At 36.5% G+C, this 144,179-nt stretch overlaps 4 protein-coding genes, 1 long non-coding RNA gene and 5 pseudogenes across 5 annotated transcripts; 5 read left to right on the forward strand and 5 right to left on the reverse strand.

Moving 5' to 3' along the window:
* Positions 1-70,983: 70,983 nt before the first annotated feature.
* Positions 70,984-71,913, forward strand: LOC114534444. Its single transcript, XR_003688133.1, has 3 exons — positions 70,984-71,015; positions 71,118-71,372; positions 71,664-71,913. It is a non-coding gene; the product is annotated as an uncharacterized LOC114534444 (long non-coding RNA).
* Positions 71,914-72,047: 134 nt separating this feature from the next.
* Positions 72,048-73,962, reverse strand: LOC114534414 (annotated as a pseudogene).
* Positions 73,963-75,575: 1,613 nt separating this feature from the next.
* Positions 75,576-76,442, reverse strand: LOC114534434 (THAP domain-containing protein 2-like). The gene is made up of 4 exons (XM_028555878.1): positions 76,077-76,442; positions 75,885-76,001; positions 75,622-75,735; positions 75,576-75,590 (listed from the first exon to the last, which is right to left on the reverse strand). The coding sequence occupies exons 1-4, from the start codon at positions 76,440-76,442 to the stop codon at positions 75,576-75,578; spliced, it is 612 nt and encodes a 203-aa protein (XP_028411679.1).
* A 3,725-nt stretch (positions 76,443-80,167) lies between these two features.
* On the reverse strand, positions 80,168-82,962 carry LOC114534435 (annotated as a pseudogene).
* A 1,454-nt stretch (positions 82,963-84,416) lies between these two features.
* LOC114534436 lies at positions 84,417-85,568 on the forward strand (annotated as a pseudogene).
* Positions 85,569-97,529: 11,961 nt separating this feature from the next.
* LOC114534437 lies at positions 97,530-98,639 on the forward strand. The gene has a single exon (XM_028555879.1). It carries the CDS (start codon positions 97,530-97,532, stop codon positions 98,637-98,639), a length of 1,110 nt encoding a protein of 369 aa, XP_028411680.1.
* A 2,035-nt stretch (positions 98,640-100,674) lies between these two features.
* LOC114534438 lies at positions 100,675-102,179 on the reverse strand. Its single transcript, XM_028555880.1, has 2 exons — positions 101,943-102,179; positions 100,675-101,856 (listed from the first exon to the last, which is right to left on the reverse strand). The coding sequence occupies exons 1-2, from the start codon at positions 102,177-102,179 to the stop codon at positions 100,675-100,677; spliced, it is 1,419 nt and encodes a 472-aa protein (XP_028411681.1).
* Positions 102,180-112,898: 10,719 nt separating this feature from the next.
* LOC114534439 lies at positions 112,899-113,547 on the forward strand (annotated as a pseudogene).
* Positions 113,548-114,791: 1,244 nt separating this feature from the next.
* On the forward strand, positions 114,792-119,443 carry LOC114534440 (annotated as a pseudogene).
* A 16,655-nt stretch (positions 119,444-136,098) lies between these two features.
* LOC114534442 (P2X purinoceptor 7-like) lies at positions 136,099-136,883 on the reverse strand. Its single transcript, XM_028555881.1, has 2 exons — positions 136,651-136,883; positions 136,099-136,525 (listed from the first exon to the last, which is right to left on the reverse strand). The coding sequence occupies exons 1-2, from the start codon at positions 136,881-136,883 to the stop codon at positions 136,099-136,101; spliced, it is 660 nt and encodes a 219-aa protein (XP_028411682.1).
* Positions 136,884-144,179: the final 7,296 nt, after the last annotated feature.

Here is a 144,179-nt window from a genome sequence, read left to right on the forward strand (position 1 = left end):
CCAGTGGAAACCCAAACCAAAGTCCAATAGTGAACCTTGTGAAATTAAGGAAGTGAAAATTGTAAAAATTATACCCCCCTCAAAGAAAAAGAAAAAATACACTTGAATTTTCTATTGATATATTATATGGGATATAGAATCCTATAGAATACTCTATTGGAATATTCTATAGGATACCAAATTTTACAGAATGTTCTCTCAGACCAGTAACATAAAATGAATTTTTTATATAATGTTTTATGAATTGTGAACTATATGACAAATTTATTCTTCAACCCAGTACACTATGGAAAGCGATTTGGTGCAAAATTCAAGCATAAAAAAATCTATCAGTCTCAACAAACTTGATCAACATCAACGGCTTTTTATAGTACATTAAACAAATTAAATCAACATAAATAATTTATATCTTTCAAATTCAACAATTTAAAAGCGCAGAATGGAGAGCAAGTCTAACTAAAACTTTTTATACTCACCAGAATGATAATGTTTACAACTCCATATTTAGTGTGTTTTATTATATAATAGATATTAAAAATAATTAACATTTATTTACTGTAAACGAAATATTATGTTGTGTAAACCCAAGACCTGTTGAAATATCAATGGTTAAAGGTCAACAAAACATTTTTTTCTGAGTTCTCCGTAAATAAGTTTTTTATTATATACCACTTGTGAACTACAAGGCGAACAATGAAATATCTATTCATAAAAGATATTATATCACATGGATAAAAAGTCTAAAGGATGTAATTAAAGATGATGTCATTTCTTGGCAAGTGGTATATAATGATACAGTATATTTCTCATATTTTCACTAGTGAAGATATTTTCCAAATTTTCACTATTGATGATATCAAACACATGATCATTTCCCACGTTTCGCTTTCGTTTTGAATTATATCACTTCAAATGTTTTCTTTGTGTTTAACTATATAATAAAAGAACGTTACACAGATTTGAATTAAGATATGAATTTTATCTTCAAGTGGTGAAAGCAATATTTTACCTATGAGCGCAGTGAATTAGTAAAATATTGTTTTCACCACTCAAAGATAAAATTCATATCTTAATACAAACTGTGTGATAAAATTTATATTTTTGCGCCACTGTATAATATATTCTATATATTTAAGCTAAGCAGGCGTAATACAACCAGCCCCTGATTTTAATGTCTCTGGATTTAAACCCCGTTTAATTATCACTTTAGTTTCAAATTAGTGAGCATAGTTTGTGTGGTGATACAAAAAATTATGTTTAATTTTACAGGAACAAAACAAATTACAGATTGTGCAGTGACTCCCAATGCACGAAGTGATCTTAAAACATAAAATAGCCCTTGACCAAATGAGAAAGGGTTTCCATCTTAGGATTATTGGCATAAATTGAAAAGTCACCTGAGAAGTTTCAATCATTTTTTGTTCATGAAGATGGTGATATTGATGCAAATTTCATTACATCACTTCTTAGGTTGCCTGATGCAAGTTCCCCATCTGTACAAAATGTTGTTCAGTTGATGTTGTTGTTTATTAAGAATGCAAAGGAAGGGTTTTGCGCCAGTTGTTGTGCTTTGTCACTGGTTGCAAGTCAACCACAGCAGCTCAGGTTGTGTTAGTGTCAGTTTTGAAGATGTTCCTGACATTCACAAATTTTCATAATTTTTCAAAACTAAATTAATCAGACTCAAACAAGAAGACTTAAACAACAATTAATCGAAAAAACATCCCCCAATTTTGCTTTCACACATCAAAATCATCCACAAACGTTTTGTTTCTAGTCAAGTTATATAAAATTATTACTACACAAATTCCTTTCCAGCATAACCTTTGTTTTATATTAACTACAAGTATAACACGTTTTCTCAACAAAGCTATTTACAACATCTCACTGAGTTTTTTGACAAAGTTAATTACCAACACCTCTATCTTATTATCATCAATCCACTAAAAACGAATTTGTTGAGCAAAGACCCAGACATCTTTACGAAGTTGAAGTAAAACTCCACTCAAAGCTTCCTTGTTGAAACCTGTTTGCACAGCAAAATGCCGGGAAACTTCATTTAAATACGGGTATAAAACCGATGAATTGGCTATATATGTTGTATATTACAGCAAGTATCCAAGACATTTCCTGAATCAAAATGGCGTCGGTGTATTGCAAAACATGCAAATTTCCTCCAGACTGCTATCTTTGTTGTGCGCGCTGAAGATATTCCACGCGCGATTTTGTCATGGGCAAACGCGAAGCGCGTGGACGCTGATGTAAAAATGTGAAGCGCGCAATTTGCGTCGATAGAATATTGAAAATTTAAAAAATAAAACATCATTTTTTACTTTTTAGTTAATAGTGTGTGAAAATTTAATAAACGCCTTGCTTGAAGGCTTTGTAGAACATTTTGTCGTAAACACTCCATAAATGGAAATTGGCTCCAAATATAGAATTGTTTTTGAGCTCAATGGCTTCTTCACTTTTTTAACTAGCATTACTTATGTAAGTCGGTATTTATCAAAGTATTTATCAAATAATATTAAGAGAAGATATTTTTCTACGCATGTTGCATAATATACGCTCAAAACCTCAGTTATACCTTCATGCAACAGTACTACAATTTTCAACATAAAAATGTTTTGAAAACCTGAAAAGCATCTGAAAAGTATGTTTACTGTGTAATCGCAAAATATTATGAAAATGAAAAGATTTCTCCGGATATGCCAAGAAGAAAATAACACTTGAATCCAAGCTAATTTGTATTCATTACAGTTGACATCACATTGGCCGTTTTCACACTACAGACGCATAATGCGTCTTCAATATTTTTTGTCTAGTATAAAGGCCGGACAACTAATCAGACGAATAAGTCGATGGAAACATGCGCGAACAGATTACATTAGAATTTCTGGTTTATTTTATGACTGTCTCACTTTCCAAAATTATTTGTTGCCAAATTATTGCCGGCTTCACACAGGCAGGCGCATTATCTGTCTAGATGAACCATCATTGGTTATGCGTCTATGAGAAGAATAACCAGAGAAGACGCATTATGCGTCTCTAGTGTGAAAACGGCCGACAGCTCCATTATATTTTTTGAAATAACTCTTGTCATTTGGTGTTTTGCAATCACCAAATACAGTGCAAAATTTAGTTCATAACATAATCTAAAGAATATATGTGAAATAAATATATTTTATGAACGTAATATCATAAAATTGTAATTATTTTCTGTTTCTAGTTCAACCTTGCTATGTCTGCAATACTGGTAATGTAGGGGGCGCGCATAAGTGTTGTGACTGTGACAATAACGTGCATGTTTTCTGTGGTACAGCAATAAGTGATTCTGAGGAAGGATATGGCCAAGCAGTAATTTGCTTTAAGTGTAAACCAACTGAAGGTAAGAATATTCATGATATTTGCAAAACCAACTTTTTGCCACTTCAATAAATAAATCGTAAAATGAGTTCCCAGCCTTTCAGTGCATAAAGTTTTGAATCATTTCAGCTTCCACTAGTCCTACACTGCAGAATACTGAGAACAACCCCAAACAATCAAACAAAACGCAAAAAGCTACTAAAATTTCAGGTATGCTGTAAAAAATTCATGTAATTACTAAATGTTAGGGTTCAAATTCTTTTTTTCGCTTCTATTATGTTTACCATACAACTAACTTCCGACAAATTAAAGATTTAAATCTATTCTTCAAAGAAATGTATTGGGTTTTTACTTGCAGCCTTTGACGTTCTAAAAGCTCATACTGGAAGCAAAATATCACACATGCCATCAAAAAGACAAAAAGGTGGACACAAGAAAACTAGTACAGCGATTTGTGTTACCTGCTACAGTGCGAAAAGAAGATGCACACTTGGTCGTTTCAACAAATCTACAATTGAACGTCACCAGAAAAATGTACACCAATGTGGAGAACAAATTGATGTTATATCAGTTGAAGATCCTAGGGCTTTCCCTATTCTAAAGAGTTAAAATCAGCGTCCGCAAAAAAGTGAGCGTTAGGCAATTAATTTTATTTCATCTTAGAACCATTGATTTATTCTATTCATTGTTTATGAAAATTTGCCTCATTTACATTACATTTTTGTAGGCCTCATATCGCGCCTGAATCAAAGAAGCAACAACATCCCAATAACACAATCAGTTCCTCAACTCAATCAAAACGCCCTCGCCTGGATCATTCATCGACGTTGTCTTCTCCGCTTGAAGAGACAACTCATTTCTGCAACATCAAAATAAGAAGTGAAACAGAGTCAGAAAAAGATACCAAGGATAATGTACAAGTCGCTGCTGCGGCCAACTGTGCACTGGTTTCTGAAGATAAAACTTTCAAACTGCACACCAAAGGTAAAGATGAAGAGACAGTCGACTTAACCAGTGACAATGTAGAAGGCGCAACTCGTCAGTAATCCCTGGATTCATTCATGAATTTGAGGCAAAAGGAGGTATTGACTGCAGATGCCAAAATAGATGAACTAGTTAAGAAAGTTGACGAAGTTTTAACATTGGTTTCTGCTGGGGGACATTCAAGACAACCGCCTAGTGCTAAAAAGCTCAGACTGACGTGACCTTCCATTACAATGATGAGCTCCCTGGAAGTTGTTAAGCTGGACTGAATTTCTTGCTGCTACCAATGACTTGTCCCTTTCAGTCCTCGACGACGCAATGGATTCATTGATTTTATGATGCACACTATGCACTGATTATTTGAATGCCCCAAGAGTTCAGCAGAAGAAAGTACAGGGAGAGCGCCTTCCATCCGGTTCTTCAAAGGGATCGCTATGCTTTGGACTTCGTCTTGAAAACGATGACTACGCTACCTACATAGCTGGAAAAAGCAGCAAGTGGTACAGGTTCAAGAAAATGCTAATAGAGCACATCAGTGGAAAGGAAAGTAAAACACATCGCAATGCTGTCCAATACCACCATTTGCAAAAGTCTGTCAGAAAGAGACAAACGTCAGTGGTTCAAAACCAGTTGTGAGCTGCCATGACAGTTGTGAAGACCAAGTGCGCCGCTCAACACTACGAAACCAATATAGCCCAGTTGTATGCTGCAGGATGTGATGTAGGAGACTATGGACACTCGCGTCACATGTTTGTGCCAATGCTACAAGCTGCTTGCGCATATGACAAAGAAATTTCCAAGTTCATGGCGACTCCTCTGCCCAACACTGGTCTGCCTCCTCATTTTTATATTACCGGCGATAAATCGATCAACCATTGAACAACAAACCAAGTGACACTTATATGTCCTGTGGTAGAAGGACAGAGGCAGGCTATTGCCCTAAATGCCAGCAGAGTTTATACGAAATCCGATGGTTCTGGTGGCACTGGCCCAGAATTAGCTTCAAAGCTTTTAAATGATGTCAAAAAGCATGCCAAAATTACCGGTCGTGGAATCCTGGGAATGCAAGGCAAAGTCACAGATGGTCAGTATTTGTGCAGAGGATTTGTGGATTCAATGAACCAACCCTTGTTCAACGAAATTCCTGCAACTCTTCAGAACGAATTTTGGTGGCCATTGCAGTGGGATCCAGCACATTGGCTTGATAAAGTCTTTTCCAAATTCCACGATGATAACGAATTCGTCTCCTGTTTGTTATTACTAACTAATCTCTTTCATACAATGTTCAACCGTGGCAAGATGCACGCGGTAGCAAAAGAGACAGCCAAGGAACTTAACCTGCCATTTAAGACAACAGTTTCGTTTGCAAAGCAAAGGTTTATGAGCAGCAGCTACAAACAGTTCCTAAAGTTGGAGACGTCAAACGAGGCTTACATCAACGCTTTCAGAGATCATGACCATGAAAAAGTGAAAGAATATAAACTTGCTGGTCAAGATTTTGTATTTGATCTCCTTGGAATCATCGATCTCTTGTGGCCTTTGCGCCAGTAATGCTTCGCGGCTAAATGTTGTCATGCCCTGGATGGAAAATTGCTACTTGGATTCCCCAAGTGAAAGATCAGATGAATCTGTTTGCCACTGAAGTTGTAAGAGAAAAGCCATCGTTGCCAGCTTCTTCACGTTTTTTGCACAAGCATGCTGCAGTGTCACCATGTTCAAGTACAACAGCATTGAATTGGTGCAAGGATGGCTGATAGAAAGTGAAGAGCCAGGCAAGCCAGTGAATTGGAGCATGAGAGAGGTGATAGATTGTCGAGAAGACTTACATAAGCTGGCACTTACAGAAAGAAGCGAAAGTGGAATTCCAGATCTGCTCTATACCTTGCAGAAGTGCCTCGATTGTGGTGTCCTATTTTCTGGTCTTTGTGGTGAAAGAATGTCAGATGGAACGATCCCCATCAAGAGTTCGTTGTTTATGCGAGTTGGCCAAGATGAGTTTAGACGATGCGTTGCATTTGTCTCCAAGCTTCCTCATGTCACAGAAATAATAGAAAGTGATAATTTGGAGCTTGATGAGTCATTCGCTTATATCATCTGGAAACTGAAGGCATTCCTCATCGAGATAATCTGGGGGAAAGAGTTGGAAAGGTTTTTCAGTAATTGCTTCAAGAAGGTGTGTGGTGTGAAATTGATCTCAACGCCAATTCCAAGCGGTCAATTTGTAACCAGGTTTGCTGTTGAGAAAGATGGATTTGATCTCCTTGATAAATTTCGAGTGACTTTATCCAATGGATCATCATCAATTTTCGTGTTGCAAGATGACCAACTAGTCAAGATGCTGTACACCAACCCCACTTTCTACGAAGTTGGAAGAGAGTTTTGCATAATATACAACATATTTTATGTTAAGGCTGGTACAGAAGCTATCGCGGAATCTTTCTATCGCATGATGGATGCTCAAGAAAAAGATGATGGACAGAGCCAAGAAGTCCTAACAATGCATACCAAATTTGATTGGTGATTGCCCTCGATCATTCAGTGTGAGAAAGCTCTATCAGGAATGGCAAAACTCTACAGCGAAGGGGACAAGTCTTTAGGTCTCAACAGACACTCTATTCCCATCTACAAGGATGCAAGGTCAAACAGAGACATGTCAATTGTGATCGACAGACTGTGCACGAAGCCTGCTCGACTCCCATTTTTAGTGTGTACATAGTTTTTATAAGTATTCCAATTGCGTTTTGAAATATAGTATTCAATAGTTAATTTTTACTAGTTTACAATATATTATAAACCAAAACTACAAAAATTGCAAATGCTATTTTATTTTCAAGTAGTCGTTTTCTAAGCGACTTTTCGTGCCAGATAATACGGCCTACATTATCGAGAGTTGAGTTACGTGATTCAAGTAGATCATCATCTAAACAACTAGGTTGAGAATATTTTTTCTTGGCATCATCTGGTTTATAGTCCTTATATGTCAGCATGAAGTTTGGCTCCCAATTCACAGTATTTCATCAGGCACCATTTCACATGTCTCTCCTCCAACCTTATTATTTATTGCATCTCATGGAACAAATGTGGTTTACTATATATCGGTGAAACTGGAAGATCTCTAACTGTAAGGTTTGGTGAACACCATAGGAAAATATTTCTTTACAAAGTCAAGATCATCGGTTTCTGAACATTGTCTAATGAGAATTAGATTTCTAAACAGGCCTTTCACATTTTGAGCAAAGAACCTTTGTCTACCGGGTGGCGCAAAAAAAAGGTAAACCTGTTTGATTGAGTATAATTTCGAAATTAAAAGAGCTATTACATTACAATTATGTTTTTTATGCTCTCTAATGTTGAAATAAAATTTTGATAAGACAGCATGAGGTTTTTCATGCAATTGTGACCGAGATATTGCATTGATGTATTAGCTAAAAATGCCATATTAAAGTGAGTTGACAAATCCTAGTATTTTAGGAAACGTATTCTGTCTGTTTCAATGAAGCTTAAATAGAAACATTTAACAGATGGATAGGATCTTTTTATTTTCTGTGTTATGGCATGTTGGAAAGCTAGTTTTGGTTTAGACTTTGTTCCAACTATTTCATGTCCCATGGGGGATAAAATTTTTTCGGTAGTTAACAAACCATTTCACATAAATTCTGCTTGTCCTTTTTTTAATATGCCTCGTTTAATGGTAGCTACCACAGCGATATTGAGTTTTCACAGAATATTCCAGGGTTAACAATGCTCAAGAAGTTATACCATGAAAAACGTTGAAAACGAACATTATCTTTTTTATTTTATTATGCCATTTTTTACTAATTTTTGCACTTTTAGAAAATACGTATTAAAAGTAAAATGCTCATATCTCGGGGAATACTGTATCAAAATATGTGTGGTATATACCAAATTTTAAGTTAAACATTCACAAATCTATTCAGTTATTTCAGTGTAACAGACGTTTTAGTTTTGAAGTTGAACTCAATCAAACAGGTTAACTTTTTTTTGCGCCACCCGGTACATTATAGTATTATGAAATAATTTACTGGTATGTACGCAACAGAATGACCTTTTATACGAGTACAAAGTTAAATAATTATACTTATGTTTTTTATCATTCAAAATTATTCTTTCTAGATTGTAGTATTTAGTTGGCAGAACCTTTCTTTTCTTTTGTGGTGTGGAGTACAACATGACTGAAGACAAACAATCTAATTGTTTGTAGTCAAACACGTTTCTTTTTCTTGCTACCATATTGAATTTACAGGCTTGCAGGCTAAACTCAGGAGAGCAATTGCTGTACAGCATGTCTGGCACCTGACCAACATAGTTGCAGGCAATTTGTCTAATTTAGCACAGGTAAAATACCGGGTCGAAGCAGAAGTGGTGGTCGTGAACATACAAGTACTGTGTACGGTAAAGTTTGGTGAACAAGAAGTATAGTGAAACTCTCAGTTAACTTGAAAGAAAGAAAGAAACTTTTGATAGACAAAAATAAAAGAAAACGGACTGAATGATGTGTAAAAGTGTGAGCTTTAAGGTTTCATATTAAAGATTTGTAAAAATATTTATCTCGATTTACTGAGTGTATAATTATGCCTTATATAACATCATAGGAACCACAAAAGGTTTAAACCAGCTGTACCTGTGACTTATCATGATGATGAGGATGGAAATATTGAGAGAGAAGAAATCGATTTGTTGGAATTGCTTGACATGGATCACGAAGTGATAATAGACCCCAAATGAAAATCCGGGGAACCCTGGAAGAAGTAAAAGCATATGAAACTAATGAAAATGGTGTTGATTTGGATGAGGAGAACAATTCATTGTATTACAAAAAGGTTGAAAAATCCAGAAAGCATGGGAAAAGCTGAGAGAGGTGACCATATAAATCTCAAACAGTTTGCTGGCAGGAGTATAATGAACGACAAATGCATCCATTGTGGTATGGAGGGGAAATTTAGGTGCCCAAACTGTGGTCCAATGGCTGCATTTTGTGAATGCTGCATGTTAAAGATGCACACAATTATAAACATTTTTCATAATGTCGAGATATTGAAGGCAATGATTTAGCTAATGATTTTATTTACTAAATTAATAATTACATTGGCAATTATAATTTGTGGTTTGATTATTTATGTGTAGTTTACCAGGAGAAAAGTGCAATTGAACATGAACATAAATTTTGTCCTGCAAGGACTGTGTTACCTGTAATAAATGTAAGAAAAAAGGCCACTACCAAGCAGTTTGTCAAAGCAAGTCAACCTTTTCAAAACCACTTCATCAAGATAAAAGCTCAAATGTAGATCAAGTCTTGTTTCTTGGGGAGGTTAACGGGGAAGTAATGACTCATCGTCACAAAATTGTCCTGATGAATAGCCAATACTGTGCAAATTGTAAGGGGCAGCTTTTGAAGGTAAATCTCCCGAAAGATTTCATCTTGCTCTGCGTCACCTGTTGTGCCGCATCTGAGTTTCAACATATGACCTAGTAACTACGAGTGCTTTGCAACGCCTAGCTCTTCAGCATGTAGGAGTTGCTGTAGTTGCTGCCATCTCGACATGCAAACATGCTTTGCAATTCTTTCTTAATAGCTTTGTACGGCTGCTCTGGCGGACAAAGTATAATATCACACAGTTCTGAAGCATATCGGGCAGGCAAAATGCGGACAACATGTGCAAATTTTGTCTTCTCTTGTGTAATTTTCTGTTCTTCGAACAACGGTTCAACTTACGCGACCCACATTTCGGGTCAGACGGCTAAAAATTGGGTAACTTGAGGGAAATTGCATACATAGTGGCAGTCGCTTGCAGAGCTTATTCTTTGTCCGTCATTTCTCGTTGGGGTCACCAATGTGGTACCAAGCGCAATAAAAGTATTTTTGTGTCATTTGGTAATTGCTTATTCTTTACTATTTGGGCCTTGACCTATGTACTGTAACAAGTTGTGGATTGCAGGAAGAAACTATTTGTCAACAGATTATATGGTATTAGAATGGAATTCGTTATAGAATGGAATATATTGGCCACATCAACTTCGAACTTTGCTTGTTTGTGACTGTCCATGTAAAACTGTTCATAACATAAGAAGTGTTTCTGGTGTAAGTGTTAATGGTATGGGCTAGCTGGCTTGTATCTTAATTATTGTGTAGATGAAGATAGAGGGAAGACAAAACTATTTACCGAGGAAACAGACATGAGCTGTGTGTTATACAATTAAGGAGTAAAAAATTATCTTTATTAATATTGAGTCTTGCTTAAAGCTCTTAGCATACAACTTATGCTAATTGGCCCCTTATATGCTAATTCCCAGTCTCAAACAATTTCAAGTTGCCTGTGATGTAGTGTAGGATGTAACACTCTGAAATATAGAAGAAGAAATCTTGACATAGTAGACAATTAAGGCATATTCCTGATGAGGAACTGAGTAACTGTAACATTCTCACCTTGCATTGAATCACCCTTGCAGATCTCGCAGATAAGTTCATCTGTTTTTCGACCGCAGTTTGTATTGTTGGATATCGGCTAATCCCAATTTCGTCTCTCTTCAGTCGAGGGAATGTGCCTCGTTCTAAACAAGGCGAATTCCCAAAATGTAATAACACTTAAAATATTTGCAGCAAACATGGCTTTCATGCGATGGCTCCCATCCAGCGCGCTTGAATTTAATGAAGTTTATCCATTTTATTTGTCTCCTTACTGCCTCTGGGTGCAAATCTCAATTATAAATTTGATTTTAAGCAACTGGTGTGTCGGAACAACCGTATACAACACATTTAGCCAGCATTTTGCAACGCAAAGTATACAAATTTTCATGCACACAACATATATTTACTATAATGTGACACTCATCGATTTCGTTTGGTGCCTGGTATGACGTCAAAACCCTAATTAGTTCTTAGACTCTTTTCTCCCCGCCAGCTATTGAAAAAATGTATATTTTGGCATGTTTGATCCAAAATATCTTTAAAAGTATTTATCTGACCAGGGAATGATACATATCATTCGAATCACCTGATTTTTAAATTTTAGGTGAAAAAATGGTAATCATGTCATATGCACTTTAACTGCTTATTGTGTGATAGTATTTGTGTGCAAATGCTTCCAATTACTTCTTTGTGCAGGCTTTTCAAGCATAAACTTAGCACATTACAGTGTATTAGTCCCAAGCTTGATGATGGGAATATATGTCCTGTTTGTCTCAAGGTTGTTAATATTCCTTATTGTTCTAATTTAATATATTATAGTAATTATAATAGTATATGACTATAGATAAAAGTGCCTAGGTGATTGGATTTTTGTAGTTGAGTTAGTGTTAGCCTACTGTAGTTGAACTATTGTTGTATTGTACATTTATCTGCTTACCTATACTTGTCTCAAAAGTGAACAAAGCGAACAACCATAAAGTACTGCATAACAAACTGAGGAGGACCAAGTTTACACTTCCAACAGTCATGAATAATAGCCACATATTTCCTCTATTACATATTACATAAATCAAGTTGTCCCTAACTCTTTCTTTTTTACTGGTTAGACTGATGGAATGATATTTAAGTCCCTTGACACTCTATTCATTAGGCGGAGAAAAAAAGCTCTAGGAGTCCTTTGTTTAGGGAGTTAATGTTTTGTGATCAGCAACATGTGGATCAGTTTGTTGCACAGTATGCTGCACCTACTTCGAACAGGCAGGTAAGAATTGGATTTTATATGGGCCCAAATGTGGTATGAATTTGTGCGCAAATTGCAAAAGTATAGAAAATTTGTAAGGCTATATTTTCTTCATCTTACAAAATTTCACCACCTAACTTTGCATAATAATTTTTTCTCTGTTCTTTCCGTAGATAAAAAATTAGTATAAAAAGATAAGTATCGTGTGTGCGCAATGACTAATCCTGTCGTGTTATTAGTACATGTAAGATCCCTTAACATTATGTATTTGTTTTCTTGGCCATTCATAGGATTGTCACAACTTTCTGGCTGGAAGTGCTGTGTGATCAATGAATCGCTACAAAGCGCTCAATGAGACGGCGATTTTTGGACGGTGATGCCAACATGAGTTTCCAAAGAAAATGTAAAATTTAAAACATGGCAAAAGGTAGATATTACCTTGTTATATTTTAATGCTTAAATGCATGGTTTTCCTTGATCAAATCGGTTATGGAACATAAGCACATGCATACAGACAGGCTAACCCTTTTCGGGCACTGTTCTGGCCTGTTGTATTCAGAATTTAATGCTATTGTGTCATGAGATGTATATTGTGTTTTATGTCCTTTTCTGCTCTGTGCGTAATTTTGTTCTAATTGATTCCGTTAAGTCATCTTATATCATGTATCCTATAGATGGATGTGCAAGGAAAAAACAGTGCTGATAACCTTGGACTGAAAATACATATTCTTTATGATATTGCTTGTATGTTAGTGAAACACTTACAGGTAGAGATTTCATACGTCAATTTCACCTTCCAGATAGCCCCTTTTGTCCCAGTATGTTCCCAGTATGTTAACAATTACATATTTCTTGCAATATACTGTAGAACCACAACCAAGACCCTCTTATTGGTACTCTTCAATTTGCCATTCCCATTTTCCATTCCTACGGACACAAGGGACAATAAAATGCAGACATGCTTCAACAGACAGTGAAATGATAGAGAGAGTCTGGGCATATGTTTGGAGGTTTGGCAAAATGACCAAGGAAATGAGTCCAAGTCACGGGGTGGATGTGTTGACCTATGTGCTTTGGCACTATGGAATGAAAATGAAAATAGGTATTTGTAGACCTGCAACTAAAAACCTATCTACCTACTCCCAAACTTGACGTAATGACCATTAGCTAGGAAACATGCATGCAGCTGTACATTTATAATTGTAATTAATAAAAAGATTGAAAAAGGATATCGACATTGAGAAGGCTTCAAAATGTGAAATTATCTATAATAAAGGTTATGCGACTCACAAGCCAAGCATCTTTTTATAATTACATAATCTAGGCTTCCAACATCGCCATAGAAGATATTCATTTGTGGATGAACGATGATGTGAACTTTTTTGGGAATGACGTTGAAACTTGTAAATACTATATTTTTGCTCGAATATGTTGGTTTAAGTGGAAGAAGACTTACTAATCTCACATATTTATTTGTACATACTAATCTCACATATTTTTTAGAAGAGCACCCTTGGCAATGCAAGTATGTCATCTACCTGGATTTGTACAATAATCTGCATAACAGATGGAATTGTTGCATTTATCCAAATCAAGTGTCAAAAATGAGTAAGAAGGTAATGGAAAGATGGTTCCTTTTTAGTAAAAGTCAAAATATTCAGGTGAATACATGTTCAAGCGCTTTCACATTCTGTTGGAAGAAGCACACCTGGAAGAAAAAATTGTGAATTTAAATTCCCCCTTTTCGTGGTATACAGTATATTTTTTGTGATATAATTATCTATTAAATATTAGGTTAATTGAAGAAGACACTATCGCTTCTTGCTAATATACTTTATAAATAAAGAAAAACCTGTACCTTTTTAAAAGGGTGCATTAAATTTTGCTCTTGTCCCTGAACAAAATCGTCTCAATACTGCACTTATAACTCCTTTTTTCACACTTCTTATTGTGAATCAAGTGCACCTAACTCTAGTTACCTGTCATTCGGAAGTATTTTCCAAGTTTAATGTATACTATATACTGTGTTGCATTTAACTTATGCATCTTGTATCTTTAATATACTTTTAGCTGGCCAAGCTTTGGCAGCAAGAATATAGAAGCAAATCAATAGGGCTATGAAGGACTTAAAAAAGGAAGTAAAATTGTTCAATGAAGAGAAACATTTCCCTTTTTGCGAATTCCAGTCCGTGCTGATACTTGACACAATCAAATATCCGGATGGTGAATTTTGGTGCACATCTCCAAACATTGCTTTAACAACAACAACAACAACAACAATTTATTGTACCCTTTTTCATAAATACATAACAGAAATATTACAACCAAATTAGGGTACTGACTTCTCGAAATAACCATAAAAAGCTAAAAATGCCAGGAAGCCAGTTAAGAAAAATATTCAAATGAGTTTCATGGTCGGAAAATTTATAGGTACAATTACATAACACTAACAGAAAACAGACAAACACAAAAACAGATATATAGTTTACAATTTAGGAATATTATTTTCAATCATAATAGCCAGAACGTATTAATTTCAGTTAAAACAAAGAAAAAGGAAAAAACAGCTTTAACCCATTTAAAAAAAAAAACGTTTTACTGCCAAAAAATCGCTAATATTTTTGCAGCATATCTCTTTTTAATTTATTTTTGAACTTCAAGAAGGAAAATAATTTCATATTTTCCTCCAGGGAATTCCAAATTTTGGTTCCATTGAACCTTATATTGAACAAACCATAATTAGTTCTTGCTTTGGGAAGATAATAACACTGTTTTGATGCCAATCTTGTATTGTAATTGTGAATTTTATCAATTGGAGTAAAAAAATTATTAAAAGCTGAGGGCAATAGTTGATGGTGGAATTTATACGTGAAAGATGCAACATGGAAAGTTACCAAATCAAACATCTTAATTATATTTAGTAGCTTAAATAGGGACTAGAATGATCATTATATTCAGAAAAAGTTCTAATGCGCACAGCCTTCTTTTGTAAAAAAAAAGTGGTTGAAGAGTGCTAGGGTATGTATTACCCCAGACAATTATACCATATAAATCAGAAATGGATAAACCAAAGTATAATAAAGATTATTTAGAATATTGGTGTGGACATAATATCGTGATTTAGATAAAATGCCTACACTTCTCTTAATTTTTTTTGCAATACTTTCAATTTGGGATTTCCAGCTAAGATTAGAGTCAATCAGGATACCAAGATATTTAACAGAGTGGCTTTGTTTTATAATTTCGTCATTTATGGTTAATTCAAAATTTATGTTTATTTTTCGTTGTGGTGGATGAAAAAGGACAAAGTTTGATTTGTTGACATTGAGTGCTAACTTATTGGCACATAGCCACATGTTAATACTGCTTAATTCTGTATTAATGTTAGATTGCAGAGCGTTAATATTTTTATGCTTATAAAATAAATTAGCGTCATCAGCAAATAAATCATCGCCAGAAATCGTAACCCTGTTGCAAAATCACACTCGCCCCAAACCTATAAAATGAGAAAATTACTTACTTGGGAGCAAAATTCACATTTCCTTTCTCGACTTGAAATTTACAGACTCCTTACTATAGAGCGCCCCATATACATTAATACAAAATGTGTTAAAATCCGGTAAATATGCCAAATGTAAATCGATATTGTTCCAAAACCAAGCAAGTAGTCAAAAAGTTGAAGTTCGTCCGGTAAACTACAATATATCGACAGTATAATTGAGCAGTTCATAATTCTATAGGGTTTATTTCGACATTTCCTTTTTGCAATATAAAAACGCACTTTCCACTGCTTCTCAACGAACGCTGGAATCAAATTCCAAATCCAGGTTATTCGGAAAGCTTTACTTCGATAAATATTTGTCCAAAACTATCGAGTAATATATCAAATTGAAGCTTGATAACAACAAAATTCAAATCTTTGAAAAAAGAATCTGCTCGAGCATTATATAAAGCGAATAATCGCTGACCAAAATGCGTAGTCACAAGAACTTTAAGCTGATAATCCGAAATCGAAAAAAGCGCGAAATTTTCCCGGTTTTGAATATATAAACACATGACAAAATGTCAGATCTTTTGAATATTCATGAACAACTTAAGTTCAAGTCCAAGATAGTGTTTACATCGGAAGGCTGCTTGAACTATGTTCGAAGACAAGATTCAAGAGAAGTTCTTATAACTTTGGTAATCCCTGTCGAAATATTACTGAAGTGGCAAAAAATTAAAAACAAATTCGATGTGTCGTTTTTGGATTTGTTATATCTTTCAAATGGTTTACCAAGATTCTGCTTAAAGCTAAATCAAGACGGAACAAATCGAATAGAACTGCGTTTGAAAGAACTATGTAGCCTTGTTACTAACTCTTGCATTGGAATTTCTGGGAATAAGAGGGTGAAGCTACTACAGAAGGTCAAGAAATTGGCTATACATTGGCACGAAGTAGAGAATGTAGGCCAGCTCCTGGAAAAAATTTCCTGCTTGGAAGAAACGAATGGCGAACTTCAAGAGCAAGTACTCAGTCTCGAGGCAAAGTGCGAAAGTCTTGTCCAAGATGTACTAAAATTAACGCGAGATAAACATTGTACAACTGAGCTTGAACAATCATTCAATAATGTACAACATGAAAACGAAGAATTACAAGCATATGTTCAGACTTTAATAGACAGAGACTGCTGTAAGCACTGTGATTCTGAATTAGAAAACAGAGGAGGTACATATGAGAAGGCCAGTTACACTCAGAAGAAAAGGAAAGTAAGAGAACTCAAGACAAATGCCGAAAGAGCGCTATGGTTCTTGGAATCATTTGGATTCAAGATTGATGGCCTTCCACTAATTGCATTGGATGGGGAGAAAGTAAATATAAATATAATGCTGGCCAAAAATCAGCCTATCATCTCCTTTCCCAAGACAATCAAGATGTTGTGAAAAGTGTTGTATACATTATGGACAAATTTGATGTGGCATATCATGAGTTATCTATGGTTGATCAAGAAGGACTCCCGCGAAGCTATCTTATAAAGCAATGCAGACAAGATCTGAACAAGTTATACTGCATCACAAGAACACCCGGGGAATGGCCTGGCGCACAACTTAGTTTTGTCGCAGAACTAAAACATCAGCTTTTAAGACAGTTATGTACAAAATATTCCCCTAATTAATACTTAATACCAATTGCTTGTCTCTTTATACAACACTGACTTCAATCTCACCTTATTGTAACAGCATAGATGGAACAGTTGGGTGAACAAATGCCAAGCACTCAAAAGGTGAAGATTAGTGGTGATGGTGCAAAAATGTCAAGAATCACAAATTTTGTAGTTTTGTCATTCTCGCTTCTCTCAGATGAAGAAAAAGTCATGTCTGCCAAAGGTATGTAGTAGTGAATGATGATTATCAATATATAGTGAATGTACAGTTGCAACATAGAAAACTCACTGAGTCACTGGTCAGCGATACAGGTGGACCCGTGTTTGATACTGGGCCATCCTTCCAACTATTAATTTATAATTATATATTAAGTATTGACATGAAGTATTTTATGGAATTAATGTAGGGGTTCATCCAGTTGGAATTCTTAGTGGGAAAGAGGATTACAAGGTGCTACAAACAGCTGGAAAACAATTATTTAAAGAAATTAATGAGCTGATTGCTGCTGGATATATCAATGTTAATGGCAGAGAAATAAAATTAGAGTTTCACCTTGGAGAAGATTACAAGGTCAGTTAATTACAATTTAATATTTGTTTATGTGCTCCTATTACACTTTGACTATACTTTATCTATAATTTTATATCTTTTCTTAGTTTTTGCTTACCTTGCTGGGAATGAATGCAGCTAATTCAAAGTATGCCTGTATATATTGCAAAATAGCATCATCAGAAAGGTATCAATTATTTTATTCTCAAAGAATATCTGGTAAGAAAACAAATTGAATATTAATTATTTACTCTCATTTAATTTAAAACCTCTTTGTAGATGGGACATGTCAAAGGCAGCAGAGTTTTATAGGTCTGATGACATGAAAAGAACTATTGAGGAGATGAAAGAGCTTTCTCTAAGACCTGGTAAAGCTGACAAGTTTGGCTGTATCCACCCACCTTTTTTAAATGTCGCACTGGAAAACATTGTGCCAGACAAGCTCCACCTAATGCTAAGAGTAACAGGTACCATGAGTAATATATGATTTTACTTACTGTACTTGAATGTGGTGATTTAAACTGCCCAAAAATAAAGTACAGGATTTTGGAGTTTCAAGACCCATGACATATATCAAAAGGTTTTGTTTATCATATCGGTTTTGTGCATGACTATAGCGAGACTGCTCATATTGCTGCATGTTTAAAGTGTCTGTGTTTTGTAGATATTCTTGAACGAAACTTAATAAAAGCTACACTTACAAGAGACAAGAAAGCTGAACTTTTGAACAAAGACCTAGCTAAGGGCATTTATGAGAGCAAACTCTTAAATTGTGTCAAGAAGTGTGGAGTTAGTTTAAGCATCTGGAAAAAACCTGACGAGAATGGTAACACGACTGACACCTATGACTGGACAAGTCTCGGTACAGATAAGAAAAAACTACTGGCAAAACTTCCTGAATACTTTTTAGAATTTCATCCATCAGACACTTCAGAAACAGTGACTCAAATATGGAAGGTAATTAATTTCAACTTAGCAAAGGTATAGATTATAATTAACCTAACATGTTAATATAGTTATAACAGTTGGAAACCCTCACAGGATCAAATTGATACCTTTTTTGAGAAGGTATATAATGATATACCAGTGCACCTATATATCAGTGCATTTTTATCCTCTGAAGCTCTATCTTCTATTGTTAACTAGTGTATTGTTATTATTTATGTAGGCAACGCAATGGGTAAATCTTTTTTTATCGCTTGATGGAGTCTTGGAAGGATATGGAAGAGCCAACATAACCCCATATATACATATTTTGTGCTACCATATGCCATTATTTTTAGCCTCTACGGGAATAAAGTGTTTTACAGGGCAAGGGGTAGAAAAAACTAATGATGTGATCAGACGGCTTTATCATCAGAAAAGTAATAGATTCGATGCTTGTAAAGATGGGCTGCAGGCTGTAAAAAGACTGGATGAATTGCAGGATTTTGAACGGCAGCCTAGGAAGTATAAGTTGTGTCACAGAGAGTATTGGGAAAGTAGGATCACAGAGAAGCGAAAAAAACGACCACGTCTTAGTGTGATTCCACTAGAGAGCGATGAACTAAATGTAGATGAACTAACACAGGAAGAAATCAAAGCAAAACTTAGGGAGATGAATATAAAAACAAGAGTGCGGAATGCAGATAAACTCCGACAGATTTTAAAGGACCACATTTACGCTGCTCAATAAAGCGTAATCATTGACAGTTTTATATACACAATCACATACTGTACAGAATTTATATATTATTAGCATTACATGCTCTTTTTACAAAATGAATACTCAATTTTTCAGTATATAATGTGGGAGCCTTAACAATTGTTCTATTTTCCCCAAGAATAAAATCTTTTGAGCATGACTTGCTCAGGAATGGCCTTACTTTTATTGGGAAATCTATTGCTCGACCCGTGCCATGTTGGTTAAAGTAGTAGTACCAATGTGAAGGCAAACCTTCAAACATATCAAAATCCTCTTTTTCTAGTAAACAGGTTCCCCTCTCAATAGATTTTCCCTTGCCCTCCATCAAGTACCTCCAAACATCAAGGTGGAAAGGTACATACAAATGAGCTTTCACTCCAGACGATTTCAGCCCTTGTTGCACACTTGTGCGAAAAGACAAGCAGCATTCGTCAATTCTGGAGCTATCAATCGCCACTGGATGATCATAACTCCTGTAAACAATACAACATGCTTTTAATACGTATGGCAATATAGAATAATTCTTGTTATTTGTGTATAAAAGCACACAAATATAAACACAATCGGATATCATTTGAAAGTTTAAAATAATAATATTCACCTCAGCAAAGTCTCGTTCAAATTTTCCTCAGGTTCCCATGAAGACTCGCCTATGGGGTAATCGTGCCATTTAACTAAATACTCACTCTAGATAAGACAGTATTTATGTTTAGAGCCTGAAAGACAAGTCTTAAATTCTAAACTGAAATGCAAACAACTTATAATATTAATATTCATACCGTTTCATGTCAAATTCTTCTATGGATTAACCTTTCTGCTTCAAAAAACCTGCCTTTTTTTTTTCTTTGCTGAATAAATATTACTCAAATTGTGCAAAGCCGAATAAGAAATAGCCGGCTTTGCACCTCTAGTTACTCTACTGTCCACCATTTAAAGAGTTAAGACTCTACTATTTTTGGGTAGCGCTGCTGACCGGTGACGACTTTAGGGCGTTATGGCTGACCAACAACAGCGGGCGCCGCGGTTACGATTTCTGGCGATGGAAAATCAAAAATATTTGAACTCTCATGAAAGTCATTGACATATAGAAGAAATAATATAGGACCAAGAACTGATCCTTGTGGTACACCACAGGAAATCTTATTCGTCAATGACGTAATATTATTTACTGTAACTGTTTGATATTGGTTACTGAGATAAGATTGAAAACATTTTTTAGCTACACCCCTTATTCCATAATATTCTAATTCTTGAATCAAAATTTCATGATTGACTGCACTTAGATCTAAAAAGATTCTGCAAAAAAAATTGCGTTCATCAATTCCATTTTAATTTTTATCAATGATGCTAAGAACAGCATAGTCAGTAAAATGTTTCGCATGGCACCCAAATTGATTCTCAAATAAAACTCCTTTTTTTTTTCAATAAAATCAAGCAATCTATTTGACATAATTTTTCTAAAAGCTTGTTAAATACTGATAGAAGAGAGATAGGACGATAATTGCAAATATTTGTTGGAGAACCATGCTTATAAACTGGTATAACATTTCCTACTTTGAAATTGCTTGGTACAATCCTGTTGAAAAGGAAACATTAAATAAGGTTTCCAGAGGCTTAGATATTATTCTTCCAAGAGTTTTAAGAATTGACACTGGTATACTAAATGGACCAGTAGCCTTTCCAACTTTTAGTTTAGAAATTTCACTTAGAATCTCATCAGAGGTAACTGGAGCAAGAAATATACTATTGCATGAAGAGTTAGTAAGATAATCAAAAGGTGACTTTTCAACGTTTTGTATTTTAGAAGCCAAATTGTTTCCTATATTAGCGAAGTAATTATTAAAAATATTTGCAATTTCCATTTGGTCAGTTATCTCTCTATTTCCCTCCAGAATTTTCACAATTCTCTGGTTTGCTTTAGGTTTAGAATGAATGATTTGTTTTATACCTTTCCATACTCTTTTTGTATCCTTACTATTGTCCAAAAGGTAATCATTATAGTGTTTTCTTTTACTAATCTTTAAAATATGATTTAATTTGTTCCTGTATAATTTAAATTTTAAATGATAATAAGATGACTTAGTTTTAAGAATTTTTTTATGTAATTTATTTTTAACAAAGATTGATTTTTGGATTCCACAAGTAATCCAAGGTTTGAATTTCAACTTTATTTCTTTTCTAGATAATTGTTTAATAGGAATATTTTTGTCAATTATTTCAGTTGTCTTGGAATAAAAATTATCAAACATTGAAGATCGATCATTATTTGAATCAAAAACTGTCAGCCAATTGATAGATTGAAATTAATTAATCAAATCTGATTCATTGAACAATGAATAATCTCTTTTGTATATCTTAAAATTTGTAGGAGAAAGAATTGATTAAATATAACGAAATTAGGCAATATCAGTCAGGTCTAGACCAGATTACCACTAATCAAAGTGTTCAATTGAATTGAAGAATATATTATCAATGTTGAAGAGTGATCATTATTCAGGTTGGCTGTAATATTTGTGGTTGAAAAAAGAATGAACCAAGAGAATTAATAAAATTATCAGAAGCAGTATTAGAATTTACTTTAAGTCTCCCATCAATAAACAAATTTTATTTTCCCTGTGGACCATCTCAACTGTACGATCAAGATATTCCATAAAATGATCTAAATTTCCACTTGGATGTCTATAAACTATTCCGCATATTAAGTTTGGTTGGCCAACAGACTCAATTTCAATCCAAAGAGTTTCAAAATCTGGATCAGTGACTGATATATCATCTTTGACTTTAAAATTAAGGTTGTTTTTTATATAAAAAGCAACGCCTCCAGCGTTAGAAAGGCTAGGTTTAAACACAAATTCATAACCAGCTATTTGTATATTAGTCAAGGGATCCCAATTGACTCCAAACTTAATTTCGGAAAGCCCAATCAAAGAAAAAGGGAAGTATAATGCAGATAGCATATGTTCAAGGTTATCATGGTTAGCCGTCAAACTCGTAATATTACAATGCATTGCAAAAAATGATCTAGGATTAGATAAACACTCATTGATATCATAATTATCATAATAGTCATGAGTAGTATAATAAGCAAAGTTGTTATCAGAGGGCAGATTTAAATCTATATCAAGGTCAATTAAATGAGGAATATTTGTTATAGAAGAATCAATATTAAGACAGGGTAAAGATTTAAGTTCCAGTTGTCTATGATCAGCTATATCAAATAAATAAGTAGATGACAGGCATCTATGGCAGTTCACACTTGAATCACACCTTAAGGAAAATAAGTTCCTTCACTGTATTTATACTTAACTAGATTAGTGCATGAGCTTGGATAATTGATCCTCATTTCTGATCCAGACAGTTTCCTTTCTTTATTCCTCCTTAGGTAAATTCTGCCGTTTGAAGTCCAAATGAACTTATAATTTAAGTCCTTCTTAATCTGTAGGCAGCGTTTAAACAAAGCTTTGTTCGATGCAGTGAGACTTTCATTGATAAATATACCACTTGCAACTTTAAATCCAATGTCTCCAGTTGTTTTACTCTTTAACTTACTTCTTGCTCGATAGAATGGCACTTTTATATCTTGCCGAACAAATTTTACAATAATTGCAGGTTCTGGCTGCTTCTGCAAAAACTTGTCACTGGAGGAAAGCAGTAAAAATGCAGATTAAAATGCTTTGATGAAAATAGCAGATTCCATGCAGATGTTAAGTCAAGCTATTATGACTGGTTTCAATCATCTAGCAACAGTTAATCAGCAAAGCCAACAACAGTTTCTTCAACAATACCCAATGCCAGGAAATATCAACCAGGCTCTACCCCACCAACAAAATGGATCTTAAGCTCAGCAAAGTTATAAGGCCTTTCCCCTGGTCCAATCTCAATAGTTAATCCAGGATATGAATTCCAATCAACTAGTCTTTACAGGGATTCAAGCACAACAAATAGTAATGAAGACGTATAAATCATTGTGGATCATCATTTTTATGGATTATTCTTATTGTTGCAATTGTAAGTGGAAGTCTATGTAGGTGTTAACTTGAAGTTTGATGAATAGTTTTTTCATGTTGAGTTGTTAAAAACTTCATGTTATATTAAGTGTAAGAACTAAAAACTACAGTGGCCCATAAGGGACACAAGACGACAATTTAAATATTAATAATGCACAAGTTTATAAACATTACCCTTCCGTACAAACATGCTTGCCGAATGGAAATAACCCCACAGAATTGAAATCATTGCCCTGCTGAATAGAAATTGCCCTGCGGAATAGAAATTGCCCTGCTGAATAGAAGTTGCCCTGCGGAATAGAAGTTGCCCTGCGGAATAGAAATCGCCCTGCTGAATAGAAATTGCCCTGCTGAATAGAAATTGCCCTGCTGAATAGAAATTGCCCTGCTGAATAGAAATTGCCCTGCTGAATAGAAGTTGCCCTGCGGAATAGAAATTGCCTTGCTGAATAGAAATTGCCCTGCTGAATAGAAATTGCCCTGCTGAATAGAAATTGCCCTGCGGAATAGAAATTGCCCTGCGGAATAGAAATTGCCCTGTGGAATAGAAATTGCCCTGCTGAATAGAAGTTGCCCTGCGGAATAGAAATTGCCCTGCGGAATAGAAGTTGCCCTGCTGAATAGAAATTGCCCTGCTGAATAGAAGTTGCCCTGCGCCCGCTGCGGAATAGAAGTTGCCCTGCGGAATGAAAATGAGCCCGCACAATGCCCGGGTATGGCTCCTAAAATCAGGCAACTTGGAGAGATTTCGGGCACATTTCGGGAGATTGGCACGAGAAACCGTTGCCTTCCAACATGGCGGCTCAAAAAGGAAAATCGTGAAAATGGCGCAATTTTGCTCATATTGTGGGACCAGATATGCAAATGAAGCTGCAAAATACTGTCATAATTGTGGGGAAGAACGTGGAGGTGAGGATCTTTGCATTCTTTTGGCTATAGCAGCAAACGTTAATTGATGGTAAATGATGCCTATGCAATTAAAACAGTAAATACTCTTTTGTAAGAACAGCATGTTATTTTTCTATTAAAAGCGTACTCATAAACACATACCTTGCTAGTATAAATACCACGTGCATTTAAGATAATGTACGATGTGTTGTTATCCATAGAGCTACTTGATCTTGATGATACTGGTGATGAAAGAAATCTCATTGAGTGCTACTTTCATCTTGGCTATAAATACAAAGACATTGTCGACATGCTGAGCCTATACCATGGCATATCAATGTCTGTGCGCACACTTAAACGGAGATTAATGAAGTATGGCCTAAAAAAGAAGCGTGTTGATCTTAATGAGGATGAACTTAGGAACATTATTAGAAATGAAATGGAAGGCATTGGTAAACTTGCTGGGTACAGGAAGATTTGGCACATACTTAGAATCAAATATCATGTGCATGCCCCACGTAAACATGTTGCAGAAATAATGCACGAACTTGATCCCCAAGGTAGTAATGAAAGGAAAGGCAACAAGTTAAAAAGGCGAAAATATATGTCATATGGTCCCAATCACTGTTGGCATATAGATGGTAAGCAACATTTCAGGTTCGCATTAAGTTCAATGTTGTCACTTGTTCAATGTCATACCATTGTATTTTTTATACCTAATCAGGTAGTTTGATGTGTTATAGTTGAACACTTGAACTCTATCAACAAATGATTTTTTAAAACCAAATATATTTGTGTGAAAAACTAAATACCAATAGCATTAATAATTGGTGATTTTTTTCTAATTTTGGCACAAAACTTAAATGTTAGAAAATGAAAAATATCTAAGAGAAACTGGAAAAAAAACCATTTACTTTTTTGTTGTCTCCACTTTGGGGTAATGTAATTGACAAGTTTTGTGATCATAACTTTCAAAATAAGGAAATATTGGACCTCAGTGCACAGAAGTATGTTATTAACTAATATGTGTAGAGAGGCACCTTAATAGTTGATGCTAAAATTACAGTGTAAATGAATCTAAATGAAATTCTAACCACCCAATCAGGTTATGACAAGATAAAGCCTTTTGGTTTCCCAATTCATGCGGCCATTGATGGCTTCAGTAGAAACGTTCTTTGGTTGGAAGTCTGTAAGTCCAACAACTCCCCAATTGAGCCAACTAAAATGTACCTGGATTGTGTAAACCAACTGGGAGGATGTCCATTATTGACACGCACAGACTATGGGACTGAGAATGTTCACATTGCAGCAATTCAGTGCTACTTTCGCTCAGATGAAGAAGGTCATCAATATGGAACATCGACTAGGAACCAGAGAATAGAAAACTGGTGGTCGCATTTCAGAAAGTCCTGTTCAAACTGGTGGATTAACTTTTTTAAGAACTTGAGAGATAATGGTACAATAAACTTTGAAGATACATTACATAAAGAGTGCCTGTGGTTTTGTTTTCAAAACATAATACAAGAATCACTCAATGCAATGAAAGAATATTGGAACACACACTACATAAGGCCATCCAGGCATGAAACAGTCCCTGGAGTACCTGATCTTTTGTTCTATTTGCCACAAACCTCAGGTCATGATAACTGTTTATGCCCTGTGAGTAATGATAAAATATCTGAAATGATGGTACAACACAATCATGAAACTGAAGAGGATATATATCATGGATCTGGAAGAAATTACATATTCTGGCAATCCTGATGAGGCTATCAGTTTATTTTTGTATTTAACACAAAAGGCTTGCGGGGAATTATAGATGAAACCTGACATTCTTAAATATTCATATTGAAAATTGTATATGTAGTATCCTACAGTGTCATGTAGAGAAATGTATGAATTTTAATTGACATTTTCAACAGTGTTTTGTTCTCTGTGATAACCAAAAGTACACCTGGGCCCGGTTGTACCAAAGTTAGTGATATCCACTGGGTAGTGGTTTTTTCAATTGATCCAAAATTACTCGTTTTTTAGTGCAATACTTCTAGTGTAAACCTTTTCTAGTGTAATTAATACTTTCTTCGTATACTATCTTTAAATTATTATTATTATTAACCTTATTATTCTTAAATTTGGGCTTCTGTAGAATAACTGTTAGCTCGAAATCTGTAATTTCAATGCTTTTCAAGCATTTTTACAATGGTTGAAAAAACCACCATCCTGTGTATAGCTCTATCCATCTTTCGTACAACCGGCCCTAGCACAGGTCCATGACTTTTAAAAGATTTGATAGCGATGCAATCCTTCAGACATGCTGATTTGTTACATAATTTTGCTAATGTGTCCACTCGCAAGTTAAGCAACTTTGAGACACTTCCATGTTTTCAGTCTCAAAAAGATTAATAGCGCTGCAATGATGTGTTCTGCAGCGTAAAAATGTGAAAGGTTGTACAAAACAGAAATGTGAATTATTGAACTTTATAAATAACTTCCTTGACCTTGGAGCTTATAAAAGACCAAATCCCTTAGCTTCCACAAGTGCAGAGTCCATAATCTCTTTGAAGTTGTTGTAATTGCTGTTACAATGGACCGGTAACGTAATGCTTAGGTCGCAGGTGGAAGCGGTTGGTCGACATTTGCAAGACTCAGAGCAACCATGTTTGAATTTCACAGTAATTTTTTTTGGTAATCCCAAAGGAGGAACATATTAACTTCCTGTGATGAATTTGTGTAGTGCGCACAGCACTTTATTTCTGCCAGTGCTCTCTGTGGAGAAAATGTGTAAAATTTTGTGCTCGTACATAACAAGACAGATTTGTTATACTCGTACGGAGGTGGGGGGAAGAATGGAATTGAATATATATTTTTTACGGAAATATAGATAAACATAGTGTTTCATTATAGTCACACATAAAAATATTCAGTTACTTTTTTTACCTGCACTCCCTGGATCACAATCAGCATCTTGCAACATTTCACAAAATAATTTATGAACATCGACTTCCTTGTCTTTCGCGTTGCTGCCATCTTCGCTAAACACAGGAACAATGTCCTCCAAAAGCTTGTCAGCAGTTGGTAAAAACATTGCTGCATGTGTTTGAACAAATAATGCCTCCATTACGGACTTGTTTTCTTTCATTGCATCTAGCATTCCATAAGAGCTTAGGCCTCTCACCAGCTGTTCCATCATTGGCAAATATTTTGCAAAATCAAACATGATTATTGCTCTACAAAACAATTTATCAGTAAGAAACCAGCATTAACTCTTAAATAATTTATAACCTTGAGGCTTGACCTGGCTTCCACAACTTATTTGCATATGGCTGTTGTCATGGGGGGATGGCAATGACAAAAGAGTGAAACAAAGAAGGTTTGAAAAGAATGCATAATATATCCTATTAACAAAGATCCCTCCCTCCCTTGTGCTTGTCATTTAGAAGGAAATTTCCTCCCATTGTGGAAGCCCTCTAACAAAGGTTTTACTTCAATTTTGCATCATGCATTTGCATCAATCGAACGTTAATTGAGGGGGACGACATTGATATATTATGCTATGCCTGGCTAATTTCTTTTGAAAACAATTCACTTTCAATAGAACTTAGGCTGGCATAACAGAATATATGAATAAAAACAAAGCGCGCGATGAAAAATTCTCTTTCAAAAAACGAAAAAGGCGCCTTGGTTCGAGACTGCTTTGTTAGTACAGCAACAAAATAAGGTGTACACTGAGGTCTACCTTAAAACATTCTCCACTGATTGCAATGTTTCCCTTGACGGTACTCCTCTGTAATGGATTTGTTGCAGTACATCCATCATATGGTCTTCTACTAGTAGGTTTTGAAGACTTTCATCAGTTTTACATTGTTTGATCTTTAAGTCAAAACAAAAACCTGTTCAACTTATGATGAAATACGAAATTGGGTAAATGTTGTAAAATATAGAAATATAGCCCTGTGAAATTGAAAAATTTTGTATGCTTTTGTACTAGCGAAAATTAGTTATATTAGGGACATATTATTCGCATTTCAAAACTTTTCGAAACCAAACCTTCTGTCGCGCCCCTGCTGACAGGGAGCGGAGCATCAGCCAAACCGAAAACGATTGCTTAGGATAAATATTTATTCGGTAAACCAGTCGGTGAAAACTAAAAAGTGATGAAAACAATACGAGTATGCTCTTTCTACATGTGGTGATTGTATAATTTAATTATCTTTGGGGTTGTGTGTAAAGTGCAAGTTTTTGGCTTCTCTTCCATTATTAGTTCTCTGGTCTTAAGCAGACATACCTCAGGCACTTGTCTTAATACAGATAAAATAATTTACACCATCATTACAACGTCTTTCACTGTGAACGTGTTGCTTAGGGTAACCAAATATGCAATAATTTTACTGTACCTTGTCTAAAGCATCCACAAGGTTCTTATCGTTCACATGCGCAGCCCATATTCCAGTTGTTATGCCTGCTATGCCATTGACAATGTACGCATAAGCTTCAGAACAAAGGAAACATGGTGCTGGCCCACCTTGCACAATCGACCCTGCCATAAGCTCACCAGCTGTCATAAACATGCCACTTCCAAGGGCTGCCATATCCGGTAGAGGCATGCCATTCTCGAACAGGTCATCTTGAATACATTGCAGCACTTCTAGATAGAAAGCATAGTTTTAGGTATTGTAAAATGCAGTAACCAATGCCAGTGGCAGTAGTCAGTAACCAATTTTATTGCAAATATTATGGATGGGAAACTTATCATTGCTTCTGTAAAACCAATTATAAAGCAAAAATTCAATAAAAGCAGTCAAATTGATTTAGTGACCTACATAAATACAGTATTTTGATTTGATTTTATTAAATTTGCCACTGAAAAAGACGCATGTTACATATACAAATAACATGCATACCAGAAAAAAACTCGCGACGTGGCCCGCCATCGTCAATAGCCGGTTCGCCTATAAATGTGACTTTCAATAAATGCCTGCTATTGAACCAGTCCTTCTTGTGAATTTCAAGATAGTCCTTAAAGACAGACTTTCGTCTGACATTAATTCGGATTTTAACTGGCTCCACATATTCGTTAGCAAGTTTAGCAACTACATCTTTCAGGATTTCCCTTTGATCATCCTGGCTCTTCACCATACACTCAGTTTCACAACTGGCACAAACATCAGAAGAATCGTGTATGATTTCTTCAAAATCATCTTCTGACACTTCTCCTATTGGATCAAAATGGTCGGCACAGATATTTGCATGAAGTTGAATTTTGTGAACTCGAAATAATCTAAAGCAGGTAGGACACATAGTTTCTTGAACATGATGAGAAACCTGTTCAGTATCATCGTGATTATGATCATCATCATCAGTGATAGTGACTACATCCTCCGTTTTAACACTTTTTCTTGCTGTCCCGTCTATACCGCCCACATGCATCAATACATCATCTTCTGATTCAGTTTCAGCAAAATCTGAGATTATACTCAGGTCTGACTTTTTGCACAAATAGAAATAGATTTTAGAGTACGCCTTCCCCAAATCATTTTTGTACTCACTCAGTACAAACTCTTTAGAGCTACCTGGCAAATTCAGCACGACTGAATAGTCAACATAGAGAAGTACATATTCTGCAAAGTTATCAAACTGCTTAAAATGTTTGGAATGCTTGTCAGTTGCTGCTTTGAGCAATTCATCTGCCTTACAGGAAGAAGAAACAAATAATGGCAATGTCCTGCCCTTCAGTCTCTTCAATTTTCCGTCGTCAGCTTCCACAATGCCAACTTGAATCTTAACATTTTCATTTGATGTTTTTGTTTTCTTTGATGAAGACTGATATTTTTTTGTTCGACTTAATTCTTTCCTTTTTCGAAATTCTTGATACGTAAGTGTTGACTTTGGTGTTAGAGCATTTCCCAAAATGTGCGAACCAGAAGTTGATGCTGTATTTGAAGCTGATACTGAGGTGCTGGAAGTTGATACTGAGGTGACGATACTGCTTTGAGATGGATGAATACCTGTATTTGAAATTTTAGTCATTAAAATAAGTCTTAGTAGTTAAACACCAGTTATAACCTCTACAGCTATAGTATAAAAGTGGAAGTTCAGCATTATAAGTGCTTTAGTTAGCTTTTCCAGTCCTTGCCTTTTGGATTGGCTATGATTAGATGAATATTTAGGCCAAAAAATTGTCATTAGTGCCTTTGAGAACACAAACCAAAAGCATCTTTTTGGCTCTCATTCAGGTTTGTTTGTCAGCTCCTGAAAATTAACTCTTTGGCAACCTGTGTTCAACAGTTCAAGCACGCTGTAAACTACAAAGGCTTTATGAAGGAATTTTTAGACTGCCTGCATTGTTTATTGCCGGGTAAAGAAAGAAAAGGGTACCCAAACGCATGCAAACATTCAAAAAATATTGCCAAATTATCAGAACATACCGGTTGCATATGCAATTGAGCTGTCTGAATACTGGTACAAATAACTATAAATTGGGCTATTTCATTTAAAATTTGTACCCCCCTATCGAGGACATGGTCTCCAGCACTTCTGCCCCTGAGGAATTCCAGCCTGATAATATGCCTACCCTGAGGAATTCCAGCCTGATGATATGCCTACACCGAGGAATTCCAGGTTGATAATATGCTTACCCTGAGGAATTCCAGTGTGAAAATATGCTTACCCTGAGGAATTCCAGCCTGATAATATGCTTACCCTGAGGAATTCCAGGCTGAAAACTACCCACACCTGAGGATTTCCAGACTGAAAACTACCCACACCTGAGGATTTCCAGGCTGAACACAGTCCAATACCTGAGGATTTCCAGTGTCCTCGATAGGGGGGGTACGCATATTAAATGGAATAGCCCATTATATACCGTACGCACGATGTGCGATTTCACATTTTTATTTTAAATAGAACGAGTAATATTTATGACAAGGTAGTAAAGTCTTACCTCCTACACCTTGCTTTCCACAATTATGACAGTATTTTGCAGCTTCATTTGCATATCTGGTCCCACAATATGAGAAAAATTGCGCCATTTTCACGATTTTCCTTTTTGAGCCGCCATGTTGGAAGGCAACGGTTTCTCGTGCCAATCTCCCGAAATGTGCCCGAAATCTCTCCAAGTTGCCTGATTTTAGGAGCCATACCCGGGCATTGTGCGGGCTCATTTTCATTCCGCAGGGCAACTTCTATTCCGCAGCGGGCGCAGGGCAACTTCTATTCCGCAGGGCAACTTCTATTCAGCAGGGCAATTTTTATTCCGCAGGGCAATTTCTATTCCGCAGGGCAATTTCTATTCAGCAGGGCAATTTCTATTCCACAGGGCAATTTCTATTCCGCAGGGCAATTTCTATTCAGCAGGGCAATTTCTATTCAGCAGGGTAATTTCTATTCCGCAGGGCAATTTCTATTCAGCAGGGCAATTTCTATTCCGCAGGGCAACTTCTATTCCGCAGGGCAACTTCTATTCAGCAGGGCAATTTCTATTCCGCAGGGCAATTTCTATTCAGCAGGGCAATTTCTATTCAGCAGGGCAATTTCTATTCAGCAGGGCAATTTCTATTCCACAGGGCAATTTCTATTCCGCAGGGCAATTTCTATTCCGCAGGGCAATTTCTATTCAGCAGGGCAATTTCTATTCCGCAGGGCAACTTCTATTCCGCAGGGCAACTTCTATTCAGCAGGGCAATTTCTATTCCGCAGGGCAATTTCTATTCAGCAGGGCAATTTCTATTCAGCAGGGCAATTTCTATTCAGCAGGGCAATTTCTATTCAGCAGGGCAGTGATTTCAATTCTGTGGGGTTATTTCCATTCGGCAAGCATGTTTGTACGGAAGGGTAATGTTTATAAACTTGTGCATTATTAATATTTAAATTGTCGTCTTGTGTCCCTTATGGGCCACCGTAAAAAACACCTGTTCGCAGGCGTAAAAAAGTAAGGACTCTTGGAACGGTTACTTGACAGAGTGTAGAGCGTTTTTGCTCTTGTGTGTATGTATTAAGTCCTGCATGTATTTTTAACACAAGGCTACAGAGTGTATTAAGGAAATGGAAAAATGATGGAAAACTAGGATTTATTACAATCAATGAAGCTCATTGTATAGATTCTTAGGGTGTCGGTTTTAGGCTTAATGGTATGTGTGGCATTGTATATTGTGCAAAACGATAAGATGTAGTTGAGGTTTCTTATCAACTTAAAGCAAAAGGTGTCACTGTTACATATGTTCATGGTGATCTTAGAGATATGGAAGGAGCAAAAAATATGGAACAATGGACTAATGGTTCTGCTCTCATAATGTGTGCTACAAAGTGCTTTGGTATGGGAATATACAAAGCTGAGGTATGATATGTAGTTCACTTTACAGATCCCATCTGAATACTATCAAGAGATCAGGAAGGGATGGCCAGCCAGCAACATGCATTTTACTATTCAAATTTGAAGACAGATCAATTCATTTGCATCACATTCTTAACATTGGTGATGAAGTTGTACAAAAGCAAAGGTATGACAAGCTCAATCGAGCTTCATATTTCTTTTTTAATTAACTATGCAGAATGTAGACATTCTAATATACTTGCATACTTTGGCGAAGAGGCAGTGTCATGTCAAGACCGGTGCAACATGTTCATAAAAGATACAATTCCAACAGAAATATGTGAAGATTCTATGAACCAACTTGCTGTATTTGTAGTCCAGTATTTAATGGAGTTAATTCCCCATTGCCAAACTGGAACACATGCATCACTACACTTGGTTTGTCAGGTGCTAATGGGTTCATCATCTGCAGATGTCATTGTAATCAATCTAGACAAACTTTGGCCAAATCACTGAACTATTATCTGGTTCAGTAAATCTTTACTAGACTATTATCCCCAAGCCATTGCAGAGCACCGTGCGAGGGTACTAATTCCGCTCGGGTATTTACACCCACATGTGCAAATGCGAAATCAAAGTCGTCCGCCATTATGCAATGGACCTCACGTCATGGACGGTCTTCTAGGTTATGCCCATGCGCCAGTGTGAACTATTAAGCTCTTGATTGGTCGAATCAGTGATTAACTGTCATTTCGCAAAATTTTGATGAAATTTTTAAATTTATGTTTTCATATATATGGAATATATGTATTTTTAATTAAATTAGAGAGAAGCTCAAATGTCGTCAGGACTTTTCACCGTTTAACAAATAAGAAGACCAAATTTTCGAGTTTCGACTGAATTCACCGTGTATAATGAGTCCGAAGATTTTACACTTTTTTGTGGTAAACACAACTTTATTATTCTCAAATGTATTTCACTATAAATCTGAATGTGTTATGTGATAAACGACATTATAATTTCATTTTATAAACTCCGTTTTCATAATGACAAAAACCGTGCAAAAACCTGTCGAGGCGTAACATAAAACTTTGGAAGTTGTATGAGGCGTCTGATGTTATATTTCATGGTAATTAATAATTAAAACAATTTACCATAACACTGACTATAGATGAGTGACTTAACTTCCAGAAAACTGAGGTAGGAATCTTGTGATTCTTGTCGTATTTTGATTCTTTAAAAACACATACGGCCGTCACGAGTTGCTATGACAACAGTGTTTCCACATGCAGAAAAATATTCCCATACTCTTCTCAATTTCTTTTTCTCACTATACCATGTACCCTTCAAAACCCCCAACCCACATAAATTTTCTAACAATCATGTTACCATCCCTATGCTTAACTGATTTCATTCAACCGAAGCGAGGGGTTGCTGCATGCATGTGTCTCTAGTAAACAATGATCATTGTCATCTAGTTGTGCTTTTAGTTATCTAAACTACTGTATATATTACTGTATCTAGTTGTGCTTTTAGTTATCTAAACTACTGTATATATTACTGTATACCAACAGTTACTTAGATAAAATCTGAAAGTGCAAGTCTGGGAAGGAAAGATATAATTTTTCTTTAAAGTTCTCCATAATTTTCTTTTCTCCCTTTTCTTTTACATCTAGTAGATTGCTGGGGACTTTGCCACTTGGTTTCCTACCACGGCCTAGTTCGTATAATGGCGGAGAGTCATCTGACTTGTGTGATTTAAGAAATCCATTCTTTAAGCAAAACCACATCCCCTTAAGTTGGTCTTTATACTATCCTCAACAATTATACTGTATATACATTTATTTCGTTGTTTAATTGAGTCCCATATTATGCCATGTTATTTCACTCATCAATCAGTTTGAGAGCTAGTCTGAACACCAAATAGTGCACACCTGACACATAAACCTTGAGTGGCTGAACTATTTCAGCCTCCAGGAATGCGTAAAATTCTATTGTAGTTTCTCTTTTTCCGGACAGATTTACTGCACAGTTATTTCTAATTAGTTTGTGAAATGCCAGAGGTCACTTTCCCATGAAATTTACAACATGAATAAATGATTCTGTGTAATAATTGGTAAAGATCAACTGTGAAAAAATTGGCATTTGCATAATATAACATGCTTCTCTTACCTTTCCTATGACATGAGAAGTTGAAATGTTGAACATTTCAAGGAGTGGTCGATAATACATGAACATTCTTGAATAGTATTTAAAAGATACATTCACACTACAACCATGTTGAACCCAATTCTGAAAGGCCTCATACATTACGTCATTGTGATTTTCATACTTGTGATTTTCATGCTGCTAAACCATATGCTTTAGTGCGGTCATAAACCGCTTCTTTTATCCAAAGCAGATTTCCTGTTTCAAATTTTTTTTCTTAAAAGCATCGGACATCAGTTTCGGTCTTCTCATGACATTGTTCACTATGAAATGAAATACTCCTGGTCCTTGCTCCTTAAAACAAGCCTCACAGAAATATCCTTTGGCATGCATGTCTCCAGGTACAATTCCTATTCATTCATGTATAGATGTCCGTGCCATAACACCCCTAATTGTTTTACACATTCCTTGGTCTCCAACAATTCCTGTATGGAAACCATGTGTTTTTCGATTAATAGATTGGCTGCATGATTCTTCGTTCTTGCGGTCTTCATTAGAAATGTGCTTATTTCGCTTGAAAGATGTGTCATATTGTGCAATATCATCATCCTCACTATCTGACTCAGTTTGACTAAGGATGTTGCATATGTCAGCTAGTTGCATTTTCTGCGCAAGTTCAAGTGGACTTGAAATATTCATGAACAACGGTCCAGTAGCACAAGCATGATGATTAAGTAGAAGTTCACAAAGTTGCTTATTCCTTTACATTACAACTATACACAGGGGTGTAACACCACAAGTCTCTTTAGCATTTGGGTTGGATCCTGCTTGTAACAAAAAAACAGACAAGACCATAGTTTCCATTTTCACAAGTAGCATGCAACAATGTTCTTCCCAAGTGATCTGTTATCTCAATTATTTTATTTGGAATTTGACTTATGCAATCCAATGAATTGTCTTCCACAAATTGGCTAAGTTTGGCTCTTATCTTCTCATACAGCTCATTGAAGATCTCATCACATTTAGAAAAATGTTCCTGTGCTTGAGCAAGTGTGGTGTCAAATTCCTCATCAGATTCCGCACTATCTGTACTGTTGCCATCATTTATTTCTTCATCGAATGTGTCCTTGTATTCTTTCTCTGCTGTTTGAAGTTTTTCTAATATCGTTTTATGTCACATCTTGAATAAGTTTTGTTTTGTCTAATTCAGACAATGATGGTCCTTCTCTCTCAACCATGCGAGATTTAATCTCTGTCTCATACAGCTTATCAAGTGTTTGCAAATAATGTGTAACTAGCTCACTTTGCTTCCTGTGTGCCTCCAGTAATGGTTGCATGTGTTCAGAACTACCCGTTTCTACTCTAGAAATAATGTCATTTAACATGGCAGCATTTGTTTGTCTAGATTCAACAAGTAGCTTCTGAATGTTGGATATGTCAGTTTTATCAATTGGATATACTTTATCTGGCGAATCTTCCTTTAGTTCAAAAGAAGTTTGTTTTCTTATATCTCTGTAACTTTGAGTATGTTTATTTAAAGACGCAGTTGGAAAGGTATTGTTCACAGTTTGTGTTGCAAGTCCTTTCTCGTTTTCACTTAAGTTGAGTAGGCTCATTACAGTTCCTTTGGGTGTAACTCTTTGAGGACTTTCCACAAAGTTCGCCCTCAAAACAGACTGAAGTCGTTCTTGTCTTTCTTGAAAAAACGATTAGATAGGTTCGTTTTTTCTTTTGGTGGTTTCCTACAATGTTTCTTACGATTTGGTTCTACCATAAACTTAGACAGTGTCAACTCTCTACCCTTTCCTATTCTAGAAATATTATGTGTTTCCTCTTCACCTAAATTAACATTTGAAACAATTCAAACCGTTTTACTTAGCAAATTGTATAGAAAAAACAAAAACGATTATGTATATGGAATTCTTGCAAAATACTTGCTTATAACAAATCGTTTAGTGACATCTCCTCGACGAGAATATCGACACATTCAAGTGATCCATCTGGTTGATTTACAGCCATTGTTTATGAATTTTAAGGGAACTCTACAACAAAAATATCAGGTTATTTTTCATGCATAATTTAATTATTTACAAATCTCTCGTAGTCTCGTGCAATGATGAGAAGCTTAAACAAAGTGGTTCACCCAACAGCCATCAGCTGAAAAAACATGCGGGCGCGCTCACGGCAACAAAGCAACGCTTTTGGCAAGAAAACTACAGAAAGTTGGCAGAGGTTTTTTTTTCTCTCGCCCTTTCCACTACCGCGCCTACACTACGTCATAACAGCAGCTTCTTCCCAGTACTTTATTTACGCGCAAACATATCATCTCAAATTCTCCTGAAAAATAAAAAAATATACTGCAACCAAATCGGTCTTCTACAATCCAAAATAACCTCTGCGGAGGAGAGAGCGGCGACTGTTCTGAGTATAATCAGAGATTATTCCAGGGCCGCTTGCAGCCTGCAGTATTATACAAAGATAAAGGAGACAAATATAACAATGCCCCACCTGGCTCTCCCATCATAAGTTGGACTTGTGCACATCATAGGTTACAAAGGTTGCGTACTTCATTATCTTCACAGGGCTCCAAAAAATGGCGAAGAAGTGAAGGGCACACATGGACTTATGGGTAGCTGAGTTATGTTAATTTATGCTTAGATATGTTTTAGTTATTTTAAACGCTGTATGTTAGCTATTCAGAGCGAAATAAAGTTGGTTTCACATTGTTATATTTGTCTTCTTTATCTTCGTATAATCCATCTTATACTGCAGGCCACAAGCAGCCCTGGTATAATCTGTGATTTTCCGGCAGTTAAGATCTATAAAACTTACTCCAATTGTTTATGGAAATAAAGTTCCGATATTAAAATACTTCATCCCATCCATCTTACTCTCAAATGTGATGTTGTTGACCCCCAAAATTGACCGAGTAAAGTGTGTCATGAAGCAAAATCAATCTGAGATGTTGCTATAACTGAAACTTGGTTAAAGGATTCAATTTCTGATTCAATTTCGATCAATATAGAAGGATACCAATTACTTAGAAGGAACTGTAAACAAAGAGATCATGGGTGCATTTGTTTTTATATAAAAAATAATATTCTGTGTAAACTCATGGGTGATCTCTACCATGAGGATCATGTATTGTTATGGGTAATGTTACAGCCAAAACAGCTTCCCTGTGGTTTTTCGAGGATAATTGTTGGCGTCCTTTATCACCCTCCAAATGCTAACAATAGTGAAATGCTCGAATATCTGAAAACCTCATTGGAATATATTGAACTGAATTATACAAGTTGTGGAATAATTTTACTGAGTAATTTTTAAAAATTTGATTTTAAACATGCTGCTAAAATTTTCAACTAAAGGCAATAGTAATAACCAACTTTCCTAACTTTCAACTTTCCTATTCAGCTTTTACATAAGTTATAAATTACGGTTTAAAAACAATCATGCCAGAACAAAAGACAAAAGTACAAGTCAATGATCGCCCATGGATGACGCAAGAACTTAAACGTTTGATCCTGAAAAGGCAAAAAGCTTTTACTTCCAGAGATACATTTCTTTTCAGGCTACCACAAAATAAGGTGAATAGGGAAAGACAAAAGTGTCGAAAATGTTATTATAAAGCAAAAATGCAAAAACTATCTGACTGCAAACCTAGTTATTGAGGGCATGAAGTGAAGCAACTATCCTGTCTAAAACCTAACTGGAAAAATCTTCAGTCATAATAGGAACTATTTCCTATGATAACGATTCAAATAATGGTAAAAAATTAGCGAATAGAATCAAGAAGGTTTTCATTGGCATGATGAAGGATTACTCACCCTTACCCATGGACCTGCTTTTCCCTTATGATACTGATGAATATATTCAAGTTACTGTAGAGTCAGTAGTAGAAAAACTTCGGTGAATCAAGTCTAAAGCAAGTGGTCAGGACAATCTACCTGCTTGGTTATTGAAAACATATGCTGATATAATTGCCCCAGCTGTAACAGATGTTCTTAATTCTTCATTTATTGAATGCAAAGTGCCGAATGTATGGAAAATTGCAGATATTCCACAACTTCCAAAAGCTTAAAATATCGAAGACTTTAAAAAAGACCTAAGACCGAAATCTTTGACATCAACTTTATCCAAAATTGCTGAAGATTTTAAAACCTGAATTAAAACCTAATCTTTTAAATATTATTGACCCCAAACAATTTGGATTTATTCTGGAATCATGCAGAAATTTTGCCCTAATCTCAATGCTCCACAAATGGTTGTCCGCTACTGATGGAACGCTACTAATGGTTGTCCGCTACCGATGGCTCCGCTGTTAGAGTGATTTTGTTACATTATAAAAAGGCTTTCGGTATGGTTGAGCATAACCTTCTGGTTGCCAAACTGTATGACTTTGGTATAAAACCAGCAATTATAATTGTTATAGTCAATTATTATTCAAAATATATTGAGATGAGCCTTTTACCGAATAAGACAGCTGGAACAGTAATTACGTGAGAGACCGGATATTTCAGCAGCAGTTAGCATTTTTTCATCTTATATGTCAGATCCTTGGAAGGAACACTGGAATAGAGTCAAAAGACTTCTAAGATATATCAAAGGAACATTGAATTTTGGATTGAAATTCGAAGCAAATGAAGGTGAAAGCAAAGATGAGTTACTTGGTTATTCAGATGCCAACTGGGCAGGAGATGTTGACTCTAGAAGATCAACTTCTGGTTATGTATTGAAAGTAGCAAACTGTACAGTGAGCTGGTGTAGCAAAAAGCAAGTGTGACAAAGTCAAAGACAGAAGCAGAATACGTACCTTTAAGTCAAGCAACACAAGAGTGTGTAAGAAAACAATCAGGGTGCCATTGAAATCTCAAAGAATACCAAATTTGATGATAGAACAAAGCACATAGATATTCGTTTTGTATGAGAAAAAGTATTATCAAAAGAAACTGAAGTATTGTATATGTCAACTGAAAATATGTTAGCGGACATCATGACAAGAGGATTGATGAAGGGAAGATTCCAGAAATTACAAAGCATGTTAAATGTGTGTAAATATTAATATGCGTTGTCAGTTACATTGCTTAAAGTGTATTTTTATATTACAAAGTTAAAGAGGAAGTAATGGCAAAGTAATAATTAGGTGGGAGTGTTGAAATACATTAGTATTATAATTATTATTTTGACATTGCATTATCATAATTATTATGAGAATAAATTTGTTTTAAAAATCGATAATGAGGAAGCATTTCGTATATCATTGTGTATGTCATTCCAGTCCTTAACAGCTTGGTAATTCACACATTGTTTCCCCCAATTACGTTTATTGTAAAATAGCAGACGAGCCTCATATGGCAACAAATGTTTAATTCTGCGTAAAAGACCTAGGTTTTTATTTATCTTTGAGGAAATATATTCAACATGATCGATCCAAGTAAAATTGGTTGATAACATTATTCCTAAGTATTTAAAACTAGAAACGGTATTGATATCATTATCAAAAACAGATAAATGAGGAAGAGATAAATTATAAGATAAATGAAAAGGAGGAAATATTACTAAGCCATTGAGCAACACTTGAAAGATCTTCATTTAAGTTTTTCACAAGTAGCTCTGGATCTTTAGAGAAACAGTACAAGACTGTATCATCAGCGTAAAGCGTCACTTCCGAGATTTTAACTGTCAGTTAGGTTGTTTATATAAACAAGTATCTTCTAAATTATTGCTTTTAAAAATCTGTCCTCTTTAAAGTGAATGAATAAAGTTGCATAGCCAGCAAAATCGATGGTCATACCATGCCACTAGTGAAGTGTCAATATTTTTCTGCATGTGATTATGTCCCTCATTTACTTGCCAAAATGTCAGTATAGTTTTAAGTCTTCAAAGTCTAGCTGGTCTGAATCCTACATACAATCCATTTGGTGAAGGATACCTTGCTCTTATTTTCAGCACACAGCAACTTGGCACTACAACTGTTACCTCGGCCTACTAAACATACTGTCAAGAAGCAGCATGATGAAAGTTTTCATTGTCTCTTGCTTGATCAGCTACAAGTACATCCTCTTTGTACCTCATAGCAATGAGTGGACTGGTTGTAATACAATGCATTACTCTATGGCAGCAACATGTTTTCTTGTGTTGGCATTGGGACACAGCAACCACAAAAGCACATGCCTGCTTCTTGGTCATGAGCCATAATTCGTTGTTAAGAGTCCGCATTCTCAACTAATCCCCCTCTTCCCCTACCACCTTCCCATCCCCTTGCCGACCTCTTTTGCGACCTCTTGCCCGACCTTTCCCTCGACCACTTCCTCAACCTCTGCCTTGATTTTCAGTGGCCTGTCCTTCATCCTCGCTTCTACTCGCTCTGCTAGTTCTGGTATGTTTTGTAGAACTTTCTCTCAACCTTGTTTGACCAGAGTCACTTGACATGTCTTGTAATTTGCTTTCATTGTCCTGGATTATTCAAAAGGGGAAATATACAAATATTTAACAAAATCCAGAAGCCAAAGAACTCTATAAAACTTTTCCTACCTAGTATTGTTCAGAAGAATCTGAATTGCTTTTGATGTATGATGGCAATTTCTACACATAAATGATAGTCCATTGTGGCACACTAAACTACAATACTGTCTTTCCTTTTTCCAGGGACAAGCATTTCGTCCTTTTTTGTGCAGGCACATACAACTGCAGGAACAACTTGTATTCTCATCCAAGTTAGCGACTTGGGCAATCCCTTCAATTTGCAGTCGCTCTGCATCCCCAATATCCAAACTTTTTTGTCCATATTAACAAATATTATCCGGTTTATTAGTGCAGAAAAAAACTGTGGTCCAACAGTGTAGAAAACAGAAGTTATGAAATCGACACCGTATAGTATGCAAATTTCATACAATTGATAACAATTGAGACGTGCTCAATTTTCAACATTCTCAAATTTCGTGAAAATCGGAATAGGGAGCAAACTTCATCTAAAATATATATAATAGTTCATGATATAAACGAAACATGCACGTGCACAAAACAGACTTGACTGCCACTTTAACCTTTTTAATATTTTCAGTAGCTTAACGGAAGTTTTTCTCCGTTTATATTTTGGTATAATCTCTGTTGCTTATAAGCTACTGTATTTACCATAAACCCTTAATGTATATTGGATCTGAGAGGAATATTCGGCATTTGCTTCAGTACGAAGGGTGTGGTCGCTAAAGTTAAAGACAGTCGTCCTTTCAAAGTCTTACGCTCATGGTTTTGAAAAAAAGTACCCCAAAAATGGCGGCATATTCATCATCGTGAGGAAGGCTAATTTGCACTAACAATATGATCAATATATATTTAAACTTTTAATTGCAGGTGAATTGCATCAAAGATGCAAACCTACAAGCGAATGGGCAGTACATTATTAAAAATGAAATGGACTCAATAGTTGGAAAAATATTGTTCTAACTGCACATGGACCACTTTACTTTAGCTACACTGGCAATTTAGATAACGGTTTTGATTTAGTGGGTCTTTTTAGAAAAACAATTTCAAAAGTACTTGATGACTCTGGATTAGCTACAATAATTCAATCTTAAACTGACCAACTATACAATATATAATATAAGTGGAAGATCTTTTTTTCTTCATTGAGTTGACCTTTGTAATTTTCCGAACTTGCCACAGCCAATCAGAAATTTGCCGACGAATTCTCCGATGATGATGTTTGTCAAGTAAATTGCGTCCCACCTCTGTTTCGCTAAATTTTAATGAAAATACACTTTTAATTCGCAAAATTTGAGCATTTTAGAGTTTTTTCAAGTCTAAAAACGACAGATAAATATAGTCAATATATCTAAGGTGTTTTGTATCTGTGTTTTTTTAATAAATTAGCGTAGTATTTTTGTTTTAAGCGATAGTATTAATGTATGTATTATATTTTTTTTTGCGAGAGAGTTGCCAGCCTTATTGTAATTATATACATATATAATAGCATGACATAACGGCAGTGACCGGGCTGCCTGTGATTATACAATCAAACTGCATTGCCTTTTTTCAGTTTAACAGTTAGCAAAAGCAGGAATAATTAATCAGATGCAAGAATGATTTTCAAAAAATATTTTAATAATTTTAATAAAAGTTAAATAACTTTCATTTCTATTTATAAAACAAGGTATATACCAAAAAATGGACAGTATGTTTTCAGCTATCTATGATTTATATTTGTAAACTGAGGTACATAATGAACAATGCCTAGAAGGGTATTAGAATACCCAAGAATGGCATAAATTCACTGCCTTTCACCAAACTAGGGATCCAAGGATAGTGCAAAGTTTTCATGCCCTGTAATACCTAAGCAATCAGACGTTTTCCCAACATAAACATTTTGACTTATGCCAGTAAAAATATAATGAACTAGGTTAAACATTAATCAAAAGGAAATTACTCAAAGTACTCAAGTTACGTTAGTCGCACATACTGTCACTTTTAAATTATAATTTTAGTTGCTCATGTAAACCGGGCGCAATTCTCTCAGTTTAGTTTCTTTTCTTTGTCAAACAACTGTGACTACATTCACTACATTTATATAATAGCAATTTTATCCGTCATTTTATAGATATAGCCGAAATAGTTGCGTTGTAAATAATGTAAATAAATCGCAGTGCATATTTATGTCTATGATGTGGATACTTCAACGCGTAAATCGATACAAAACAATATACTTATAATCAATACTGTATACGCCAAAATGATTTGATTCATAATTCATAACATAAGATGATAAATTGTGTAGATTCTCAAAGAATTGCTCGATTTTTATGCCCGCAATGTTTTGAAGCAATGCTCATCCCTCCTCGTTTCTTTATATTGTGAATATAAATGTTCAAGGCTCTACGGCACATGCGCAGTTGCGACGTATAAGGAAAAAATCGGGTGTTCCGGGGGGCGATTCTGCGCAAATCCCTTTGAAACAAAACCCAAACCATGGAAAAGCAATGCCTCAAAATTTACAGTAACGGTCAAAATTCCTTAATATTTTGGTGAACTTAGCAAAAGGGATGTAGAGCATTAATAAATAAAGCAAGTTAAACTGATTTAAAAACTTTAAATTACTGTGCGTCGTTTCGATTCCTGCTGGAGGACCGATAGTCAACTCATTTTTCCATCAACTGTTCCTGGCTTGAATTTGAAGTGTGTATAATTCCACTCGAAATTAAGACCCTCAGAACCATTAAATTTAATATGTTAATTTCATAATTGACCTATTTGCATGCTTCCTAGGGATTAGACGGCACTTGTCAAATTTCATCTTGTGCTCATGCTGGCAAATTATTGAAGTGCTTGGACTACCATTTAAATCGATGTCACAAAGGTGTGACAAGGGCAATGAATGACTGTATGCCAATGCCTCAACCAAAAGATACAATATCGGATCAAAATGAATCATGCCTTTATGTCCCAAGCAAGTTGTGCACCTTGAACGGCACCCTAAATATTACTAAGCTATATTCGGTTAGTTTTTGAATTTTTAACCGACTGCGAGTAACTTTTGGTTTGCCAAAAATTTTTTATGGACAATATTCTTTAGTTGTCAAAATCATTTTTGTCTGCTGACTAAAATAGCAATTTTACCGACTGAACCTCAGAATAAACTTTCTGGGGGTGTGACACCTCCCCAACCCCCCCCTCGTAGCCCTAGGCCTGGCAACACCTAAATATTGTTTGATACTTGTAAACCGTTCTTGTAGTTCTGTAAAAGAAAGTAATATGTGTATACTCTAAAATATGGGGATACAGTTTTGATGCTATTTATTGACAAAGACATACTGTCAAAAACATTTACATAATAAGGTCCTACCAGGGTCAGGGTAAGATATTTGTTAGTTTAGTAGTCCATCATTGAAAGTTTATTTTAAGTAGTCCATCATTGAAAACATCCTTTCATTAAATTTATCATCTATAGCAATACATTCAATATGGAAATCACATAGAAAAGATTAGGTACTTTATACATATAGAGCTAGCATAAACATAGTTACATAAATCAAAGATTATGTTCATTTCTGCATTTGCTCAGCACGACAGATCTTAAATGAATTTTCCGCACATTTGATTGGCAAAACCGCAGATCACATTCATTTGAAACGAAGTTGTCATAGTGTTTCGATATTTTGACTTAAAGTGCCTATATCAACCTCAGGGAAATAACCTACTTAGATAGATCAGACGATTTTAAGAACATTTGCAATATATTTGATAACACAAAAATTTGATCTTCATGTACTTTTCAGGCCTCAAAGTTTGCTTTTTTCGTGTTTGACCGTAAGGTGCTGTGAGTGGGAACTAGTTGCCCTTTTTCACCGGAAGTGACGTACATTGGAGAACACGCTAATTTTGTAAACAAGAAACACGCTTTAAAATATAGAAATATTGCGGCAATAAAGTGCCAAATCTCGTAGTATGTAAACTTTTTGGTTCGTTTTTCGCTAAAACAACCTAGTCAAGTTTTTCCGACAACTTAGACAGCCAACTTGATTCGGATATTTTATTCATCCCGGATTATGTATTGCCAATATTGGAAGTTGAAGACGACACATGACGGTTTTTATCTACCTTACCAAGACAAACCGATTGCTGACCGACTGACCGTGCTGAGTATAATGAAGACTAAAGTGGGACAGGTACATGAAGAAAGAAGGCAGCTTCTTTTATTTCACAGCCGGACTATCCCAGTGTTTAATATCTAAAGGGTAGTATTATTACATATAAAGCACGTGTTTATTTGCCTGTTCATTTCCATAAAGCTGTATGAAAATACTGACATCTCACTCTATTGTTTCACAATCAATATAAATATATGTTTTTGTAGGTGCAAATGTAAAAATTGCAAGATCAATCTCTTGGTAAATGAAAAACAGGAGCGTTGAAGCGTTGAGTGGAGAACTTGTCTTACAAGAAGTTGGAAAGTCCCACATTGCATAACAATGCGCCCTGGTCGTTGCGTCTGTTTCATAACATAGATGAAAGGAAGTATAAATGTTCAAGGTGATTAAAACAGGCAAGTATTCAACAATAACTAGTGGCTAATATGCATGTCCTTTAGCCATTTCAATTCAAACATGATAATTTAGAATACGTTCTCAATACTTCACATTGATGTATATGCTCATGATTTCCAAAAGACAAAGGTTTGAAGGTTTTAAAGATCTTTCCTCCAAAACTTTGTCTGGAATGGAATCATAAGCACATGCTGACAGATGTATTCTTCTCTTTCCCAAGTAGCTATAAACCAATAGACCTTTTCAGCTTGCATGCAGTTGTGACTTGAAATGGGTTAATTTGCATACAAGCTGAAAAGGTCTATTGGTTTATAGCTACTTGGGAAAGAGAAGAATACATCTGTCAGCATGTGCTTATGATTCCATTCCAGACAAAGTTTTGGAGGAAAGATCTTTAAAACCTTCAAACCTTTGTCTTTTGGAAATCATGAGCATATACATCAATGTGATATAGATCAATGTGAAGTATTGAGAACGTATTCTAAATTATCATGTTTGAATTGAAATGGCTAAAGGACATGCATATTAGCCACTAGTTATTGTTGAATACTTGCCTGTTTTAATCACCTTGCACATTTATACTTCCTTCCATCTATGTTATGAAATAGATGCAATGACCAGGGTGCATTGTTATGCAATGTGGGACTTCTCCAACCTCTTGTAAGACAAGTTCTCCACTCAACGCTTCAACACTCCTGTTTTTCTTTTACCAAGAGATCGATCTTGCAATTTTTACATTTGCACCTACAAAAACATATATTTATATTGATTGTGAAACAATAGGGTGAAATGTCAGTATTTTCACACAGCTTTATGAAAATCAACAGGCAAATAAACACGTGCTTTATATGTAATGATATAGTGCCTTTATATATTTCACTTACCAATCTGACGCTGGGAGAGTCCAGCCACAAAATAAAAGAAGCTGCCTTCTTTCTTCATGTACACGTCTCACTTTAGTCTTCATTATACTCAGCACAGTCAGTCGGTCAGCAATCGGTTTGTCTTGGTAAGGTAGATATAAACCGTAATGTGTAGATGTACTGTCTCTTGAAGCAACAGTATTGCATCGTCTTCAACTTCCAATATTGGCAATACATAATCCGAGATGAATAAAATATCCGAATCAAGTTGGCTGTCTAAGTTGTAGGGAAAACTTGACGATGTCGTTTTAGCGAAAAACTAACCAAAAAGTTTATATACTACCAGCTTTGGCACTTTATTGCCGCAATATTTCTATATTTTAAAGCGTGTTTCTTGTTTACAAAATTAGCGTGTTCTCCAATGTACGTCACTTCCGGTGAAAAAGGGCAACTAGTTCCCACTCACAGCACCTCACGGTCAAACACGAAAAAAGCCAACTTTGAGGCTCGAAAAGTACATGAAGATCAAATTTTCGTCTAATCAAACATATTGCAAGTGTCATTAAAGTCGTCTGATCGATCTAAGTAGGTTCTTTCCCTGAGGTTGATATAGGCACTTTAACATGTGAGTATCTAACAACATACACCTATTTAATCTGCTATATTGAAATCTGATTATATTTTTATAGAAATTAGTCTATTTTCACGATAAATTAAAAATATTTGTGTATATCGCAAATATGTGTAAGTATGTTTATGAATATTATGTAAATACCAATGCTGAAATAGCAGCTACATTTATGCTAATTTTGTTATCATGAGATAAGTTATGTCTTAAAATATAAAACCTAAAACCTTTTAGTAAATTACCAACGAACATTAGTTAATAACTTTAAATGTTATAATTCTAGATTTGTACTTTGTAATGTGAAAATCAGATTTGGAAATTTTGCTACTATCCGCTTTCCCAAACAAGCATCACAATTTTCATTTAAAATATTTTTATATTTATATTATCCAGGATTATTAAAGATAACATTCAATTTTTCCCTCAGTTTTGTGAAAGCATGAAAAGACAAAGGAAGCAGGTCAAGGTGCCATGCAAGGCAAAAAATTGTGGGACTGAATTTAATATGGACTATAGATTACAGCATAACCCTAAACAGCATGGGGGGAAAAATATGCCCTTTGAGACAGTTAGTGCACCAAGCAATCCTTTTAAAGCAGCCAAGCATAAGAATATCAATGCAAATATTCCCACAAAGGCAGGCCCGGATCAGCCTCAAGGCCCTCAACAAATGGGAACTCAGTCAAATCAGCCGACGCATGAATTAGAAATTGAACAGGAGTAAAGCAGCATAGAAGATCAATCCCTTTTCTCATTGAGAGAAGAGCAAAAACTGTGTGATGAAACAAGAATTTGTCTTAGCCCTCAAGATCTGCAGATTCAAGCAGCTGATGAGGTTGGAACCCATTCAAATTTAGAGAAATGTTTTCCGAATGTGGTGATGAAGAAGATGAATCCAACACATGAATTACTTGTGCTGGGAGACTGCAACATATGATGAATAGTCTGAATCGAACAGGCCACTCATTTCTAGAGAAGATGAAACAGTCAAGTGTTCGCAATATTGAACAGTTTGTTTTATCAGTAGCTGAGCTTGCAGAGAGTGTGGCAAATCAAAGCAGCAAGTTACAGAAATGTGCAAAACACTGTTTAGAGAAAATAAAGCAAGAGAAACGAAGAGGATTGCTTTCTAATTTTAAACCAACATGGGTCCATTCCAGCCAAAATTAGCTACTTTTCCAACCAATAATAGTATTTCGTCTGGTAAACACAATAAATTCTCGTGTCAGTGCTACAAAGAATACCCCCATCTAGAATATAGCATCCACAAAGATGCGGCATTTTGCTTTGTGTGCAGCCTTTTTCCAGAAGGACTTGGGAGAGTTTCAGCTGATAAGTCATGGGCCATTCTCTGAATATTAATGCATATCAAAAGCATCAGATATACACTTCACAGATTATCATGTTACAGTTACAAAACACTTTTATTCATTCTTTCATAAACCATAAAATTTTACGCAAATTTGTAGTAAAATTCTTTTACTCCTTTTCACTTATGCCTATACACAGTACGATTTTGTTATTTTTTTTTAATTAGCATGTGTGAGCTTTCTAAAATTAGCATGCACAGTGATTTTCTAAAATTAGTATGCACAGTGCAGCTTGTTGTGCTCATTTATGGCAGGCAACTCTCTCACTTTTTTCCTTGCCTTCTTCGACACAGCTACCCCAAACCAAAAATAAATGCCTAACATAAATACATAAGAGATGCCTGCAGAGGAGGCTAGTCCAGTGATAACAGAGAGTATATATCTTAAAAGCGTGAAAAGAGACTGACAAACTAATTTGCAGAAACTAATGATAGAAAGATGAATAAAATGCAGGAAGACTTCACACCTGGGAGAGAGAGGCAAATCTTAAAATATTTCACTTTTTTTCTGATCCAGTTTAAAATGTTTAAACATTTTCTGTGAGTTAAAAAGCTGAAAAGTATATACTCTTACCGTAGTTTCCCGAAGAAATTTCCTTGCTCCATAGGCATAGCTGTCTTAAAAATTAACAATATTTTTAACAAGCGTTTTGCCTCATCTTCTTGCAGCTTAAAATTGTATCCAGATGAAACTTTATTAATGCAAGTTTGTTTGTCTGAACTTTAAAATAAAATTGTAAACTCAAATTTTGAGTTTACTCATTAGTTTACTCCTCATTTTGAGTTACTTTGCTCATGACGTGAGTAAAGTGAAAACCACTGGGTGCACATTTACTCCATGCCTTGAGTAAAATATTACATTGAGTAAACGAAACTCAAACATCCGAGTTAATTTACTCATGCAGGAGTATATACTAGAAATTCCCATTACTCAAGATTCCTAATTTTGCCAAATTCTGGTTGGCCACAATTTAATCCAGTGACTATTACACATCCTATACAATATTCTGTTCCATGCACTTTAATCCAAGAAACCCTAAAGCAAATTGCATGATATTGGTAAATAATCTAGGCAAGACATGGGAAAGACAATTTCGCTTTGCAAAGTGTGTATTACGTATAATCACTATATCATCTTATAACAATTTATATAATAATATAATCACATAACCATATAGTATTCTCTTTAGTCGGACTTACATGCATGAGTAAGCAAATAGCTATCCACACCTTATCCCACAAACACATAACAAGGTGTCGACCACAAACCACGATAGCATGCATGTGGTATAAACGCACTGTATTGCATAGGGAAATGACTGATAGTTTTAGTGTAGCCAAGCATATAAAGTCTGAGCACAACCAACCACGGGCAGAGAAATGCGTACAGCATTCTTCCTAAGGCCTCAGTGCCTAATATTATATTGTAAAAGCAGAAGTACTAAACAAAAGGAGTTAAAGTTGAAGACAAGGCTTTGTGGAGTTGTGCTCAGACAGAGATAAGTCAAATGTTTAAAGATATTATATTTTCCCCGAGCCGGTGCGGAGCACCGTGCGAGGGTACTAATTCCGCTCGGATATTTACACCCAGGATGTGCAAAGGCGAAATCAAAGTTGTCCGCCATTATGTAATGGACCTCACGCCATGGACGGTCTTCTACGTTATGCGCATGCACCAGTGTACTAAGCTCTTGAATGGTTGAGACAAATATTTGTATTTTTAAACATGCATAACTGTCATTTCGCAAAATTTTGAAGAAACTTATAAATATATTTTCATATTATTTATATTTTCATAAATATGGAATATATATATCTTTTAATTACATCACAGGGAAACTCAAATCAGCCGAATGTGGTCAGGACTTTTTACGGTTTAACAAAAAAAACAAGACTAAATTTTCGACCGAATTCACCATGTATAATGAAGTCGGAAGATTTTACACTTGAAAATAAGACCTGGCACAGGTTTTAAAAAGTCATTCTTTTGAAACGTATTTCACTACAAATCTCAATGTGTAATATGATAGACCACATTATAATTTCATTTAAAATCAAAATAATCGCGTGCAAAAACCAGTCGAGAGGCGTAAACATAAAACTTCGGAAGTCTTATGAGACATCTGATGTTATATTTCATAGTAATTAATAATTAAAATAATTTACCATAACACTGACTATAGATGAGTAACTTAACTTCCAGAAAATGGTTAGAATCTTGTCGTATTTTTGCCTTTTTTTCACAAAAATATGAGGGTAAACTTTGATTCTTTGAAAATATACAGCCATTGCGATGTTGGTTGGTTTATATATATATATATATATGCTTTGGATGGATTTATGGCTTGGGTTGTGTGTGTGTTCTTTTCTCCTTTTAAACTGCCACCTAGGGTCCCAAGCCTTTTGCTTACTTGGTCAAACTTTTCATTAAAATGCGATTGCATTATGCACTGAATTTTGGGAACCAAGACCTTAAACGAAGAAAAAGAAAAAAAGCAAAAAGTACTTAAAAGTTCAACATTTGTAAATAATACTGTATTGTGTATGTGTGTGTATATGTATGTATTTATATAAATGTATTGATGTAGGTAATACTAAAGGCCCTGTTACATGGTGTAATTTTTCTTGCAACTTGCAATGCAATTCTGTTGAGTGTGTATATTTGGGAACGAGTAAACTTTTGTGATTGTTACTTTATTACACTTCATGCCCTTTTCTTCCTCAAGACTCTCTACTAATTTACATCTCTTAAAAGTAGAATTGCATTGCAAGTTGCAAGAAAAATTGCACTGTGTAACAGGGCCTTAAATGTATTTATAAATGTATTTATTTAAGTAAGAATGTAAAATGCATCTTATTTATACCAGGTGGCTTTTATTTATACCAGCTTAGCTTTCATATAAATCATGTAATTAGAAATGACTGATACAATTCATGTACTGTAAATTGATCATACTGTTAGTACTCTTGATTTTTTGTTGACCATTGTCAAGATCTTATAAAATGTTTTAGCATCAAATGTGGTATAACTGCCTAAAATAAACAAAACACTTCCCGACGTTTCGACCTGAGGGCCTTCGTCAATCGTCAGGACAGTTACGAAAGTGCGCCGCATCTGAAGTTCTAAAAATTTGAAGAGCGCCGCGGTGCTCAAACAAGTAAATACACTATACATCAGAGTAACATCACACTCAACATGGTCTTGGGCAATCTCTTCAGAATTTATAAAACCTTTATTAACAACTCTTTAACATTCAGTGTTTTTTGCCGATGTACATATCACTTTGATATCTAATAAAGGTGTTAGTGTTTTTGTCATCTAGTTATCCAACTAAAGAGCAATTGACACAAGTACGCCAAAGATTGGTAAAAGACTATCCCTTCACAGTAATTTTTGGGGGGCTATTTTGGCCCCAAAATCAGGGCAAAAATTTTGACCCTGAGACAGCCCTTTTAGTGCACATGTTTTTGATGGGACAAAATAAGCCCCACTTAAACAGCCCCATTCAATGGACAATTTTAGCTTCCATTGAGAGCTATTACACTACCCCTATCAGTGGGCAAACAAGTCATAAATGCTGAGCAAATTTTAACTAATTATTTGCATTGTTCAAACTTAACATATTAAAGTTATTGCAAAATTTTTTAAGATTTGACAGAATACCATCCGTACTCTTCACGGATGCATGGCATTTTGCAGACATAAATCCATCAATGTCATGTTTAAGAAGCAGAAAACATTTTTTTCCCATATGCTGCTCAATGTTTTACATATAAATATGTAGCCAGTAAAGTAATTAAGGTATCATGAATCTTGTTAGATCGGATGTGGTGCAAAGTATCAGCTTTTGCAACCACATACATCAGGTCACCCTGGTACAGGTTATGGACTAAAACAATAGTCGGCTGGATCTGATTTTTTATCACTTGGTCCAGTGGATTATTATCCTGTAACAAATTGAGATTTTTGGAAAAATCATTGTGATGTATATATACACACATTTCATAAAACACAAAAAGCAACAACAGCTTGTTTCATCCATATAGGAATCACCTACCTGGCTCAACCTGGAATGTGCTATCAAATGATACGGGCTGTTGTGGCTTTTCGAATTTCAAAGCTTTGGTTAAATATGGCTAGAAAAATGTGTGTATAGAAAATTTTTAGGTTGGAATTATGTTGTACACTGCTATTTAGAATGGTACTAAAGTCCAATTGTTTAATTTATATAAATGCTGGGCTTAGGAGTGTGTTGGCTCATTGTGAGATTTGGGGATTTTTTTACCGTGACAACTTTCACCACTGGTTCTTGACAATGTGTGCCTTTCTTTTAGCTGGTCCAAATGCTTTCTCCGGCAGTTTTAAAGCAGCTTGTCCATGATATCCAACTAATACAAACAGATATACATGATATATGGGACCCAAACAGCAAACCAGCATGATGGAAAATCTGCAATCATGATTTTGCCATGCAGTTTATAACATTTTTTATGTCAATGAAGTTTGCCCATAACATGTCAATTCATCATGTGTTACAAACTGCGAGTGTAATGTTAACTTGACTTTCATGGGCACTTTAACATGCAACAAATTAAAAAGACATAATTAATATATGCTATTTTACCTTCCAGCATCAATTTCCTCATTCATTTTCTTTAAGTTTGCTTCATATTTCACACTGTTTTTCTTAGCATATGTTAATAAACTTTTGCTCCACACATTGTTAAAATTGGTCTTGATATCTTTTGGTAGCTCTGGATTCCCCATTACCTTTGCAAAGTCAGCTTTGATCTATATTAATAAATTAAGATTTTATGTAATTTCTTGTCATTAGTTGTTGACAGTTTATTGATGTGCATGACTGATTAAGCCCAGTTCTTGCACTGTGGTAGATGAGATTAGATTAGATTATATGTCTAATGTAACTATGTAGAAGGTTGCTATAGTAGCGTGCTTTCTTGTCTCTATTAGGGCTTCAAATTTTCCTAAGAGTTTTACAGGCATTTGCGTATTATATGCAAATGCTTTTACATTTGTCTTGTTAAGTTTAACTCCGTCCATTTTCTCATATGTGGTTCTATCGATCACGTTTAACAATGCGCCAGTATCAAGTGTATGGGCTTTCTTCTTTTATACCTATCTGTTTTAACTCATTCAATTTCTTGCCGGTCTTTTCTCACAGACCGAATGGCAATCGACGAACATGTTGCCTTACCGGCTCCACTGATTCATCAATATGAAGCTTAAGCTCATTTTCCTTTAACAATCCTACACATTCAAAAAGCTTGGGATATTTTGTTTAGATGTCATCTGCTTATCACCAATATTATAAACATTTGACATGTATTGGTCCAATGTGAAGTAGGTTAAGCTTTTCATAAGCACAAAGTCCGCAAAAAAACTCCAATGATTCAATCTTAGTTTTAAATGTCCCCATTGCCTGTAAGGGCTCTTCACTTCTGTAAACAAACAAGACTTTTTCTTCCTTTTATGATTGACACTTGATCCCATTTCTTTTCCACCCCCATGCTCCCCTACCCATACGTTTACAGGTTTCTCCAGAGTCTATTAAAACATCTGGAACCTCTACTCCTCCTACATTAAGTGTTACCTTCGCTTTCGTTGATTCTCGATGTTTAACTGCAAATGCATACTCCTGTCTAGGTTGTTGACTCATCTTCCCTCTTGCTGCCTTTCCCCACTTGTTTAACCTCACCACTCTTTCGATTCTGATTTTGAAATCCTTTATCCTTCACATGTTGACCGGAGTCATGCTTAGTACCCTTAGAAGCTTTTGGACATTTGACCTTGAAATGGCCCACTTCCCCGCATTGTTTATCTGCTTGATCTTGAGCTGGGCAATTTTTATCTCTGGCAAAATGTCCCTGACAACCACAGTTAAAACAAGTTTTTCCTTGCCCTTGTTCACTACTTGAACTTCTTTGTACCTTAATGCTGCTGTGCCAACCAGATAACTTTCCCACATAATTTATCTCACTTGTATTAGAGCCCCTGTCCAATGCTTTAACTGACGGATAACTGCCTCCTGTGCCCTAGCAATTACCCATTAAGTGAAAGTTTTACCATGCCAGTTTTTTCTAAGAATTTTCTCTGCAAATGATTGCATTTATCAACCAATTGATCATGAATATAATCGTCTTCCTATCCCCCAAAGTCACAACTGATAGCTTGTTGGACCAGGAACTGGTCCCTAACCGCTGCTGATCTTCTTCTTCTTGTTGTTGTTGTTAAGGGGCAACGCTCTTTAAAAAAACCTTAAGGCTCTAGCATTACTTGTTTGATCGGAATGAAACTTGGCACAATTATTCTAAGCAATATTCCGCATCGATTGACGGAGTTCGAATTTTTATTTTTGACCTTTGAAGCAAGTTACAAGCAATTCTTGATATATTTGCAGCAAATAATATATACATATCATTAATATTCAGCCTATATATAAGTAAACGCAAACGATTAGAAATACATTGTCCTCTCCATTGTTATAAATACAACGCAATTCAGAAATTAAACTCGGTTACGCAGTTCCTGGTCCCTATAGTACGATCGTACTTGTTGTTTGAGCCTGCACACAAACTGGTCAACAGTTTCCTCACTCTTTTGTACAATTTGTCTAAATATATGCCTTTCAAGTGAAACATTATTTTTTTGCATAAAGTAATCATCCAATACCTTAATTGTCGCTTTGCAACCATTGGTAGCTTTGTTGCCAGCCATGGTTGGACCTCCAGACCAGCTACATGCAATAAAAGCACCTGTTTTTGTGAGTCTACCATGACTCCACTATCCAACAAGTTAAACATGCGTTTCTACTTTTTCCATCTTTGTGAAAATACAGCATGCCTGTAATCTAACAAATTGTTAATCAAGTTTTTTTTACTAAAACAGAGTATTATATATTTTTTTCCAAATAAAATTAGATCTAAACGTTTTGCATTATCATGCCAAGGTTTTGCAGGATCTTTTCAAGATTTAAGAAAATCTTGCTAGGGTTTTGCAGGATTTTGCAAAGATTTTGCAGGATCTTGCAAGATCATGCCAATATCCTGCAAGATAATGGCAAAATATTTACAGGATTTTCCAAAATTTTGATAAGATCTTGACATAATTGATTTGAGTGGTTTAGACTTTTTTAAGTAGTTGGATAATTTAAACTCATTAAGAGCAGAAGAATGCTTGTGCTATGATCTTGGAAAAGATCATAATTCACATTCTGTGCACAATGAAATTGTGGGCTGTGTTGCAAAAATATGGGCCTGCCGTTGATGGGCCATAAAGCATTGATCATGGAAATAATTATATTGAAAAAAAAACAGTGAACAACACAGTAGATTTAAAAACTTTATTATAATAAAAGCAAGACAATGTAGGCTATTTCAGATATGGCTATGAGCTTGCAATGGATACAATTATACCAAATTATGTTATTTGTTACCAGTTATTTATGCTTAGCATACCCTTTAAAGCGCTCAGGTGGTCTTCTTGAGCTTCATAATGGATATTGTGTTACAGTCCCTTCAGTCCAAGTTGCCTTATTGAAATCAAACTGATCAGAATTTGGGGCTGCACCATGGAATGGTGCTATCAAGTGTGGCAGCAATGGTTATGCAGGGTCACCATAGAGACAGTATGGGTTTCCATTGACATCGTTCATATGTGCTTCAAGGTGTGGAAGAAGTTGACTCTTGCCTAGCATGTAACTGTCATGTCTACTTCCCTTGATAGTTCCAAAGAGATGCCCAATAATACCGTTAGGACAAATTACACTCTAAATGCAATAATTAAAATATATAAATAAAAAAATAATTGTCATACTCTTTGTTTTACAGTGTTTTGGTATGTTTGACTCGGTCACAATGGACCCTGACCCGCTTTATTTAGTACCTTATTCTGTCCAATGCCAAATGCTTTTATTACAAAGGAAAGAGTGTTGTCATTCAATAGGCTAAAACAACTGTGGTTAGAATCAATGTGAAAAGGGGTCCTGTGTACATACAAACTAACTACATTTGTACACATCTACTTGAAATTTTAGAGCGTGGACCTTCTTGTGGCCATTAAATACTGTTCTCTGTTCTGTCATTGGACGGCAACAAGGCCGGACTGTCCCATCAATAAATCCTACACAGTTGGTTAGAGCAGCACCTTTTTCAGCAATAGCTTCACAAAATTAAGTGATATCAAACCATATTACACCACCAAGGTTCATAAGCAAATGCTTAAAATGGTCATATATATCCTCCAGTACCTAAAAGTGAATCAAGTTTGATAATTATTAAAACACTAAATCATAATTCTAAAAAGAAAAGATAGTTTGATAGACAGAAATAGTTATTTGCCACTACAAAAATACTGTGACAAACTGAGGTGTGTGATGTACTTGACCCATCAAAGGGCAAGACTTTCCCATTTGGATAAGTACAATAGTATGACATCAAAAGAGTAATGTAGGGTGCACTGCAGCTTAATCAAAATTTTAAGTAAAATTGTAACAGCATATTTCACCAACCATATTAATAATAATAATTGACATTTCTGGAACTGAACGTCCAAATAGCTTGACTAAGTCGCACAATCGGTTGGGATAAACCATATGTCAAAGTAACAGCAAAAGTGCTTAAATGCCATCTGCAACAGTCCCATTATACCCAACATATTTTGGAGGAAGATGGAATGCATCTGCCAGTCGCTCAGTTAAGACGAGGACCAGGTTATGATAGATTTATATTTGTACGAAAGGTACATAAACTACATGAATATATACAAAAATATACTTCTCCTTTCTATGACAATGAATAACAATGTGTTTGATACGTATGTCGGGTTTGCGCATCTCCGCGGTCCGCTGACCAACTTAAACAATATTAATGTACTTTATGTAATAGTCTATAATGTAATTATCTTTCCACATCCTCCGGGGCCAGGCGAAGTTCTTGTGCCCAAGCAGAGATCCTTTGCCTTGCCTTCAACGCTACCTTTCTTTTCTGTCATGGTTCTGTTTGGTTCTCTTGTCGGATTTCCAGTGGATGAAGTTTTGTGATTGGTGTGTTCGTAGGGCCAGTTTTCTTACGAATGTTGGAGGCTCAAACTAACCTGTCATTTCCTCGAATGAGGTTTTCTAGGATTGCCAATTTCCATGAATATCTGGGTTTGTCGTCATGGACCAATACAATATCGCCTACTCTGATGGTTTGTGGATTGTCTCCACTGGTTCTGTGGAATTCTCTAAGCGACATTAGCTACTCATGTCGCCAGCGAGACCAAAAACGTTGTAGAACAGTAGGCTTGTAATTTGTTTCGTCTCCTAATCTCGGAATCGTCTCCATATTCAGGATCTGCCAACTTATCTTCATCAATAGGTGGATATGGTACAGACATAATTCTTCTTCCATGTAGAAGATGGGAAAGGGTTAATGGTTCGTCATCCTGGATATCGCTTAAGACGTATATGAGTGGTCGGTCGTTTAGAATACCTTCTATTTCGACAATGAGCATTTGGAGCTCAAGAAGGGTTATGAATGCTCTTCCCAGTGTTTTCTTGAAGGCATTTTTCGATAATCCAATAAGCCTTTCCCAAAAGCCTCGGAACCAAGGCGCACGTTTCGGGGTGAACTGCCACTCAACGCCATGTCTAGTGAATTCTTCCTTTAACGACTGTGATTGAAACAGTTGTTTGAGTGCTTCAGCACCGGCTATGAAGGTGGATGCATTGGCCAATACCATTAACCAGGGTAACAATTTTCGGCTTGCAAAACGTCAAAATGCTTGCAGGAAACTTCTCTCTGTTAGGTGTGTGACTACTTCCAGATGAATGGCTCTTGTGACTGCGCAAGTAAACAAACAAATGTAACTCTTCATCTCTCCGCTATTTGCTTTGAAGTATAGGGGGACCAGCATAATCAACACCGGTGACAGAGAAAGGTTCTGTTTGTTGCATTCTAATCTTCAGAAGTGGAGCGGGATCTGGTGCGTTGTAGGCTGTTGCTTCGAGTCTTCTACAGGTTATGCACCGTCAAAGTAGTTTCCTGATGTACTGACGCATGGATACAATCCAAAACTTCTGGCATAGTGCTGTAACTGTTGAGGCGGTGCCAGAATGAAGTTGTTGTGCGTGGGCTTTGTAAACACTGAGTATTGTAAAGGGGTGATTCGGTGGGAGAAGGTATGGGTGTTTCGCTTGCTCAGAAAGTGGTGCATTATGGATTCTACTGCCACAGCGAAGAAAACCTTTAGCGTCTAAAACAGACGAAGTTGTCTAACGAGAAGTAAACGTGTCTTCGACTTGGATTTGATATTGTTGATCACCTTATAGTAGATGATTTTCTGGGTGTTCTGTACCCATAGGTGCTGTGATTTACATCTCTCGTCAATAGTTGGTCGCCCGGTGGTGGTTGATTTCTTTTGAATGATTTGAATAAATCTCAGTGCGTATGCTGTGACGTTGAGCAGTTTGTCGAGTGTACTGTGATGTATCTTGATACATCAATGATTTGGTGGATACTGAGTCAGTTGGTCAATGCCGTTGATTGAGTCGTTGTGGGTTCATCTGTAGCGGGTTCCACGGTTGGGGTTTCTGTGTCGTCAAGCTAGACTATATTAACGTTGAGGGTTTGAGATAGGTTCCAAGTGGGCCATAGTGATTGATGTGGTAACCATTCGGGACCGTGTTTCCACAGGGTTGAAGCATGGAATTGTTGGCTTGAAATTCCATGAGTGAGCAGGTCAGCTGGGTTGCTTGCGGTAGGGCAATGGTTCCAACGCATTGTGGTAAATAACTCTTTGATTTCTCGGACGCAGTTTGCGATGAAGGGTTTCAAAGTTTTGTTGCTGTTTAACTAGTGAAGGACAATTTCACTGTTGGTCCACAACTTGACTGTGAGGTTGCTGTATCTTTGTGTCAGGGATTGTTATACAAAGTTAGCTAGTCTTGCTCCAGTTAGTGCTGCCATAAGTTCCAATTGAGGCAATGTCAATTTCTTGAGGGGTGTGACTCCCCCTCAACATGATTTGGCGATGACCATGAATGTCTCGGTTCCATTACAAAGGTAAGCAACTGCGCCATACACTTTTATGCTTGCGTCAGCAAATAAGTGAAGTTGGGTGCTGGAGGAGGTTGTGGTCTTCTGTGAGAAGTGGCATTGTGGTAGCACCGTTGTGGAGGTATTCTCTATCTCCTTAGCAAGGTTGATCTAAGCCATTGCTAGTTCTGGAGTAAGTGGCTTGTCCCACTTGAAATTTCCCTGCCATAACTCTTGGAGTAAGAGTTTTGCTCTAATGGTAATGGGTGAGCGGGTCAAACGTTTTCTATGACTCCCGTAGAATTTCGCCTTTGGTAATGAGATGGATGGACGAAGGAGTAATAGCTCTTTGATTGAAGCTCAAGGTGTCGCAGGTTGGATCCTATTTCAGGCCAAGGAGGTTAACTACTTCAGTGGAGTTGGCTGCATTCTGGCTGGTTGCATGATCGGGGAAGACTTTACTGTTAGATGTCCACTAGCGTAAGTTGAACTTTCCTTCAGACATGATGGATCTCAATTCGGTGCAATACTGAAGGGTTTCTTCTTTTGTGTACAAATGGTTCTTAATGTCCTTAGCGACTGGGGATTCGTAGTTGTCTAGGTGGGAATACAATGTTGCATTGCGCATAAAAGATGAACTTGTAGAACCGAATAGAACAACTTTGAAGCAGTAAATTGGAAATGGACTTTCGGGGTCTTGGGGTTGGATAACCATAGAAATCTGGTAAAGTCTCTGTTGCATTCAGGGAGTCCCACATGTAGGAATGCCTTCTCAATGTCTGTCGAGAATCCAAAGGGGTATGTTTGAAATCTTCATAATCAGTTAGTATGTTCCCATACGCTTTGAGAACTCTGGTGTTCGACTTAAGTGGCGTGTCATGGAACGTGTTCTGCCTTCGCATATGTTGTGGTTAGATGGAAGTGGAGGGTGTTCTTTTTTCCACGGGAACCCTGCATTGTAGCCGCCATTGGTCTCACAAGTGATGGAGGAACGTTGGTCGTTGATCCCATTGATTCTAGCGACCAAAATTGTTGTAGGTCATTTTCTTGCATGGGTGAGACGGAAATGGTGAGGACGTCGGCGACTTCGTTAACTGGGTGAGAGACTGGTAGTGGACCTGAGAGTAAGTAACCAATCTTCGACTGCATAGCTGTTGGGTGGTTGCCACAGATAACTTGGTCCTGGACAATATCCCAATAATAGTCTGCTCCAACTAGAAGTGAAATGTTAAAGCTCTAATTGCTAGTCACAGGATGTGCGAGAGGGAGTTCTCTTAGATATGGTGGATGTTGATGTTCTTGTGTGAACAAAGTTGAAGAGGCTATTTGTTTGAAAGCAAATCCTTTACCCACATGGCCCCATATAAGATTTTATTCTTGATCAAAAATCTGATATCTTCCTATTTTATTTTCTATAGCTTTTATACAGAAATTCAAAGTGTAAAATCAATACTTTATTTTCTAAATTCAATTTATTACCAATAGACTGTAGCTGAAAACCATGACCAGCCGACAATTTAAAAAAGTAAAGTAAAAAGCAAATTCGGAACAAACAAGACATCTTGAGAATCAGAATATAATTCAAAGAAGACACAGATTGAGACTGTAAATTTTCGACTTTATTACAAAGTCATCTTCAGACAGAAAGATTAAAGCAGAAAATCGCCCCGATTTCCGAGATAAGGTATAAGGAACCAGATTTTGGGCAATAGATAATCCGCTTCATGAATAACCGTACTGACAACAGGAGTGGAATTTGGAAAATACTTAGTTTTGACTTTATTTAGCATAAAGTCCTAAATCCTGTCTCAATAAAATACAAAGATTTCTTTTCAAACCGGTGAAATTTGTCACTATTTACGACACTAAGAGGTCTTATTTTCTTTCCAACAAAGACAAACTTCCTTCTTTATCTTGTAGCAATTTAGTATACGAAGTCGCTTGCCCTGGCTGCGGGAAAACCTATATTGGCATGACGCAAAGGTGCCTTTCTGTACGTTTGCAAGAGCATTCTACTAGGCTCTCTTCTAGTGCAGTAGGCCAACATTTCTCAGAGTGTGAGCACGCTCAATTCTTAGCCACACTACAAAACCAGTTCTCACTACTCAACGATATACCATTATCTTTGAATAACCCTTCTCCTATTGAGAACTTAGTTTTCAACAACTATAAAATTCTTCACATAACTAAATCGAATAACTATCATATTCTCGCCTTTCTTGAAGCACTCTTAATCAAACACAACAAACCTTTCCTTAACACTGGACTTAAAGCCAGCAAGGAACTACAACTGTTCACTTAATCTCTCTATATTTTAATTGTCGGGTCTTTCTTTCCTTAAATTAATCTATCTAACATATTGTTGTAAATATAGCATACATATTTAGTTTTATTCACTGGATTAACATGTGCGCTCTCTCTCTGTGTTGTATATATATATACATTGTAAAGTATTGTATTTCATTCTGTCTGAAGATGACTTTGTAATAAAGTCGAAAATTTACAGTCTCAATCTGTGTCTTGTTTAAATTATATTTTGATTCTCAAGATGTCTTGTTTGTTCGGAATTTGCTTTTCACTTTAGACTGTAGCTGAGTTATATAGATCACTAATTTTGTTTGATTTGAATCTTCAAACAATTTTTCAGATCAATTTACAAGAATGTTATCTAAACTATATCAGGGATATTTACAATTATTATATTATATTATTTACAATTAATATATTAAATTATTAAAAAAATTTAAATGTTGAAGAAAATAGTGAAATAATTTACTTTCAAAAATATTAAGATTGTCAATTTCAATCATGCAATTTGGCATATGGAGTTCCATAATGTTACTCCTCTTTTCATGTACTTATGATCTTTTTTGAAATGGTCCAGCAAGATAATCAGCTAGGCGTTAGTCCATTTAGACACTAGAAAGTTAATATGCCAATATGTAAGGTATTGCAACATGTAGCAACAGGTGTAACTAGTTTAATCGTTTCAATACTCATGGTGAGACTTCTTAGCTGTCATTATTCTCACCACAAAATTTTATAGCTTCTGAATATTTTTCTTTGTAGTACTTGACCATGCAAACATACAAGTATAATATTACACCATACAGTTGAACAGTAATACAGTTTTGAAAATACTAAGGATGAGATGATACTTTCCAAAGTCTATTTATCAGACATAGGCTTGCAATACAAGTTGAAACAGTGTTTAATATATGTTCTGAAAAACTTAATGTTGAATCTAATTGTATACCACGATTTCTTGCTGGAACAATTGGAGTGATCCTTTTCAATGATGTTTGTTTGGGGGGGGACAACATTCTGTACTTTCTCCATCCCCATTAGGACCGGTCGTTTAGTGGGGGCTACTTAAGGATTTATGTGTTTTCTTCCATGCAACCAATGACTAATATGCCATCTTTGTCTCTTTAATTTTGTGATATATATAATTAATACAATGGTTTCAGAATTCAAAAACGAAACAGGAGGTTGGTTACTTTGGTTTGTTTTTTGTCTGTCAATATCAATAGAATTGATTTATGAAATGGATGCTTTATTGCATAAATATTCAGTGGTGGAAATCTCAGAAAGCCAATGTGACTTGCTTAAATTTCTCTTGTCAAGAATTTGATACTTGCTTGACAATTTTACAAAAATGGAATCTTTAGCTCACATCAAACAAGACAATCAGACTTATTACTGCTTTATAGATGTGTGCGAAAAGATTTTTACAGACACTCCAAAAAGCACTGTTGGAAACTGGCTAAAGTCCCTAAACATCTCAACAACAGTCTGTCCCACTTTGGAAGAGAGATTCACTTTCGTCTATGGAATGCTTCTTTGGGTGCAATATTCAGCTTAATTCCAGAGGAAGACGTGACCCTTTCAATGGCATATCGCAGTGAAGGTGCAAGAAAGCGACCCAGACTTTCTCCCAGTAGTTCCGCCACAATCCTGGAAAGCGACCACAGACAATCTGATTGTTTCTTACAATGTCAATGACCAGTCAGACAGCGATGCACAACAACCTGTAGAAAAGAATTTTAAAGATGAAATGACATTGCCTAAAAGAAATACATATAGCATCCCATTAGATGGCGTGCCTGAAAGATAGAAGAATGACATAAAAGACTTGCGCCATTTCTACCTAAAAGAACTGAACCACAACTGACCTGGTCCACCCATAGGTAGCCCACCAACCGTGTTCTACGCACACGCTACTCAGTGATTAGCATATATTAATTTATCCTAAGGTTGGCAACTTTATCACCAATTATCAATAATATATCACATACATACATGTCAAACTTCGATAAAAACTGAAAAACTACCACAAAATACTGCAACATTATTAAATATAAATTAACTTGGATATATTTTCTAAATTCCGACATAGTTTTTAGCTTCAAAATGTATTGGGAAATACAGAAATTTGTTAATTTAAAATAAAGTTTTTGAAAATACATTGTCGAAATTTTCTTGTCGATAGGCGGGATCCAATTTACCCTATGTTACGTCACCTTCGGAGATATCTGGACTCAATCCTATTGGCTGCTATCTCATGGAGCAATCTTCGAAAATTTTCCGACGTTTCAGCAGCCAATAGGATAAATAGGATTGACCCAGGATTTCTCCGAAGGTGACGTAATGTAGGGTAAATTGGATCCCGCCTATCGACAAGAAAATTTCGACAATGTATTTTCAAAAACTTTATTTTAAATGAACAAATTTCCGTATTTCCCAATACATTTTGAAGCTAAAAACTATCTCGGAATTTAGAAAATATATCCAAGTTAATTTACATTTAATAATTTTGCAGTATTTTGTGGTAGTTTTTCAGTTTTTATCGAAGTTTGACATGTATGTATGTGATATATTATTGATAATTGGTGATAAAGTTGCCAACCTTAGGATAAATTAATATATGCTAATCACTGAATAGTGTGTACGCACGCGGAACATGAGTGTTGGGCTACCTATGGTCCACCCTTCTCAAAAGTTAGCATCGACAAAATGGTTGAAAAAGCCATGACCTTTATGTACTTCTGCTTGAACATGAAAAACATTGCCATAATAACGTTAGATCTATTTAACAATATCTAACTCTATACTAGTTATGTAGAATATTTAAAAAGGACCCGAAATCTTAAACCCTCAACTATAGTAGCGCATCTTATAATGGGAAGTAACATATTGAAGTTTAATGTTGCAAACTTTCCACCAGCCTCAAACTGCATTGCAAACCATTTCAGTGACACTTTCAGCACAAAAGCACAATGATATCCAAACTTCATAAGGAAGGTTTTACCAGTAAAGCTTCTCAGCAGTTTTATTTTGCGCATGTTTTAGAAACTCTTCGCAACATACATGATAAGTATCTTGAGACGCATGGGTTGAAAGAAAGTAGGCACTTACATGATTTTGTACATTTAGCAACTTATCTAAGAGCAATTCCTGGCCGATATAAGGAGCTTAGGACTTATGAGATTGCATATCGAAGCGGACTGCAGAACTTTTGATTTCACTTTGGTGTGGGTGGCGGTAATTTGATCGTATTTCATGAGGGCAAAAGCGTTGTAATTGTGCAATTTGGCCAGGCAGAATTTGGAAAGAGTCGGTAAAAGCATTGGTGTTTCTTATAGACATTGTTTTTAACACAACAACCAAAGGATACAAATTGTGCACACTGCCTGAGGATATATTCGACATCCAGAAATATATTGAGCATGAAAAGTTAAAATTCACTGGAGGGTTTTGTTCTAATTAATAATCTTGTCCTGTTAAAATGATCAGTATTCACTTGTTCAGATTTGTTGGGATTTTAAGTAAATATATGTTTTAGTAAGTATATATAAGGTTTTCTGGTGAAATTCTATTAATTGACAGTCGTTGGGAAATTAATAGTATGTGACATTCATTGATCTCATCGTTACACAAGTAATCTATTGCTAAGAAGTATGATATAAGCGAGTATGATATAAGTAGTATGATATAAGTGGGTATTTTTATTACTAATTGAATGGGGTTGGAAAATTTTTGGTAAGGTTGTCTAGTGAAATTGTATAAATTAATAGTCGTTGGGAAATTAATAGTATGAGACATTCATTGATCTAAATATAATTGTAATTGTCTAGTGAAATTCTACAAATCAATAGTTGTTGAGAAATTAATAGTATTTGACATTCATTGATCTAATTATAATCGTTATACAAGTAATCTATTGCTAAGGAGTATGATATAAGTGGGTATGCTATAAGGAGTAAGATATAAGTGGGTATTTATAAGTGGGTATTTATATTACTAATACGCCTTTTGGTCGATAAAAAGCATGTGTGGTATTTTTTATAAACAAAGTGCAAAAGTCCATACAAGCGTGTGGATCTAGAACATTGCGCTGTATGTAAATTAGGATGGTTGTTACCAAAAGATGCGCTTGGGGTACATGCAAAAATTATAGATATTATCTAGACCGCATGCAAAGGAATCTGCAGAATATCTGGTTTAGTTTTTTCACTTTCCCTGCCCAAAATGAAATGCAGAGAAACATATGCAGTGGGTTGAAGCGTGCCGTCGTGGTGATTTTTTCATGTGTCGGGCTTACAAAGGAAAATCCCGATCCTATATCAGCCACAGCAAGTAAAGAGAGGTGAGCTTACAATAAAGTGTATTTTTATGAAATATTTACAAATATTTGTGTGACTCAATATACATATTTTTATGATATAAATAGGTATGCAGAATGAACATGAAGCGTAAACCTCCAACTGTTCGTCAAAATAAAGTTAACAAGACGCCTGCTCAAGGCGTTACTCTGCCTCCAGGTGAGGAAACTACAGAAGATGACAAAAGGTCACAAAATGCGGTGATTTTGCTTTTTGTACTGTTGGATGTCATACTGTTGTCTGTCATACTTTTGGGATTTTTTGTTATACATTTTGTATTCATTAATATGAAATTATTCATTGATGCATCTTTATTCATTGATGTAACTTTATTTAATGATGTAACTTCATTCAGTTGCTTAACTTTGTTTACTGATGTAACTTCATTAATTAATATGACTTTATTCATTGTAACTTCATTGTTGGCATTCAAAGTTAAGTTGGCATTCAAATGTGACTTGGTATTCAAATGTGACTAAACATTTTTACCGCCACAGCATATGAATACAATCTAAATCTTAACAACTTACCTTTGTAGTTGTTGAACATGGTTCTGAAAGCTCTTTCAATTCGACATTCATATTTTTAAATTTTTCACAAGTGAAGAACGTCGATTCAAACACGAGGCACAAGGACACGAAGAAAAATAAACATTGCACAAAATCACCCCAAAACCTCCCTAAATGCCAACTGATGTACATAATTAATCCGTGTAACCCAGGGCTTCTCGGTCAAAATGTTTTGAGTTACCTATAGAAATGCCAACTTCTGTCGCCCAAAACTACGACGAAAAGGAAAAAAGACCATGGCATTTTAAGACTCCGCTGCGCATACGCAGGCGGAGTAAAAAGTCACGACCAAGTGATTAGAAGGCTGCAGCAAATGCGCTATTTCTACTAATGAATTCAAATAATTTTGGAAAGACTGACAACAAAATAATTCATGGCAAGAAATTGTGGACACGCATGCGCGTTAGGCACCGGGACTTAAACATATTTGTAAACCAAAATGGCAAACGTATTATTATATATTTGTACGGGAGTTACCAAGAAAAGCGTCATATATCATATTTTATTCACAAAACATAAGATGTTAAATCTGATATAGTTAGATCTTGGGGATAACTCGTATCTAAAGCGAAATCTGTAATATAGCAATATACAAATTTCATTCGGTATCGCGATATTTCGCTACCATTGAAGGTGAATTATAACATATAGCGCAATAGGCAAAATACCCCAAGGAGGTCTCAAAGAATTCCATTTTTGTTCCATTTTGGGAGACAAACACAACATGTTGCATCTCCTTTGGCTTGCCAATGCACTATGTTTCAAGCTATTTTGCATCTCTCATCTCGGCGATTAACGCCTGGTTTGGTTTTTAGAATAGTTCCACAGACATTTCGATACATTCTGGCAATGAAATTTGATACTACACGCTAGAGCTTGCCGAAATGGCGAACATAAACAAACGAAGAAACCGTTCTTTCTTCCTCGAATATCCCTCCATATTGTTGTTGAGGGTGTCGAAGACTCCGAAAAGTAAGAGCCCTGTGACCAGGCCTTATAGTATCCAAGCAACAACGTTATATATTCGTGAATATTGACGTGTATGGCTGAAATTATAAATATTGATTACGCGCCATATTTAAATTTCGCGCAATATTCATAACATCAAACGCAATATATTTCAACATCCGTAGAAGTTCGATTTATTTTTCTGTAACATATAGACCAAACCAACAGGCTTGTAAATGTCTGATGCAAATGTTTCTTCAGAGACTCTTGAATTACTTATAAACGCCAACCCGCCATGGAATAAGTTATCATATGTCACTAAACAAGCAATATCGGACGATCAGGTTATGTACTGCATGGGTATTCACAATAGCGTCTTGTTGCAGTGGTACAACTCGAAATCTGAGCACAAGAAGTTTGTGGATTTTCTAAACGAAATCATCCCCAATGGATCAATTAAAATCAAACGCGCATCTTTAAGAGTTGAAGACCGGCTAAGGTATCAATGTTTGAAAGTAAGCAAACAGGTTAAGCAACTTAACTTAAAAGGTTCAAAGGCGAAACGTGTGACATTTCTAAACAGTATGTCTAAAGTGAGCATTTTAGTGAGTGAATTCGCTACAGCAGCTGAAATGGAACAAGAAATCAAACGCTCAAAAGTGGCACTGCAGGAGATACAAGAACGCTTGGACAATTTAAACGTTGAGTTGGAGGAATGGAAGAAAGAGTACCACAACTTAGAGAAAGAGAAGGAACTTTTATTCAATGAAATGAAAGCTCAGAAAGATTTGGAAATTTCAGAAATTGTGAATAAGAATGACGAAATGAAAAAATATGCGAGAAGGTTAGAGAAGGAAACTGACGACAACTGTTCACCTGTTATTTAGAATATTGGCGACTTGTCAAAGCGACAGCAAAGAGGCGACTGCAAGCACTTGGGACAAGGGCTGAAAAAGCATTATGGTTTGCAAAGCACTTTGGGCTTGAGCTAGATAGAGTGGAGTTTCTTGACAGCAATGGCCAGAAATATGGTTGGAATACAACACCTTCCTCAAAGGCCACATCTCCAATTTCCCCAGAACCACTACCAACAGCAGACCCCATACCGCACATAACGCTAAACCCTTCGACATCCTCAACACCAACTGCACTGCCTAAGGCAAAAAATAATCAATACGACCAATTGTCAATTGATGGAAAGTGCAAGGTAGAAGCTATTTTGTTCCTAATGGACAAATTTGCAGTAGGAGATGCATTTATACATCAACTCTCAATGGTTGTTGAGGGTATGCCTTGGTCATATTTAATCAAACAATGTCTAAACAAACTAAACAGTATTTGTGCAGTAAAACCAACCCCGGGAGCAGCACCTGGTGCACAGATATCATTCAAAGATTCCCTTGTTGACAAATTGAGACTTATGGTGAGTACAATTAAGTTTCAAATGTACTGTATATTTCTTTTGGTACTCTTTACTGTAACTCATTTTTGCTGCCGTGCACCAGCGCGGCAGCACACTATTCTTGCACGTATATATAGTCGAAATCTCGATATTTTGTCTGTCCTTCTGTCTGTCACAGATTTCCGGGGGGGGGTTTTTTACGGAATGAGGGGGAGCGTCAATTTTTCATATTTCACCCATATGCTGCTAAATATCGAAAGAAAATTTTGTAAATAGGCCCTTCCATACGGCTGATTTACATCAAAGTAAAGAACATATTTGTCAATTTTGTGTTCAATATAGAGGTAAGCAATAGGGCCGTTTATTTCGAGCTAAAATAAGCCGTTTATTTTGAGCTAAAATAAGCCGCGGCTTAAATTATATGGGGTATTGTTTAAATTATTGATCGCAAGTTGATCGCAATCATCGCATGCAAACACTGAAATTCGCTGTCGCAAGTCCCGGCCGCCAAGACAGTTTTTGCAGTCTAAATTGATGCTGAACACCAATGTTTAATTTAGGATGTGGTCGCCGCGACTTAAATTAGCCGAGGCTTATTTTGGACTAGCTCTACGAAGGGCTGGGTTTATAAGTTTATTTAGGCCGCGATTTATTTTCGCTCGTATAAATGGCCCTAATGTATAGATTGATCAAAAACAACTTTGAATGTCTTACTGCGACTAAAATAATGTAATTAACAGCTCTAAATAATGGCCTAATTGTTCTAGACCAGGTGTTGATCTATTATCTTTCTCTGTGGACAATGATTGTGATATAGCCTGTACAAAATAAAATTACTAACAATAATGAAAATGTTTCAGTTGTACAGAGGCAGAGGAATAAAATTATGGGGAGACATCACATGTCTTTCACTATTTGTTTGAGGCATACCACATTTGGAATCCACTGCTTGTAATAATTTCTATATGGTTTCATCCTTTTATATGTGCATATAGTACCAAATGTAATTTTATTTTAATTTGATAAAATGTTGCAAAAGTGCTTAGCATGTGTTGTTTTGATTTTCAATCAATGGTAAAAATTTAATATACTATAGCTACTTTTGTACTCTGTTACTTTGTTTAAAGTGCATATGTCAAAATTACCATTTTTTCCCCAAAAATCGGCCGTGTCGAGACAATTCGAATGATATATACCTTTTTTAAGACGGATAAGTACTTCCAGATTTATTTTACCTCAAACATGTCGAAAAATAGGGTTTTTTGAAACCGGGCCGGGAGAAAAGAGTCTGAGTACGAACAGCAGGCAATGACGTCAAATCGGGAACCTCATATTTCACACACATGTTGTTCCGCTCGTTTTTGAACTACGCCGAACGAGGAAGGCTACAACAAATCTGTAAATTCTGTTGTTTTTGGATATGTCTGCTTCTGAATCTTACTCAGACGACAATTCGACATCATATGACTCAGATTCGGATGTAGTTGAGGACTATGAGCTCGAAGTGGAAGAATTTGACTCGCCTTCAGAGCAAGACGAAGGGCCGTCAACCTCGCCGTCAACTCAAGGCCAAGCAGACATGCCAGACAACACTATCAATAGCGTTGGGGCAGTGACTGTTCCATACGAGGATGAGCCTATAGCGGATGATGATTGGGTCGAGAAGTACGAAGAAGAAAGAGAGACTGATAGGATTCGATTTGAAACCCTCAAGGAATGTTTAGACGGGACAATTCCAACAAGTGACTGGTAAGCCTAATTTTACAATTCGATATGTAATTTTGCTACACACGTCGACAGGATTAATTACGTAAATTAAGTATTTTTATTTTGTTTTAAATATTCATTTAGGTGCAAGTGTAACAACTGTGACACAAGTTTGCTGCAGAATGTGTACGAGGCTCAATGTTGCCAGGAAATAGACAGATGCACCAAGGCACTGTGTTCAGATGAAGTGCTCCAAGATGTCGAAACACCACCTACTTGTGTGTTACATCACCCAGGATTTCGAATTAATTGCCTGGAGAAATGGTCCTTAAGAATGGCTGCACCAAAATACAAAACTAAAAGTCGTAGAAGATATCGCCAACAAGGATCAGAAGAAACGTGAGTTTAATTTGTTTACTTTCAGTTGAAAGCCCTCCTCATCATGCAGTCAGCTCAATATGGCTAACTAAAATCATGTATGTGTTTTACATGTAGCTACACTTTAATTCTGCGAAAAATTATATTTGTTTTTTTATATTTGCACATATATATGAGTATTATGTGGCATGGCAAAGTTATGTTTGTTTTTGAGTTTACAGTGCACACATTTAATTTCAAAAATGCAACTTTTGAACTATTGTATAAAATCTATTCTAGTATGCTAATATAATTATTGTTATTTTGATATAGATACTTGCGGTCAATAGCATACAGAGAATTTTCTCAGCTTGTTTATGGAATACTGGGTCGACTGCGAATACCCTTACCAGCTTGTGCATATAATGCAATTCGCACAAAATTTCTAACACATGATGAAGCATTTACTGGATTTGATGAAGATATATCAGACTAATAAACAATTATCATGAATTAAAGTTCATTTTTTATTAAATTTTTTACTATGGAGTTATTTCTTGCTTTTGCATGACTCTGTTTGGGAGGGGAGAATGGGGTGGAGGTGGCTTGACATTTTGTTATATGATCAAGAATGTCATGACCAACCTTGGGGTGTAAGTAATGCATGGCCCCAAAGAGACAAAAGTGGACAGATACTGCAATATGTTTGAAGTTTGTAATATTTATTTAAAATGATTAGTTTGAGGTCTGTTTGTTCCTTGGGCAATCTAAAACATTTTTATGACCTTTCATGGGCTGGTGGCACAAACTGCAATGAGGTTTTGCCCTTTGAGTTGGTCTTGTTGTGGTTGCCTCATCAACTTGCGATACTAAATAATTGAGAGACACATTAAATTAGAATAAAAATGATATAATTTTGTTTACTAATGATACAATACATATGTTGATTTATCACACCTGCTGCTGTTGGAGGGACTTCTTTCACAACCATAGCTCTCCTATCACTTCGCTTCTTGATGGCCTCATCTCGTGGTTGCTTATTCAGCATGACATTCATTGGTTCAGGGGTCATCTTCTTTAATTTATCATGTTCTTTCTTGAGGTGCCTTCTCTTTGTGCTTCCAGGAAGGTTTCATAGATCTCTTGAACATAGCCTAAAACAATGATAAGAATACAATTATTAACCCTTTCATTGAATTCAATTTATCTGTTTATTATTAATATAAAATTATCTGAAATCTATACATCCAAAGCCCTAACAAACTGTTACAAAGCTTGTGAAGTACCAGATATACTGTTGTTCACAATACCACTGATTTTCAAGGAGTAGCAAACTAATTACATCATGAATACCGTCATAAATGCCTAATGACATATGACCACAAGGCCCACAGACTTACAAAAGTTTGCAGCAACTTTAACATCTCTGACAGTAGCTTCCCCATTTTTGAATTTTGGGTACACCACCACATGCTGTTCTGAACCATCTGAATTCTTTACAACCTTTCTGTTAAGGTTATAGTTGAAGTGAATTGCTGCAATTATGTGCCTAAATAAAAAAAGTTTCCATGTTTATTAATTAGAAAGTACACTTGCTATATATGTAGGTACTCAGAAAGATTTAGTTGTATTGCATTATATGATTTAATTAGTACCTAATATACATGCCAGGATAGGTATAAGCAATCATTTTAGGAGCAAACTGGTTTAGCACCGAGTGGAACCCCTCAAGGCAGCTTGTTTGAGACAAGGGAGATGCTTTCTGGATTCCTTTCTTTAACCTCTTGTGTGACAATGCTTTACGCACCTTCTCATATACAACAGAATCTAATATGTATGAAGAAAAATCACATTTAATTACTTTGAATTTAATCTGGTCACATCAAATTCCATGTGGTCTTTGTTCTCACAATGCTAAGACATCTGTGGTGAACATCAAGGGGAAAACCAATGAAAATTACATACTTTCATTAAGCCACTCTCGATTTTGAATGACACCATGAGCGCACTTGTCAAAGATAGGGTCATCAAGGTTTTCATGTTTGTTTACAATATGACCAAGAAATGACATGAATTTGGCCAAAATAACCCTCCCGTCACCAGACGAAGTAGAAGTAGCACTCCAGGACAGATGGTTTTGACAAGGACGTATCCAGGGTTGAACTTCTTCACTGTCAGTCTCCTTTGCAATTTTTGATAGCACTTTTCCAATTTCTAAAAATTTAAATAAAGACATCACAGATTTTTTATTGTTACAACAATATTTGAGTAATGTATATCCACCCTTTGGACATTCATACACATACTAATACATACATGAAAATAGATGTATTCATATAAAAACATACTTTTCCTCAAGTGCCAAAGATCAAAGTAATGCTTCACTTCTTTCAGCTTTTCCCTCATATGTTTGGCTATGGATGTATGGCGGTCAGTAACAAGTGTGTCGTATGATATTCCACAACTGTTCACATATTCCATACAATGCTGGAATGCAAGGTACTCCATTGCCTGACTACTTCCTGCTTCATTCCTCTATTAAATGTTGAGATGTAAAAGAGTAAACTAGGTTATGAAATAAAGCATGAAATCAATAAATATTTTTCAAACCTGAACTAATGAGAAGTGCAATATACATTGGGATGTACAGCAGAATATTGTATAAGCACAATACTTTGCACTGTGTCCCATGCTATCATGCCTTCCATCTCCTGCTATAGTCAGTGGGTCTTTGTTTTCTTGCAGTTTGTTGATCAGCTGCCCTTGGTACTTCTTCCAGTGCAATGAAATGGCTGGAAATATTCTAGAAATGTTTACAAAACATACAAGACATTATTGTTATTGATTCATTAGGAATGAGGATTTATCTATGAGTGTGTCTACAAATAAAACAATGGAAATCAACAAAAAATGCAAGAGAAAAGTAATGTTGTGCATAATAAATGCAATATTGGCTGATTTAAAAAAATAATATTGCTGAAATCTATTAGATGTTGTTTGACATTGTATTAATTTGTTGACACTCATAGATAAATTAATTCATCAAGTCTGTTCAAAATTTTATTCACTTATATCTCACATAGGGTCAACTGTTCAGAATTGAACTAGATAGTGAATCCAGTTAGTTCTTGGAACTCACCTTCTGGTGCCTAAAGAAAGTGCTCAGCGAAATGCACGCCATACCCATGTGAGTAAAGACACGCTGAACTTTACTGATTGATGCACCAGCCACTAAAATCGCAAAACTTAAAAGAAAATTTCCAGCTGCGATTTTGGTTCCCTCCATATTAGGTTGACTGTGCCACACAGAATTCCTCTGCTTACAGTTGGAATTTCCACAGTAAGTGTGGACAACAACCTTTGTCCCATGCTTACTGGTCTCAACAAGAGGATTGCCACTTTTACAGGATGGGCAGAACTGAAAAAGTAGCATCAGCTGCGACAAGAATACGATAAACTTCGGCTCTGTCCTTAGATTGTCATCTTTGGTATATTCTCTAAAAGTTCAGAAATAGTTTTATACATAAATGGTTAAAACCTTACATATAAATAGGATGCCAGGCTATGTAGTTGTAAACGGTTCTTTGTAGTAGATTTGGTGTCTCATTTGACAAACTATTACCTTTTTGGTTCATAATCATCACTTTCATCAGAGTCCTCTGTCTCTGTCTCAGTCAAATTATCCCACTGAGTTGTATCAGTATCATCTGATGCAGTATTTGGGTCAGTTGGTAATAACTCTTCACTAGTCTCACTACTGATATCTTCTGTTGGAGCTACTTCAGTGTCACTAGATTGTGGTACATTCTCCACTGGAATTTGCAAATCTGTCAAGTACCAAATACAATTGTATTACTCACTCAGATGAGCCATAAAAATAAATTCATATTCATTTTCGTATGTACTAATATGTGGAATCTCAACTGGGTATATATAAATTAATTATTGAAAATAAAGCCATTTCCTTTGGGCTTTGGCTAACACTGTAGCTAAACTAAACTATTACAGCTGTTTATACAAAGGAAATAACGTAAATTCTTCCAATATTGATTACCCTGCTAGTATTTATATGTATTTAATAAGTTAATAGTGTGTATTTGCATTTGAGCCTTGAAGACAAATTGCTCATGTAACACGATATATGCTTGTATGTGTATGACTGTATGTATTTATCAATTTTTAATGTCTAATGTAATTAGCCCTAAAAACGAATAATACGAAACCCCTTACTGGATTTTAAATCCATTACGATAGACCTTTCTTTTGCTAATTTCTGTTTCCCGTCTATTACTTGGTTCCGAAGAAGTCTGTTCCTCTCTTCTAATTCAAGACAGCATTTGCACACTTCCGCACTAAGCACTGTTTGAGTGAACTTTTCGTTTGTTGTTTCCGACTGCTGGATGTCCTATAAAAATTTCAACATTTAATAAAGATATAAAAATACCAATCCCCCCAGAACTACCTTGTGAAAGTATTCCATTTATTACATAATTTAATAGAGCCTCAACGCTTTCAAATTGACTTTGACGCAAACAAATGCAAATTTATACTTACATGACATTCGACACTTGGCATGTCTAGGTCCATTTCTGCTTCAGGCTCGACAAAGTCAGATGAACAACCTGGTTGTAGTTCTTCCGAGGTACTTGGTTCATTCTCAGCTGTACTAAACTGAAAAAAATGCGAGAATAAGTTAGTATTGAAGTGCGTACTGCGAAACTAAACAAAGGTTTCATTGTTTCTCACCTTGCGTTTGATTGCTCTGGCTGCCCTGTCTGAAAGCTGTTTTTCGGTCTCATTTGTAGTATATACCGATGGAAATGATGTAATCCCTATGTCATCTCTTTTAAGCACTGGTCTATACGTCTCCTGTTGTCCAGCTAGATTCAATATTCTTTGAAAATCGCCTGCCTTAAAATGCTTAGAGCATACACAGCTTGAACTGCTAGGCTCCCATTTTGCGCGTTTGCGCTTCACGAAATCTACCCAGACCTTTCGTCTCTTAATAGCTTCTGACCTTAAATCTCCATCGTAAGGTATTTTGTGAAGTATAATACTATTTGCAGGATCCGGAATATTCGAACAACCATATACAACACAGCGAGAAGGCATTTCGTCGGCGATTACTACAGTTTGATATAGCAAAACAGCGTGTTGTATGAAATATGAGTTTATGCGGTTCCCGATTTGACGTCATCGCCTGCTGTTCGTACTCAGACTCTTTTCTCCCGGCCCGGTTTCAAAAAACCCTATTTTTTGACATGTTTGATGTAAAATAAATCTGGAAGTATTTATCCGTTTTAAAAAAGGTATATATCATTCGAATTGTCTCGACACGGCCGATTTTTGGGGAAAAAATGGTAATTTTGACATATGCACTTTAACATCAGAAAGGTAGAGCTGGAGCCAGTGGTATAAAGAACAGTTATGTATAAGTATAGTTATGAAAGAAATTAGCTAAAAAGAAATGTGTAGATTGATCAAAAACAACTTTGAATATCTTACTGCAACTAAAATAATGTAATTAACAGGTCTAAATAGTGGCTTAATTGTTCTAGACCCAGGTGTTGATCTATTATCTTTCTCTGTGGACAATGATTGTGATATAGCCTGTACAAAATAAAATTATTAGCAACAATGAAAATGTTTCAGTTGTACATCAGGGCAGAGGTATAAAATTATTCGGAGACATTACATGTTTTTCACTAATAATTTGTTTGAGGCATACCACATTTGGAATCCATTGCTTGTAATAATTTCTATATGGTTTCATCCTTTTGTGTGTGCATATAGTACCAAATATAATTTTATTTTAATTTGATAACATGTTGCAAAAGTGCTTAGCATGTGTTGTTTCGATTTTCAATCAATGGTAACAATTTAATATACTATAGCTACTTTTGTCTACTCTGTTACTTTGTTTAACATCAGAAAGGTAGAGTCGGAGCAAGTGTTATAAAGAACAGTTATGTATAAGTATAGTTAGGAAAGAAATTAGCTAAAAAGAATTGTGAATTTTGGAGTTCACTACAATTTAGAAGTTAAGAGTTTTACACAAATGACCGCAGGATTGGTCCCATGGAGTCAACCATAGTGTGGACATAATAAAAAATAAAAAGTAAACATGTATTTCAGTTTGTATTGAAAACAGCACAGCTATATTTCAACAACACAAATTATTTTATACCCCAAGTAAAACAACCTGAACTAAAAGAAGAAAATCTGAATTCTATATAATTCAATTATTACTGATGACAAACAGTTATCTGCCAATGATTGTTGTTAAAATAAAAGTAAAAAACCTCTTAACAAATCCCACTTGAAACTGTTTTTTTCTATAGTACAAATTATTTTCTACCCCAGCTAAAACAACAAGAACTAAAGAACAAAATCTGAATTCTATATATAATCCAATTTAATTCCAAGCAGGATACAACTTGAAGCTTGATGACAAACAGCTATCTGCCAAAGGTTAAATGTTGAAGCAACCTCTAAACAAATCCCACTTGAAAATAAATTGAATATATGTATATGCTGCTATTATGCTATTCTGGTGACCAGTAGAGTACATGATAAAATATTTAAGTTTTGAAACTGATCTAGTTAAAAACATTCCAAGTTTAAAGCGGTAAAATTCTTTAAATACAACTTAAATTTCGGATCGGCTGTAAACTGCAAGCCTCCATCAGAGCAATCATGTAAATAAAAACAATTCAACATGATTCATGTTGAATTGTTTTTATAATGCTTGCTGGTCTAGTTGACTTGATTAAGGCTGCTTTTGCACGGTCAAATACTTTTTGACAAATTTCTCATCTTGACGCATGTGATATTGAACATATGCAAGCACAAAACATTATGGTTGCTCATTGAAGCAAATTATAAAAGACATTCATAACTCATCTACTTTACATACAACAGGAGAAAAAAGCAACCAAAAGGCAAATAACAGGATGAAATTCAGCATGTTCATAACCGTGTCTGTGCTAAAGTAATCACCGATCGTTGTTTGTACAAAATGCTTTTTGCGCCTGGCAGCACTCCCCTTGCGATAGTAATTTCTAGTTGTTAACATTCAGGTTGACACGTTGGTTATCCTGCAAGAAATTTCTCCCACTCGTGCGGGCTCGTTTTTTCAGCAGTTATTCGCGTGATAGATCAATTATATTCTTAGAAGATGAAGTACTTGCGAAAGTTTCATAAACAAGATGGCGTCTTCCGAAAATATTGATCCAGAAACCGGAGGTGAAGTTCTTGATTTGCGCGCATCTAGTTCTGCAACTGAACGCGAAGATGGGTTTTGGAATAGCTCTGTTGTGTCCATGAAGTTTTCAGTGGAACGCCAATGGATAAAATCCGTCCGAAAAGCAAGGCGAAAGCCAAATTATGGAATGTCGAATATGGATTCCCAACTTGAGGAAGTGGTTGGAAACAAGCTTGAGTTAGTTGGTCCTCTGCTCGACATCTATTTAAAGGAAATAGGTAGCTCCTTAAAAAGCCGGCTATTCAAATCAAAAGCCACTGGTTTGGTAAATCCAGTAATATTGTTTATCCCTTGGGCCGTGTTTCGCCACATTATCGTCCTCGTGCGTGGGTATTCTGGTGATGTCCATACAAACAACAAGAGTTCAAAACATTATGTCTCTATTCAAAAAATGGACACAATGAAAAAGTTGTTTTCACCAGCAAGATTTTCTGGCGAAGTGTTCTTTGCATACAGGCATTTTAAGAAAGCAAAGTGCCCAGAATCTAAAAAGATGATATCTGTCTACAATGGCAGGTCTACCATTGTTGTGTCTGAATTAACACCATTTTGCATTGACTACACCATGAAATCTCAACGTGCTACAATAACATTTTATATCCAACGATACTCAGTGGATGACTATGCTATTGATGGGCACCTACAGTCATTGATGAACAGTCAGTAACAAAGTTAACATTTGAATATTATTTGTTTTTGGTAGGGCTTTTCTAAATCTTAAGCAAACTGACACTCAGAGACATGCATACTGATCAGTTGTGAAGCCAGAATGTTAAATGTTTTATGTTCTGTTTATGTTTTGCACACAAAGTGATTTCTCTCTGATTCTCACCCAAACCTAACCAGTAACATGATTTATCCAATCATATTTGTGCACAAAACACATGGGTATAACCAGCCAGAAAGCAGGGTGTAAAACACTATTCTAAGGCTCATTAAATATGAAATTAATCTCCAAGGCAACTGTGAAGTGAGTGAAAAATATGGTATACGCTGAACATCATTTTTTGTGAAACAATGTAATGCAACAAGTGACATATTTTTGGAATGCTTGACAACATGAACCAGTACCTGACACTGTTTAATTCGATGAAAAAATATCTTTTAGAAAATTCTCTGTCAAAATATAAATTTTACCAAACATCTAATTAGTCAAAAAAGTAAGTAAAAAATAACTAGCAATAAAAAATTGTCAAATTTGAAGAGTTACAGGTACTAGGTTATACACAAATAGAAGATTGTGAAATTTGTATTATTTGTATATAACAACAATTATAAACCTGAATGCAACCTAAATTTAAAAAGCTTAAAACTACACTGTTTTGAAACTATGTACAGTATATTTCACTGCAATTAGACAGATTTATTCATACTAAGTTATGTTGCTATGCTTTCTTATATACTCTCTCTTATGCCCTCTTTCTAGCATCCTCCAGCTAATCTGCTCTCTAATCTCTTTATTAAAATATCCTTTCGGCCCAACAAACTTAAATTTAATTTACACAGTTCTTCCTTAAGTTCTTTCACACTCATCTGCTTTGGATTCTTCCTACTGCATTCAACTGGACCAGTGTCACTGTTGTGAATCCCTAACTAAATGGGGATCCAAAATAGACTTGTCAGCAAAACGCTCACCACAAATTTCACAATACACCGGTTTCAAAAGGATAATCAGCTCCTGAGAAAGTTCTTGGTTTTGGGCACATGTCACAATCTCCCTACTCGATAGGCAATCATGACAAAAAACATTGTTTTCTATCTTCCTGCCACAATTACAAAATCCTGGCTGGTCACAGTGTGATGGAACACGAGACTGATAATGTGATTTGTAGGTAGTTGGCATGGGCTGGTTCTCAGGTAGATAAAAGCTGCGCACATAGTTAGCTCTTAGAAGCTGCCACCATTTCCCTTTAGTATCTGTGCTGTTCGATCTGTTTGTCAATGCCAAGTCCTTCTTTACAGCAGCATGTTTGGCTTCTTTAGCCTGCAGGGAAATTGTGCCATATCCAACTTTATACATATCATACAACTTGGTAGCGTGGTATGGAATTGCGTATCCAACTGTCCATGTGGTGACATTCACAGACGTGGGGTAGAATAAGCACATCAAATGGAAAAATAACTTACAATTGTCCTCAAGTTCCACCAGGTCTGCAGGTGTGGCAGACAGCTTATTGAATATAGCACAGGCATTCCTCAGGTAATAAACCATTCTACCCAATGCCAGCCGTTTTAAAGAATGCAGAGGTGTTTCGTTAGGAAACTGCAAAGCATCTACTAAGCGATATGCATAGAGTGCTAAAGCAGTGGCCTGGCGCCCAATAAGTCTGGTACGAATCTTATTGTGTCTCCTATTCTTATCATCATGATGCTCTTTGACTTTGCTTACCAGGAATCTCAAGCCGCAACCAATTGTTTGTGACTGGCTTACTGGATTACTTGTACTCGTTTCACTAGTTAGGGATTCACCAGTTTCAGTCTGTGAAGCATCAGCTGCGGAACTTTTAGTAGAGACTGGAGCACCTAAAACTTCAATAAAATCATGAAATTTGTCCCTTTGCACAGATTCTAAGTATATAATGTTCAAAACTTGCTGCCATGCGTTTATCTCACAATGCAGAGGTTCAGGGCGTTGTCTTTCGGCAAATACACCAATACGAGGGGGACCCAGTTGACGTATGCCATTTTCTGCCATATACTCTAACATCTTGCTATGTCGTGTCTCCTTTAGTGTAGTTGGCAGTGAAGAAATGTACGCTTTTACTAACTTTGCATGTTCCTCTCAGGTGGCATTAGTATAAGGTTTCCAAGTATCGGTATCAGCATTGCCAATAGAACCACCCATTGTTGAGATGTTGGCTTTGCTTACATTTGCATATGGAGAGGGATGTGTAGCAGCCTGGTTTAACTCATTATTGGACCAGCCTTGCCATGACATATCTGCACTCGGTTGGAATTCAACAGTACACTGCTTTCCTGCAACTGTTAGTACATTTCCTTCCAATAAAGCCATTTCATCAGTGTGCTGCTTCCAAAGATCTTCTAAAATTTGATGTTTCTCTTCCAAGCTGACACAGTGCAGTAAATACTGGAAATCTCTACTTCGGACACGGTCCCCAAGATTCCACATAGTAACACTTCCTATTAGAATAAATATAGGGCACATAAGCACTGTGATTATATATCCTAAGAAAAGTCAAAAAATGATAACAGGTTTCATCAATGCAACATGTTAGCACTCCTGAAATTTTTTCCATATTTGAAGCTAAGTTAGTTTAATACCATATTATAGGATTGATAAATATAGGATTGATTTCTCATGTTCCATGCTTCCACACATCCATGTATTATTGCCTATTTTACTCCAGAATTTACAGTACATACCTATTGACATTGTGAGATCACTTGTCTCTGGAGCACCATCATCAGAAAATTGGAATATGAAATGATTTTCCATTTCATTAAACCAAACAAGCTTTTTTGAGAGATGTTGTACTCGAAGATGCAAATCAATAATCATAAAGACCAGGCCAGTGATTGTCCTTGAAACTCCTGATGTGCCTGGTAACTGCTCAATATCACCAATGTCAAGATTTTTCACAAACAAGTCAACAGCTTTAGAGGATACTGGTTGAGGGTGCCTCAGATCCAACCCCAGACAGTTAATATTCTTTGGCAGCCATATCTCCTTGTTGGCATTGAAGTAGGATGCTTGTGTCTTGCAAACAAGTGTAAACTTTCTTCGGGACAAGAAATTCTGGTACTTCAAAGCTAGTGCGTTCTTCATGGCTTCAGCTGAAATTTGGTAATCTTTCATAGAGTTTCCAAACAGTTGTTGTAGATGCTTTCCTTTTTTGTACCCAATAAAGACCTCGGTGATAAATTCTTTCTGTGCATTAGCTACTATGTAGTCCCAAGCACCATACAATGAACCAACCTATTAATTAAAATAGGTGATCTAGGATGAAGAATTTTTAGTACTGTATAGTATTTACTTATTTCCATTAACTAGTTACATAAGATCTAAAGGTCTTTCTTTGATGAGTACCGTACCACAGAACCTCTGGCATTTGACAAAGTAAAATAAATTTAAGGGTACAACACATGTTGATGATGGGTCAAGTATGATACCTGGCTGTTTATATAGCTACTCAGCAATCTGCCCCATTGTGCTTCAACTTTTTACTTTACTCTATGTATTGCCAAATTATCTTACACGCGAAGGGGAGACCCTTACAGCCTAATGGGCTAAATTACAGTCTCTATCCATATGTATACCTCTCCTCCATGTATAAATGTAAGGGCCTTCTCTGTCTCTTTTCTTCTTCTGTATCGTGTGCTTGAGCTGGAATCATTAATCATATCTTTCGAAGTGGGATTTTTCATTCTCATTCTCTTTTCATTCTCTTTGAAAATTGTTTGTAATCTAGGCCAAGTGAAGAAATCATTGACTTCAGTTCTTGATTCTCCTGTGTTTTAACTGACATTTCCTGTTTAATTGCTTCAACTTGCTCGCTTTTCTCTTCAAATGCTCTGTTTAGGTTTACCAATTCAGCATCTGAATAAAGTAAAATATCAATAGAGAGGATGCCATGTATATGGTATAGTTAGACACAACACTGCTTATATTAAATATTCAGTTTGAAAGTATGATTATACAGTGTATTTTGAAAAATATATCGAAACTAAACTTTGTTTACATCATTCAAGAGAGAATATAACTCATTGTATTCTGCTTCACTTTCTATTGGATCAAAAATCACTCGTGCTTATTTCCTTGCCAAGAAGCGCAAACAAAGTTTAGGGGTCTACAGGCTCAGAAAGATATGATATAGTCCAACAAATATTCGGGTAATGCTCCTAATTTTTACACCAATCAAAATCAGCTTACCTTTATTGCTCAAACTTTTCATAAGCTCGGCCTTAGCGTCTTCCAACTGCTTTACTTGGGCATGAAAACGAGATGCTGTCGATTCGCATTCTCGGATTGTTTCAGTCATACGATTTTCCTTATCTAACTGCTCTCTTCGTCATTTGTTTGCAATAAAAACGGGTGAATTTTCCCAAAATATTGCCAGTTTTTTTTCAGAGTTGCAAAGTCCCTTATGGCCTCTTAACTTCGAACATTTACGACTTCTTTTGCAATATAAATCTTCGTCTTCTTGAGTCGCCATCTTGAATCTACGAACTTCCGTACATAGGTCAACTTACGGCTTTCCAGTTTCCACAGTCTTTCTTTTACTCTTTTTTAAAAGCATAAGCTATTGGTTAGGCTACAAAAATATATATATACACAATTCGTTTAGTTAGGAGCCTGCACGACATTTGTATGAAGATATTTTCATCAAAAAACCTCCACTTTTTGCTTAATTTCCTAATTTCCCGCTACTATTAAAGACCTTGTAGGGTAGCCTAAGTGACAAATGTGGATATACATGTGCTTTACACACCCCTCCCGTCAGATCTGTTTTTGATTGTTTTGATCAGTCCCTAGAAAGCCGTTTTATCAGAAAAATGAGGGACTAAAAATGCCATTTTACTGCCTTTTATGCTCATACGTTGGTCAAAATAAGTATTTCTTATAGAGACCATATATTTTACATTGTTTTAAAGGTATTTTTAGATTCAAAACATAATCAGCTTAGTGGTATTAATATTAATGAAGCATGCTTATTCAGCCGCCCCTTGACAGTCCGCCATTCTGTCTTGTGCTTGTCACGTGATCATCACGACGCGATGGGAGAAAATTGAGGAAATTTTGCCAATGTGTGAAGATGGCAAACTAACAGCTGGTGAGAAGGTGAAAGTGAAGATAAGTGGTGATGAAGCAAGAATGACCAGATTAACAAATTACATTATTCTGAGTTACTGTGTGCTGGATGATTCAAAAGATGTTTTAGCTGCCAAAGGTATACATAAAATCTGTACAACTCATAAATCTGGTGTTCTTGCCATCTCACATAATTAATGCATACTATAAGGAAACAAAATGACATGGCAAAAAAATGAACAATATGGAGTTTTAATCTGAAAATGTTTCACACCCTTGTTAAAACAAGTTATTTTATGGGGGAAAAGCCTATATGGCAATATGAATTAACCAACCATTTAACTGGGATCTATTAATATAAACAATCTTTTGTCCCAACCAGGAACAAACACTATAGCAGTAATGAGTGGTACAGAATGCTATGAGTCCCTGAAAGTTAGTTTTAAAGACTGCTGGAATGAAATTAACAAAGTCATTCATGATGGTCAAGTTGAAATAAACCCAGGACATACCATACCAGTTGAAATATTTCTTGGTGGTGACTATAAGGTAGAATATTTCTATTGCTGCTGTCATTTACATTATCATGCTTGTCAGTTTTCAAAAAAACAACCGAAGTTTGTGCTCCAGTTTTTATTATATATTTGTTATTTTCTACAGTTCCTCCTACTCATTAGTGGACGTGCTGCAGCAAATGCAAATTATGCTTGTTTGTGGTGTACAATTCATAAGGATCAAAGGTATTTTAATTGGAGTTGTGGAAAGCTCCTTTTTCCTTTTCATTGCATTTAAATCTAGACGTTTATATAGTAATACTTTACAGTGTTGATTTACAGAAATTTTCCATGATGTATTTAATTAAATGTTTGTTTCAGATGGGATATGACAGGAGATTACTATAACCAACCATCTATGGCTCTGACATTGGCTGATATCAAGAAATATTGTTCTGGATGAGCTTTACCTTCTTCTTCGAGTTACAGATATCTTGTTATCTAACTTAATAGAGGATGCTATGGAGCTAGATGACAAGAAGGATTTCTTGAAGAAGAAAGGGGAGCCCAAAGGGGTCTGCTTACAGAGGCTTGCACAGCTCATAAATAGCTGTGGTGTAACATTTAATGTGTGGGAGAAACGGGATGATGATGGTAAAGGGATTGGAAAGATGGACTGGACATCGTTGATGGGTGTTGAGAAGAAAAAGTTGCTACATACCCTCCCTGATAAACTCCAATTAAGCACTGAAGAAATTATTCATCAGGATACTGCAGACACAGTCATTAAACTCTGGAAGGTATAGTCCGGCAGACTCAACCGTTTCCTTACTTTGTCCATACGTTTATGAGCAGCAGTCCCCACTTTTTTCACATTTATTAGGTTCCCTAAAACTTCGAATATTTGAGATAATCTCTTCATGCTCTTGTTGGGTCATTGCATTCTGCCGTACTAATGGCGGATACAAAGTTTCGTCTGTTGTTTCTGTTTTGCGGCGCTTACGTGCTGTTTGTTCATCGGCGGAGCAGGGTTCTGTGTCTTCGCCACTGTCGTATTTTTTTTGTTTTTTCCGCTTTTTCCTTTTTTCGTCTTTACTTTTTTTCTGTCTTTTCCTAATTATTGGTCTCTTGACTTTTTTCACCTGGACCTCTTCGTCGCTATCCGTAATCAGCACACATTTCTGAGCTACATAGTTCAAATAAATTGTCCTTATATTAAAAAGACGTGACATTTCAAACATCGTAGATAATAGGAATATGTGTAGACATTGGGCTTTATGACCAAAGCACAATAGATTTATAAACACTGCAAATTAAAGTAGAACAAGTGTTGGAAATCCTACATATATATTGATCATGCCTTGTCTGTTGAGAGCGAGAGGTTATGTAGTTAATGAGCTATGTGCAGAACTACATAATAGGTTATATATGCCTTGTTCTTGTTCACATTTCTCCATCATTAGCATTAAATGAGCTAGAGTGGCAGAATATTCCAAATGGTGTGTTTTCACTGCAATCACCGTATCTTGTGTTGTATTGTACATACATCCTTATGCCCAGTAATGGATTAAAGATTATCCCATATCGCATGTCATACTTAATATTTTACCTCAGGTTATAAATATAGGTGAATGCATGCAGCTATATGGGTAAAACCAGTATCTTCTACCATCATTATGCTAACCTCTAACTTCTATGTTAAGCTCTAGTGCTCTCTCCTTGTAAGGAAAATCTTCTGCCCTTAGACAGAGTAAATCTAAAGTAGGGCTCATCAGGGTGTAATACCACCAACTAGGCTAATGTTAATTTAACTTTTTCATTAACAGCATTTTGGTGACATATACTTCAACTGCATTTCTTCAAATAATCCGGTCGAACTGGAAACATGTGGATCTCGAGTAAGTACTCTTGTTGTGTGTTGATATTATTAATGCAAAGTGGTTGCAATGGGTGGTATATAATGATATCAAGGGCTACATAGTTGATTATCTGAAAAATTCTTTTGCATGCATTTTAATATCAATTTCAGATACGATGCTGGATAACACTGTTTCTCACTTTGCAACACGATAGAAAAGGTTATGCGAATAAAAATATCACACCTTATATGCATGCAGCAGCATATCATATCGAGGATGTTCTCGACAAATTTAAGAATTTGAAACAGTTTAGTGGACAAGGTACGACTCTTTTATTTGTATTGTACAAACATGAGATATGGCATTTTTTCATTCTTTGCACTTTTATTATTGGTGTAGAAAAAAACAATGACATTGCCAGAAGCATAGTCCTTCGTAAGTCCAACAATTTTGACAGCCCTGCTTAGGTGATACGAGCAGAGCACAGACTTAACAGTTTGTACTGGAGAGAAAGGAGGAAAAGACCATACAAAAAAGTTGCAACTGCATTTTGGAATGGTGGGAAGCAAGAGGCCACTAACAGTAAAAAAAAAGAAGAGCATTAGTATGCAGAGGATGGATGCTCCCTCTACAATTGTTGAATGCAACAGCAGCATACCACCTGCAAATGTACAACAAAGAAACAGGCAAAAGGAAACAAGAAAGGCAAAGAAAACAAAGAAAACTAAGAAAAGATAGTTAATCTCTGATGTATATAGGTGTATAATATATAATGAAATAATATATACATGATATAAATGTATATAAATATTCAATGAGTGTTCTATTTATATTATAGACAATAAGATGGATGATGAAAATATAGTACACAATTCCATATCTTGGTCCCACCACAACATGTTGTTGACAGATAAGGAAATTACATAACCAAGGAAAAAATGTCAATGCTCCATATTCATGATCAATGGAATAAATACCATTAGACAGAAAAAAAATTAAAGTAGTGTGCACCAGAATGTATTTTTTACTAAATTATTTTCATGCAGCTACTTTAATAAAATCCATTGACATTTTTTCCAGATAAGACCTGGGTGATGGAGCAACATTTCCTGATGTGTCAAAAATGTGGTGTGCTGGTGACCAAGATATGAAATGTCTAACTTTTACAGGGAAATTTAGCTTTGTTCCTTGACCATGACGATCAAGCAAATTGTCCCAGTTCTTTGAGAAAAAAGTCCCCTTAAAATCTTCTTTCTCTAGCAGCAACCAGAGTCCATGCCTTCGACCTTTCCCCATAAAAAGAAAGGAAAAGACATCCTGACGGAACTCCACCGTCACACGTGATCTTGTTCGCGGGCTGTTTAGTGACTGGTGAATAGCAACTCTGAGCCGACTGACTTCAACCAATGTCACATTCCTGGAAGGAGTTGGCTCATTGAAGTACCTATAAAAATTCAGGGTTGAATTTAAATAAATTTATGAATAACATATTCAAGATTTAATGAAACTTAACCTCTCGTGCATGCAAATTGATTAGTATTTTACTAACTAAGAAGGCTAATATGTTATTGGAGTAAAATTAGTGCAAGTAATAACAAGATGTTTATTTTTAAATACTTGCCTAATACATTCCTCCGATAAGTGTTCTAGAGGCTCAAATGAGCTGTAGCCCAGCCACTTCACCAGAAATTCTTTACCCTTTTAATAAATTTAAAATTACAGGATCAAATATACATTTGTTTGCATCTTATTAAATCGGTTGAACCAATTTAATATTACATATATAATTACCTCTTTCAAATTTCGACTGGCCAGAACTCTTTCCACCGAATAGAGTCGGCCGCTTTCTAGCGTCTTTCTCCGTCTCTTAGTGGGGAGAGAGAAATCTGCCATTGAAAAATTGTTCAATGCGCAAAAAAACCCTGGACTATGCGCGCTTCTCTTAGTACTGCTGTTAGTAGCGGCCGCCATGTTGAAACTTTATCATGTCCATTGTACTTCATGTATGGCGCGTAAGAGCAACAAAATAAGCTCCTCCCACTTGTGTCCACAATTTCTCGCCATGTGTTGGAGATATGTTGTTGCCTTTTGGTGTTGCATCATCAATGAATGGAGAACCTTGTAGAGAACTAACTGTAGGGTCGGACCAATTTGTTTTGTTTTAATAATGCTGATATTTACTTTAGACCAACCCGGAGCTTATGCATATAATCCATACCAAGACAAATTATTGATGAGTACTGGGGAGATGCATAAACATTTCTTCCTAGCTAAAGTGCTCGATTCAAATAAAATCATGCATTATACATGTACTGTATTAAAATAGCAAACATTAGTTAAGGTTCAAACCTAAAGTTCAATTTTATTAAATGTTTGTTTCTGTTTACAGGTATTAAAAGCACGGCTATGGAAACGCACTCATCCTTACTTTTATGTTAAATGTTTTACTTTTAATGCCAGATGATTGTTTTACATTGTCTATAGTGCCAGTTAACTCTGTCATACATAGAAGACAGTTTAACTCTAACATTCCCGGCAGATTTTGCAGAAACTATACTGATTTGATTAATTCACTGTGTTTTTCTATGATGGGCTATGTATAAGTTTAAATTTTTGCTTGTATATACATGGGTTGGTTGTGTAAAACTGTTTAAACTATCATGAACGGTGATATTAACTCTAACATTCCAGGAGAGATTGGTTAAGTTTGCACTACAATCATAGCGATTTAGTTATTTCACTACGTTTTAATATGATGGGCTATGTATAAGTTTAATTTTTTGCTTGTATATACATGGGTTGGTTGTGTGAAACTCCTTGAACTATCATATACGGTGATATTAACTCTAACATTCCATTTAATGTTTACTTCTAATCCCAGATGTTTATTTTTTTCTGTTTGTATAATGGCAGAACTCTGTCGTATATGTCAGACAATTTTACTATTTAGTACCATGTGTAATAACCCTGTAATATATAGAAGACAATTTTATTGTTGAATACCAGTTGCTGGTTGTTCAATAATTTTTCTGGTCATAAAATCTATTGCAAGTAAAGTAATATTAGAGTGATTAGGTAGTCATTTCATGTTGGCATATTAAGTTATTGATAAAATATTTAAGCTGTATTTGGATTTGTGAATTAGAAGCAGTAAATTCTTAGATATTCACAAACCTTTGAGAAGTGTGTGTGTGTGCATGTACATGTACATATAAATTCATATGTGTATTTCCTATTACAATATACAAGATGTATGACTTACATGTAAATGTAAAAGTAATGTTAATACCCAATTCATACTTTTCAGTTTATTGGAATAGAAATGGAACCTGAATATGTTTCAGTAGAGATGGAATGTTTGGATGGTGGGAATGCTGGAAGAGAGGTGGATGGTGGAAATGGTCGGGAAGAAGTAGATGTTGGCAGTGGTCACAAAGAAATGGCTGGTTGCAATGGTCAAGAAGAGATGGAAGCTACTGATTGTGGAAATAGCAGAAGTGTGGGTGGGAAAAGCCGTAGGGCAAAGCACAAGTGCCCATTCACAGCATGCAATGCCAGTGTCATCCACCTTCCCAGGCACATGAAGCAGGTGCATGGGTGGAATAAAAATGGCTTGGCTGCTGTTCTGGGAACATTTGATTTGCGAAATGGCATTGGTAAAGAAAAGAGAACACTCAAGGAAAGTATGCCCCAAACATGAATGTGGTGCCATCGTTAGGCGGATACATAACCATCTTGCCCAAGTACACAAAATGAAAAGAGGAAGTAACAAATACTTGAAGTTGGTGAAGAAGGCTGAGAACTATTTACCTCCTGTTATGACATCAGTTCCTCGAACCAATCTTCAGTGGACAGCGATGACCATACCGAACTCATCACATATGTAGTATACTACAATATTTAATCGAAAAATTCCAGAAAAAAAAACTTACAAAAATAAAATATATTACATTAAACTTTTCACAGTCTCACAATATGTCTCACTCTCACAGTCGCCATGTTGTTATGTATGCTCTGTCTTACACTAATTGCTCCTATTTTGAAACATGTCAATCTTTCTAGAATTAACTATAGCTTGTTTATGAAAGTCCCCGCCCCGTATCACGCTATATAATGTGGCCTACTATAGTTCCGGTTTACTGCTCCCCTAAATATTTAGTCAATTTTTATAATGTCAACTCAATATGAAGTGTTCCTCATTTACTTATCTCTGCGAGGCTCTCTGTTTAGTCTGCATCCTCAGTTTGTGCCAGTTCGCGTATTTTCTTTCTTGCTTCAATAGCTGCTTACCGTTTCTGCTTTTCCTTTTCAACCGTCTGCTTGTTCTCGTTCTTCCTTTGTTCTATTTGCGTTGTGCAACGAATTTCGAGTGGACACACCAACTGTAACGGTCGTTCGATAGTATGTCCTTTGTGTAAAAGCACTACACCTCGTACTACTCCATCCTTTCCTTTGACTTGTCGCACTACCCTTCCTTTCTTCCATTCGCTTCTGTTCTTTTCTTCTCCCACGACTAAAACTACTTCGATTTCTGGCACGTTAACTGGTTTTCTGTTTACTCTTTGACTTTCCATTAAACTGTGTATGTACTCTCGTTGCCATCTTTTCCAAGTATTGTTCTTTGCCTTGGCGATTCTCCTTTGCATCTTCGTAAGCTCATCATCGTCATTCTCTACGTCATTAATGAGATAAGTGTTTTTCCCTCGAATGAGAACATTTGGCGTTAGTACTTCTTCCTCCCCACATTCGCTTTCGACATAAGTTAATAGACGATTGTTCATATTAATTTCTATGTCCATGAGGACCATTTCCAAATTCTCAAATGAAAAGTGTGTTCATCCAAGAGTCTTATAAAGGGTTTTCTTTATTTCCCGTATCAACCTTTCATAGATACCTCCCCACCAAGGGGATTTAGCGAGGTTGAATCTCCAGTGTATACCTTGTGCAGCTAGGAAGTCGTGCAATTTCTCACTCTTTCGAATGGCTTTAATTAGTTTCGCTGTTGTTTTGAATGTAGCTGCATTGTCAGATATCAGCAAATGTGGTCTTCCTCTCCGAGCGATGAATTGGTTGAGCTTTTATTGGAATTCCTCGGCTTCTTGGCTTTTGGTTAGTTCCAGGTGGATCGCTCGAGACGCGGCACACATGAAGATTAATACATAGCACTTTCCTTCTTCTCTCTTACTGATCTTGTATTTTAGCGGGCCAGCGTAGTCGACACCGGTGACTTCGAATGGTTCGCTAGCTTCGGTTCTAAAGCTGGGCATGTTGCTCGTTAGCAGTGACCCATAGGGCTTATCCAAGCGTATCTTGCGACACTAATTTCTTCGCTTACAAGAGGTCCCGACTGTTTCTGGTTTCAACAAACTTTTGCCAAACAGTTGTTTAGAAATCTCAACACCCACGCTGTTACTCGCAGTGTACGCCAGTATGTATTTCTATCTAGCAAAGCATCCCATTAGTCTGGCTCACTTTCTTTCGTAAACAGTGCCTGCTTTTTAATCGGTTTGCATTCTTGATTGACAAATGTAGTTACTTTTAAAATTGGTTGTTCTGGCCATTGTTCTTTTTCTAATAACCAATCTGGACCGTTGAACCAGTGTTCTGGTTTACCAATCTAGATATGGCCGATTAATCAAGCCTGTTGTTTCAAATTGAATGGCCTTACTCATTAAGAGCGGATTGCATAAATAATTAAGTAAAAACTTGTTGTGTGTAAAAGACAAACGATTTTACGATAAGACTTAAATTAGGAGTGTTTTCGAGGTGCTCTTTACAAGAGTATATATAGTCGCCGAGTTCAAGTATTATAGACAATTGCTAAAGTGTAAGACGTGGTTTGCAGAGCGAGAATACTTTAATCAGTGACACTATAATAAGTTTATTAAGCGAAGCGTGTGAAGCCAGACATAGAATTTGACTGAATTATACATTGGTAGCAGGAAATGGTTACTTAGTTTTAAGTTATAAACTACCGTATATGAACAGAGGTTATGGCCACAGGCACAGCAACAACCGAAGAATTCGAAGTTGGACCTAGGAATATACAAGAAGCAGAAAGCTTAGTTGAACAATTGTCGATAAGCGATTTAAAAGTATGTTGTTCGACGTTCGGGTTGGATGCGCATGGTACAAAAGCAGAGTTGAAAGCAAGGCTGCTGCAGTATTATCAAACGAAATTTACAATGATCGTTGAAGATGATCTCGTTGTTGAGCACGAGTGTTTTGACGAACAATTTTCTCCGCAAATTACAGACAATACCTTAGAAAAACGTTTGGAAAATTCAGAAGTGTGTATTATTCAAGTAGAAAACTGTATTTATGAGTTGCGGCATTCTATTCAAAATGATCTTACTTGTCAATCAATGGAAATTATGATGCAAATGTTACAAGAGCCGAAGTCGTCTACCCCATTAGTTCAGAAATCAGAATCGAAAGAAAAGCCATTGGGGCATTTTAGACAAGACCTTAGCACTATTAGCGAAGCTACAAGAGAAGCTGAACCCGATATGGAGAATAGAAATGAAAGGCAATCTTTTCGACATGATGGTGCAGATTCTTTTCTTATTAAAATGGAACGAAAGAAGAAATTTCTGACGAATAGCATGGAAAGAACAATGATGGAGTTAGACAGTTTGATTGGAGAAAAAGCTGACGCGAAGCGTGTGGAGCGCCAACTTCGGAAATTAAATGGGATTGAGAGCGAATGCATTAGAGTTCTAGAAGAAATAGTAACACATGCTGATCACGACTATCTTGCTGAAGCAGAGATTGAAAAATGGGAAGATGTGCGTGCACAAATTGTTCAAGCTGAAGATCAAGCTGAAATATACATCGGACGAAATACAACTGTAGCAACATCCGAAGTTCAAAGTGTTAAACTACCATCGTTGGAGCTACCTAAGTTCTTGGGAAAAATATTGGAATGGCCATCTTTCAATGATGCATTTCATGCTGCCGTTGGTTCTAATCGTAAGTTAAGCAATGTGCAGAAATTAACTCATCTCAGAGCCTGTTTATCAGGGAAAGCATTTTGATGTATTGAAGGATACTCTGTAATTAATGACAATTATGAGAAGGCATTGCAAGATTTGAAAGACCGTTTTGGGCGCAAGAGACTGGTAATCAGCGAGTTGGTCAAGTCGATTCTTGGATTGAAGACGCCAGATGTAACTGATTCGAAAGCTCTAAGATACGTCTACGACACCTTAAGAAATCGGTTGAGAAGTCTGGAATCGAATGGACTTAAGATAGAAAAGAACGAAAGTCTTACTATGGTTATGTTACCCATACTGGAAACAAAACTATCAGGCGATTTGCGAGAGAAATGGGAGCTCGAACTTGCAAAAATCAGTGACGAAGATGATACAACTGTTGATATTGAATTGTTTTTCAAATTCTTGGAGGGTTACGTTTTGAGTAAGGAAGCTGGAGATGAAGTTGAAGCAAACAAACTTCCAATTAAATCAAAGCGTCGCGGATTCGGGCAATTCAAGAAAAGGGATAGAGCGAATGTTGATGACGAAAATCTCTCCTCTGCAGCCGCTTTACTGAATACTACGGATGGTAGTAACAAATGTGGCTTTTGTTCTCAGCAACATAGTACAGTTACATGTAGGTTTGCACTAAGTAAATCACCAGAAGAAAGATGGAACATGTTAAAGAAGAACTCATCTGTTCAAACATGTTACAACTGTTTACAACCTGGCAATGTATCCCACAATTCCTGGACCTGTAAGAAACCGAAATGTCCCGTCAATGAGTGTGGAAAGCGTCACCACCAACTCCTTCATATCGATAGTGTTAAACCCGAGAATCAGGAAAATGGTTCAGCAAGCATGTCAGGATTTGTCTCTTCGAAAGCTGGTCAGCAGAATTTACTTCCCACAGCTTGTGCTCGACTTATTTATAATGGAATCAAATGTGTGGTACGCGTTCTATTAGACAGTTGGTCAGAAGAAACATTTCTGCGTTCAAGCATCAGCTATAATCTTGGAATGAAGAAAGATAATCGGTCAACTACAATGAAGATCAATATGCTGGGCGGAGAATATCAACAAAAGAAAGTACATCGGGTATCATTTAAGCTTGTGCCACTAAATTCGTATGGTGCTGAACATTCAATAGATATGGAAGCGTGGACAGTAAACAATGTTTGTGTACGGTTAGAGGAAGTCAAGTTTGATGTGAAGAAATGCAGTTATTTAAAGAATTCGAACTTGCAGATCATTTTCCTCGTAAAGCTGCAACCGTCGACCTACTCGTAGGAATTGATCAATATCACAACTTGGTCCAAGATTCGGTCAAGCGAGGTGCTGAAGGTTTTCCAGTCGCAATGTGCTCTAAGTTGGGATGGCTTCTAAGTGGTCCAGTTCCTGGGAAAAATTCCAAAACTAGCCAGACGGTGAGCATGCTAAGCGTAGCCAAAGTAGAAGATCCTCAGTGTTTACTAAAGCGTTTTTGGGAACTTGACGCAGTCGGTGTTGTTGATGAACCAAGAAATTCGCAGTACACTGAAGAAGAAGCATTTGCCATGGAACAATTTGAGAAGAATATCATGTTTGATGGAGAGCGATACGAAGTCGGCCTACCTTGGAAGAAGAATACCCCTCCCCTCGTGAACAATTATCACCAAGCGTTGCAGCGACTTATCTCAATTGAGAAAACTCTCAAAAGAAATCCAGAGAAAGCTAAATCGTACCGTGATGCTACAAATCAGTATATCGCAGATGGTCACGTGCGAGAGGTTATGCAAGATGATGAAAACGAATCAGGAAGAGTCCGATATCTCCCTCATCACGCAGTGTTCCACGAAGATAAATCCACAACGAAATGTAGAATAGTATTTGATGCAAGTAGCAAAACCCCTGACGGTGTTTCCTTAAATGCTTGTCTATTGAAAGGCCCGAAACTCCAGCCGGATCTGGTGCAAGTTCTGCTACGGTTTCGATGTCACAGAATAGCTCTAATGGCAGATATTAGGAAGATGTTTCTCCAAATTTGTCTGATGAGGAAGGATCAAAACAGTCATCGGTTTTTATGGCGTGATCTTAGTATCAACAATGTTCCAAAGACGTACTGTATGACCCGAGTGACTTTTGGAAATACCTCTTCCCCATTCCTCTCCATCGGTACAGTTCAAAAGCATGCTAAAATTAATGAAGATATTTACCCGAAGGCTACCAAAGAAATTTTGGAGAATATGTATGCGGATGATCTACTTTCGGGGTCCCACGATGATCAAAGTACAATTCAATTACAGGAAGAGTTGTCGAAGTTAATGCACTCAGGAGGATTTCATCTTACGAAGTGGGCATCAAATTCAAAAACAGTGATGGAGCGTATTCCTCCAGAAGATAGACCACCAAATTTCCTTATCACCCCTAATACCTATGGTCCCGAGAAATTATCAGATCTATTAAAAGCATTAGGAATTTCATGGAACACTGTAAAAGATGGGTTTCTCTACCAAGCTGGATCAGCCATTGCGAATGAACCGGATCCAATGACCAAACGAAGTCTAATTAGCCTGTATGCAAGATTGTTTGATCTAATGGGATTTGTGTCACCATTCCTCATGCAGTCGAAGTTATTATTTCAAGAGTTATGGGCGCGAGGTAAAGATTGGGACGATCCATTGGACGATGACATTGCAAAAGAATGGAATGATTGGAAACATGAGTTAAGTGAGCTAGAAAATGTTGAAATTCCGAGATGTCTATTACCTAAAGAAAACGACATTAAGAAAATTGAACTCCACGGGTTTGGAGATGCAAGTCTTAAAGCTTATGGCGCAGCGTTGTACTTGTGCGTGGAGGATCAAGATAAAAAGCGGTCGTTTAACCTTGTCATGGCTAAATCGAGAGTCGCGCCAGCCAAAAGAATCACACTTCCTCATTTAGAACTTGTTGCAGCGTATGTCACAGCAAAATTGATTGATTACGTCATCAAAGCTCTCAGAATACCTGTGCATGAAGTGTACGCTTGGTCCGACAGTCAGGTGGTCTTGAGTTGGATTCGAAAATCAAGTAATAATTGGAAAGTCTTTGTGGCCAATCGAGTCCAAGATATACAGCACAGAGTCGACCCAGAGAGATGGCATTACTGTCTGGGAAATGAAAATCTCGTCTCCAGAGGTTTATCTATACAGGACTTGTCAACAAATTGTCAACAAATTGTCAACTTTGGTGGCACCGTCCTTCGTGGCTTCAGCAAGATACGATAAATTGGCCTCAAAAGAGCTCGTCTGATGAAATTCCAAACGAATGTTTCTCCGAAGCGAAAACGAAAGCTAACGCTATTATCTGTAATGTTGGGATTCAAGAAGTTGCGAATCACTGCTTGGATAATGAAGTGGTCACGATTGCGTGAAATTTCAAAAAATGGTCGTCTGTCCACTTTGGAGATAAAAGAATCTGAGTATCTGTGGTTAAAAAATATCCAAAAAAAGGTTTTCCGTGATGAATAAGAAAGATTGAGTAAAGGAAAAAATATTCCCTCAAACAGTCCTCTTTTAAAGCTGGATCCAATATTTGATCAGCAAAAGCAGGTCATTCGTGTCGGAGGACATTTGCAATTCGCTCAAATAGTGTACGAAGCAAAGCATCAAATAATTATATCACATCATGATGAGTTGGTGGAAAAATTGGTGTTGCATTTGTTCACTACAACGCAAGTCATGCTGGTCCAGAAACTACGCTTGCCATTCTTCGCCAGCAATACTGGATTACTGGAGGTTGGAGTGAAATCAAGAGAATACTGAATAAGTGTCTAACCTGCAAGCACTGGAAAACTAAGCCCCAACAGCAAAAGATGGCTCCTCTACCGGTTGAACGAGTACAAATGGTTCCAGCCTTTACCAACGTTGGACTTGACTTCATGGGTCCATTATATCTTAAACAGAAATTGCAAGCAAAGGGGAAACGGGAGACCACCAAGGCTTATGTTTGTATCTTTGCGTGCGAGGATTCCAGAGCAGTCCACTTCGAGCTAACGAACAATATGACTACTGAAGAATTTCTGCAAGCCTTTCGTCGCATGGCAAATCAAAGGGGAATGCCACATACCATACGTTCTGACAACCAAACCACCTTTCACAAGGCAGCTCGAGTATTCAGCGCTTCAAAACAGAAATTGAAGCTAACGCAAATTGATCCTAAAGTTGTGCAAGATCGATTGGAAAACGACGGCGTGGTTTGGAAATTTATAATGGAGAGAGCAAGTCATCATGGGGGACACTGGGAACGAGTGTGTCAACAGTTAAAGGAGCCATTGAGAAAAGTTCTCGGAAAGTCGTTATTAACTTATACGGAAATGTTGACTACATTAACGAACATTGAAGCGATAATAAATTCTCGACCCTTGACATATATTGGAGATGATATTCAGGACGGAGTCATCATAACCCTGGCATTACTGGCACTCAATCGACAATTAGGTGAAGTTCCAGATCACCTTGCGAAGAGTTCCACGATATCTCTTAGTGATCAGTATCGTTATCAACAACGGCTTCAACAACATTTTTGGTCGCGCTGGCAAAAGGAATATCTACCGAGGCTAACCATGCGTCAAAAATGGCTTCAGAAAATGGCACCATTAAAGCCAAAGGATACGGTTTTGGTTTCCGATGATAACCTTCCACGAGGCAAGTGGCAGCTTGGCAAAGTAGAAAACACTTTTCCTGGGAGAGATGGCTTAATCCGAACAGTGTCCGTTCGCACGAAGAAAGGAGTCATTAACCGTCCAATTCAAAGAATACATTTACTAGAGAACCATTACGACTTGTTACAGAGGCAAAATATGAGTGCATCTGGAAAAGCAACGTCTGTTAATAAGAATGACAATTTGCCATTGGCTGTGGAGGATGTTCCGGTTTACCGATCTAGATATGGCCGATTAATCAAGCCTGTTGTTTCAAATTGAATGGCCTTACTCATTAAGAGCAGATTGCATAAATAATTAAGTAAAAACTTGTTGTGTGTAAAAAACAAACGATTTTACGATAAGACTTGAATTAGGAGCGTTTTCAAGGTGCTGTTTACAAGAACATATATAGTCGCCGAGTTCAAGTATTATAGACAATTGCTAAAGTGTAAGACGCGGTTTGTAGAGCAAGAACACTTTAATCAGTGACAGTATAATAAGTTTATTAAGCGAAGCGTGTGAAGCCAGATATAGAATTTGACTGAATTATATATACACCAGCTTCCGTTTTTCAATCTTTCTATGGTTGCTCCTGTGCTGCCTAGATCTGCGAGATTCTTATTTGACGGGCAATACTTCCAAACGATACCGAGCTCGCTGGTTATCTCAGCTATCTTCTTTATTTGATTGGAAACAAACGTCTTCCAAGGTTTCCCTGGATTGGTTCACCAGTAAAGTACCACCATGCTATCTAACCAGATCACAATGGTCTTGATAGGTTGTCGTTTAAGAGCATTATGTAAATTCTTTGCCATGTTCGCAGCCATGTGAGCTCCTACGAACTCGAGTCTGGGTATCGACGTGTTTCTTTTTGAAATCCGAGATTTTGATGTAAGCAGCCCTTTGATCGTTCCAGAAGAATGTTCAACTACCGCTATGGTTACTGCAGAACATGCGAAATTACTTGCGTCGGCGAACACGTGGAGTTCTATAACCTTCGTTTCTTTTGATTTCCCTGTTAAGCTCCTCGGTACTTTCACGTTCTTTAGTTGTTTGTTCCATTTGTGCCACTGTTTCTTCAATTCTGGCGAAACTTCAGCATTCCATCCTTTTTTCTCTTCACAAGCCTCTCTATAAATGTGTTTTCCTTCGGCCATCGTGGGTGATATTATTCCCAATGGATCGTACACTTTGCAAAGCTGACTCAAAATACTTCGTTTCGTAACTGATTTAGTCTCCGGTAATGCTGGTACTTGTATTTCCAGAGTATCTGCTCGCTTGTCCCATACATGACCAAGAATTTTGCTAGGATTTTGCATGTTCTCATCCTCTAATGCCTCGATGTTCGACTCCCACTTGTGAATTGGTAATCTTGCACTCACAAGAACAACTTGACTTTCTTTCTTGAACTTCTCCAACTTATCAATGTCACTTCCCGTTTGCATAATATTGTCCACATATGTGTTTTCTCTAAGGGCAGTCACTGTTTCCTCTAATTCTTCTGGTGATTGCTGTCGTAGTGGTATTCCAATGTCGCACCAAGTAAGGAAGGACTGGCTTCAACCCCGAATGGAACTCTCGCGAACCGAAAATGTTCCTCTTTCTCGTCGCATTCAAAGAGAAATCTGAAAGCATCTCTGTCTTCTTTGATTGCTATCTGCAAGAAAGCTTTCTGAATGTCTGCAAGAAGCAGATTTGACGACATTCTTGCTCGTACCATGATCCACAAACAGCGGTTGGAGGGAAGGCCCAGTAAACATACAATTATTGATACTGGATGCCAGTGGATGGGGTTTGGAGCTCGCGTCAAAAACCATTCGCACTTTGGTAGTTGATGCATCTTGCCTTATGACTGGCTTATGTGGCATGTAGTACACTCGCTCTCCTGATGGCTTGTCCAGGGCTTTCTCAATCACACCGCTTGCTAACTGATCCTCGATAATCTTTTCACACTCTTGCATCAGGTTTTATCTTTCGCCAACTTTTTGTTCACGTTGCTCAGTCGTCTTCTGCTTTGCTGTTCGTTTGTGGTTGTTAACTTACTCCCTGGAATCCATGGTATGCTGACTTTGTATCTGCCATCATCTTGTCTAGTTATGTTCTCTCGAAACTCAGCAAGCACTTGCATTTGGTCATTTTCACCACGATCTTCAACTCCGAGAACATCAAGACTATATAACTGTTCGTAATCGTTAACCTCTCTAGGGTACATACAGGCATCGCTCGAATAATTCTCACCACCATGAACAACCCATCCGAATGTTGTCTCTTCCACCAAGGGATCTCCAGGATTACCTTTGTAAACTTTCTCAGTTCAAATTCTGCTGTATGTGCCATCACCAAGTATGATATGAATTGGATGTTGTCCATCGCTGGTCATGTAAAATCCTTTGTCTTGCATATGGGTGTATTTCTTCTTGAGTTCATTTATATCTGGTATTTTAACTGTGGTAAAATTTTGGAGTCTAGAACCGGTCAATTCAATATCTTCATGTACTTTCATATCAAGAGAATTTATGGTTGTTTGGAAAATAGGCATGGCTTGAGTCGAGGTGCCAGTCACGGTTACAATCTCGTGGGATTCGTGATGTGTTGGATTCAAATTGAGTTTCTTTGCAGCCTCGCGTGAAATAAAGTCTCGACCTGAGCCAGTGTCGAGATATGCCCACAGGGTTTGTCCCTTTATCTTGACAGGTACAATGGCTGGAAGCGATTTCTCCTCAGTTAGAGTGGTAAATCCAGTTACTAACTTGTTCTCCTGGTCATCTTCATTCTTATCACACGGGCTTGTGTGATGTCTGGCCTTACACTTCAGGCAACCACGACTTCGACATTGATTTCCCCTGTGCCCAGTGCGACTACAGTTAAAACACAAATTCTTCTCAGCGAAGAATTTCTTTCGGTCGGCCAATCGTTTCACTGTTTTGCATTGATCACTCCAGTATTCATTATTCGAACAAAAAACACAGTGAGGTTTTGGGGGTCCGGATGACTTTTGATACCAGTGTCCTTCTGGTTTCTTGCATCTGGTTTCTTTCTGATTGCTCGCATCTTCCACTTTATTTCGTCGAAGCCACTTTTGCAAATTCAGTAATAGTACATCCATGGACCATTCTTCCCAGTCCTCATCTGCTCGAACCAAGTCGGCTTTTATGTGTGGCAACTTGTTGATAGTGGTCATAACAAATCCGGAAAGTTTTTCACCGTCTCCCAGAGTTTGAATTGCATCGAAATTATTGCTTAATTTCTCATAGAAATCTTGCATCTTTTCATAATTATGCCCTCTCACTGGAGTTAAGTTAATTATTGCATCCATATGGGCATTGATAACATGTTTGGGGTGACCATACTCGCTTTTTAATCTTTCCCATGCAATCTTGTAACCAACTTCACCCGGTTTCAAATTAGCCCGCCTTTGTTCTTTTTGTTGAAATTGTTTATCTTTTAATTCTAATCGTCGTAATTCTGCTTCGTCTTGAGCCTTTTCTTGTTTTTCCTTTAGTTGTTGTGCAATTTTCTCTTTGTCTACGATCAGCTCTGAATATTTAGACTTTGTTTACTTTTTTCATTGTCTGACTGTACGTTTGTTTTTCCGTTATTGATTTTCAACTCTTCTGTTTGCGAAACAAGCTCTGATATTTTGACAATTATTTTCCCGGCGCGATTGTATATGGCTTCCATTTCATCGCAATCTTTCGCTTCAATAATTTCATTTGTTTCTTCTAAGAAATACTTTAACTTAGCAATTTCTTTTTCAATATCTCCTTTGAGTTTTTGCTCGCCTGCGTTTGTAATCTTGCTTGCTTCTTCGTCGCTCATAGTGATAAATAAACAGTGTTGTCTTCGTATTTTACTGCTTTGTTTGATTGATTTTCGTCGCTTTAATCCACTCGTATCCTGGTCACGGCACCACTAGTATACCAAGCTCATCACATATGTAGTATACTATAATATTTAATCGAAAAATTCCAGAAAATAAAACTTACAAAAATAAATTATATTACATTAAACATTTCACAGTCTCACAATATTTCTCACTCTCACAGTCGCCATGTTGTTATGTATGCTTTGTCTTACACTAATTGCTCTTATTTTGAAACATGTCAATCTTTCTAAAATTAACTATAGCTTGTTCATAAAAGTCCCCGCCCCGTATCACGCTATATAATGTGGCCTACTATAGTTCCGGTTTAATGACCTTGATCAGCCAGGAACCTTGCAGAATATGAAAAAGCCAAGCTCATCAAGAAAGGTTTACCAATCTGTGTATGACAGTGAGGATTCTGAAGACTATAATAGTTTCTTGAGTTCTGTTGTTAAGAGTGGTGACAAGAAAAGTGATAGAGATGGTGATGACAGGGGTCATGATGGGGACAGTGGTGATGAAGACGAGTGTGATGGCGGTAATGGTGGTTTTAGTGGTAATTGCAGTTATAATGCTTTTAGTGGAGGCAATAAGAAGGGTAATTGTGAGGATGTTGAAGATTATGTGGATGGAGATATTGAGAAGAGGGATGATGATGATGATGATAATTATGGTGAATGTAGAGGTGATAATTATGGTGAATGTAGTGGTGATAGAGTTGATTGTGATATTGGTGGCAAGTGTGGGAATGTTAGAAATAAAGGCAATGATGATGGTGGTGATATAGGTGGATGTCAACCCATAGTTTTTTTTAGTTACAGAGGCACACCACTAAATTCATCCCAAGTTGGTGCCCAAATTGGCTCATCTTGGGGCAAGGTGTTTCGAAAAAAAGCATCTATAGGTGGTCCAACTTCCATCAGAAAGGCTGCGGTTTCTGCCGTTCATGAGTGCAATGAAGAAATGCGAGGTGACTTAGCAGATCTCATGGTACATAACAAGACAACGCCGGCAAATATTATTTGCTAAAGAATAAGGGAAAGTCTGCAGTAAAAACATCCAAAGAACTTTCACGCATTATGCGTGATGGCTCTGAGAAGACAGAATCCAATGACTCCTTCCAAGATAAGAGATAAAGTCCGAACCTATTTTAAATTGGGCTAATCGTCCCTCCCGCCACAAGAGAAGGAGTCTACAGAGGAGAAACTCAAACGTTTTGGCATGCCAATTGCTAGTGGTAAGTTTTTGTTAGTCTCTATATCACATATTGTATTCAATACTGTGCAAGAACTTTGATTTTGTTTATAACTTACCTTAGTTGCCTTTTCTCATGCACAAATATGGACCAGTGTTACTAACCATATATGTTGTTGCTGTGGTTTAACTATTATAAAGCTTTTTCTTCCATACACGCATAATAAAACACCTATTGGATCCATATTCGTCTTAACTTGCAATAGTAACTACTTATTAACCGAACGCTAGGTCCGTGGGGGAAAATATTTTGCCTTCAATATCCTGAGTACCTCGCCCTTAGGGCTTGAAATATGGAAAGCAAAATATTTTTCTCTATGGACAGAGCTTTTGAGGTTAATAAGGAGTTTATAATATGTCTCCACTACAACGAGAAATAGTTTTCAGGAAATATTATTGTCTACTGTATGTCTCCGGCGACTCCATATAATTGACAACAAAACAAACCAAAGGAAAAACATTTTGAAAAAGAATATAATTCTTTTATTTTATTTAAAATCTTCAAGCATTTACCATCATTGATGTTCCGGCAACATTTCCCTGGTGTTTTAAAAACAATTACCCGTCCATTTTTTCGTTCCTCCATTCAATTTAAAATGGCAATGCACCCTGGACGATTACATTTCATTACATTAACATTGTATTGCAATCAATTGTATTTTGCGTAGAAAATTAGTATAATTAATAATATGATTGCTCAAGTTGACATTTCTTATTGAAATATAGCTTGCAAAGAGAAAGGCAGCAAAGATAAGAAAGAGAGACTCTGTAAGGACAATGAGGAGGAAGAAAGCAGAGAAGATGGTGAAGAGGAGAGCAGCCAGTACTCACGCCCATCATCATCATCGGATGTAGTTCCTCCATCGTCACGTTCCAGAGGTGGACAAGATCGCTTGTTTAGTGATAAGGAAATGGTGGAGTTCAGAAAGTTATTCTCTGCAGTCATTCATTCGGACAAGCCAATCACCACCAAAGTTGCTGTGTCAATGTTGAAGGAGAATAAGAATTTAAAGCACCTTACAAAGAGATTTACCAACCAGCAAATATATGACAAGCTGAGGACGGAGAGGAAAATTGCGAAGAGAGAAAAACAAAAAAATAAAGATATGGACTCCCGTATTGGTGACTAACTGACACATTTGTCTTTTAGGATGTTTATTGACATTCTACAGTAAAAAATAATAGACTTACAGTACAAAACAACGCTAACTCTAAAAATCAGCATTTTAATTGAACAAGCTCTCGCATAGTTGAAAGCTTGAACAATCAAACTGACTGTCGGAGTTACCGTTGGTTTATATTTTCTTAAGATACTGATATTCAGAACTGTAGATTTATATATCATATAATTTTATGCAATTGCTCGTGTACATGCGTATGAAAAACGCATAACTAGAATAGAATTTCCATTATTAATTGGGCCAGCACGGGTATGTTGGAGGTAGCTGAAATTAAAAAATTATTAGATTCTCTGATTAATAATTTACAGTCTCAACCTGTGTCTTGCTTGATTAATATTTCGACTCTCAAGATGTCCTGTTTATTCAGATTTTTTTACTTTGAGAACTATCGGACCAAGGTCTTTTTGATTTTTGAAGAGCGAAGTTAGTGCAAAAGATCGACCGAGCAAGCAAATTTAGAATATGACACAAGGGGCATGTATATTTGCGCTTGAAACAAACAAGAAATGTATGGTTTACCAACTGTCTGGAGAAATGTTGTTAATTTCAAAAGCAAATTTTAAATTCTCTCTTGAACATTTATTTGGATTCTTTTTGTTCAGAATTTCTCAGTTTTTCACTTTTGATGGATCTCCGGTAACGCAGGTACATTGTGTTCATTAAATGTTTGTAGTTAGAAAATACCTAGGTTACACTAGGGCACAGGCAAGTTACACTAGGGCACAGCCACGTTACACCAAGGGCACAGGCAAGTTACACTAGGGCACACTCAGGTTACACCAGGGCACAGGCAAGTTACACCAGGGCACAGGCAAGTTACACCAGGGCACAGGCAAGTTACACTAGGGCACAGCTAAGTATCAGTATATGTTTTTGTTAATTACAAAAGCAATTAAATTCTCTCTTGACCATTTATTTCGGCCCTTTTTAATCAGAATTTCTCAGTTTATCACTAGTGATGGATCTCCGGTAACGCAGGTTCACTACGGGAAAGTGCTGGTCCAATACGAGAAAGTGCTGGTCCATTACAGAGTTGTACTTTACTGAAGTTGTACTTTACTGGGGTTGTACAATTTTTTGAATAACAACCCCTTACCCCTAATATGAACAATGCTAAATTTAGTATTGTTCTCTGACCAAAAATTGGAAAGTAGATCCAATGACAGATATAGAGTAAAATGTATGTACACTGTATCTCTGATTGTTCAATCAAAACACATTACTTTGTAAGAGAAATAGTATTAGCCAAGAGTCAGCATTTAGCAGCAACAAAATATTGCCCATTTGCAGATTGCCCATTGAAGCAAAGGATATGGATTTTGCTAACACTTGCACTGGGTCACAGACAGATAGGCTGATTTTCATCCATAGAGCTCTACTAAAAAGTTATTTAGTCAGCTTGATTTCCTCAGAGTGCTAATCTGGAAATCAGAATGCTACTGAGAATGAACAGCATGCTGTCTTGAATGCTAACTAGAAATACATGCATGCAGCAACCCCTCGCCATTTCAAACGAAGCAAAATATTTCCTGAGCTAGCCAGACCTTACCTTCAATATTATGAAATGTCCTAAATGTAAAGCCGATAGCTGATGTTTAAAATTTTTCGAAAACAAACACAGTCGTAAAGGTGAAGTGAAATCACCTGTTTTCCTGCTGCTTTCTGTTGCATTAAGTTATAGACTTTCACAGTTTAAGTGAGAGTTAATACTCCATTATAGCTAAACCTTCAAAACATCAAAACAGCACAAATAATATAAATAACCAAGCAGTGAACGTCGATTGTTGTTTTTCGATTATTAAATTCATGCAGTGATTGCAGTCGACTTTATAAACCTTTAAAGTGATATTTGTTATATTAAAACTGCAAAATACACTTATAAGAACTCTTTTTGAACTTAAAACGATGATGTAAAGCCTTAAATAGTCGGTCACGTCTTCGCAAAACCGAGCAAAACGAAATACTGTACCAAGGTCATAAAATGTATTCGTACAGCAAATACGAAAGAAACCTTGAAATAAACAAAATAGACTGCTACCATTTCAAGGATTATAAACCAGTTGTTCTTTTTCACCGCTAATTCTTCCAATTCTGATAATATTTTAAACTCTTCCCAGTGTTTTATCTGTTATTTGATTCCACATCTCATATTGTGTTTTCGAAACATTTTTTTAAAACAATAGTTTGCAAACCTGACAGTTAAATTGCTGACGTTTTTCACTGAAACACGAACGTTTCGTCTTAGCAAATCAGCAAGTTGTTCATTACCAGTCGTCACTCGTTCAAATTTTGCGCGTGCGCACAAGTACCATGACCATTGAACGTCCATGACATTTGGGCAACTTTGGATTCGCCTATTTTCTGTCAGAATACCCGGGTGTAATTCCTAATCCCTGGGCGGAATTAGTACCCTTGCATGGTGCTCCGCACCGGCTCGGGGATAAAATAATAATAATGTCAACATACTGTTGATAAATACAAAAAATACTAATAAAATCCATTCTACATTGAACACAGAAATACACTGTACACTGTTTTTTTTACATTGAATATCAAGAACACAAGATGTCCACCTTCGGATTTTGTTTGATTTTGCATTTCTAGCTCAAGTTGTCTGCTTGCGATGGTTATAGTACAGAGAATGAAAATATAAAAATGTCAAAACATCATTTCAATAGGGCAGGTTAAGGGCATTTCCCTTTATCCAAGAAATTGGTTTACAACAAAAATACCCATTTGTTTCAACATTGCATGAACCCATATTCCTCTTCTTCATTGCTTTTCTGGTCTGTTTTATCTCCAACTCCATCCGAAAGAATCGGTTCTATTGGGCCATTTTCCTCATTTTTTTTGGCGTAAACTTGATCTGAGGTAATTGTTTGAATCGAATTATCATCATTCATGGATGCCAATGGATATGTGCTTTCTTCAGCGTGAGAGGTGTCAGGTATTACATTTGTTTGGTAAGCAGAAGAAACCAGCATAATTGGTAAAGATATTTTTTGATAGATAATCACTGGTTAGTAATGTATGTGTTGCTTTTGTTTTCATGATTTTATCAGGTGCAATTCTTATATCATTAGTTTGCACTTTTTTATTTTTCCCAAACATTCAATTTGGATGGAAATAGATTGGACATTGTTGAATTTAAATCATTCATGAAATGATATAAATAAGAAATACTTAATATTGCAGAGTTATTTAGGATGTTTAAACATGGCGAACAGTAAGTGTCAAAAGGCTTCAAGGTTATTTATGTTTGTGAAATTAATGGAAAACAATAGGAAGCAAAGAAACATGATGCACAGTGTATTGAATTATGCTTTGCAAAAGCGGAGAATGTTGCTCATGCTTTTAGTGTCCTCATATTGTTAGCATTCTCTAAAGACAAATGTACCATAATTCATTTTTGTTGACCATTACCAAGAAACACTGGCTGGTGAGATCATATTTGGCAGACTTATAGTGATCATTGGTTCAAAAAACCTTTCAGGTATCAAGATCTACCTTTGAGTATATCTTGAAAAATATCAAGGACGATATCCGGAATGATGCAATCAATTAACAACCAATATCAAGTGAATGCAGGCTTGGCATTTGTCTATACTGTCTTGGACACCAAGGTTACTACTACACCATCTCCCAAATATCTGGTCTAGGTGTATCAACAATTTGTGAAATAATTTCTCTTTCACAAGCTATTATCATTACCGATTGTGGAATATATCTGTTACCAAGTATATGCCAAACACAAAAAATGAGTTTGAATCCAAAATGTTAGACATGGAGGAATTTTGGCAGCCCCCTTGACTAATAAGAGATGTTGCTTGTAGTGGTATAGCTTGTTGTGATAGAAATTGTTGTTTTTGTTGTTGTAGACAAGGGCCAAATGTCTGACACATCATTTCAAATAGTTTTAATTCATGTTCTCTTGACTTTCCTTTGCACATTGCATTAATAACATTTGTGGAAGTATCATTCTCAACCATGTGCTTTAATAATTCAATTGCTTCTGCAGCAGGGCCTTTGTTCTTCCTCCTTTCACAGTAACAGAAATTTTTTTATTATTTTCACTCTTTTCACTTTCCTCACTCTTTTCTCCAGTTCCTTCAGCTGTCATCGCTGAAGGTTCAATTGCTTTCTCCAGCTGACAAATTTTTACTACAGCAAATAGTTGAATAAACCAAACACCATAGTTTTTACTGTTCTGAAATCTTTTAATTTTGGAGGAAGTTTTTATGGTCAATTTTATTGCATTTGTATAATACCTTTTTTTTATCTTTCCATTTCACAATACAATTTTCAACCACAGAAAACAAATGAAAAGATACGAAAGGAAGTGCATGTAACTTTTGAATATATTCATTTCTCATTCCCACGAAATTGATTATAAACACAATGATCAGTGACTGATCAAATTAAAACATTTAATATTATGAATAATCTTACAATGCATGCATGATAACAGTTATTTCAGGGAATTGAATTGCCTCAGTTCTTCCAGAGCAACTGTTTTTGTTCTTGGAACTCTTCCTCTCCTAGGGCACCACTAGCCCGTAACTCTTGAGGGATTTAAATTGTTCGATGAAAATGCCTCTGCCCTGAAATGGGTTATAAAGGTAAGGAATTTAAATCTAGCTTGAATGTAAGATGAGATAAGTACCCCAAACCCGTACTGAAATTTTCAGAACTCTTTTTTTAATCACATAATTTTAAAGTCAGAAAGTGTTGTTATTAATGATGATGTATTTGTATTTCAGAAAATGTCTATAGCATTTTAAAATTATGTAGGTATTTTTATTAATAGTTTGAGACAAATGTTCAACTTTTACTGAAACCTAGATGATATATTATGTGAAGAAACGTTAATGCTCACTGATGTACTTGGGCCTGCCTCGTTTGGTTGTCTGGGACGCAGCGCTGGGATGCAGTAGCGGCTTCCCTGACAACGTCAATAATAAATTGGTCTTGGGCAATTTGCACCTTTTTTTTTTTTCTTGCTCTTAAATAATGGTAAGTTAGGTGGCACTTCATAACTGTCATGATGACCCATTTCCTACAAGTAAATTCACTATACAGCAAATTCTTTGATGGTAGTAAAGAGTATAGATGGCCATAGCCAAGAAATTTCTTATCACATACTGTTTAACAATTTATCGAACACCTTTGTTTAAATGTAGTTTAAATACATTTGAGGTCTTGACTTCATTGCTCTATCTCCGAAATATACTAAATGTAGATAAGCCTAAACATGATAACTACTTTTACTAGACTATTGTCATAAACTATATAGTATCAACGAGGGTGTACTGTGTTAGCTGACCATTGTATGCATAGCATGAGTAGTTAATCCCTCCCATCTAGCAAGAAAAACACGCAGCGTCAGCATTTTAGGGGTTGTTGTGTGGGGTCCACGCGTGGAATCGGGTGTGTGTTCGGAAATTGGCGGACTCCTGATTCTGGCATACATTGTTTATCGCTTGGCTTGGGAAATTTTGTCTACGTTTTATATATTTAAATGGAATTTTCAGTTGGAAATTGAGTGGAAGCTATCAATCAAGTTGGGATTTGGAGCAGTGGAGAGATTGTAGCAATCGAAAATGGGGAAATTGTTGTTCGTTTTGACGGTTACAGCTCAAGACATGATCGGGGAAGCATGATCAGAGAACGCATTGATTGAAATTAGGGAAGTGACTGAGCTTTCTAGTCCTCAAGAATCAAAGCAAAGGATTAAGGATTCCGAGGTAATTTTAGTTTCATTTCCGTCGGGTATTTAATGCTCGTTTGTCACTTACTTTTCATTGCAATTTTTCTCATCCTGATGCATCTGATTGACCAGGGTTCGTACATGTCAGGAAGACTCAAATTCAAGGACTTATTAAGGACGTTCAAGGCCAGCATTCATGCACTTATTTTCAAATTCAAAATTCAATGACTTTCAAGCCTTGTACAAGCCCTGGATTGAGTGCTTTCAAACTTGACAGTAATAGACAGGACAAATGGTGTGATGGGTAAAGAATGTGCTAGTTTTCATAAAATTCTTGCTACGAAGTTGGCAGCCAAACTTGGCAAACCATACTTAATAACCATGTCTTGGTTATGCACAAAACTGTCTTTCTGTCTGCTAAGATCCTCCCTCTTGTGTTAGAGGGGTACTAGAGTACCTTTTTCTTGTATGAGTGAAACTAGTATTAGATACTGATTTGAACCTGGTTAATGGACTGCTTTTATAAAGGATTCTTTTAAATGTAATAATTGTTGTTTTTTCTATTTAGATGTTTATATATACTTGTAACACTTTTATGAATAAAATCTTTTCCACAACCACTCGATCACGTACGCCAGGTTGCAAAAAATCATCTGTATTAACAGGTCTTTCAGTGGGTAACCTCAAAATTTTTGAGTGAGAGGTGGGTTTTAACTGTTAAGGCGAAGGCGGTATTACCCTATATTACTCATACAAGGCTATTACACTAATCACAATATGGCTTCAAAATGTCAAGAGCATTGAGAAAAACTGATAACTTTAATTTATTTTGACCTTTAGTAATGAGAATTCCTGTGAATAAATTTGTGTAATACACTAAAGTGTCTTAACCTCCTTAAATATCAGTTAAGTTAGTTCATTGTTCGTTGACTGAACTAGAATGGCTTAGCGAGGCAGTCTGCACGCAGAAGTCTATTAAGTGTACTAGAAGGGATTTATTTAATTTGAGATCAATGGCGCCAAATCCAGAAAGTCTCGTTAGTTATTAATATTTTAAAGGGACTTCAACTTTTCAGATATCGTTGGTTACGAGCAGTAACTTACGCTATGAAGTATTGAATAGAAGGCAATCAATTACCATACTAAATTGTGTTAGAAGCAGAGAAACAGGTCGCTCGCTCTGTACTCAGAGGTATATGTTGGGAGAATTTGATTTCCATTGCTAGAAATACATTGACCGACAAACGTAACTCGTTAATTGTTTGTGGTTTACACCATGTAATTTATTAGATTTCTAAGCTTTCAGCCTGTGAGTTTGGGCCATCATCAGAGAAAAGTTTAATTACAAACAATGTGCGCAAGCACATCACACAACAAAGTCACACTATTATAAACGGTTAAATTAAGAAGAGATAAAAGTTCTACTCTAATAGAAAACTAAGCATGCGAGATCTTTCCAAATTCCCTCTTGAACAACAACTTGAATGTTCTTTTTGTCTGACTTTCAAATTACGTCCGGTTTCGCCTATATATATATAACAAACCGAATTCACAAGGTATACGGTATACGCTGGGTTTCTGGTTAGCTGGAGTTTTATCTTTGTGAGAATATAACAGTTGCTGTATTTTTAAATGAGAGCTATGAAAAACTTTAATATTGTTATTTCTGAGCATTTGCTCAATTGCGTATGAAGAAGGGCTGATGAAAAGGATGCAAACTGTGTTGATCGGTTCATTTTCATTATCAGCAGTCGGTTTAGGTGGGATATAATCCAGGTTAATTTATTTATGGGGAAAGCCATTACAAGAAAGGACGTGCTGGAAATGTTGTAATTCATTGTTGATGCTGTTGTTATCGCAAATAGAATGGGCAGGGTGGACTAAGGTTCTGCAAACAGAGGTCAAAATTCTAGAATGATGGAAAGATCAATAGTTGAGGTAGCGGTCGGTACTTACTGGACTTCCTGAACTCATCCACCTTTATTAATGAAATCAAGAATTTCAAATTGGACAGTAATGATTTCCTTGCTAGTTTGATGTTGTCAGCCTTTTTACCAACGTGCCAGTAGATGATACATGTGAAATTTTCAAACAGAAACTTGCATCAGACAATAGTCTTCCCTTATGCACTAACTTATCAGTAGACAAAATTATTGATCTACTTAAACTTTGGCTTTCCTCAACTTGTTTCCAGTGGAGAGATTATTTCTATGAACAAACAAGTGGCGCAGTCATGGGCTCTCTCTCTCCAGTCCTAGCAAGTATATTCATGGAAGACTTTGAAGAAAGAGCACTAGCCAACTGTCAATTCAACCCCAAATTATGGAAACGTTATGTGGATGACGTTTTCCTTATTTGGTCTCACGGGATTGAAGAACTAAACCATCTTCTGGAATATCTCAATGGTCTACACCCATCTATAACCTTCACTATGGAAATTGAAAACCAGCAACATTCCTTACCTTTCCTAGATATCCTTTTCACCCAAAACCCTAGTGGCTTCCTGAACCACTGTCATCTTAAAAAACTAACAACAACGAGTTATTTACAACAACTTCCACGGAGAATGGAGATTTGTTAACAAGGGCACAACTCAAGGAAGTGTGAGTGGATTTGTATAATGTTTTTATGAATGATTTGGAATTAGAACTGGATGGCAGGCCTGCTCTCTTCAAATATGCGGATGATTCTAATATAATTATCCCTGTGTGGAAAAAAAAAGAATGTCCAACAGATTTAGTTGGACAATTTTTCATTTGGTCTCAGGATAACAATGAGTTGTAATCCAGTGAAATGTAAAGAACTGATTTTCCGAAAGAAAGGATTTAATCAAGTAATTCTGTTTTAGGAATGAGATTTCAAGAAAATTGTAAATATAGTCTACATATAAAAGCTAAACTGCTCAAAGCAAACAGATGTTTGTATGTCATAAGATCCTTGCGTAAAGAAGGTGCTTGTCAGGAAGAAGTAGATAAGTTGTTTAACAGCTTAGTTTTACCTATTCGTACCTATGGTCTGTTAGTATATGGTGCTTCAGATTTGGACATGACTGTTGTACAAACGTTTTTAGATAGATGTTTTAAAAGATGTTGTGTCTCTTATTATATAAATGTACGTGATCTTTTAGAAGTTAATGATAAAAAACTTTATAATAAAGGTATTTCTCATGCTGAACCTTAGAAAGCAGAGGAGTATTCACTCAAAGATTAATACAAATAGATTTAAAAACACTTTTGTAAATAGACTTATTTTTAGATATGATTTATAGATTTGAAATAGTTATAACTTAAGATATGTACCTTTTTATCTCAAGATGATTAAAAAATTGATTGATTGAACGGTGAACAGCTTTTCCCCTTGTACTCCAATTTTTGGTCCGTTGACATTTGTTTCCACATTCGTGACAACTCTTTATAAACGTCAGCTAGTTGTGAGCTTTCATTATTTTTTTCTAAATGTTTTTTTATTCTTTCTGCATTTTCCTTTAAAAACATCATGTATGCAGGCTGTGTGCATGGTGTTGGTTTACAATATGCAAGACTAATAAATTCACATATGTAAAGTAATATTTTTGCCCAAGTAAAGATCATTCCAGTTTAAATCTTTAGTCAATGGAAAGTTTTAGTTCTAAGTTAATCATATAAGCATTTCAAAAGATTATATGATGCAGTGGAAATCTTGAATTCGACAATTTTGTTGGTATTTATTCCGTATTTAGCGTAACATGTCATTAATACTTAATCAAATCGTCTATGTAAAAGCCAACAATTTCAATTTTTATTTCCAAATTGTGATACAAAATGATGAGAAAATGCCAAACTTTTAATACATACAGAAAATGTTAGCTTTTTTTGAATAAAAGTGAATGAAAATTAATTATTTCATAATTTACCATTTATCCAATGTATAATGTCGGCAACTTTAGCTAGACAATACTTCATCATATGTACGAAAGATAGTTAAATTTAATGTTTTTCCACATGAGCATTCATATCTCATAACTTGTGTTCGTTTCCACGAGTTAACATTTACTTTTCTTGGTGTAAAATACATTTAAAACCTCTTAACGTGTTTGTCCAAAATGCCTTGTTGTATCTTGTTTACGCACGGTTAGGCAGCTTCTTGGCACGCTTAGGACCGTTTCACATTCCAATAAGTGTGCGTAAAATGCCTTGAGGCAGTATTTAGGCACGCTCAACTTTCACCTCTGATAAATTTTGGGTGGTAATATACCCTCGGATAAAAGACCCAATAATTGTAGTCAGAGTTTGGGCACGGTTAAGCACGGTTACAAAGATATATAATGATAAATAAGCCCGGTTACCTATTTTACTTCGGGTATATATATACCCGAAGTAAAATAGGCTTGTTATTTTCATTATAACGTGACCGACTTGTAGACTAGCCAATACAGCGAATTAAACATGGGTAAAACTAGTAGCAGTGAAACTATAAGACTACGTGAGGCCAAAAAGAGAAAGGAAGAGAAATTGCACGAAGAGCGTTCGAAATATTATCAGGATAACAAGGAAAGTATCAACTGCAAGCGCTGTGAAAAGCGACAGAAAGCCAAGGAGTTGAAAGTTGCCAAGCACAATGTTCTGGAAGGTGAAACTAACCTTACATATACCAGTGTTACAAAAAAATACGAATGAACGCTATATAAACGGCGGCAACGGACAAGAGCTAACGAAATGGTGAAGCGACAGGAGGAGAAGTCAAGGACCAAAAAATCGAAAAGCAAACGCAGTAGCGAAGTGTCTGGCAACACCAGTTTCCCCTCGAGTTTCCCGACAAAAATGGCTAAAAGGCGGGAAGTCGATTTAGTGAGATCACATCTTCCTAAAAGTCCAGCGAAGAAAATAGCTGTTGTAGCTGCACTAATCGAAAGCCCAACAACGAGGAAAGGTCTTGAAAGCAAAGGTCTCGTCAGTTCAGCAGAAAAAAGTGAAGAAGCTCAAGTTGCTGTTTCTGCGATGCGTGGCGCGCGAGATGCCATTAATGACACAAAAAATCAACGATCTGATGACTCTAGAGCAGCTACTCAGACAGCTTTTGGTTTTCTCTGTGGTGATACAATTCACAAGAAATGCATGAAGACAAAGGTATCAAAAATGCTCAACGTAAATAGGAAACGTATTGGTAAAGCATTCAATCATCGCACTAAAGTACTTAAAAGCAAGAAATCTTGTTGGACCTATACAGAATAATGAACTAGGTCTGACGTCATCCCTACAGAACATCGAAAGCTCGCGCATGACTTTTGGGCAAGTCCTGAAATTTCTCGGACAACCCCGAATAAAAGGGACATTGTACGAAAGAGACTAGCACCCAAGACCTACGTTACACACCCAAAACAAATCCTGGAGAAAACCCAAATTGAAGCATACCTGGAATTCAAGCAGAAGTATCCGGAGATTCAAATGGGACAGCATTCTTTCGAAAGCTGCAAACCCTTCTATATTTCCACGCCACGGTCTCAAGATAGAATTTCTTGTTGCTGTCGCATACATGTGGAAACTAGGATGGTGTTTCAGTCATGCATGGAATTCAGACGACAACCCAGAACAGTATACAGTGTACAAACATATGACTGATTTGGTAAACCATACCCTATGTCAAAAACGAGAAGATGAAGAATATCATAATCCAGACTGCCTTCTATGAAAGTGCAAAAACTGTGGGATAGCGGGTTTTAAGGTACTAGACAAAGAAAAGGATTCCACCGACGCTGCACTGTTAGTAAAATGGCGAAAGTTCGAGTATGTCGTAATTGGTGTCAACAATGATAACTCGGAAAAAAAGAAGCTCAAGTTAGTTGATAAATTAACCTCCCCAGGTGAAATGTTTTCTTGCCTACAGAATCTTCTGCAGACCTATCCTTCGCATCAGTTCAGAGCTAACTGGCAAAATCAGCAGCTTCAAGAACTGGTCGAGAATATACCAATTGGTCACGTCGTGGCAATTCACGACTACTCAGATAACTACTCGTGTGCAATGCAGTATCAGATCCAATTGCTTTACTTTGCCCAAGTCCAAGCATCGATTCACATTACCATTCTGCACTGCCATGCTTTGATGACTTCAGACGGAATCGAAAGCACGGAAGAAAATCCATCCTTGGTCACAGAACACATTTTTGTAATTTCTCCTGACTGTAAGCATGACCACCACTCAGTGCACAGCGCTAGAAGACTGATAGATGGTTATCTCAAGAAAATAGGTATGTAAATATGAAATTATTGAAATTAAATTGTGGCAATGATGCAGCTGAACCTCTGGTTTAGAAAATGAGGTTTTATTGCTATAAGTAATTGAAATATTAGGTTTTATTACTAAATAAAGCCAGGCACGGCTTAGCACGCTTAGGCACGGTCTTAAAACAACTTTATATATGAGTTGATTTGTGTTATATTTCGCAGTGACATAGTGATACAACTGAAATCTGGTTTGAAATATCAGGTTTTATTACGAACTAGCCAGGCACGGTTTAGCACGCTTAGGCACGGTCTTAAAACAACTTTATATATGAGTTGATTTGTGTTATATTCCGCGGTGACATATATAGTGACACAACTGAAATCTGGTTTGAAATATTAGGCTTTATTACTAACTAGCCAGGCACGGTCTAGCACGCTTAGGCACGGTCTTAAAACAACTTTATATATGAGTTGATTTGTGCATGGTATATTAACTAAGAGTCCTCCACGGTTTATATATAGATTATGATGTGAAAACTATGCATGAATGGACAGATGGATGCTCGACGCAGTACAAAAGCCGCCACTGTATGGGAGATGTTGCTCAGTCATGTTCAGATTTTGGCTACGTAACAGTCCGTAACTATTTCGAAACATCCCATGCAAAAGGTCTTCAAGATGGTGCCGGAGCTAATCTTAAACACAAAGCTGACATGGCCGTCATTAAACGGCAGGTAAATATAAATTCTGGCTAAATTCAGTGAAAATTAGAAACAATTTAAGCTTGCAAACGGGTACAACTAACTCATGCATTTGCAAAACACAAGTAAGGTTATACTTACTCCACTTCTTCATTTACTTACACTACGCGTCTTTTTACTACCCTTTTAGTTGATTTATAGAAATTCTCTGATCGACGTTTACCAAACCGCAATCTGGTTAACCGTTTAGCAAAACCATTATTGTTTTCTTTTTTCCACCTGTAGGTTGTCATTCGAAATGCGAAAGAGCTGTATGAGTTCGCAGAGAGCACAATGAAAGATCCAGCACCCTCACGATACCAATCCGAAAGCGTTAAAGTAAAATGGCGTATATTCTTCTACGACGAACAAATACTGCGCAACCGAAGAGATCGATATTTTAAAGAAATCAAGGGGAACAGATCTATTCATGCAGTCATGTCAACGGACGGCGGTTGCAGTTTAAGTTCAAGGCTCCTATCCTGTTATTGCGAAGCATGTTTAGATTGTTCCTACGATGCATGTGAAAATTCTGCGTATGTTGATGATTGGGAAGAGCAGGAACTGGCAGGAGAAAGTGGCCATCCACCCACTGTTGTAACCAGAGGGGATGTCTCGACGACGCTAGAAGCAATAAAGCACCTAGCAACGAAAGACACAATTGTCATCAGGTGCAGAGATCATTCGCGGATTTTTGTTTATCAGAAAGCGTGCTTTACGATCTACGTTTCACTACGAGCTTGTAAGAGAGAAAAGCGCTGCCGTTTATGCTGCAACTGTCAGGTATATTTGCCCCAAGTTGTCCGTATCTGATATCCAACCCCACCCAAGGTTATACGAAATTCCCAAAGAGTTACATTTGGATATACTGGAATCCTTGCATGGATTTTAAGTAATTTTTTAAATCCATTAGAGGAATACAAAGCATATTTTAACATGTATACAGATAATATCATAACATATAATGATTACATTACACATAATATTGTAATATTGTAATATTTAATTATATACTATTGCAATCTAATTATTGTACATACACAAAGTTATTTTGGATCTTTTGTAGAACAGTACTTTCTCATGTGATTGTTCATTGCTTTAATTGCATCACCCCATGACTCTTTTGAATAAAAATGTTCGTAGCCTGTTTTAATTTTTCTCAAAGTATCTGTACTCAAGCCTTTTGACTTGGGTCCTTCCCCATACACAGTACAGTTCATGCGTTCTTCAGGCGTAGTGTAGGTCTTTAACAGCAACATTGCAAAATACGCATCCGTTGACCCTCTTTTCTTCTTGAAGTTCTTCAAAGCTTCGAGTTCTGCTACCGTTAGTTCTTTTGTGTGATCGTGTTCGACAGATTGTTGTGGCTCTTCAGGTGGATGGGAATAAGTTTTATTCCGGCGCTCAGCTGAAACAGAAACTGGCGTCCTACTCGCAGCAAAGGGATTTAAGAGACTGTTGTTTTGCAGGCAATCCATAATGAGTCGTTGATTTGCTAACATCGAATCAACCTTTTGGGAAATGCTTTCAATTTTCTTGTTTATTTGGTAAATTATTGGTAGGTTTTCTGCCTGACCAGGCAAAACGTTGTCGAAATTATTTATTGGGCTGCGTGAACGAGGAAAATTTTCTTCCTCCGAAAATCCAGTCAGAAAACCCGATAGCACAGGAGTTGAAACCCGGGGCTCTGATTGTTCCACGGAAACAAAAGAGATCTTATTAAACGAGGAAGTATTCCATGATGAAGAAAATGCTTTTGAGCTTGTAGATTCTGGACAGAAAGACGAAACATCAATTGTGCACAAGTTTTTAGACGTGGCATGTAATTCGCTCAGAAACGTGGAATACGGAATACTATAATCAGAGGTCACACTGAGGGTTAAGGGAGTTACAGGTTGTAAGTTAGAACTCATTCTTAAAGGGACAGATGGCTGAACAGTGGAATCAAAGGATGATGTGACCAGAGGCAAAACAGAAAATATATTGTTTGCAGCAGCTAAACTTTGTGGAACAGACGTTAGTGGCGATGTGATGGTGGGTAAAATAGATTCAACAGGGTGTGTGGATGAGCTGTACGATGATGAAAGAGCAACAAACATTGATGAAACAGGAACACTGGGTGAAGCAGTTGTGTGATCGGCGTCTGGCGGAACAACAATAACAGGAATGGAAAGTAGCAGATAAGGATGGAACAGTCGAATGATTGTTGGCTGCAAGGATCGTTAGAGGTTGCACAGCAGTGACGGGGGAATTGACACAAGAAATATTTGAAAGGTAATCTCTTTTATCAGAAACAGTTACAATTTCTTCGGTAGAGGTGACAACTGGCCGCTTATCTAGCCCCACTGCTTTCTTTTTAGCCTTTGCTTTCAATTCAGGCTTTTCGGCTGGCCGTTTACCTAACATCTCCGTGTGACTTTTCCTCCAAGTTTCAACAAATTTTTTATCGTCTACACTCATCAAACTATTGAAATTGCTGTTGCGAACTTCGTTTCTTTTTCTTTCTAGCTTTTTTATATCTGTTATTGGTAAACAATTGAACATGTGTCTTCTTTCTGTTGTTTATAGGCCATTGCCATACATGACAAATCTATATTTTCTGCTTTTACAGTATTTTTCACGTAAATAGAATACAATGTATATAATATTACAATGTATATAATACAATACACACCTTCTAAAAAGATAATTTTTGCCGGTAGATCTGGGCTTCTCTTATCCCAATAAAGCCGAACCATTGTCCCTTCACGAGCGGCACCCTCCTTGATCAACAACGTCTTGCATGACTCCAGTGAATTATCAAGCGGAAAGAAACACAACGCAAATTTTTTTGGTTGCAAACTTGCTATTTGATGTCTTAACGTAGTCATGGTAAAACTCTGACACAGAAATTTGTTCTGTATACCGTTATCGATGTGTAGAAATGGTTATTTTCAAACACCACCTAAAACAACCCTCGCGCACAAAAATGGACGGTTTAAATCTTAATTCATTATCATTGGGTGAAAGTTTGGGTAATGTTTTATAAACTATCAAAGTTCCAGACAATTTAGTATACATTAAATCCGCCACACGGCCTCTCGAACTTGGACTTTTTTGCTATTTTGGCCTTTCCCACATACTTTTTGCAGCTCACAAATGATTTCACGCATGATTAATTTTTGTGTGCTTGAGACAACAATGCTATTGTTTCCCTATTGTCAACCATAAATGGTATTAAGATCTTAGTATAAACAAATTTAATTAATAATTTACATGAAAGAACAAAACGTAAAGGCAAAACAGAGTGGCATTTTTTACAAGAATTTATTTACAGTCAACGTTCTTTTAATTCTCAACATGCCCCCATCTCCTTCCACACAAAGTTCTGCTCTCCTGATCATGTCGTAAACAGCATGTCGAACCTTTGGACTGTCCAGTCTGAGGGCATCGATATCAGCTTGAATACTCATTTCGATGTTATCCAGATTTGCTGGTGGTGTGACATACACCTTGGATTTGAGGTACCCCACAAAAAAAAGTCCAGTGGAGTTAAATCCGGTGATCTCGGTGGCCATTCAACATCGCGATTTAACACAACAACTCGGTCTCCAAACAGTTCGCCCAAACGCTCGGAAACAATTCGTCTCCCGTGACATGGCGCACCATCTTGTATCCACCAAACACGCCGAAACTGACCATTCATGTTCTGATGGAAACGACATATTTGTTGTAAGGCAGGGACTACTTGCTCGTTAATCATTTGCAGGTAACTCTCACCGTCTAAATTTTGTCGAAAAAAGAAAGGGCCAATGATGCTTCCGTTACCCATTAAGCCAACCCAGACATTTACTTTGTGTCTACCATCATTGCGTTCATATTCGAAATCCAGGGGTTGTTCGCCTTGTTGAGCGTATGCTCTGATGTTGTGGGTGTTCACAGATGCATTCATCGCAAAACCAGCCTCGTCTCAAATAACCATATCGTTGAGCAATCGCTCCGGCTGATCGATAAGCCACTGACAAAACTGCTCTCTTCGTTGGTAGTCACCAGGAAGTAACTGATGGCGCTTTATCATTTGGTAAGGATGAAATCGCAAATCTAATCGCGTTATGCGGTTAAATGTGGAAGAGGACAAACCAACAACCATTGCGACGGGCGCTAACTATAACTGCCCATCCTGCTGCAGATTTTCAATAACGTTTCGAACAGCCTTGATATTCTCTTCTGTTCTTGCTGTTCTCTTACGTCCAGATCTTTGCCGGTTCAAATTGCAGCTTGTCCCACTTACACTGTACTTGTGTACATCCTTGTACACTGCTGCATGAGATGGACATCGCACATTTGGAAATTGATCTTTGAACCTTTCCAGCACCCTTGGTATGTTCCCGTTATTTCTGTGATATTCTGTTACCATGAAAGCTCTTTGCTGTGATGTGTACTGTGGCCTCGCCATTTTCGATTGTTTTAAAACGAAAAGCAAGTGAAAAAGCAGCTAAATGCTTATTTAAAATTTAAAGACGGGTATTTAGGATTTTCGCTAGAATGCTCTCAGGTGTAATTAATTCTAGCTTTTTGAAATTAACAAATCGCTTGGGCACTTATTCATGTAAAATATCAATAATGCATGAATTATTAATGTGTGAAACGAAAAGTATGTGGGAGAGGCCAAAAATAGCAAAAAAGTCAAAGTTGAAGAGGCCGCCCGGCGGATTTAATGTACACCAAATTGTCTGGAACTTTGATAGATTATAAAACATTAGCCAAACTTTCAACCTATGATAATGAATTAAGATTTAAACGGTCCATTTTTGTGCGCCAGGGTTGTTTTAGGTGTTTAAAAATAATCATTCCTACACGTCGATATAATTTTTTTCATGAAGTTTTCTCATGAAGTGGAATATGTGCATGTTTTTAAAAGAAATTGTTCTAACCACATGCTAAACACTTCTGTTTCGACAGTGTTTGTGATGCCCTTAAACGGTAAATGATGACCACACATTTCATTTTTTGAGGTGAAAAGAGAGGGGGGGGGTTAAGGTGTTGAGTCAACTGCTCCGCTTCATTTTGCGTGAACTGTAGCATCTCGTTTTCTTTCTGTTGTGTCATCCACACTTGTTGTTGCTCAAATTCCTCCAAGATATTTGGATAGTAGTCCCAAACGTAATTTTTTAGTGGCTCTAATTCTTTTAATTGTTGTTTTTTTGTCACTCTGCATTTTTTTAATTGCAGTGCTTCATTTTTACGATAGCTGAGAGTGTATTTCGGCATGTTTGATAACAGGAATGAGGAATTTTTAGTTAAATAGTGTAAATACTTTTACAGCATGCATGCTCAGCAAGTATTGGAGATGGTAGGTTTTGGAGATGGTTAGTTTAAAAAATTTTGCAATTCATTTGAAATGTTTTTGTTAGAGTAATGTGTTACAATAATGTTTAGGAAACAAACAGTCTCGTGTTATTTTCAATCGACAACTTGCGCTTTAGACTAACTTTTGAACAAAGTAACTAGAGGAAAATAAATCACCCCAGCTAGAATGATCTTACTTAAATTAGTAAAACTGCCAAGTTTGGCTGCGAAATTTTGTAAAATACAGAAAATATAGCCATGCGAAGTTGGCAAATTCTGTATACTTTTGTATTACGTGCGGAAATGCTTAACTAATTTACTTACAAATTTCCAGTCGTAATACAAAAGTATACAAAAATCAACAACTTCGCATGGGTATATTTTCCGTATTTTACAACAATTCGCACTGAAACTTGGCAGTTTTAATTATTTTAGTGAGGTCTTTCAGAAAATGTCCTTTTTATTGCTGAGGTAATAAATTAGTCTAAAGCGCAAGTCGTCCATTGGTTATAGTTTGCTTATATTTTTAGAAAGAAGCTAGTCAGTCAAGGTGCGGGAATATTGGAAAAACTATCTGAAAAAACAGTTAGCCACAACAAGTATGGCATGTGTACTCGTTATAAAAAACAGTGAAATGTTGGGTTTGACAACAGTTACGTTCAAGAATGGATATTGCACGAAGGATAATTGTGTCAGACAATTAAGGAGTTAACAGCAGCATTGGAAAATCTGCATATTTTGAATGAATACGAGCAATGCGCACAAGAAAGGTAAAAATCATAATGGCTCAACAACAAGGACTGGCAGCAAATTTGCTGGACGCATGGATGCCTGAACAAATTCAGAGTTTTGTAGACGAATGGAACGACAATAAGTTATTATGACAAGCGTGTGAGGACGCTGAGAGAGACCAACAGTATGGATGTTGAGAAAAAAGATTGAACGACAAGGTGAATGACGGTGCCAGTACGTCCGAACTGGTTAGCGAAAATCATTATTTTACAGTAGCGGGGACGAAACAGGTGAATATCAAGAAGTTTAAAACAACGGGAATTGATTACATGGTACGATTTACAAACACGCTTGCCGGTTTTGAATTGTCCAAGTATCATAATCGGCTTCATGATATATTCAAGAGATTAATCATTATTGCAAGCAATTACAAATGACATGCCTGAGCACAATCAAGTCCGTTTTGTGATGTGTTCACCTCAACTCGAAAACCCATTTCTCTTCGTATTATGCCTCTTTCTCATATTACGACTGAACGGATTTTGTCTCATGTTGAGCATGTTTTACAATCCAACTTGGATTTTTGCTTTAACGATACAGTTATCATGGTGAAATGCCAAATATATTGTCATACGTGTAAAAAAGGGTACGAATAAGAATTTTGATCATTGTTGTCCTGGGGCATGTAAATTGTGTTCTGCACAGAGATGTCCTATTGTGCCGTGGCTTCCTTGTGTGAGCTGTGTGCGCATTTTTAAGTCAGGAATGTTTCACGAGGCATAAACGAAATGTAAGAAATGACAAAATCGATTTGTGAGTCTTTGGTAAAATGTCTTCCTTGTGTGCTTCTTGTAAGAATGGCTTTTTACGAACGAACATGCAAATTGTATCGTGTTGGCGCACAATTTTCAGGGTTATGATGGTTCAGTGACAATGGTACAGTTGGAAAGAACTATTTTGCATGCATGTATTTGACTATGGACACACATATGTATAGGCTTAATTGTTCATGTTTTAATGTTTATATTAATATAAAATTTTTGTTGACATTTTCATACATTTAAACAAATGGTTTTATTCTATAAAACAAAAATGAAGATTGGAAACTGGAAAGAGGCTATTGAAGAATCTGATGAGAAGAGCCTGACATTGTTCGGGGTGAGTTTCAGCAGCGAGTGGGTCCAGCAACAATGCTTCCAAATACAGCTTCAGCCCTAGAATTTTTTCTGCTGTTGTTTGGCATGAACATTGTCAACACAATTGTTTGTGAAACAAATAAGTATGCCATCCAATGTCTAACTGCTGCTGGAAAGAATCCCTCTGCATTTGAGAATGTTACAGGCACTGAGTTTATGGCCTTTCTTGGTCTTTTTATCGCCATGTCTCTTCATCCGCTCTATAGCATTCGAGATTATTGGTCGCAGGACTTGATACTCGGAGTGCCAACATTTGCCAGAATAATCACAGTTTCTCGCTTTGAAACTATACCAAGATATTTGCATTTGAATGACAATTCAAAGATGCCAGCTAGAGGTACTCCTGAGTTCGATAAGCTGTTCAAATTGAGACCATTCCTGGATTACATTTGTGCAAACTTTATCTCACAGTATATGCTCCACAAACAAGCTGCAATTGATGAAACAATGATAAAATTCAAAGGCAAAAGTTCTCTGAAACAATATATGCAAAAAAAACCATCAAAAGAGGGATAAAGATGCGGTGTAGGGCTGATGCTGTAAATGGTTACATGTGCGATTTTAAAATTTACACAGGAAAAAGTGGTAATGGAATGACACATGACTTGCGATATTCAGTGGTTACTGATTTATGCTCTATTTTATATAGGAAGTGGCATGAAGTGTATTTTGACAATTTTTTCACTGGCCTAGAACTTTTGCAAACTTTGTTTTGTAATAAAACATTAGCATGTGGAACTTTGAAAGCAAATAGAAAAGGATTTCCAAAAGAAATGTATGACAAGAAGAACAATAAATTGGAAAAGGGAGACGTCATATCCTGGAGGAAGGGTCCTATCACTGCTGTGACATGGATGGACAATAAGGTAGTGAATTGTGTCACCACTTTGGAAGTTGTTTCTGGACATGAAACAAAGCCCGTAAAGAGAAGAAGGAAAGATGGTGAGAAGGAAGATGTGGGTTGTGCACTAATGATTGCCAGTTACAACCAACATATGGGAGGTGTGGATAGGAATGACCAAATGAAGTCATAGTATGGTATTAGATGGAGATCAAGAAAGTGGTGGCACAGAGTTTTTTTAGCTTCTTGATCGATGTGTAGTAAACGCCCATATTTTAGAAATGGAATCACCAAAGAAGAAGTTTGAAGGACTTCCGTATGGAGCTTGCGAAGAAGCTTATTGGTGATTTCTCATCAAAAAAGCGTCCAAAGGAGAAACCAAGGAAGACCACCTACTGGTGTGAGGATTGTGGAATTGGGCTATGTGCTGCTCCTTGGTTTGCTATTTATCACACCAAGCCATGAATGAAAGGGCACCTTCTCAGATGTAAATAGAGGTAAATATTAACTCAGGTATGTGTAAAGTCACTCAACCTCAATTTTGCAACGTTTTTTGCATAACATCCGCTGAACATTTCTGAAGATTTCTGCTAAACCAGAAATGTTGTAGACATGTCTTATATGTCAAAAGAAAGCTGAAGAACTGTAGATTTCAAAAAAAGAAACAAAAAAATTTTAACCGTTGAATATTGTGGAAGTTATCCCCATTTACTCTTTATATCATGTGCAACAATATCTGTTGTCAATGAAATGGGTGTGCCCAGTTGCTATGGCAACCTATATTTTTGCAAACAAGTTTCATATTTTAAATCTATAGACTTTGAGGAGCATTTTGATATATTATATGTTGTATATATGTTAAATTGTATTAAATATGAATTATTCATTTGTGATTAGTTAAAAATAGAAAAAAAAACTAAAAATAAATCTGTGCGGCAAAGGGTTATTTTTTTTTGGGAAAATCGTAAACCAGAAGGCAACCAACCAGATGTTAGGGTGCTCGAAATGGAAGCTATGCTATGCTCATATGCCAGCTTACTCCACTGAAAACCTCCGGCTGGTTTTTACCTTTTTTCCTGAGATTAACTATTGTATGTTCCTTCAATAATATAAATCATCTAATATACAGCCCAATACCCTGTATGTATATTTTACCGTTGAATATTGTGGAAGTTATCCACATTTACTCTTTATCATGTGCAACAATATCTGTTGTCAATGAAATGGGTGTGCCCAGTTGCTATGGCAACCTATATTTTTGCAAACAAGTTTCATATTTTAAATCTATAGACTTTGAGGAGCATTTTGATATATTATATGTTGTATTTATGTTAAATTGTATTAAATATGAATTATTCATTTGTGATTAGTTAAAAATAGAAAAAAAAACTAAAAATAAATCTGTGCGGCAAAGGGTTTTTTTTTTGGGAAAATCGTAAACCAGAAGGCAACCGACCAGATGTTAGGGTGCTCGAAATGGAAGCTATGCTATGCTCATATGCCAGCTTACTCCACTGAAAACCTACAGCTGGTTTTTACCTTTTTTCCTGAGATTAACTATTGTATGTTCCTTCAATAATATAAATAATCTAATATACAGCCCAATACCCTGTATGTATATTTTACCAGGCTGACTGCTGCCTTGACACATCTGCACATGTTTCCATTGCATTAAAATAAACGATAGTACTGCTTTACAAACCTTTTGAGACATTTTCACAGAAAAACCCAGAACTCTAAGAAAGTAATTAGCAGACCTTACCAATGCCGTTTATTCATTTAACCCAATTGCCTCAGTATTATTATTACCTTCATACAGAATACACTTGTTGCATTTCATAGTTCAAACTGGTCAGCTCTTATTAATGTAATCAATAGAGAGGTTAAGATAAATATATGTGTAACTTGTGACTTGTAGCTACACATTTGCGGTTAGCGGCTCCGCACGAAGAAAATTTTAGTTAAGATGCGTGTGTGTGTCGAACAGGTATTTGTGCTAGTTACCAAGGCTCTTCAGAAGGCACTGCATTCGTGCCTGATACTTTTGACACACCATAATTATCATTTAAGGAAAACCTTTTTTGTAATAAAAACAGGTTTACAAAGTTGGACATTAGCGACTGTCGAAAGAGAATTACATTATAGACTATTACATACGACCGTGGACATGCGTAAACGTGACATAGGTATCAAACACGTTGTTATTTGTTGTCATAGAAAGGAGAAGTATATTTTCGTATGTATTCATGTAGTTTTATGTACCTTTTGTACAAATATAAGTTTATTATAACCTGGTCCTCGTCTTAACTGACATAATTTGGTGCCGTGACCAGGATTTATTCAAAACACAATGGAAAAACAACCAGAATCCTTACCAAGACTTCAAGCATCGACAGCGGGCAACAGAGCACATTTAACGCAAACTATCAAGAAAGCATCGAATATTTTACAGCAGGAATCTCTCACGGACATTGACATTGTATCTCTAAAACAAATTACCGAGCAACTATTGCAGAAAAAGTCGAAACTACAAGAACCAAAGAACTGGAAAAGGAAATATTTCAAACCGAAGATATTCACGAAGAAATTGACGAATTATCAGCTCAGATAAGTAACAGCATTAAACAGTTTTCAGTAACCAGTCTCGAAAGAGTGCAAAAAATTTAATTATCTAAGGGCCCAACTGTCTGGAGATGCAGCCAGAGTCATTGCTGGTTTCCCACTCATCAATACCAATTACGCACAAGCAATTGACCTCCTAAAAACCTGTTTCGGAGAACCACAAAAAATTATCAGTACTCATATCAGGGGTCTGACATTCCTTGGAAAATCTCAGGACTCATATGGTGATCTCCTCCTCCCTAGAACCTTTGGAAAACTACCCAATAACCTTTGCCGAAACCTGGCCTGTGAACACAGCGACCCAGAGTGGACCTTTCCACAACTAAGACAGGCTATCTACAAAGAAATTAAAATCCTCAAAGCTGGAATTCATAATCAAGCAGAAAATACCACCAGACACAATTCATCTCCCTCCCTCACCGCATTGTTCCTTACCCAGCAACATTTCACTGCTCAAAGACATCCACCTGCGTGGAATCAACCCCCATACCCACAACATCAACAATCTGTTTATCCAAAAACAAAGAAATGTGTATACTTGCCAGAAACCTCACCCATCATGGTGAAAGCTGAAAAAATTTGCTTTAACTGTTTGGGCCATCATAAGTTGTCAGCATGTCAATCCAAGAACCGCTGTAGCATGTGCAAAAGCAAACATCACACCAGTCTCTGTGCAGCTGACCTTACAATACCACCGCTCCCACACCAATTATACCACCAGCGCCACCTGCATCATCCACCCCACCCTCACCATCAACGCAACTGAATGTCACAACCCTTCACAACAAGGCCCATTCTACCACCAATTCTAGTGCCACTTGTTTTTCCACTGCCAACAACAGTAACCCTCCTCAAAACTGCAATAGTAACTGTATAAAGCCAACATTCTTTTTGATGAGAGTGCACAAAGATCATTCATCACCAAAAATTTAGCAGCCCAACTGCACCTACAACGCACAGGAAAGGAAGTTATCAGTTTATCAGCTTTTGGTGCCCAGACAACAGCGACACAAACCTTAGAATCCACCATTGTTAACGTAAAGACAAACAGTAACAAAGAAATTCCACTACACGTCCTACTTGTTGAAAACATTGCAACCCCTCAATCCCACCAAAATAATCACATAACAACACAACTTACAAAAGAACATTTGAAATGAGGATGCACAAATTTGTAATGCTCAACGAAGTTATAATGCGGGGTACACCGCACTGTTTCTAACAAAACAACATACTTCCTTCTTTTGCAAACTTGAGGCACATTTATTTTGCGGAGTTACAGTTAATTTTCTTTTAGATAAGAAAAAGATGTCCTGAAAGTGGAAAAAATAAAACATCATTACCACAGCATTTAAAAGTTATTCACGGATATACACAAGAAAAGGCCCACAACACAGCAAGGTTCCAGCAAAAAGCAAGGCAGCAAACTTGCAATCTTGGAGCCTTGCGTTGCAGAGAATTGCACCCAGACTGTTGGGACATAAATAACAAAAACATTCAAGGCACAGGTTTTACTCCATTTTATTACATTCCCCAAACTCAACAATTTGACAATGTTTATAATCGGTAAAACTACAAAATAAAAGGCGAATCCAGGGCACGGAAAATTAAGGTTTATAACTACTTACAATTTGTGCCAGTGTAAATTGTTCAATTACATCTCTCAAAACACAACAATTTGGCCTAATTTTATCGCATTATATGGTATTACAATACAAAAGCAAAACCCAACAGCCAAAGCATTTTTTCATTTTAATAGCCTGCGATTGTTGGAGCTATACATGGACGGTTGTAAAGATGGGCCCACATATTTGCAATTACCATAAAATACATAAAGGATCAGAGGAATATGTTTCATAAGTACGAAAACTCAAATACTGCTAAACTCAAAACGTAAATTTATAAATTTAAGTAATGAATGGTTAATTCCCATTCTGTAGTCTGATGTGCAAAGCCAAAGAGTGGCGAGGAATCCAGAAAAGGACTTTCGGCATACCCATTAAGCTAGCCATATTCCACCATAGGTAGCCCAAAACTCATGTTCCGCGCGCGTACACGCTACTCAGTGATTAGCATATATTAATTTAAGAAAATTTCGACAATGTATTTTCAAAACCTTTATTTTAAATGAACAAATTAAAATACATTTTGAAGCTAAAAACTATGTCGAAATTCGGAAAATATATCCAAGTTCATTTATATTTATTAATGTTGCAGTATTTTATGGTAGTTTTTCAGTTTTTATATTGAAGTTTGACATGTATGCTTAAGAATATGTCTTAGTTTTCCGTCCAACCAGGAGACATTGGAAAAAAAAGGTCTAGGCCTTCGCCAGATGTTATTTTGAAAAACTTAGAAAAATTTACCAATAAATGGGAATCTTTGAAAAATGCGTGCTGGATTGAGTGTTCTTACTCAAGAAATGCTGAAGGAAATAAAAAACATTCAGGTTCATATAAATAAGGGTTGTACATACCTGTTGGGTGTGGAACAAACAAAAATGACAGGCTTCACAGGGGTTTAAAGAAAATTGTTGCCACCAATCGCATAGGGCTTCTATTGTTATATACAAAAATGTTTAGAATATTGTACAGGTTGGCCCAAGAAAACAAGAAAGAAATGTCATCTATCCAAGTGAAAAAACTCAAAAGAATGAACACATTCTAATAACGAAATATAGGCAAAATTAGAGTAGTTCGGAGTAGAAAGGTGTCTGGAAGAGATAGAGAGATCCGAAAACAATCAACAACCAGCACGCAAGGTTAGGGGACTTGAAAATTATTTGCGTAAGAAATTTACATAGCGGGACAAAATCGTCAGGCTGGCTACGCCACTGATATCTATGCATGTACGTTGCCAACAGAGGTGCTATCTTCTCACCATGAAACAATTTTCAATTCAGTCGCATTTCAAATTTTGCAGTTATTGAGTAAATGTGATTTGCAGACGCATGTTAAAAAACATTTATATACTTTGGGGATCTCATCAGCAGTTTCTGTTCCCACAATAAGTGATATTTTGCAAAGCCATCTTGGCGCAGAGTGAACAGGACCTTTCACTGAAGAATACCAGCAATTTGTGGGTGAGGATGTCGACTTTCAGCAACAAGCACATGCTTTTTTAAATTTGGGTGTATTCGCTTCCACTATCGGGGACCAGATGCCACTTGGTTTGTCCAATGTCTTGCAGATACCAATACTAGTGCTTGCTGTCAATGCAAATTCTTGTTCGATTTAATGAAATATACCCTTGTTCGTCTATCGGGAATGGAGAAGCAATATTGCTAACATTTAACCATGGTGGACCAGGTCATTATGATGCCTAAGTTTATAAAAATCAACACCCTGAGGAGAACAATAATGAAATCCACAATAATATCAGCGTTTTATTAAAAAAACGAAAGACAGATAATTCAAACAGGGGCACGTGTTGGTGTGAAATAAATGCCAGGTCAAAGATGAATAAACCTGGAAAAAATGTGCCTATAAAAGCTGATGCAAGTGCATACCATGTTATGGGAGGTGGTGGAACGAGTGTAAATGCAAAGGTCATTGTGGGAAAAATGGTAATTGCAGAGTAATTTCTGAAAATGTCAAAGGAAGGCAAAAATCAGGCAATCGAAAAAAAAAACAAGTTAAATCATCGCCATTCAAAAGTTCTTGCATTTTCTACGAGAAATACACAAACTCCCAAATTTAAGAACCCAGTTGTGAATCCAGCCCAAAATCTGATCGTGTCATATAGGACAAAAATTTTCCATTTCGATCCATACCAATGGTGTCAAATGCACCGTAGTTTACGATTCGTAAACTGGCTGTGTCCATTGGTAAATAAAGTAATTTAACACCATGCGAATGATGCAACTAAGGTTTGCCCCTGAAAAGTTTGTTGATGCGTACCATTGGTATCAAATGGACTGGTAGTTTACGATCCGTAAACAGAATGTGTCAATTTGTAAATAAAGTAATGTAACACCATGTGACTTAAGGTTCGACCCTGAAAAGGTTGTCGATCTATACCATTGGTATGGAATGGACAGCTGTTAGATTACAATCCGTGGACAGGTGAACAAGGTTCATATATACAATCGCATGTGACTAAAATAGCTTGTTAAAAAGGGTCCAATTGTAGCCCATAGACTGTTACTCGGCAACGGTATACATCCAGAATTTGTCTATTTGTGAATAGGGTAAACGGCAATCTAGGTTTTTAGAGGGAAAATGCATAGCTTATAATAACATAAAATCTGGGAAAGGCTGTGCGTGGAAGTTTAAAAAAAAAGACACCAAAAGTTTGAAAAAGAATTCGATGTTATTTAAAATATACAGCGACTTTCTGGCTCTGTGTTTTACAAATATTGTGATGGAGGGTCTATACTTACGTAACCACGTTTTTCTTGGATGATTAGTATTTGTGTTGCAAATGCTTGGAGATTACTTTCTATTTGTTCCGCGGTTTTGTAATGTTGTGAGGCGATATGTAATGCAAGATGTAGAAAAGGCGGATAGTGTTGGGGAACTCGCACAGGACGTCAACCAGAAAGATGAAGACGGGAAATTTGCCTGTGAAACAAAAGGCCTTCTTTACTTAGATACTAAGGATTTGGCATCTCAAGAAAGTTAACTGTATGTTTTTCTTTCACATATATGCACACTCCACCGTGTTCTCTTTCGGTTCTATCAAGTCTGAGCAAGCTATAGTTATCAATGTTAATTACATTGTCCGGAATGTTAGATTTCAACCAGGTTTCAGTTATAAAAACAAGACCAGGATTATGTTTATCAATTACACACGCTAGCTCATCAATCTTGCGAATTAGAGACATGACGTTGGCCAACATATTGGGGGGAACATAGGGGACACCTTGTGACTCCTTTCTCATCAGAGGTGGCTGGAAGGGCAGAATGGAATTTATATGAGTATCTTTCCTGGGAGGTCATGGTGTAATCGTGCGTAATCAGGATGTAATCGGTGAGACATACTTGGATGATCGGGATGCAAAATTGTGTGAACAAAGTCCAAATAAGCATTCCATCCAGGGGGGCGACTGTAGTTTCTCGTATGTCGAAAAAAACAGGTATGGGTTTTCTTTTTGTAACCATGTTTCTTCCTTTACATTCTCGGTTGCTGTAAATATCACGCTTATCGTAGCGACTGGTGATTCGGACCGGGATTGTGTTTGTAGATATTACTTGACGCGGACTAATTGTGGGATCTTCTTGTACACTATTAGAGTTAAATTTTGCACTGTTGACAGGACTATAATCGCAATTGGGTGCGTTTATAAGTAGTAAGGAAGCAAGCCACTTACGAGATTTAAAATCTGGTCTTGGATCACAGGTTAATACTTTCCCTTTACTTATAGGCGGTGATTGATTCGTAATGTTTTGTTCTGGGTCACAACAATGTACTTTCTGGTTGATCATTGGTTGCAATTTCTCTGGTATACAATTTTGAGATCCTTTTGAATGATGATTTGAATTTAAATCATTACTAATATGTAGCTCGGGTGCCATTTGGGGGACAAATTCCTTGGTTATGACAATTGATGCGGGTGATTGATTTGGGATTTCGATTGAGCAGTTAGGATGTAAAGGCTCGTTACGCGGTAAGGGCTTTGTTTCTGCACAGATATTTCTTGCATTGCTAATTTTGTATATACATATTATACACTCTACTGTACATCTGGTGTACATACATTTCATTAAATCATCACAATTTTTGTATATTATGAATGGGTTAAACACATGTTAATATCTGTCATTGTGTGGAAAGCATGTTACTTTCTTTATTTGAAGTTGCTTAAAGACTGCCTGGAACAAGTTTCACCAGTCAGGGGGAACAATGCCAAACTGAAAGCCCAGCACCTTTCCAAGGCAGTACAAGTATTCCAACAGCCAATGAAACATTAATGGAGGAAGGTGGCCCATGTGAACTGATGGTACACACAAGCCTGCCAGTAGTGAAAAGTTGTGCTATTCAAACAGAGACTCGAATTCAACCAGCATTTGTGAGTGTTGCCACTCAAACTGATGCTCAAAATCAATCAATTTTGGAAAGTGTTGCCACTCAAACTACTAATGATTACCTACCTACAATGTTACTGATGTTTCAACACATAAAGTTGCTGAAATTGTATGACCTCAGAAAAGCATATGTTCAGAATTAACATGTACCAGTACTGATATAGATTCTGACGATGATATATATATGCCTGTATCTGCAGAATGTCAAACTGAAACAGAGGATGAAACCGATGATGAACCGATTAAAAGTCCTGCCAGCCAAAAGAAATTTATTGTTTTTGAAGAAAATCTTAATGAGCTTTTTCTAACGTGTTCCACCTGTTCCAAACCTACAGCTGAGGTCTCTAAAACACTTGTTGCCAGTATGGTGGTGGTTCACTCATTATGTATTTCTGGTCACCAAAGTAGATGGCAATCACAGCCAATGATTGGCTCAAAATTAGCTGCTGGCAATGTTTTGCTCTCTGGGTCCATTCTTTTCAGTGGTAATTCCTTTCAGAATATCAATTCTTTTGCCCAATGTTTAAATTTAGCATTTACTAGCAAGAGTGTCTTTTACAGTATCCAGAAGGAGTTCCTTATCCCTGTAGTTGATAAGGCATGGAAAGACCACCAAGAAAGCCTGTTAAAGGAAGTGAAAAAATTACCCAAATTAGATATATGTGGTGATGGGAGGTGCGACAGCCCTGGGCATTGTGCAAAATATGGCACCCATACAGTTATGGATGAAAGTACAAACAAAGTGCTTGATTTTGAGGTAGTACAAGTAACTTGAAGTCACATCATCCAATGCAATGGAAGCTGAAGGATGCAATCGGGTCCTCAAAAACCTGAAGAGTAAAGGTGTCAAAGTAAGATGTTTGACAACAGATAGGCATACAACTATCACAGCAGAAATGAGAAAGAAGCATTCTAGCATTGTACACCAATATGATGTCTGGCATATCTCAAAATGGGTAGTTAAAAAACTATCAAAGAAGAGTAAGAAGAAAGCATTTTGGGAATTGTCAATATGGATCCAGTCTGTTTCTTCTCATTTTTGGTGGAGTGTAGCAACATGCAATGGTAACTATGACATTCTAGTTGAGAAATGGACGTCAATTGTCAATCACATTGCAAATAAGCACTCATGGAGAGGTGCAAAACATTTTAAAAAATGTGCTCACCACAAACTGTCTAGAAGGGAGATTAAGGAGAAGGTTTGGCTAAAACCTGGCACTGCAGCTCATGTAGCCCTTGAGGAGGTGGTTTTCAACAAAAAGTTGCTGAAAGATCTCAAGTTGGTTACCGAGTTTCACCACACTGGAAGCCTTGAGTTATATCCATTCCTGATGCTGAAGTACTGTCCTAAAAGACAGCACTTTGGGCATGATGGAATGATTGCTCGCACACAGCTTGCTGCCCTTGATAATAATCACAATTGTTCTAGAAAGCAAGCTGTGGTAAAGCAAGGATCATCTCAAGGCAGTCTTCGCTACAATTTAGTTTTCCCCAAAGTCCGCAAAACATGGGTAGTCAAGCCAGTCATGGAGGAAAAAGAGTACAAGTATCTTGATGAACTAATGGAAAATGTCCTGGAATGTAGAAGACCAAAGAGGAAAACCTCAAAAGGAAAAAAATCACAGAAAAGTAAAAAATCAAAGAAAAATCAGAAATCAAAGAACATTGCAACCAAGGAAAAACCAGACAAGAAAATGGCAATTAAGGAACATATTAGCAGGTTTCAGCAAAAATAACTACAACTATCTGTATCACAGGGAAATGTATCCTTGCAACACAGGCAATACTGGACTGATTACTTTGTTAAATACTAGATGATTTTGCTTGTCAATTTGATGCCTGGTTGCTTTAATGTTGCACAATTTTGAATTTTCCCTGTGTAATGCCAGATGATTTCCTTCTCAGTGAAATGCCTGGTTTGCATCCTACTTTGAGTAAGTTACTTGAACTTGGTCAAATGTTGGACAATTTATTCTGTCTAATACCAGATGGTCTAACTTATCAATGAAATGCCTTATTGCATTAATTTCAAAGACTTACAACTATTCAGTCCTCTTCATCAGATGGTGGTCTAAAACCAACAAAGGAATGTTCATCCTCTGGTCCAGGTGGTGGGAAATGGATTCGTATGCAACTTACACCACAAGATGGCAGCACTACCCTCACATGCCTACCAAGAACCCCCCAACCTAGTCGTGCCAGTAGTCTATAAGCAACATGTCTATATCTTTGATGCTCAGGGCCTTCAAATGGATTTTCATACTGCTGCTTGTACTGATACCATGTTGTCCTGAGTACCCAGTGATTTAAACAGACAGCAGCAAATGCTGGATTGTCTGTTATACATGTCAGGGGCTGTTTTAATTTCTCAAAAGTTACAGCTTCTTCATTGAGACTTAACATTTCAGGAATTTCCTGACAGCAAACACTTTCCTCAGCTCTATCCATGATTTGACAATGACCACATTTACACCTTACATAATAAGAAGGTAAATAAATTTATTTAGTCTATATTTACCGTTTGAGAAAAATTAAAATTCCGCTCTAGAAAAATACAACATTTTATATTGAACAAATCGAAACATGACTTAAACTTACCATTCTAAATCATTTAGGCGATTCTCGCCATTTGAAAAATCGGATTCTTCCTGGTCATCGCTCTCGTTCTCATCGCTGTTTTCCTCTGAACTTGGCAGATTTCTCGTTGGTTCGAATAAATATGGCTGAAGCGAATACTCTGCCTCGTCATCTTCAATCTTAATATCAGGCTGTTCACAAGATGCAAAATCTCCATCAGCGTCGGAAGAGCTACTAGAACTTGATCGTGACATCGTCGTAAAAGTTAAAAATCGAAATAGCACTCGAAATTGGAAAAATTTGGTAAAATTTTAGTCGACAACTGTTCTCGTTGTATTTCAATAGTTTTCTATCACTCACTGACGTCACAGTTCTCAAGATTTTGCTATTTTGCGCCCCCCCCCCAGTTTCAACAAACATGGCGGCGGCAACAGACACGAAAATTGCTAAAACAAAGTGAAATATCTCGCTAAGGAAAAAGAATTTGAGGCGAACGAGTGAGTTACCATTTCGGGGTATACTCATAAAGGTCTTTCATATGAAGGCAACTTGTTTCAAGGCCGGAGTGTCCCTTTAAAGCTGTGCCGGATGAAATCATGATTTAATATCATGTGTAAAATCTTCCGACTTCCTCATACACGGTGAATTCGGTCGAAAATTTGGTCTTGTTATTTGTTAAACCGTAAAAAGTCCTGACCTCATTCGAGTTTCCCTCTAATTTAGTAAAAATACATATATTCCATATTTATAAAAAAATATGAAATTTGTAAATTTCATCAAAATTTTGCTAAATGACAGTTATTCATTGACGTTTGAAAATACAAATTTTTGTCTCGACCAATCAGGAGCTTGGTAGTTCACACTGGCGCATGCGCAAAACGTAGAAGACCGTCCATGGCGTGAGGTCCATTGCATAATGGCGGACAACTTTGATTTCGCATTTGCATATTGTGGGTGTAAATATCCGAGCAGAATTAGTACCCTCGCACGGTGCTCCGCACCGGCTCGGGGAATATCTTGGGTACCATATATTGAAGTGATATCTAGGGGGGTTTTTCAATGTGTGTTTTGATTTCATACTCCAAAGGAATATATGACTATGTTTATGTGTATAGCGGTTGGTAAATGAAAGTTTTCCATTATCAACAGACATTGGTAAAAATATACACTATTTAATCGATTTAAAATCGTTGGTGTTCTTTTTTGAGAATGAGGAATGTTAGATACATATAAAAATTAATACTGGTATACAGGGAGTTATTTTGAGTGCTGCATGCATGTATTTAAGTAAAGTAAAGCTTTGTGATGTATAATGCATATACTGATATACAGTTATTGCATGTAGGGGAACATTGTATGCATGTTGTCATATTATATCTTGCATGTTTTATCCAGAATGCTTATGTTTGATCACTTTTATTGAGAATGCGCGTATATCGCTCGTTTTTGTCTTGAGAACAAGGAATGCTACATATACCTATAGAGTATTCTATTTTATTGATTGATATGCATATCTTGTGCGCTATATATATTGCAGTGATATCTTGTAGCTTTTAATAAAAACATGTTATATTGCTTGTATTTTTCCTGAGAACGAGGAATATAATATTATATATCAGTATATAAGTTCCAATATAACCAGGGAACAGCGGCTTCAAACAACCTAGCATCAAATGTGGTATAACAACTGCCTAAATTAGACGAAACACTTCTTGACATTTCGTAGAAAAAGTAGTACTTTAGCGAATAATCTTCATCACAAACAACACCAGGTCTATTTTGATCATTATTTCTCTTCTATCCCACTAATGGTATATCTGAAATGTATTTGTGATATCAAAATTCAAAACACTTTTTAAGGATAAAGGAAGGTGTAATAGCCTTTCACAGTTGGTTTATGCTTTGCATAAAAAGCTGAAAATTAAAACAAATAAATGGCATACAAAGCTGAAAATTATACAAATACAGCTCATCCTTACTACAAAACCAATACAAAATAACACATACCCTTTGAGAACACTTATAAAATTGCAGATTATGAATTATTTGTCTTACACCACTTTGCCTTGACTGTATCCATGTTCTTCTTTGCTATCAGCTATGCTTCATCTTGTTTCTTCTCTTCCTGTATCTTTATTTTGCACAAAGTTTATGAAACGCTTTTACAAACGAGTTTACGAAATAAGTCAAATGACAGTTAAATTGCTGACGTTCTTGTTGAAATAAAATTTTTTTGTCTGAGCTAATCAGAATGTTGCTGATTACTTGTGCATGCAAATAACTTACAAAACTACCCAATTTCGCCCGTCCGTGACAAGAATTTTGGATTTCGCTATGTTCTCCTGGGTTGTTCCCGGGTGTATTCCTAATCTCGGAGTGGAATTAGTACCCTCGCAGGCGCTCTGTGCCCGCTCAAAATAAATAATTACTCCCATATCGCTTGATGAGATATATAAATTGGTTAGATCTAATCCAATACATGTCTAAACTTGGCTATTTGTTAATTTAACCACAGCTTGCGTCTACTATTTACGTAGGCATGTAAAAAGGAATTGATTATTACTGGCAAGAACCTTTGGTGAGGAACCTGGAAAAAATCAAGGATTGTGCAAGGAACAACAATTTTTATGTGCTCATTCAGCCCTTACTTGACATTCCCTTGGAGAATGTTGTGCTGGATGAAGTACATTTGATGTTGAGGGTAACAGGTTTCGACTATGTCCTTTCTTTATTTGTATGGACTATGTCCTTTCAACCAAGACAATGTTTCATTAAGTGGTACGGGATATGCCACCCCAGCAACAGTTTCAAAACACAAATCCTGAATACATATTGTGATCAAAAATTGTAAAGTATGAGCACACCATTCCCAACTGAAACAATTTGATGATTCAAACAAAACCTATTGGTCTGAAAAGTTCTGGTTTATTTGGTCCCTCAGCTGCTGTTGCAATTTTACTTCTAAATTTTAATTCAAAATTACCTCTTTTAACAAACTTCCTTCTTCCCAAGATTAGCAATGACATAACTTGTTTGTCCTTCTCAAAGACTTTCCAAATGAGCACCTTTGTAAGCATCCGGATGTGGTAAGCTATCATTCATTGCTCTAGTTGTACCCTTGTGGAATACTAACAGGTGATTATACAAGCATTTCAAGTAACTCCCATACTAGGCATTCCCTATAAAATTACTCTTTCATATAGTATTGTTTAGCTTAAAAATATGAAAATATCAAGTGTAGTAAGACCGTAGAAATATTTAATACTTTTAAGAAGTATGGAAACGGCCTTCAATGTTATAATCTTTATTTGAATATCACAAAAAGAATGGGTGATACAGTATTTTGAACCTTCAAAGCCCTTTACTATTTAATGTTAAAATCTGTTAAACCCTATATATACTGCAATATACACTAGTCTCAATACATCTTCATCCACACCTCTTCTTTTATGAATGTTTATGAATCCTGCTGTGCTTGTTCTTCAAATATTTCATTCAAGATTTAATTATATTTTTGTAGTGCAATTCTATTTAGAATATAATAATGTATAGCTGCTGTGATCATTCCTTGTGCAAAGAAGAAAAAGTAACAAGCTATGGCAACGACTATGTCATGAAAATTTGTAATATGAATACCAAAATTGCAATTTTCACTAGCAAATCTAATCACCTTCAAGGGAAAACATGTCCTATTTCTTCTGATCACAATTTTGAGACAAAGCTATACAAACAAACAAATTTGTGTAATAAAGTAATACGAAGTGTGATTATTGATATAAAATGTAAAAAAAACTATATCTTAATAGAAATTACAGTCTTGTTTTCCTCAAAATTAATGTCTCTTTATTTCCTTAGACTTTATTTACGCTTTCAACTCCAAACACAGGGGTTAGTTTCAGCAATGTTGTATATGAATGTTACATCTTGAAAGCCTGTTTAGGAAATTCACCCTGCAAATGAAATTTGACACCAACTTTATTTATGCTTTCAACTCCAAACACAGGGGTCATTAGCAAAATTGTATAAGAATGTTACATCTTGACAACATGTTTAGGAAGCTCATCCTCCAAATGAAATTTGACACCAACTTTATTTATGTTTTTTAACTTTAAACAAAGAGGTGAGTTTTACCACGGTTAATATACTGAGATGGTTTGGCTAGCCGGCAAACTTCAAAGGGATTCATCGCCGGCGGCAAAATATGTTGAGGATCAAAGGGAATAATGTCACGTGACAGCATTTAGTGCATGGAAGTGAAGTAATTGTATAGAGATTATATTACAGCTGGCTTTGTTTTCGTCTTTTATCGACAAATTATTGCATGGTATTGCATTAAATCCTGTCGATTTTTTAAAATAAGAGAACGCGAGAGCTATGGATGAAGATTTAGATGCAATTGTGTCGTTACCTGAAGAATTAGACGAGGAAATCAGATCGATTGATGCCGATGAGGAGTTGCCGTCTCCTGAGCAAGACGTCGAAGATGTATATTTTTATGAGCATTACTATGAATTTAACTTCCATGTAGCTATGTTTGTTGTAAAGGAAGATGAGGAATCTGTAGAACATGAATTTGAAGACGCAGCAAGTGTTATAGCAGGCGAAAGAGCATTTCCTTGCATAAAATGCGAAAGAATCTGCAAGTCAAAAGCAGGCTTAACGAGACACACGAATGCCAAGCATGGTGACAAAGCAAGTGCTAAAGGACAAGCAACTCTTCCGCCAGCAATTGCTTCTTTTACTGAAGAAGAATTATCCTCTATCGTGGATAAAATCAAGGCCAAAATTACAAAAGATGGTTTTTGGGATAGTGAGATAACAACAAATATGGTAGGAGTGAAATCAACAAAAACTTTGTTCAAACATATATTTCCCATTTACCAACGATTTTGCCGCAAACGAAACCAGGACACTTTCTTGATGGACTTTTACAAACTTATTCCCAAGTCAACCAATCTCTTGGAGTCGGATAATCAACAACTATGCAGTTTAATAATGATTTCTATTCCAGACCATTTGGTGTCATTATTTAAGATTAGTCAACATCAGCCTGCTAATGAGCAGGTAGGCATCACTGAACTAAGTGAGATAGAGCATGGCCCTTTATCATACATAGCAGGATATGTGCTGTCTCAGCTACGAAAGAAGTCATCGAATGATAAAATTCAACTACTTTTACATGTGTATGATGATGTCTACTATGATGATCACTAGGTATGACGTGTCCTAGTGCAAATAACATATATATCAAGTCACGCAGCAGAGGTGGTCTAGTGACTTCCTGTATTGACTTGGTGCAGCTTCTGGAAGTTGCTGAGATTGTATTTCGACAATTCACAGCCAAACAGTCGACAGGAGTGGTGAAGAATATACCTTGTGACAAACTATGTAATCATACACTTGACTCTCCATTAGTGAAATCGTTATGGGACAACATATTGCATGACTGTGGTGAAGCAATATCAAAACAAACAAATAAGCTTTGCCTTGAAAATTTAATTATGTTGTACATTAAGGTTCGCAGCTTTTCCTATGCTAAAGACTACATTAATAAGTTCAAAGTACATGAAAAATCTAAGAAGAACAAAGCACTCAGAAAAAAGTTAAAACAAAAAAGTAGTGCTAAGGAGTGACATATGTTGCATATACTACACTAAGTTAATTGAAAACTTTGCTCTGCCCTTAACTATTTATATACTGAATGAACAAACTAAATGATTCAATTGTTTTGTTATATTGTCCATATTTACTAAGATATTTACAAAGTGCAACAGAGTTTTATAAATACAGTAGTCCCTTGCTAGCTCAAACAACTTAACTGTTTGTTTACTCTTGGGAATTAGTCTGCTTAAAAATTGAATTAGTGGGAGAAAGTTAGCTCAGGTTTACTGTAGTCTCTGTACTGTACAAACTATACAATTTCAATGGATATAGATAATAGAGATATTTACAAAATAGTCAAACAAATACAATATTTATAATGTCACTTTTTTTTCTTACGCTTTTTTACTGGGTCTTCAGAAATGTGAGCCCACTTTGCCTTTCCATATCTCCCTCCTGTATTTCCACTCACTGAGGGGGCAATGTATCCAAACTGTTGTGCAGATGGGTTATCGGATCTCCCTCGAACAGTCCTCTGATGACCAAAGTAGTCCTCGATGACATCTTGCATGAAGCGTTCTGAAAGAACGTATTTGAAGCCTTCTGAAAGAAGGAACTTAATTGCTTCAACATGTGAGTTGACTGTGATCTTGAAGCCTTCGTATGTCTGGCGGGAGAGAAACATATTCTCTCTTTCAATTGGAGTAAATGATCCTTCTCTTTTTTCAGTACTTGTCTTCCACTCTTCCAGGTACTTTAAGAAAGTGTCCTTCATCCAGACAAATCGCTCATCATCAACGCTCTCATAGGGTCTGATCCGATTATTTCTATTCCTTTCATGTCCTGTCATAGATCTTACGTTGCAACAATCAAAAAATCATTGATTATCTGGCAGAACATTGCTGTTCCAACAACACCAGGATCACCACTTTCAATTAAACAAGTTGAGACAGTACAACTCAAGACTTGGACTGCCAATCTCACTTTCATCTTGGAGAAACTAGTCAATAAGACATGGTCCAACGTTAGCTTTGGCAACCTGTGCAACGCAAACTCCTGGTCATTGTGGAACATGTGGGCAATATGCCTATATAATGCAAATGAATAAATGTGAATCTACCATGTAAAAATAGGCAATCCTACTCCCCCCTATGGGTATGCTGCTGTGGAGAATTATTTCTCAGTTTTAAAGTATATAATACAAACCTAAACAATAAATATTGACCATCATTCCACATACACCGAGTTCGTGATCCAGATCCAGAATTATATAAACAATTCCTGGCAGTCTTTATCAGATGAAGCACATCAGCAAAGAAGAAGATCATCCTGGTGAGGCAAAAGAGATTTGGTGTTTTGTACACCAACCCATCAGGTAGTTTCCCACCAGTGCAAATGTGCAATGCAGTGCAAAAAACTTTCTGTTTGGAGATGCACCATCATTGACTGCTGCCAATACCTGTAGCTTTACAGTTGATTCTAGCACTGCAACAGCTTTCCAAAATAGTGGGATTAATTGGTAGGAAGTTACATTGCCAGTAAAGTAGTAAGCTACAACATGTTTCAGGTTGGTACATAATCCTCTAACCAGAAAAGCCAATGCATGGGATGCAATTTGACTGTCCTCATCAACATTGGCAAATGTAGTCAATTCATCACCAAGGTCGATGAAACCAATCAGTTCGCCTGAGGTTTTGTCGAATACAAGATTTTCCTGTATTTTCATCTCATCCATGATGATAGCAACTTACTTCTGAATGCCAGTAAATCCTGACGTTTTCTCTTTTAGCTCTTCAATGTTCTCCTTTGTGATACCAGCACCAGGTTTAAAATAATTTTTATAATCACGGAGAACCCGCTCGCTTGGAAGTGTAAGGGCTCCACTCTCTCTCAGTTCTCTATAAACAGATGGGGATTTGCAGTGAATAGATAAAGCAAATCTAATCATC

This window comes from Dendronephthya gigantea, unplaced genomic scaffold, assembly GCF_004324835.1.
Source record: "Dendronephthya gigantea isolate DGI-Jeju-01 unplaced genomic scaffold, DenGig_1.0 000100F, whole genome shotgun sequence".
Taxonomy (NCBI): domain Eukaryota; kingdom Metazoa; phylum Cnidaria; class Anthozoa; order Malacalcyonacea; family Nephtheidae; genus Dendronephthya; species Dendronephthya gigantea.

Bases quoted from the DNA above. Each gene is read 5' to 3' on its own strand.
- LOC114534434 (XM_028555878.1), bottom strand. From the start codon at position 76,442: ATGCCTTCTCGCTGTGTTGTATATGGTTGTTCGAATATTCCGGATCCT. The intron at 76,002-76,076 runs GTGAGAAACAAT...CATTTTTTTCAG, and splicing joins CCAGAGCAATCAAACGCAAG to TTTAGTACAGCTGAGAATGA. The intron at 75,736-75,884 runs GTAAGTATAAAT...AAATTTTTATAG, and splicing joins TGCCAAGTGTCGAATGTCAT to GACATCCAGCAGTCGGAAAC.
- LOC114534437 (XM_028555879.1), top strand. From the start codon at position 97,530: ATGGCTCCTCTACCGGTTGAACGAGTACAAATGGTTCCAGCCTTTACC.
- LOC114534438 (XM_028555880.1), bottom strand. From the start codon at position 102,179: ATGAGCGACGAAGAAGCAAGCAAGATTACAAACGCAGGCGAGCAAAAA. The intron at 101,857-101,942 runs GTACAGTCAGAC...CAACAACTAAAG, and splicing joins TCAATAACGGAAAAACAAAC to GAAAAACAAGAAAAGGCTCA.
- LOC114534442 (XM_028555881.1), bottom strand. From the start codon at position 136,883: ATGTCACGATCAAGTTCTAGTAGCTCTTCCGACGCTGATGGAGATTTT. The intron at 136,526-136,650 runs GTAAGTTTAAGT...TTATTATGTAAG, and splicing joins CGCCTAAATGATTTAGAATG to GTGTAAATGTGGTCATTGTC.